Genomic DNA, 144,179 nt, shown 5'->3' on the forward strand with positions numbered 1-144,179 from the left:
AATGATAGACTGGATAAAGAGAATGTGGTACATATACACCATGGAATACAATGCAACCATGAAAAAGAATGAGATCATGTTCTTTGCAGGACATGGATGGAGCTGGAGACCATTATCCTTGGCAGACTAATGCGGGAACAGAAAACCAAATACTGCATGTTCTTACTTATGAGTGGGAGCAAAACTATGATAACACATGGACACATAGAGGGGAACCACACACACTAGGACCTATTAAAGAGTAGCATGTGGGAGGAGGGAGAGGATCAGGAAAAATTACAATTGGGTACTAAGCGTAATACCTGGGTGATGAAATAATCTGTAATAAACCCCTATGACACATGTTTACCTATGTAACAGACCAGAATATCCCTGAACTTAAAATGAAAGTTTAAAAAATGCTCTAAAATGAGGTTTCTCAATCTGAGAACTATCAATATTTTGAGCCAGATGAAAATTTTTTTTTTTTTTTTAGGAGGCTGTCATGTGTGTTGTAGGACTTTTAACAGCATCCCTGGCCTCTACTCAATACGTGCCAGTAGCACCCTCCCCAGTCGTGGCAACAAAAACTATCTCCAGACATTGGCAAGTGTTACTTGGGGGGAAAATTGCCCCCATTTAAGAATCCTTGTGGAGGGATCACAAGATGGCTGAATAAGAGGTAGCTCTGGAAAGCAGCTCCCAGTGAGAGAGACACAGAAGCAGAGTGTTCTCCACAATTCCAAACGAGGTACCAGGTTCATTTTGTGGGTCTGGTTGGACAGTAGGTATAAACCAAATAGGGCAAGTCGAGGCAAGGCGGGGCACTGCCCCACCCAGGAGGTGCATGCAACAAACTGGAGGACTGGGGGATCTCCCCCTCTGGGACTTCGGTTCGGATATAGTGCTCCACTCAAGCCCTCTACAACCCACAGAACAGGAGATCTTTGCCGGGATGAAAATCCTCAGCGAGCTGCCTGAATAGGGCAGAATAGCAACTTTGGCTGGCACAGGGGCTGTCAGCATAGATCTAGGTGGAAGCACTGGCCTATGTGAAAGCCAGAAAGCTGGCTGGACGGACCTACCTGCTCCCCAGAAAGAAGGGGAACTGAAAGCAGGGAAACAGCCCATACGGCAGGACAAGTCTCCCCTGTACAAAGCCCAGCAGGCTAAAAACCCTCACTCCAGAGTTTCACACCCAGAACATCAGTTAGAGAGCAACTAGGAATAATCGAGCTTGGCGGTGGGAAGGGCACGCGCCATTGCAGAAACTGGCCTAATTTTCCTGAGTAAATAAAAGATGCAGCAGCTCGACAGAATCCGTGGCAACCCAGCAGTGCCTCTGCAGGCAGACAAAGGAAAGGCTGCCTTCCCAAGCAGCTACCTGAGATCAAAACTATATAAATCCAATGAGATGGGAAGAAACCAGTGCAAGAAGAATGAAACCATCAAAAACCAGAACACCTCTCCCCCACCACAAGATCACAGCTCCTCACTAGCAAGGGAACAAAGCAGGATGGAGAATGAATTTGACAAATTGACAGAAGCAGGCTTCAGAAGGTGGGTAACAACAAACTTCTCTGAGTTAAAGGAACATGTTCTATCCCAATGCAAATAAACTATAAACCTTGAAAAAAGGTTAGATGAAATGTTAACTAGAATAACCAGCTTAGAGAAGAACATAAATGACTTGATGGCACTGGAAAACACAGCACAAGAACTTTGTGAAGCATACACAAGTTTCAATAGCTGAAGAGATTAAGCAGAAGAAAGGATATCGGAGGTTGAAGATCAACTCAATGAAATAAAACGAGAAGGTAAGAAAAGAGAACAAAGAGTGAAAAGAAACAAACAAAGCCTTCAAGAAATATGGGATTATGTGAAAAGACCTAATCAAAGCTTGATTGGTGTACTGGAAGATGACGGGGAGAATGAATCCAAACTGGAAAACACTCTTTAGGATATTATCCAGGAGAACTTCCCCAATCTAGCAAGGCAGGCCAACATTCAAATATAGGAAATACAGAGAACACCACAAGGATACTCCTCTAGAAGAGCAAGCCCAAGGCACATAATCGTTAGATTCACCAGGGTTGAAACGAAGGAAAAAATACTAAGGGCAGACAGAGAGAAAGGTCAGGTCACCCACAAAGGGAAGCACATCAGACTCACAACAGATCTCTTGGCAGAAACCCTACAAGCCAGAAGAGAGTGGGGGCCAATATTCAACATCCTTAAAGAAAAGAACTTTCGACCCATAATTTCATATCCAGCCAAACTAAGCTTTATAAGTGATGGAGAAATAAAATCCTTTATGGACAAGCAATTGCTGAGAGATTTTGTCACTACCAGACCTGCCCTACAAGAGCTCCTGAAGGAAGCACTAAATACAGAAAGGAAAAACCAATACCAGCCACTGCAAAAAAGAACCAAATGGTAAAGACCAACAATGCAATGAAGAAATTATGCCAACCAAAGGGCAAAACAACTAACTAGTAATAAAATGGCAGGATCAAATTCACACATAACACTATTAACCTTAAATGTAAATGGACTAAATGCCCCAACCAAAAGAAACAGACTGGCAAATTGGATAAAAAGCCAAGAACCATTGGTGTGCTGTATTCAGGAGACCCATCTCACATGCAAAGACACACATAGACTCAAAATAAGGGATGGAAGAAGAGTTACCAAGCAAATGGAGAGCAAAAAAAAAAAAAAAAAAAAAAAAAAAAAAAAAAAAAAAAGCAGGGGTGGCAATCCTAGTCTCTGATAAAATGGACTATAAACCAACAAAAATCAAAAGAGACAAAGAAGGACATTACATAATGGTAAAAGGATCAATACAACAAGAAGAGCTAACTATTCTAAATCCATATGCACCCAATACGAGAGCACCCAGATACATAAAGCAAGTCCTTAACAACCTACAAAGAGACTTAGACTCCTGCACAATAATAGTGGGAGACTTTAACACTCCACTGTCAATATTAGATAGATCAATGAGACAGAAAATCAACAAGGAAATCCAGGACTTGAACGCAGATCTGGACCAAGTGAACTTAATAGACATTTACAGAACTCTCAACCCTAAATCCACAGAATATACATTATTCTCAGCAGCACATTGCACCTACTCTAAAATTGACCACATAATTGGAAGTAAATCACTTCTGAGAAAATGCAAAAGAAAGGAAATCATAACAGTCTCTCAAACCACAGTGCAATCGAATCAGAACTCAGGACTAAGAAACTAACTCAAAACCACACAACTTCATGGAAAATGAACAACTGGTTCTTGAATGTTGACTGGATAAACAATGAAATGAAGGTAGAAATAAAGATGTTCTTCGAAATCAACGAGAATGAAGACACAACGTACCAGAATCTCTGGGACACATTTAAAACAGTGTCTAGAGGGAAATTCATAGCAATAAATGCCCACATGAGGAGCAAGGAAAGGTCTAAAATTGACACCCTATCATCAAAACTGAAAGAGTTAGAGGAGCAAGATGAAAAAAACTCAAAAGTTAGCAGAAGGCAAGAAATAACTAAGATCAGAGCAGAACTGAAGGAGATAGAGACACAAAAAACCTTTCAGAAAACCAACAGATTCAGGAGTCAGTTTTTTGAAAAGATCAACAAAATAGATAGACCACTAGCCAGACTAATAAAAAAAGAGAGAAGAATCAAATAGCTGCAATAAAAAACAATAAAGGGGACATCACCACTGATTCCACAGAAATACAAACTACCATCAGAGATTACTACTAACAACTCTATGCACACAAACAAGTAAATCTGGAAGAAATGGATAAATTTCTGGACACTTGCACTCTCCCAAGACTAAACAGGAAGAAGCTGAAACCCTGAATAGACCAACAACAAGGGCTGAAGTTGAGGCAGCAATTAATAGCCTACCAACCAAAAAAAAAGCCCAGGTCTAGATGGGTTTACAACCGAATTATACCAGACGTACAAAGAGGAGCTGGTGCCATTCCTTCTGAAACAATTTCAAACAATAAAAAAAGAGGGAATCCTTCCCAAATCATTTTATGAGACCAACATCATCCTAATACCGAAACCAGGGAGAGACGCAACTAAAAAAGAAAACTTCAGGCCAATATCCATGATGAACATTGACGCAAAAACTTCAACAAATTACTGGCAAACAGAATGCAACAGCAAATCAAAAAGCTTATTCATCATGATCAAGTAGGCTTCATTCCAGGGATGCAAGGCTGGTTCAACATATGCAAGTCTATAAACGTAATTCATCACATAAACAGAACCAAAGACAAAAACCAGATGCAGAGAAGGCCTTCGACAAAATTCAACAGACCTTTAGGCTAAAAACCCTCAGTAAACTGGGTATTAATGGAAAGTATCACAAAATACTAAAAGCTATTTACGACAAACCCACAGCTAATATCATATTGAATGGGCAAAAACTGGAAGCATTCCCTTTGAAATCTGGCACTAGACAAGGATGCCATCTCTCACCACTCCTATTCAATATAGTATTGGAAGTTCTAGCCAGAGCAATCAAGCAAGAAAAAGAAATAAAGGGCATTCAATTAGGAAAAGAGGAAGCCAAATTGTCTCTATTTGCAGATGACATGATTGTATATTTAGAAGACACCATTGCCTCAGCCCAAGTCTCCTGAAACTGATAAGCAATTTCAGCAAAGTCTCAGGATACAAAATCAATGTGCAGAAATCACAAGCATATCTATACACCAGTAACAGACAGAGAGCCAAATCAAAAGTGAACTCCCATTCACAATTGCTACAAAGAGAATAAAATACCTAGGAATACAACTAATGAAGGATGTAAAGGACCTCTTCAAGGAGAACTACAAACCATTGCTCAATGAAATAAGATGGGACACAAACAGATGGAAAAACATTCCATGCTCATGGTTGGGAAGAATTAACATCGTGAAAATGGCCATAGGGCCCAAAGTAATTTATAGATTCAATGCTATCCCCATCAAGCTACCAATGACCTTCTTCACAGAACTGGAAAAAGCCACTTCAAACCTCATGTGGAACCAAAAGAGAGCCCACATAACCAAAACAATCCTAAGCAAAAAGAACAAAGCTGGAATCATCATGCTGCCTGACTTCAAACTATACTATAAGGCCATAGTAATCAAAACAGCATGGCTGGTACCAAAGCAGAGACATAGACCAATGGAACAGAACAGAGGCCTCAGAAACAAAAACACATGTCTACAATCATCTGATCTATGACAAACTTGAGAAAAACAAGCAATGGGGAAAGGATTCCCTGTTTAATAAATGGTGTTGGGAAAATTGGCTAGCAATGTGCAGAAAACAGTAACTGGACCCCTTCCTGACACCTTACACTAAAATTAACTCCAGATGGATTAAAGATCTAAACATAAGACCTAACACCATAAAAATCCTAGAGGAAAACCTAGGCAAAACCATTCAGGACATAGGAATAGGCAAGGACATCATGGCTAAAACACCAAAAGCAAGGCAACAAAAGCCAAAATAGACAAATGGGATCTAATTAAACTCCAGAGCTTCTGTACACAAAGGAAACAATCATTAGAGTGAACCAGCAACCAACAGAATGGGAAAAAATTTTTGCAATCTACCCATCTGACAAAGGGCTAATATCCAGAATCTGCAAAGAACTAAAACAGATTTACAAGAAAAAAACAAACCCATTCAAAAGTGGGCGAAGGATATGAACAGACACTTTTCAAAAGAAGACAAATATGAGGCCAAAAAACATACAAAAAGGTGCTCATCATCATTGGTCATTAGAGAAATGCAAATCAAAACCACATTGAGATGCCATCTCATGCCAGTTAGAATGGCGATCATTAAAAAATCTGGATACAACAGATGCTGGAGAGGATATGGAGAAATAGGAACACTTTTACACTGTTGGTGGGAGTGTAAATTAGTTCAACCATTGTGGAAGACAGTGTGGCAATTCCTCAAGGACCTAGAAATAGAAATTCCATTTGACCCAGCAATCCAATTACTGGGTATATACCAAAATGATTATAAATCCTTCTATTATAAAGACACATGCACACGAATGTTCATTGCAGCACTGTCTACTATAGCAAAGACCTGGAGCAAACCCAAATGTCCATCAATGATAGACTGGATAAAGAAAATGTGGCACACATACACCATGGAATACTATGCAGCCATAAAAACATGATGAGTTCCTGTCCTTCATAGGGATGTGGATGAATCTGGAAACCATGCTTCTCAGCAAACTGACACAAGAACAGAAAACCAAAGACAGCATGTTCTCACTCATAGGTGTGTTTTAAAACTATTAGAACACATGGACATGGAGAGGGGAGCATCACACACTGCAGTCAGTTGGGGGGGCTAGGAGAGGAACAGCGGGGGGTGGGGAGGGTGGGAACGGATTACATGGGGAGAAATACCAGATACAGGTGATGGGGGGACGAAGGCAGCAAACTATCTTGCCATGTATGTACCTATGCAACAATCCTGCATGATCTGCACATGTACCCCAGAACCTAAAGTACAATAAAAGAAAAGGCGGGGAGGGGGTGGAAAATAAAAAAAAAAAAAGAATAATTGCTTTACAAATTAACAGACTCTCTAAAATAAAAATAGTAGCAATATATTGTGTATTTATGGAATATGTTAAAGGAATTATATGACAACAATTGCATAATGAATAACAGAAATTTGGAGTATACTAATCTAAGATAGATTAGAAGATAGATTACACATATATGTAAAATTCTAGGGCAACAACTAATCCAAAAAAACAGCAAAAAATGATTTTAAAAAGGAATATTTCATAGAATTAATAGAAATATCTAGCAAAAATAATTCAACCAAATTAATAAGTACATTAAATATAATTGGCCCAGACAAACCAATTAAATGATAGAGAAGATCAGGTTGAATAAAAATCACATATTGAACTATAACCTATCAGCAACCCATTTTAAATATAAAGACATATCTCCATTAAAAGTAAAAAGAAGGGAAATATTTACCATGTGAAAGAAATCAAAAGAAAGTCAGAATGATTATGTGAATACTAGACAAAGTAGAAATTGGAGAGAGAAATATTAATTGGGATAAAGACAGACATTACTTAATGATAAAAGATTATTTCTCCAAAGAGACATAACTATCTTTTTTTTTTTTTTTTTTTTTTTTTTTTAGACAAAGTCTCGCCCTGTCACCTAGGCTGGAATGCAATGGTGGGATCTCGGCTCACTGCAATCTCCACCTCATGGGTTCAAGTGATTCTCCTGCCTCAGCCTCCCAAGTAGCTGGGATTACAGGTGCACGCCACCATGCCCGGCTAATTTTTTGTATCTTTAATAGAGATGGGGTTTCACCATGTTGGCCAGACTGGTCTCGAACTCCTGACCTCGTGATCTGCTTGCTTTGGCCTCCAAAGTTCTGGGATTACAGGCGTGAGCCGCTGCCCCCAGTTGGTGTGTAAAACATTTTAAGAATTTGATTCATGTTTGAAAACCCACAAATTTGTGCTCTTACTGTATTTTATAAACAAATTGATTGCAGCTCTTGGTACAGTGTATTATAGCAAGTTTATGTTGGCTTTGAACTCCTAGGAAACAAGATCTGCAGAATAATGCATAACCTTGAAGAATGTTTTGTACAATAGCAGCAGAATAAGTTTTTAATACAGTTATGTTTCCCCAAAGGAATAAATGAAATTATCTTTTTCAAGTCAGGATGTAAGTCCCATATTTCTACCATCACCTCCAAAAGGGGTACAAAAGGTTATTTTCAGAGTTGTTATAAGGACTAAATGAGATCATTGAAAAATGGCTAACCAGAATCTGGAACTACTGATTCTCTTTTTCATCATCGTCCCTGCACTTTCTTCTTATAACCAGCCGGTGGGGAGATGACCCTTAATCAGTCTCTTCTTTCCTTTCCGTTTTCTCCCTACCACAGATTTTCGTTTTCTACCAGTGATGACGTCCTAGCATTACAGCAATTTTCTTTTCATTTAGTCCTGGACAGGGACTTTCTACCTATGTCTGAAAAAGAACAAGTATCCTGATTCGCACTCTACACCCACTAAGCATGCTTGCTCTTACTTGAAAAGGGGAGAGTTCTTGGCAATCCACACAGCCATAACCTGTTTCTTTCTACAAATTTCAGGTATTTTATCTTTCTCTCACCACATAACTAATAACTTGCCCTACTCCACCTTTTCACAGGGTTTTGATACCAGATGAATGCTAGGACTATTGCAGTAGTGTTATTTGCTGGAGACAAATGATGTTAGTTCACCCAGTGGTTGCATAGGAAGAAAACTGATAAGTAATGGAGACTTTCGTGAAGTCCCCTTGTCCAGAAAACTGACCTGCTTCATCTTAAAGCATGGAGCCCAGGAACCAGGATAGAGAGTCAACCTGGGGGTTTGTGAACTGATTGTTGGGATGCTATCTCTGAAAGAAGAAAACAGGTCTAAAAAAATTCCACATTTTCTTTTTCTATCCATTTGATAGTAGTACTTTGCACAAGTTTGGAAGGACACAAGGCACTCAGTAAAACCAGTCCCCTAGTGTCACTGTCACCTCCCCAGCCTTGATGCTCCTCCTATATCTATACGACACTTGCCTTACCAACAGGTGATTTTGCTATTTTACATTTGCACATTTCAGTTCATTACTTTCCTAAGAAGTAACTGCTCAGCCTCTAAGGCCTTTCATAAAAACAGGTCCTCTCTGTGCATCTTATCTTATTCTGTACTATTCGTTAATCTAGATGTTCATTCCAGTCAATCTGGGCTTTTCCCTATAGCAATCCCTGTCTCCCGACTCCGTGTTCCACCCCTGCTGCCAGTACTGCTCTTTGCTCATGTGTTTCATGATGGTTCCTTTCCCCCTGCTGTTCCTCGGAATCATATCCTCCTCTTTTCTGCTTCAAGTCTTACTTCTGCAAATGAACTATATTTTCAAGTTTTCTTCAAATACTCCAATCTATATGAATATATCCTTTATCTACTATTCTTGAGTTTTGTTACTTTTAAATTATACCTTATTTTTTTTGAGACAGTCTCACTCTGTCACCCGGGGTGGAGTGCAATGGCATCATCTCAACTCACTGCAACATCCGCCTCTTGGGTTCAAGTGATTCTTGTGCCTCAGCCTCCTGAGTAGCTAGGATTTCAGGCATGCGCCACTGTGCCCAGCTAATTTTTTGTATTTTAGATGAGATGGGATTTCACCGTGTTGCCCAGGGTGGTCTTGAACTCCTGAGCTCAGGCAATCTGCCTGCCTTGGCCTCTCAAAGTGCTAGGATTACAGGTGTGAGCCACCACTCTCAGCCCCCATGTGTATTTTCGTTGCAATTTATAAATGTTTATATTTATATGTAATATATTGTTTATTAATTCAACAACTATTAACCGCTATCTATTTTGAACCAGGCATTTTTCTAGGAACTGAGGAGAGAATAGTGCACAAAGTCTCTGATGTATGGAATTTATGCTGTGTATGTGTCTTTTTTTCCTGGTAGATATTGATCTTCCTGAGATCTTCATCCTGGAACCTTAGCTCCTACCACATTCTTTGAAACATAGGAGACGTTGTATAAGCATTTGTCCTTTGAATATCATCAGTTATACTCCGTCCTTATGGAAGCATGTACATATTTTACTCACCTTCCTAAAGAAGTTGATGGGCGGCCGGGCGCGGTGGCTCAAGCCTGTAATCCCAGCACTTTGGGAGGCCGAGGCGGGTGGATCACGAGGTCAAGAGATCGAGACCATCCTGGTCGACATGGTGAAACCCCGTCTCTACTAATACAAAAAATTAGCTGGGCACGGTGGCGCGTGCCTGTAATCCCAGCTACTCAGGAGGCTGAGGTAGGAGAATTGCCTGAACCCAGGAGGCGGAGGTTGCGGTGAGCCGAGACTGCGCCATTGCACTCCAGCCTGGGTATCAAGAGCGAAACTCCGTCTCAAAAAAAAAAAAAAAAAAAAAAAAAAAAAAGAAGTTGATGGGCATTTGTCACTCTGTGAAGTCCTCTACCAACTTATTCTAAAGTGAGAAAGAAGTTGAAACCAGACTTAACATATAGAAAGGAAGAGTTTGGTGACAAAAAAGTTTGACAAGAACTGGAACTACATACAAGAAATACCAACCAAATCACAGAACTATTCCTGGAGTCTCCCGCCCCCAGTGTCCTTCATTCCATTCTCTCCTTCAACTTGAATGTAACAAGAAAAAAACATTTATTAACCTGTATGCCAATGTTTCCGATTTTCCTATTCTTTTTCCTTCTGCAACTTCCAGAGTACCTGAGGGTTCATTCCTCTGTTGTTCTTATTTCTTTTTTCCTAACCACAAATACTGGAGACCCCCTAGTGAGAGGCTTCTAGCTTCTGGTGTCTCTGGTGTCCATCTTGCAATTTTATTACATTACTCTATTTAGTTACTCTGTAGGTGAAACCTATATTAAAAACACACACACACACACAAACCCTACACCTAAGTATATTATGTTTAAACTGTAAAAAAAAGTTGAAATACACAAATACTGCTTAGAAAAGCAAAGAGGGATAAGAAAAGTACAAGTTATTATATTTTAGTATATTTCTTAAAAATACATATAACAGGTAGATATTTGTTAGTATGTATTACAAAATTTGGGCATCATAGTTATGAAATACATTTGGATCTTTTCCAATACATATATTACACAACTGAAGAAATAAAGTACTACTCAAATCAATGGGTTAAACAACCTAGTTGAAATACTGGCAAGTAGGTGAACAGTAATTCACAGAAGAAATTCAAATGGAAAATAGCATATGCAAAGATGGTCAACTTTCTCTACAGTATTTGACACAGAATAATATTATGTCATTTCAGTTTAAATACAATTATACATGGACAAAAATGTGAAATCACACCTTTGAGGGGTTACTAATAAACTCTCTAGAAGTATTGTTCTAAAAGCTGATGTAGTTTTGGAATATCAAGTGTGAATGTCCAAAGGCACTTCCATTTGTTGAATAAAACACCAAGTGGAGAAATTGCAGATCCTGATTGTGAAAGTATCCAGCTGTTTAGGACTCAGCTGAAATCCTGAATGATAGGATACGTAATATATCTACATGTAGCAGGAGGAGCATGTGACTTGTGGAAATACGGGTTTATTTAAATAAAGACAGCCTTTATTTTGACATCAAATTCATCAATAAATGTACCCATTCATTTGTCAAATATTTAGCTCCTACTAAGTGCTACACATGCTATTCCAGATAAAATAGTCAACAAGGTAAATGTGTCCCTACCTTTATGAGCTTTAATTCTAGCAAGTTATTTTAGAAAGTCACATAATAAACAGAGATAACATGCAGTGTTAGATGGTGATTCTTGCTATGAAGCTGCAGTTGAAGAAAGCTGAGAAAGAGGATAGAGAAACAAGTGCTTATCAGTAGTGAATTTCCATGCAGGTCATGGCAGGTTTATTTCAGAAGAAGCAGAAATGTTTTATTATTTTTCCTTGGGTTATTAGTGTCACATGTAAGAATACTGCAGTAGGTTTACTACCACAGATTTTTGCACTTATACTTATTTTAAATAAAATAACAATGTCCAGATAGTTCCTTTCCTCCTGCAAGAACTAAGTGTATGTAAGTCCTCTCTTTTGTAATCTAGTTTATGTTTTTTCACATGTGAGGATCCTGGATACTACTGGGATGCCTTCACTGCTAATTGGATCTTGGAAAATACACTTTCTTGCTTTACAAAACATATTTCCTTTTTAGCTCTCAGAGTAAATTTTGAAATGATCTACCCGTAGATTAGTCCTCTCATATTAACTAGTATCATTATTCTAAATGTGAAGGACATCTGTTCAAACTGTGTACAGGTAAGATTATCCAGGGGGCACAGTTTACACTACCCAGATAATTTTCAATAGATTATGTGATTTTTACAAGACCTATCAAGTTAATATTTCAAGAATATTGATAATTGGTTTTAGAGCTTTCTCTGAAAAAACGCAAACAGACAGGAGTCTGTAGTAATAGGGTGGGTCTAAAGTTCTGTAGTTTGAGTGAGGACATGAGATGTTAAGTCCAGACACAGGCCATATGCAGAGAGCAGAACAATGTCTCAAAATCTGCAAACAGCTGGATCTGGATCAGTAATTCCTATGTGAAGGAGGATGCCAGAAATGAGCAACCTAAACCTTAACAGAGTCTGAAAACACATCTCAAGGCAGACGTTAAAATGAATCCACCTGCCACTCCAACCTGATACACATGCTAGAATGGGTTATAGAAATGGGCTAACAGGAAAAAGAATCATTGAAATCATGGAAAAGACTGAAATGAAAAATATGAGATAATATAAAGGTACACATATGTTATCCATTTCAGTAAGATGAAAATAGACTTGATTTGTGATTAAAAGACAAAGATTGACAAATTGAATGCAAAAATACAAACTCAGATTATACTGTTTATAAAACATATAACTAAAGCGTAAAAGTCATTTCAGATATTGAGTGTAAAAGATGGAAAAAACATAGCATCCAAATACTAATTTTAAAAAATGATACGGATTTATTAATGTAAAAACAAATTTTAAGGAAAAAAGGCATTGTAGGACAGAAAAACACAGAATCATAAACATCCACCTAATCACGAAAAGCATAGTAACTATAAACATATGTGCATCTGATAAAATAGCCTTAAAGATATGTCAAAATTAATATGACATATAGGTAGGAAATAAATCTCTTATTGTAGTGCGATATTTTAATATATCTTTCCAATTTTTTATAGGTCAAGCAGGCAAAAGTAGGATATAAAACATCTAAATAACAGAATCAATAAGCTTGACCTAATAGACTTGGATATACTGTAAAGTTACTGTCCATGTTCTCATTTATGTGCCAGGTGGTAGATTCAGCAGAGCTTATTATGTTATTAAAAACAAAATTTTACTAATAGTGATCCTGATTGGTTTGAGATGGTATCTCATGTGGTTTTGATTTACGTTTCTCTAATGATCAGTGATGTTGACCTTTTTTCATGACTGTTGGGTGCATGTATGTCTTCTTGTGAAAAGTGTCTGTTCATGTCCTTTGCCCTCTTTTTTTTTTTTCCTCTCTTTTTTTTTTTATTGCATTTTAGGTTTGGGGTACATGTGAAAAACATGCAAAGTTGTTGCATAGGTGCATTCATGGCAGTGTGATTTGCTGCCTCCCTCCCCCTCACCCATATCTGGCATTTCTCCCCATGCTATCCCTCCCCAACTCCCCACCCCGCCGCTGTCCCCCCTCCCCCCCAACAGACCCCCGTGTATAGTGCTCCCCTCCCTGTGTCCATGTGTTCTCCTTGTTCAACACCCTCCTATGAGTGAGAACATGTGGTGTTTGGTTTTGTGTTCTTGTGTCAGTTTGCTGAGAATGATGGTTTCCAGGTTCATCCATGTCCCTACAAAGGACGTGAACTCCTCATTTTTAATGGCTGCATAATATTCCATGGTGTATATGTGCCACATTTTTCCTGTCCAGTCTATCATTGATGGGCATTTGGGTTGGTTCCAGGTCTTTGCTATTGTAAACTGTGCTGCAATGAACATTCGTGTGCATGTGTCCTTATAGTAGAACGATTTATAATCCTTTGGATATATGCCCAGTAATGGGATTGCTGGGTCAAATGGAATTTCTATTTCTAGGTCCTTGAGGAATCGCCACACTGTTTTCCACAGTGGTTGAACTAATTTACACTCCCACCAACAGTGTAAAAGTGTTCCTATTTCTCCACATCCTCTCCAGCATCTATTTTCTCCAGATTTTTTAATGATCGCCATTCTAACTGGAGTGAGATGGTATCTCAATGTAGTTTTGCTTTGCATTTCTCTAATGACCAGTGATGATGAGCATTTTTTCATATGTTTGTTGGCCTCTTGTATGTCTTCTTTTGTAAAGTATCTGTTCATATCCTTTGCCCATTTTTGAATGGGCTTGTTTGTTTTTTTCTTGTAAATCTTTTTTAGCTCGTTGTAAATTCTGGATATCAGCCCTTTGTCAGATGGGTAGGCTGCAAAAATTTTTTCCCATTCTGTTGGTTGCCAATTCACTCTATTGACTGTTTCTTTTGCCGTGCAGAAGCTGTGGAGTTTGATTAGGTCCCATTTGTCTATTTTGGCTTTTGTTGCCAATGCTTTTGGTGTTTTGGTCATAAAGTCCTTGCCTACGCCTATGTCCTGAATGGTTTTGCCTAGGTTTCCTTCTAGTGTTTTTATGGTGTTAGGCCTTATGTTTAAGTCTTTAATCCATCTGGAGTCAATTTTAGTGTAAGGTGTCAGGAAGGGGTCGAGTTTCTGCTTTCTGCATATGGTTAGCCAGTTTTCCCAACACCACTTATTGAACAGGGAATCCTTTCCCCATTGCTTGTTTTTATCAGGTTTGTCAAAGATCGGGTGGTTGTAGATATGTTGTGTCGCCTCCGACGCCTCTGTTCTGTTCCATTGCTCTATCTCTCTGTTTTGGTACCAGTACCATGCTGTTTTGATTACCGTAGCCTTGTAGTAGAGTTTGAAGTCCGGTAGTGTGATGCCTCCTGCTTTGTTCTTTTTGCTTAGAATTGACTTGGCTATGCGGGCTCTCTTTTGGTTCCATATGAAGTTTAAGGTGGTTTTTTCCAGTTCTGTGAAGAAGGTCATTGGTAGCTTGATGGGGATAGCGTTGAATCTGTAAATTACTTTGGGCAGTATGGCCATTTTCACGATATTAATTCTTCCTAACCATGAACATGGAATGTTTCTCCATCTGTTTGTGTCCTCTCTTATTTCGTTGAGCAGTGGTTTGTAGTTCTCCTTGAAGAGGTCCTTTACGTTCCTCGTTAGTTGTATTCCTAGGTATTTTATTCTCTTTGTAGCACTTGTGAATGGCAGTTCATTCTTGATTTGGCTCCCTTTAAGTCTATTATTGGTGTATAGGAATGCTTGTGATTTTTGCACATTGATTTTGTATCCTGAGACTTTGCTGAAGTTGCTTATCAGTTTCAGGAGATTTTGGGCTGAGATGATAGGGTCTTCTAGATATACAATCATGTCGTCTGCAAATAGAGACAATTTGACTTCCTCCTTTCCTAATTGAATACCCTTTATTTCTTTTTCTTGTCTGATTGCTCTGGCTAGAACTTCCAGTACTATATTGAACAGGAGTGGTGAGAGAGGGCATCCTTGTCTAGTGCCCGATTTCAAAGGGAATGCTTCCAGTTTTTGCCCATTCAGTATGATATTGGCTGTTGGTTTGTCATAAATAGCTTTTATTATTTTGAGGTACGTTCCGTCGATACCTAGTTTATTGAGAGTTTTTAGCATAAAGGGCTGCTGAATTTTGTCGAAGGCCTTCTCTGCATCAATTGAGATAATCATGTGGTTTTTGTCTTTGGTTCTGTTTATGTGGTGAATTACATTTATAGACTTGCGTATATTGAACCAGCCTTGCATCCCCGGGATGAATCCTACTTGATCATGGTGGATAAGCTTTTTGATGTGCTGTTGCAATCGGCTTGCCAGTATTTTATTGAAGATTTTTGCATCTATGTTCATCATGGATATTGGCCTGTAATTTTCTTTTCTTGTTGAGTCTCTGCCGGGTTTTGGTATTAGGATGATGTTGGTCTCATAAAATGATTTGGGAAGGATTCCTTCTTTTTGGATTATTTGAAATAGTTTCAGTAGGAATGGTACCAGTTCCTCTTTGTATGTCTGGTAGAATTCGGCTGTGAACCCATCTGGACCTGGGCTTTTTTTGGGTGGTAGGCTCTTAATTGCTGCCTCGACTTCAGACCTTGTTATTGGTCTATTCAGGGTTTCGACTTCTTCCTGGTTTAGGCTTGGGAGGAGGCAACTGTCCAGGAATTTATCCATTTCTTCCAGGTTTTCTAGTTTATGTGCATAGAGTTGTTTGTAATAATCTCTGATGATGGTTTGAATTTCTCTGGCATCTGTGGTGATATCCCCTTTATCATTTTTTACTGCATCTATTTGGTTATTCTCTCTTTTCTTTTTTATTAGTCTGGCTAGTGGTCTGTCTATTTTGTTGATCTTTTCAAAAAACCAGCTCCTGGATTTATTGATTTTTTGAAGGGTTTTTCATGTCTCTATCTCCTTCAATTCTGCTTTGATCTTAGTTATTTCTTGTCTTCTGCTAGGTTTTGAGTTTTTTTGATCTTGCTCCTCTAGCTCTTTCAATTTTGATGATAGAGTGTCAATTTTAGATCTCTCCTTTCTTCTCATGTGGGCACCTATTGCTATATATTTTCCTCTAGAGACTGCTTTAAATGTGTCCCAGAGATTCTGGTATGTTGTGTCTTCGTTCTCGTTGGTTTCGAAGAACATCTTTATTTCTGCCTTCATTTCAGTGTTTATCCAGTCAACATTCAGGAGAAAGTTGTTCAGTTTCCATGAGGCTGTGCGGTTCTGGGTTGGCTTCTGAATTCTGAGTTCTAACTTGATTGCACTGTGGTCTGAGAGACTGTTTGTTATGGTTTCCATTCTTTTGCATTTGCTGAGGAGTGATTTACTTCCAATTATGTGGTCAATTTTAGAGTAGGTGTGATGTGGTGCTGAGAAGAATGTATATTCTGTGGATTTGGGGTAGAGAGTTCTGCAAATGTCTATTAGGTTTGCTTGGTCCAGGTCTGAGTTCAAGTCCTGGATATCCTTGTTAATTTTCTGTCTCGTTGATCTGTCTAATATTGACAATGGGGTGTTGAAGTCTCCCACTATTATTGTGTGGGAGTCTAGGTCTCTTTGTAAGTCTTTAAGAACTTGCCTTATGTATCTAGGTGCTCCTGTATTAGGTGCATATATATTTAGGATCGTTAGCTCTTCTTGTTGCATTGATCCTTTTACCATTATGTAATGTCCTTCTTTGTCTCTTTTGATCTTTGTTGCTTTAAAGTCTATTTTATCAGAGATGAGAATTGCAACTCCTGCTTTTTTTTGTTCTCCATTTGCTTGGTAAATCTTCCTCCATCCCTTTATTTTGAGCCTTTGTGTATCCTTGCTTGTGAGGTGGGTTTCCTGGATACAGCACACTGATGGGTTTTGGCTTTTTATCCAATTTGCCAATCTGTGTCTTTTGATTGGGGCATTTAGTCCGTTTACATTTAGGGTTAATATTGTTATGTGTGAATTTGATCCTGTCATTTTGATGCTAGCTGGCTGTTTTGCCCATTGGTTGATGCAGATTCTTCATTGTGTTGATGCTCTTTACCATTTCGTGCATTTTTGGAGTGGCTGGTACTGGTTGTTTTTTTCTATGTGTAGTGCCTCCTTCAGGAGCTCTTGTAAAGCTGGTCTGGTGGTGATGAAATCTCTGAGTGCTTGCTTGTTCTCAAAGGATTTTATTTTTCCTTCACTTATGAAGCTTAGTTTGGCTGGATATGAAATTCTGGGTTGAAAGTTCTTTTCTTTAAGGAAGTTGAATATCGGCCCCCACTCCCTTCTGGCCTGTAGGGTTTCTGCTGAGAGATCTGCTGTAAGTCTGATGGGTTCCCTTTGTGGGTAACCCGACCTTTCTCTCTGGCTGCCCTTAGTATTTTCTCCTTCATTTCAACCCTGGCGAATCTGACGATTATGTGCCTTGGGGTTGCTCTTCTAGAGGAATATCTTTGTGGTGTTCTCTGTATTTCCTGGACTTGCATATTGGCCTGCCTTGCTAGGTTGGGGAAGTTTTCCTGGATAATATCCTGAAGAGTATTTTCCAGCTTGGATGCATTCTCTTCGTCACATTCAGGTACACCTATCAAACGTAGATTAGGTCTTTTCACATAGTCCCATATTTCTTGTTGACTCTGTTCATTCCTTTTTACCATGTTTTCTCTAATTTTGCCTTCTCGTTTTATTTCATTGAGTTGATCTTCGACCTCTGATATCCTTTCTTCTGCTTGGTCAATTCGGCTGTTGAAACTTGTGCATGCTTCGCGAAGTTCTCGTGTTGTGTTTTTCAGCTCCATCAATTCGCTCATATTCCTCTCTAAGTTGTCCATTCTCGTTAACATTTCGTCAAGTCTTTTTTCAAGGTTCTTAGTTTCTTTGCATTGGGTTAGAACATGTTCTTTTAGCTCACGGAAGTTTCTTATTATCCACTTTCTGAAAGCTGATTCTGTCATTTCATCACGTTCATTCTCCATCCAGTCTTGTTCCCTTGCTGGTGAGAAGTTGTGCTCCCTTGTAGGAGGAGAGGTGTTCTGGTTTTGGGTGTTTTCATCCTTTTTGCGCTGGTTTCTTCCCATCTTTGTGGATTTATCCACCTATCGACTTTGTAGTTGCTGTCTTTCTGATTTTGGTAATTTTAAGTCTGCAGTAGCTGAACTCATAAACCCCCTTTTCTTCCCCCTAGGTGGTCTGTCCCAGGGAATTAGGGCGTTATGATTTTCCGCTATTGCAATGGTTTTCCCTGCCCACAAGGTGGCAGCCTAGTCACACTCAGCCTGCAGAGGCTTCGTTGAGCTGCTGTGGGCAAATTGTCCTGGGAACTGCAGGGTGTTTCCCGGTGGGTGATGCCCCTCCTCCACAGAGTTGGACCGTCCAGTATTCAGCCGTGTTTCTGGAGGCGTCCTCTTTGCTGGGGAATCTCTTGGGTTGAGTCCCTGCCTCAGCTCCCCTTGCTGGCCCAGAGGGGATCCGGTCTCGCTCACTCTGCACAAGGGTCCGCTGCTCCCTGCCTCGGGTGCAGGCAGAGCAGCCGCACCAGTCCAACCAGCGGCGCTGGCAACCCGTGGAGCTTTTCCACCTGTGAATCTCCTGGTCTGTGGGCAGTAAAAATCCGCTGCCCTGTGAGCCGCTGCATCAGCCAAAGCAGCGGCTCTGAGATTCGTGGCGCGCCCTTGCCCGGGAGTGTCCTGGCTTGAATCCCTGCTTCAGCTCCCCTTGCTGGCTCAGAGGTGATTCAGTCTCTCTCGCTCTGTACGTGGATCCGCCGCCCCCCACCTCAGGGCGTAGGCCGAGGGGCGCGCCGCTCCGCTCAAACCAGCGGCGCTGGTGACCCGTGCGGCTCCTCCTCCTGTTAATCCCCTGGTCTGTGGTCAGTAAAAATCTGTCTGGAAATGCAGCGTCCACTCACCCTCTGCGCCTTCTTTCGGAGCTGCGATCCCGACTTCCTCCTAATCGGCCATCTTTGGAATATATCTGCCCTCTTTTTAATTGTGTTGTTTGCTCCTTGTAAATTAATTTAAGTTCTTTATGGATGCTGGATTTTAGACACCTTTGTCAGATGCATTGTATGCAATTTTTTTCTCATTCTGTAGGTTGTCTGCTCACTCTGTGATAGTTTCCTTTACAGTGCAGAAGCTCTTTAGGTTAATTAGATCCCATTTGTCAATTTTTGTTTTAGTTGCAATTTCCTTTGGTGTCTTCGTCATAAAATCTTTGCCCATACCTATGTCTTGAATGATATTGCCTAGGTTGTCTTCCAGGATTTTTATAGTTTTGGGTTTTACATTGAAGTCTTTAGTCCATCTTAAGTTAATTTTTGTTTGTGATGTAAGGAAGGGTTCCAGTTTCAATCTTCTGCATATAGCTAGCCAGTTCTCCCAGCACTATTTATGAAATAGGATGTTCTTTCTCCATTGCTTGTTTTCGTCAGATTTGTCAAAGATTGGATAGTTGTAGGTGTGCAGCGTTATTTCTGGGTTCCCTACTCTGCTCAATTGGTCTATGTATCTATTTTTGTACCAGCATCATGCTGTTTTGATTACTGTAGCCCTGTAGTATAAAGTCAGCTAGTGTGATGCCTCCAGCTTTGTTCTTTTTGCTTCAGATTGCCTTAGTTATTTGGGCTCTTTTTTGTTTCCATATGAATTTTAAAATAGTTTTCTCTAATTCTATGAAGAATGTCATTGGTAGTTTATGGGAAAAGCACTGAAACTATAAATCGCTTTGGGCATATTGCCATTTTTTTACAACATTGATTCTTCCTATCCATGAGCATGGAATGTTCCATTTGTTTGTGTCACTTCTGATTTCTTTAAGCAGTGTTTTGTAGTTCTCCTTGTAGATATCTTTCACCTCCCTGGTTAGCTGTATTCCTAGATATTTTATTCTTTTTGTGGCAATTGTGAATTGGAGTTCATTGCTGATTTGGCTCTCGGCTTGACTGTTATTGGTGTATAGGAACGTTAGTGATTTTTGCCCATTGATTTTGTATTTTGAGAGTTTGCTGAAGTTGTTTATCAGCTGAAGAAGGTTTGGGCCTGAGATGATGGGGTTTTTCAAATACAGGATCATGTCGTTTACAAACAGGGATAGTTTGACTTCCTCCCTTCCTATTTAAATGTCCTTTATATCTTTCTCTTGCCTGATGGCCCTGGCCAGGACTTCCAATACTATGTCCAACAGGAGTGGTGAGAGAGGGCACCCTTGTCTTGTGCCACTTTTCAAGGGAATGCTTCTAGCTTTTGCCCATTTAGTATGACATTGGCTGCAGATTCTTCATAAAAGGCTCTTATTATTTTGAGGTATGTTTCTTCAATACCTACTTTACTGAGAGTTTATAGCATAAAAACATACTGAATTTTAACAAAAGCTTTTTCTGCATCTATTGAGATAATCATGTGAGTTTTATCTTTAGTTCTGTTTATGTTATGAATCACATTTATTGATTTGCATATGTTGAACTAACCTTCCATCCCAGGGATAAAGCCTATTTGAATGTGGTGGATAAGCTTTTCAATGTGCTGCTGAGTTTGGTTTGCCAGTATTTTGTTGAGGATTTTTGCATTGATATTTATCAAGAATATTGGCCGGAAGTTTTCTCTTTTTGTTGTGTCTCTGTCAGGTTTTGGGGTCAGGATGATGCTGGCCTCATAGAATGAGTTAGGGCAGAGTCCCTCCCCCATAATTTTTTGGAATAGTTTCAGTGTAGGAATGGTACCAGCATTCCTACTTCTTTGTACATCTGGTAGAATTCAGCTGCAAATCCAACTGGCCTTGGGCTTTTTTTGGTTGGTAGGATATGTATTAATGACTCAGTTTTAGAGCTTGTTATTGGTCTGTTCAATGAGTTCATTTCTTCATGGTTTAGTCTTGGGACAGTGTATGAGTACAAAATAGACATTTCTTCTAGATTTTCTGGTTTATGTGCATAGAAGTGTTTGTAATATTCTCTTGATGTTTGTTTGTATTTCTCTTGTGTCAGGGGTAATATCCTTTGTGCCATTTATAATTGTGTTTGTTTGACTCTTCGCTCTTTTCTTTTTTATTATTCTAGCTAGCAGTCTATCTATTTTGTTAATTTGTTTCAAAAAACAGCTCCTGAATTTGTTGATCTTTCAAATGGTTTTTCATGTCTCGGTCGCCTTCATTTCAGCTGAGATTGGTTATTTCTTGTCTTCTGCTAGCTTTGGGATTTGTTTTCTCTTGGCTCTCCAGTTCTTTTCATTGTGCTATTAGGTTGTTAAGTGGACATCTTTCTAACTTTTTGATGTGGGTATGTAGTGCTATAAATTTCCCTCTTAACACTGCATTCACTGTGTCCCAGAGATTCCAGTATATTGTATCTTTGTTCTCATTAGTTTCAAAGGACTTCTTGATTTCTTCCTAAATTTCATTATTTATACAAAAGCCAATCAGAAGCAGGTTATTCCATTATTTATACAAAAGCCAATCAGAAGCAGGTTGTTTCCATGTAATTGTATGGTTTTGAGTGAATTTCTTAGTCTTGATTTCTAATTTCATTGCCCTGAGGTCTAAGAGATTGTTATGATTTTAGTTATTTTGAATTTGCTGAGGTATGTTTTACTTCCATTTATGTGGTTGATTTTAGAGTACGTGCCAGGTTGTTAGGAAAAAAAATGTAAATTCTGTTGTTTTAGGGTGCAGGGTTCGGTAGATATCCATCAGGTCCATTTGATCCAGTGATGAATTCAGGTCCTCAGTATCTTTGTTAATTTTCTATCTTGATGATCTGTCCAATGTTGTCAGTGGGGTATTAAAGTCTCTCACTATATTTGTATATATTTCCAATTCTTCATGAATCTGGGTGCTTCTGTGTTGGGTACATATATATTTAGGATAGTTAGATCTTCTTGTTTTATTGAACTTTTTATCATTATGTAATGTCTTTCTTTGTCCTTCTTGATCTTTGTTGGTTTAAAGTTTTTTACAGACACTAGGAGAATATAAACATTGTTTTTTTCTGTTTTCAATTTGCTTGGTAGATTTCTCTCCATCTCTTTGTTTTGAGCCTATGTGTGTCATTGCATGTGAGATAAGTCTCTTGAAGACAGCATACTAATACATCTTGGTTCTTTATCCAGCTTGCCACTCTGTGTCTTTTTATTGGGCCATTTAGCTCATTGACATTTAAAGTTGGTATTGATATATGTGGATTTACTCCTGTCATCATGATGTTAGCTGGTTAATTTGCAGACTTTTTTATGCAGTTTGTTTATTGTGTCACTGGTCTGTGTACTTCAGTGTGTTTTTGTAGTGACTGGTAACAGTCTTTCCTTTTCATATTTAATGCTTCCTTCAGAAGCTCTTGTAAGGTAGGTCTGGCAACAATGAATTTGCTCAGCATTTGCCTGTCTGAAAACAATCTTATTTCTCTTTCAGTATGAGGCTTTGTTTGGCTAAATATGAAATTCTGAGTTGGAATTTATTTTCTTTATGAATTTTGAATATTGGCCCTCAATCTATTCTCCTTATAGAGTTTTAGCTGAGAGGTCTGCTGTTAGTTTGATGGACTTCCTTTTGTAGGTGACCTGATCTTTCTCTCTAGCTGTTTTTTTTGTTTGTTTTGTTTTTTTTTATATTTTTTCTTTCATTTTGACCATGGTGAAGCTGATGATTGTGTGTCTTGGGGATAATCTTCTTGTGAAGTATCTTATTGGGGTTCTCTACATTTCCTAAATTTGAATGTTGGCCTCTCTAGCTAGGCTGGGGAAGTTCTCATGGATGGTATCCTGAAATACGTTTTCCATGTTGGTTCCATTCTCTCCATCTCTTTCAGGGACATCAATCAGTCATAGATTTGGTCTGTTTACATAATCCCATATTTCTCAGAGGTTTTGTTCACCATTGTGGAAGACAGTGTAAAGATTCTTCAAAAACCTAAAGACAGAAATACCATTCAACCCACCAATCTTATTACTGGGTATATACCCAAAGGAATATAAATGTTTCTGTTATAAAGGCACATGCATTTGTATGCTAATTGCAGCACTATTCACAATAGCAAAGACATGGAATCAACCTAAATGCCCAACAACAATAGACTAGATAAAGAAAATGCATCCATAAAAAGAAAAAAAGCATGTCCTTTGCAGAGACATGGATGAAGCTAAAAGTCATTATCCTTAGCAAACTAATGGAGGAACAGAAAACCGAATACCACACATTCTCACCTATAAATGGGGGCTAAATTATGAGAACACATGGACTCATAAAGGGAAACAACACACACTGGGGCCTCTCAGAGGGTGGAGGGTGGGAAGAGGGGGAAAATCAGGAAAAATAACTGATAGGTACTAGGCTTAATACCTGTGCAACAAAATAACCTGTGCCACAAACCTCCATGACACAAGTTTACTTATGTAACAAAACTGCACATGTACCCTGAACTTAAAAGAGTAGTTAAAAAAGAAAACAAACAAACAAAAAGCAAATTAAAAATAAAAACTATGATTAAATCAATGATGGCAGTGAGGAATAAAGCAAGCATTAGTATCATGAGATTAGCACAAAGCCATTCATGAGGGATCTGTCCCATGGCCTAAACATCTCCCATCAGGCCCCACCTCCTACATTGTGTCAAATTTCAACATGAGATTTGGAGTGGACAAATATCCACACTGGCAGCACCATGTGAAGTGGTACTCAACACTACGTATATGGGAAAGTATGTGGAAGAAATGCTTAATACAATTATGTTTAAAAAGTGGAGAGGGTAAAATGTGCTATTTGTCCTAGAGGTATGGACTCTATGCTTCACTAAAAGTGTTAAAACATCAATACCAGCAGACTGTGATAAGTTATATGTATATATTGTAATAAGTAGAACCACCATCAAGAAAGCTATGTGAAGCAATGTACTAAAAAAGATTAACAAATATGAGTGTAGATACAAAAGTTCTTCTTGAGAACTTCAAATGAGACAGATATGCATATGGTGAGTGGGGCTGAAGTTTTGACTTCCATGTCTGAAAGCAGGGATTATTGACTGGGAATTTAATTCATAGGTGGGAAAGAAATGAAAGTGCTCCGTGGAGGAAGGAGAACCAATTCTAACTTTCTGCTTTTGGCTAGGTTGGGCTACCCATGATTTTAAAAGAGGTTAAGGAGAATGTTTTCAAACACTTGTATGCTATAGATATAGGGAAGTGAGGGAACACAGAATAGCTTTCTCAAAAGGAGCTGAAACAAGTCAACCACAACTGTCCTGAGAAGATTGTTACTGTTCCAGATAAAACAACAGGACAATAAATCTAAATGACCATTGAAGAACTGGGATTTTGATTAGAAGCTTGAAGGGCTGAGGTGGAGTAACAAAAACCTCCAGACAGGGAAGGAAGGAAAGAGGAGGAGTACAGAAAGGAAGAGGAGGGAGGAGAGGGAAAGAGATGGGCAATGCTATGGTTCGAATGTTTATTTTCTCTGACACTCATATTGAAACTTAGTCTCCATTGTAATAGTATTAAGAGGGTTGTAAATCCAACTATGATATTTGAGAGGCGGTACCTTTGGGGGTAATTAGGATTAGATGAGGTTATGAAGGTGGGGTTTTAAGGGCTTTTTAAGAGGAGAAAGGGAGCCCTTGAGCTGTACTCCATTGCCCTCTTGCCACGTAATGCTCTGCACCCCATCAGAACTCTGTAGACAGCCCACCAGTAAGAAGACTCCCACCAGGTGCTGGCACCATGCTCTGGGACTTCTCAGCCTCCAGAACCATAAGAAATAAATTATGTTTCTTTACAAATTACCCAGCTTTTGGTATTCTGTTATATACAACAAGAAATAGACTAAGGCAGAAAATTGGTACCAAAATTTGGGCTGTTGCTCATAACAAATATCTGAAAATGTGGAAGCAGCTGTGGAACTGGGTAATGGGTAGAAGTTAGAAGAGTTTAAAGGGGTAGGCTAGAAAAAGCATGTATTGCCTTAAATGTCAATTTTGGTAATAAAGGGTGGGATTTTGGTGAGGGCTTAGAAGAAGTCAAGAAGACTAGGAGAAGTCTGGAACTCCTTAGCAATGATTTGAGTGGTCAGGACCAGAATGTCAATAGAAATATGGGCAGTAAAGGCTGTTCTGCTGAGGTCTCAGATCTGAGGAACAAGGAATTGGAAACTGGAGAAAAGGTCATCTTGTTATAAATGAGTGAAGAAAGTGGCTGAATTGTGTCTATGTCTGAGGGTTTTAGTAGGCTATATGGCAGAAGAAATATCTAAGCAGCAAAGCAGACAGGCAGCCGTATGGCTACTTTTAACTGCTTACATTAAAGCTGTGAGAGGTAAAAATAACTTAAAGGTGCAATTTATAATTAAAAGGGAAAATAAGTGGAATGATTGGGAGAATTTGCCACCTGGCCCTGAAAGAGCATTTTCAACAGAGGAAACCAAGGGTGTATCCGAAGGAATGATGAATAAGGAGGGACTGATTGATTAGGATAATTGTATGAATAGAATAAAGCCAGAAACTATTCATCAGGACAATGGGAGAAAAACACTGAATACACTTTGGAGATCTTGAAGGCTAGCTACCCTGTCGTCACAGACCCAGAGCTCTAGGAGGGCAGAAAGGTTTCAGGGGACAGGCCTGGGGTGTACTCCATGGGCTTGCTGCCTAATGCCACCTCAGGACAGTGCTTCCCTCATTCTGGTTGCTCCAGCTATAGCTCAAGTGGCCCCACATGTGACTCATATTGTAGCTACAAAGGGCACAAGCAATAATTCTTGGCAATGTCCACATCCATGTGGTACTCATTCTGCAGGTGTTCAGAATGCAAGACTATTGCGAAGGCATAGCAACCTCCAGCTGGATTTCAAAGGATGTATCAGACTGCCTGGGAACCCAGGGAGAAACCTGCCACATGGGTGGGGCCACCACCAAGAGCCTCTGCTAGGGCAATGCTGAGAGGAACTGTGGCATTGGAACTGCTGCAGGGAGTCCTCTCCAGGGAAATCCCTAGTGGTGCTGTGAGAGTGGGACTGCCCCCAAGACTCCAAAACTGTAGAGCTACCAGCCAGCAATGCCAGCTTGGAAAAGCCAAGGAACCTGACTCCAACCCATGAGAACAGCCACATGTGGGAGGCAACGAGCAAAACCATAAGGGCAGAGCTGCCTGAGGCCTTGGGGGACCCACCTCCTGCCCCAGTGTGCTCCGGATGAGGAACATGAAGTCAAAAGATGTTATGTCCAGCTTTAAAATTTAATGTCTTCCTTATTGGGTTTCAGACTTCCTTGAGGCCTGTTACTCCTTTCTTCTGGCCCATTTCTCCTGTCCCAGCATTGTATCTTGGAGGTAGATAATTGGCTTTAATTTCTCAGGCCCACAGATAGGGATTTTGGACTTTTGAGTTGGCACTAGAGAAATTTAAGACTTCAGGGCTCTGGGGATAAAATGAATGTATTTGCATGTTCGGAGAATGTGAGTTTTGGGGCTATAGGGGTGAAATGCTATGGTTTCAATATTTGTTCCTTTAAATCTGATGTTGAAACTTAATCTCTATTGTAACAGTATTTGTACTGTAACAGCTTTGACTTCCTAGAAATATAAAACAGTAGTCCTCCCTTATCCATGGTTTCACTTTCCACAGTTTCAGTTACCTGTGGTCAGTCCATCACAGTACAAAAATAGGTGTTTAGTACAATAAGATATTTTCAGAAGAGAGAAAGAGACAGAGAAAAAAAGATACCTCATTGAAATAACTTTTATTACAATATATTGTTATAATTGTTCTATTTTATTATTAGTTATTATTGTTAATCTATGACTGCATAATTTGTAAGTTAAATTTTATCATATGTATGTATGTGTAGGAAAACAGCATATATGGAGCTTGGTCCCATCCATGCCTTCAGGCATCCACTAGGTGGTCTTGCAATGTATCTCCCATGGATAAGGGGGCTACTGTAAACAAAATTTTCAATTTCATTAATAGTAATGTGAATTAGGCTCTGTTTCTGTGCAGTCAATATCATCCCACAGTTGTCCTGTTTCGTGGCAGTATGAACATGTTTTAACGTTTAGCTCTATAATCATTTGTAAATATCTATTAGGGCACCTCCCCTTATTTTCATCAATAGTTGTTTTTTAAATTTATTTCTCTTGAAACAATTAGAAACATTTTGTTATTAAAACTATCTTATTGCTATTAAGATTAAAGCATCACCAAATCTATGTATTTTGTCTGGAAAAGTGACACAAATTGCCCTGTTAAAGAACATGGTATCATTGTTTACTAAACTTCTTTCAGTCCATAAGTAAATTTATGTTCTTTTCTGTGGACTACACACGTGACTAGTAGACTGCTTTAATATTTTGTATATTTATTGTTCTTTTAAGTGATTTTTTTTTTCTGGAATGGATTCATTGACCTAATCTGCTAGAGACAATAATGCTGCCCCACATTTAGGAACATTGGTTGGAGAGGAAAGTTTAATGGTTTAATTTAAGAAAAACTTCTGTGAATTTTCTCTTTAAGCAGAATCCTGTGTTTGGTTACATTCTGGTCTAGTGACCACTTCCTTCAGGTAAAGCACCCTTCCCTGTCTGCAAGAGCCAGGCATGTGATAAAAAATTTCCTTTGTGGTCACTTAGTTCTTATTCCTCTTGTCTGAGTGTCTGGGCTGCTAGTTTCATGTATTTACATCCAAATGAAGTCTTTCTTTCCAACTTCTTATGATATGTTTTGATTCACAAAATATTTTAGACTGATCTACAATATAATAGTTTCCCACAAATGCAAAGAATATAGGTTTGTGCAGTTTTGAAGTAACATTGGTAAAAGGCTACGGAGCAGAGTGCCCATGTTTAAATAGAACTTTCAACATGGTAGTCTTTCCAAAGGTGCTTTCAGGATAATAAAAATCAATTTGATTGATATAGACTTAGGAGGCAATATATGAGAAACAGGCTCTGCCCTAAGGGATAGGATGAGAGGTGCACAGGGAGGATTTGCATGGTTTGAATTTCAGACACACACGCTAACTGCTAATTTGGCATCATCCACCAGCTTGAATATTTTCATGAGATTCTGTCTTACATCTCTGCTAATCCTAAAACAAAGAATGAGGATAATTTCAGGTGAGTCTAGGTCAGGAAAACCCATTAAAATTGTTACATTTTTCATTCAAAAGTTTTTCTATGATTATTTTTTTCTTCTTTTTATATTAACTAGAATAGGCCAAACTCCTGCAACAAATAGACTCAAAAGTGTATGATGGCATTAGAAGTTTTAACTCACTAATGTAGCAGTAGGAGGATATTGAAGATTTGTGAGTAGCTTTTCTCCAGGTGGGGATTCAGGATTCCAAGCTCCCATGGTCCAATATGGTGCCTCTCATTTCTTTCCTGAGAAAATTAACAGACTTTAATTTTTCTTCAAGAAGGGAGGTCAGGAAGAGTGACTAACTGTGATATCCTAGAAGATTAAGGCAAGAAAGTTACTGAAATGTGCTACACTGTCTATTATTGTAGTTGTCACTGTGACTGTAACTAATATTTGTCTTCCTCCTTCACAAGCCATTCTTGATTCCCTGATCCACTGAATTTAGTCCAGTTTGTTTCTCTGTCTTGGTGACAGAGATTACTATTCCAGAAGGGTCTACACTATTATTTACTTTGTTCATGAATAATGATTGTTTTAGTGTCTGCTGACAATCATGACCATGCATAAAAGTCCTAAAGACTATTGTATTTTCATGTGGGATAGTAGTCTCTGTCACTAAACCAGAACAACCACCTAGTTTTTAGACCTGCTCAAGCTTGGTTCCAAATGTACCACTTCAGTTGCATGATGGATTGTGGTTGGTGTGCTCAAACTATGACTCCATGGATCTATAGCTCTTAGCATCATATGAACAATTTAAGGCACATGATCAGTGTGCTAAGTGCCTATCAGGAAGAAGTGTACACTTGGTCATAGTTTTAGAACTGTGAAAGAAAATTAAATCTTGGGACCCCCAACTTATCAAGCCTAAGGGAAAAGTTAGTCTGGGAACTGAGTTATGAAAACCTGCCTCCTCCTTTTCGGTTCCTAAATAAGATGGCTACAAGATGAAAAGCTATGTGCCTTTTTCATATTTTGCCCACAAGGAAGTTCTTTGTGAGCTGCAAGATCTTTACCCTAGGTGTTTCTGTTAAAATTGTACCATGGCAACGTAAATTGATAGCTTATCTTTACAGGTGCAGTCACCCCTCTGCCCACCAGACACAAATGCATATATATACATGTTAGACAGAGTCTTGCTCTGTTGCCCAGGCTGGAGAGCACTGCCAAAATCTTGGCTTACCGCAACCTTCTCCTCCCAGGTTCAAGCGATTCTCCTGCCTCAGGAGATTACAGGCACCTGCCACCATACCTGGCTACTTTTTTTTTTTTTTTTTTTTTTTATGTTTAGCAGAGATGGGGTTTCACCATGTTGGCTAGGCTGGTTTCAAACTCCTGACCTCAAGTGATCTGCCTGCCTCAGCCTCCAAAAAGTGCTAGGATTACAGGTGTTAGCCATCATGCCTGGCCACAAATGCATATCCAATTATTCCTTTTCCCCATTCTATGTCATCTTATGTAAAATGCAGATTCCCTGTATTTTTCCTCTGTCCCATTTGTCTATGTCATCTTATGTAAAAAAAATTCAGATTCACTGAGCCAAAGGCATGAATGACTATCTTTCCCTACCCACCTCTTACATGAAAATTGTGTACTTCTCAATATCCCCACCCTTTCCCGTTAAATTTGGAGCCTTCAAAATTATCTTTGTAGAAAGGCACAGACCCATCTCCTGGGTGTTCATTCTTAACTTTGGCAAATAAACCTCCTAAAATAATTGAGACTTTTCATTTTTCTTGATTGACAGAACACAGGAGTTCATACAAAGTTACTGTTGGAGTTTTCCTGCGGTTATATTTTGAAACATGTAATATGAATGAAGTGATTAAGAGTTTGAGCTGTGACTTACACTTTAGGCTATAATAGAGTAACTGGTGCGGTTAAGGCTTCCTCTGTCCTAGGCAGTTTTCTTGAGCTTTAGGAGACTGACTTACAATGGAGCTGAGGCTTCTTCTGTCCCTTGATACTGATCTGTAAGTAATAAAACTGCTTCAGGCCGGGCGCGGTGGCTTACGCCTGTAATCCCAGCACTTTGGGAGGCCGAGGTGGGTGGATTGCGAGGTCAAGAGATCGAGACCATCCTGGCCAACATGGTGAAACCCTGTCTCTACTAAAAATACAAAAAAATTAGCTGGGCATGGTGCGCCTGTAGTCCTAGCTACTTGGGAGGCTGAGACAGGAGGATTGCTTGAACCCGGGAGGCGGAGTTTGCAGTGAGCTGAGGTCGCACCACTGCACTCCAGCCTGGCGCCTGGTGACGGAGTGAGATTCTGTCTCAGAAACAAACAAACAAAAAAACTGCTTCACATAATGTTTGTGTAAGTGCGTTCTGTTTTACCAGACTCAGATAAATAGGTAACCAGTTCAATGGGAAGAAGTATCTCGATCTCTTTTCCTGGTGGTTGACATAGTGATGATCTTTTCTACTCTCCACACAGTGGAAGTCCTCCCTTTCCTCCCTTGGTGTTGGTAATTAGTAAACCTGCTTCGCAAACTGTGATTAATATACTAAAATCTCTAATAGAAAAGGTAGACAACATGCAAGATTAGATAATTTCAGCAGAGATATGAAAACTAGTAGGATGAATGAGATGGAAATAAAATAATCATACATTAACAGAAATAAAAAATGCATTTGACAAGTTCATCAGCAAACTTGGTAAAGCCCTGGGAAGAATCAATGAGTTTGAAAGAGATCAATAAAATTACCCAGAGTGAAACACAAAGAGAGAAAATGAGTAAAAGTACATTAAAAAAAAAAGCAGGCACAGTGTTTCACACATGTAATCTCAACACTTTGGGAGGCTGAGGTGGGAAGAATACTTGAATCTAAGAGTTAAAGAGCAGCCTGGGCAACACAAGAAGACTTTGTCTAAAAAAGAGAAAAATTAAGTGGGCATGCATGGTGCTGATATTCCTAGCTACTCAGGAATAAGGCAGGAGGACTGCCTGGGTTGAGCTGTGGGCTGGGGTGGGGGCTGCAGTGAGCTGTGATCACTGCACTGCAGCCTGGGCAACAGAGTGAGACCTTGTCTCAAAACAAACAAACAAACAACAAACAAACACACAAACAAAAGTAGTGTAACCACTCAGTGTGGCACTGCAGCTCTAGGATGCTCTGTTCTGTTTTTCCCCCTGCTCTTTTCTCTTTGTATTTCACATTGGGTAATTTTTATTAAGTATCTTATTGAATGAGTTGGTTAAGAGATAAACATATTATTTTGGTTGGCTTTATTTTTTAACATTGTATTTTGAAATAATTATAGATTTAAAGGGAGTTATCAACATAGTACAAAAAGATTCTCTATAGCCTTCATCCAGTTTTCCCCAACCGTAACATCTTACATAACTAAAGTACAATATCAACCCCAGGAAATTATCCTGTCATATATGATCAAACAATTTTCAACAGGGCTGCCAAGGCCATTAAATGGGGAAAGCACAGCCTTTTCAACATTGGTGCTGGGAAAACTGGAAGGCCAAATACAAAAGAATGAAATTGGACTCTTACCTTGCATTATAGACAAAACGAACTCAAAATGATTCAAAGATATAAATATGAAACCTAAAACTATAAAACTCTTAGAAAAAACATAAAGAAAAATCTTCATGACATTAGATTAGGCAGTGATTTCCTGGACATAACACTAAGGACATAGGCAAGAAAATAAAAAAAATAGATAAATTGGACTCCATCAAAATTAAAAACTTCTAACTGAGGGATGGAAAACCAAATACGTAGGAGCTAAGTGAGTACTAAGATATGGGTACTCAAAGGCATAGAGAATAGTGTAAGGGACAATGCGGGGAGGGTGGAAAGGAGGGTGAAGGATAATAAACTACACATTGGGTACAATGTACACTACTCAGGTAACAGGTTCACTAAAATCCCAGGCTTCACCACTATGAAAATCATCCATGTAATAAAAAACCACTTGTATCCCAAAAGCTATTAAATTAAAAATATATTAAAATTATAAAAAAATCTTATTATTGAGCATCTCTTATACATTCAAAACTATTTTAGACGCTATATATTTACCACTTCATTTAATTCAAGACATTACTCCATAGAATAGATAATATCCTCATTTTGCAGTTAAAGGAACTAATACTCTGAGAGATTAACTTGGCTCTATGAGCAATGTTGACATTTTAAAGTAGAGGCAGAAAGACAAGTTAGGATGCTTTGCAGTAATTAACTTGAGTGGAATTGTTGGTCTGTGAGAATAGAAAGTTAATCTCTTGGGAAGATTGTACAATGTTATTGTTTTTGCATAAGTGATTTTTTCCTCTAATCCCTCTTTTCACATGTAAAATGTAGATTTACTGAGGCTAATCAGAGACTCACAAGAATGTAACCACTTGTGTCATTGCCTATCCTCCCTCATTTTTTTCTCCTTTCCCCTCCTGCTTGCTGTTTCTTTTTTAAATATTGAAGTTCTCAAAACTCTTTTTGGAGAAAGCATGGATTACAGATGCTCCTGTGATTTGTGTCTTCCCCAGTTGCATCCGCAACGTTGGCAAAATAAATCTCTAACTCACTGAGACCTGCCTCAGTCACTTTTTGGCTTACAGTGGAATTTCCTTCTTTTTAAAGCCTGAATAGAATTCCATTGTGTAAACATACAGCATTATCTTTACCCATTCATCTGCTGAATGACACAGGTTGATTTCGTACCTTGACTATTGTGAATAATGCTGCAGTGACCATGGGAGTGTGGATATATTTTCAACACACTGATTCAAAATCCTTTGTCTGTATCCTGGAAGTGGGATTGCTATGTCATATGGCAGTTCTAGTTTAACTTTTTGAGGAACCTTGACACTGTTTTCCCTAGTGGCCTTACTAATTTACATTCCCACCAGCAATGTGCAAATGTTCCCTTTTCTTCAAACCCTTGTTAACACTTGTTATTTTTTTGTCTTTTTGATGATAAGCCAACCTGTAAAGCATGGATTGATATGTCATTAAGGTTTAAATTGAATATCTTAAGTTTTCCTACTTAAAGATATAAGAGTATTCTCCCCCCAAAAATTACTGCTAATGTTGCTTTTTTGCATGGACCATGCATGATCTTGAGCTGAGTTGGACACGTGAATTCTTGAGTACTTGGACATGAGCTTAATTAGGACTGAAATATTTTTTATGTAGCTGAATATTAGTTCCTCTATCTACTGGTAAGAACTTGTAGAAGAAGGAGACATTATAAAGATCTCATAGAGAGATATTTAAGGTTTGTCTGAGAATGAAGGAATATGGTGACTACAAATCTAGAAGCTGGAGGAAACGTTGTCTCTGGAAATATCCCAGGCATCACTGGAAAACCACAAGTAGAGACAAACAGGTATGCAAAAAGTGACATGTGTTGGTTAGCTCTGGGTGGTGAAATCACCAGTGGTCCAGCTGAGGTGATGCGTGGATGAGACTGACTAAAAGAAGAAACCTGTAGAAACAGGTCAAGAAACAAAGCTCTGTTGTACAGCATGTTCATCACAGGCAGCCTGGGTTTTCAGCCCGGTCGTCTTCTGTCTTCAAGGGTTATTTCCAGACAACATGAGAAGCCATGGGACTGGTGGGGTCTGGACTCCTTTGCCAAGATCACCCACCTTCCCCATTTCCCCCAAGTGTCCCAAATGCCTTTTATAACCTGATTTTCTATCTTCCTGCTAAAGCTTTTCTGATACTCTTAGTTCTTCACCCTGTGGTATCCTCCAAGTCCTTACCTGACTTCCACTATGGAGTTTCCCCATGGCCACTTGCTTGAAGGAGGCACTGTTTGAGCCCAGCCCCTGAATGCTACTAATTTGACTCTTTCTTCAGATTTTCTAAACTGTCATTTTAAAGAGACAACTGTTTAAAGAGAAAGGGTCTACTTTATATGTGTCTTTTAAAAAATTTCATGTAACTGGTTATCTAAAAGTTGACATAATAAGGGAAATATGTAAGTAGCTTCATGAGGTTTTGAAAAATTTAAAGATAATTGCTTGATACATTTTTATTAAAGGAAAATGATATTCTGGGGCAGTATTTCTAACTTTGTTACCACTGGCATTAAGGAGGTCACAGAACCTTTCTGAATGTACAGTGTATCCTGAAAGTAATTGCAGGATAGAATCCTGGATAACCCTTCTGGTGGCAGGATGACTCCACATTTACTTTCAACCACATTGACCAGGCACAGATTCTAAGAGATGCTGACCAGGGAAGATGATTTTCGCTCATGTTGTCCAGGCTGGAGTGCAATGGCACAAACTTGGCTCACTGCAACTTCTGCCTCCTGGGTTCAAGTGATTCTCCTGCCTCAGCCTACAGAGTAGCTGGGATTACAGGTGTGCACCACTACACCTTGCTAATTTTTGTGTTTTTAGTAGAGACAGAGTTTCACTATGTTAACCAGGCTGGTTTCGAACTCCTGACCTCAAGTGATCTGCCTGCCTTGGCCTCCCAAAGCGCTAGAAAATTATAGGTGTGAGCCACCACACGCAGCCTCAGATGAGGTTCTTGCCCATCAGAAAATGGCTCTAAACTGACACATTTGTTGCTAGTTGAAAAACCTGCATGGCCAGGCGTGGTGGCTCACACCTATAATCCCAGTGCTTTGGGAGGCCAAGGCGAGAGGATTGCTTGAGGCCATGACTTTGAAACCAACCTGGGCAACATAGTAAAACTCTGTTTCTACAAAAGTTTTTTAAAAAATTACACAGAATGGTGGTGCATGCCTGTACTTCCAGCTAGTTGGGAGGCTGAGACGGGAGAATCACTTGAGCCCAAGAGGTTCAGGCTGCAGTGAGCCATGATCATGCCAATGTACTCCAGCCTAGGTGACAGAGCCAGACTCCATCCCTAAAAGAGAAAAGAAAGAAAAGATGAGAAGAGAAGAGAAAAGAAAAAGGAAGAGAAGAGAAGAAAAGAAAAGAGAAAAGTCTGTGTGAAGAGGCCTGTGAGACTGGGGAATCCCCTAGGTTAGATGCAGCCTTTGCCTCACAGCCACACAATAAACCTGAGGGAAATTTCTCCCTTTGAACAGGAAGGAGGGGAAGAGCCAGAGGTCTCTATTCTGAGGGACGCTGTACTGGGGATTAAGAGGACATTGAGGGCACCTTCAAGTCCCTCTCTGCCTATTTTTTCTTGCCCCCAATTGCATTCTAGATCTGAGTTTGATGTTCCTCCTTTATGCTTCCATTGCAGCAGTGGAGACCCTCCTTAGACTGGGGTTACCCTGCTCCTGAGTACACCACTACTGCTGGAAGCCCAGTGGCAACTTTCCCAGTCTCAGGTGATCTAAACCTATGCACAGAATAATACGGGATATTGGAGTCACTCAATGCTTTCCCCTGCCACTATTGCAAACCTCTATTTAAGGTTTTGCTTAAGTAGAAGCAAAACTTTGCTACTGTCTCTTCCCTGTTTCTTTTCACCTAGTAAGCTTATATGCTGCTTTTAGAGCCTATTTTCCACTTTACTAACATATAAGGAAGAGCGGGGGAGGAAGGGAGAGAAGAAGAGAGATGGAGATATTTATTTTCTTGGTTAGGGTTCCAATAATGTTTGTCAGGCATTGTTTTAATTGCTTTATAACCATTAGTGCTGCCCCTAGCCATGGGCAACAGGAGCCTGATAAGTAGTAAATTTATTATAAAAACACATTGGTACCTCTGCCATTTTGGATGTGATGTTTAGGGCTGGCCCAATACAATCTGTAACTCTAAACATTTGCTCCATCATTAATACGATTCAGTCCCAGGAAATGCTTCTCTACAGCTTTTGTTCTTTTTCTTCAGAATTAAATGTGACTGTGTCGGAATACTGTAAAATTTGTGTATTGTCCTTTACTGATGTCAGACGCACCTGTTTCATGGTTCAGGGAGGATTTAAGCAGCTGAAGAACTTAAAACAGAAAAGTCAACAAATACTTTCACTCAAAGAGCATGAATGCAATACATTCTTGCATAATGAAGAATCACCTGCCAGCAGGGCTGGGTGTCAACTTGTTTTGTTTTGTTTATTTGCTTTGTTTTCTTGTTCCTCCAATTAACCTGATATTACACATAACAGTGGAGGAGGCTTTTGTAATGTTAAGCAAGTCATATTAATCTTAAATTTGTATATGTGAAGATCTAGATGTAAAATGCATGAAACATGACCCACATTTTGCAAAGAGAAGCCTGGGGCAAAAAGGAGTTCGGTAATTCGTTGACTCTCAGAAAGCAAATTAGTGGTAGAACTGCAACTCACCATCATTTCCTTCTAAGAACTTTGCTCTTCTCACCAAAACTTGAGGCTTCTCAGAGTGTCTAAGACAACAGAAGTGAACATTTCTATGGCAACAATTTTCTTTTCCTGAAATATGATCCCTACTTAATTTGCCCTACTAAAAATCCCAAGTATAAGAGCAATAGGTTGTAAGGTGTCTACTATTGAATCACATTTGTCTTTTGCTTCTTAAAACTCCCAAGCCATTCAATCTTCAGCTATTTGAAAATCTTCACCTCAAATGTTTATCTAGTGCAATTTGAAGAAGAAACAGTGCCAGGCATTGGAGTGAGAAATCTTCACGGAAAAAATGTCTGCCCAGAGGCAGATGAGGTCCTTCAGCTCCAGTGCTGATTGGTTCCTTTCCTAGGGACTCTCCAATCCTACCACGATGGAAACATCCAGAGGTTTTTACTGTTTCCGGCAGGTACATAAGATTCATTAGGTTTGAGCTGTGTTGACTACCACTGCTTTTTCCTTGGTCTCAATTATGTCTTGGAAGATGGTTCTGCAGATCCCTAGAGGCTTTCGGGCAGCAGCTGTGACCTTGATGCTGGCGATGCTGGGCACCCCAGTGACTGAGGGCAGAGACTCTCCCAGTAAGTGCAGGGCAGATGCTCTGGAGAGCCGCCACTCTGGGAACAGGCTCTCCTTGGGTTGGAGTATGGGGGATGGTGACCTCTATGATCCCAGAACATAGTTTTTTATCACCATTTGTTCTTTTTGGGAAATAGAGCTATGTTTCATTCTTACTTCCACCATATAATGGGTGAGGTGAGGATAATCCAACCCCAATCTCATAGGCTTAAGCGTGGAGGAGGAGAGAGGAAGGAGGAGACAATGTGTGTATTTACTACTCCTGACAGGACAAAGTGACCATGGAGTTCTTTTTGATGATATGAATTTCCCCAAAGACACTATAGGATTTGCCATTTCAAGGTACCCCAAGACTTACCTAGACTAAATGTCATGAGATTCTGCACTGGGAAATGTAAGGCAGCAATGGTGTCTGTAGTCTCGGTATTTGAGGTAAAGGAGTCTATACTACTGACTTGATTGGAGAGTTTGTGAAGGCAAACTCATGGTATTGAGGGAAGGTGACTGGGTGACCACAGATGTTTCACTGATTTATGGGCAAAAGGTGACTTGAGTGGGATTCAGGACCTGAGTTTATGATAGACTGAATTTAGTATGATAGAAAGGAGGATGTAAAGAAGGGAAATAATACATATTGAGAAACCACTCCATTCAGACACAGGACAATACTTTATTTTTTTATTTTTTTATTTTATTTTTTGAGACGGAGTTTCGCTTTTGATACCCAGGCTGGAGTGCAATGGCGCAATCTCGGTTCAGCGCAACCTCCGCCTCCTGGGTTCAGGCAATTCTCCTGACTCAGCCTCCTGAGTAGCTGGGATTACAGGCACGCGCCACCATGCCCAGCTAATTTTTTGTATAGTAGAGACGAGGTTTCACCATGTTGACCAGGATGGTCTCGATCTCTTGACCTCGTGATCCACCCGCCTCGGCCCCCCAAAGTGTTGGGATTACAGGCTTGAGCCACCGCGCCCGGCCGGACAATACTTCATATAAATTCTCTCACTCCTCCTAACATCCTATGTGTAAGTATCATGATTTTCCTTTACATAATTATACTTGTAATATGAATATTCTGTTAAGTAACGGGCCCAAGCTGGTGATTGACTCAGTTTAATCGAACTCTATAGAATTTGGAAGCTTGGGCTCTTTGCATGAATAAATGTTTCTTTCTAGAACTCCGGAGGTGTAGGTCCTTTCTAACACAGAAGTGAGTGAACCTCACCGGGCACTTGGACGGGTATAGCAGAAAGACAGTAAATCTAGGCATGAGAAGAAATGTATTTTGCCCAGGGACCAATAGAATACTTGTATCAGGACGAGAACACGCTTAATTTCTGAACCTTCCTTGTCATTCCCTTGAACTCTCAAATTTATGTGGATAACTCTGTCTCTAAGATTCCCAGGAGCTCCATGGAAAATGGGATTTCATGCGAGAACGCCCGGATCTAAGTACAGAGGTCAATGTAAAATCCAACCGACTGCCCTCTTCACTTGATTCACAGGCTCAGGCAGGGAGTAGGCTTTTCCCATTACCCTCCCTAAAGGAAGCAGATTCCCGAGGCCCCCGGAGAGGGCGAGCAGAGCTCCCTGGAGGATCCCAGGTCCGAGCACTAGGCACGAGGCCTGGCCAAGAACCCGAAGTAGCGCGGACAGGTTTCGCAGCTGCTGGTGTGGTCAGGCCGGCGGCTGCAGGGTGCGGTCCGGCTGGGGGTTGGGGCCTGGAGAGGCCTGACTGACTGGCCGCTGATTCCCCGCAGAGGATTTCGTGGTCCAGTTTAAGGGCATGTGCTACTTCACCAACGGGACGGAGCGCGTGCGGGGTGTGGCCAGATACATTTATAACCGCGAGGAGTACGCGCGCTTCGACAGCGACGTGGGGGAGTTCCGGGCGGTGACCGAGCTGGGGCGGAGCACCGAGGACTGGAACAACTATAAGGATTTCTTGGAGCAGCAGCGGGCCGCGGTGTACACGGTGTGCAGACACAACTACGAGGCGGAGCTCCGCACGACCTTGCAGCGGCGAGGTGAGCGTCGTCGACCCTCCGCGGAGCTCACCCTTGGCGGGTGCCAGAGTCTTTGCGCGCAGAGGGGCGAGGCGAGGCCTCAAGGACAGAGCCCTGGTCCACCCCAGGGGACAGGAAGGTGGCGGGGGCTTGGGGATTGGGAGTAGCACAGAAGGGGCGGGGATCTAAGGCAGAGCAGGGGGATGCGCAAACGCAGCCCTGAGTTCCTTGCAGAGTTGGGTCAGGCTGCCCAGTGCGTTCCCCACCTCCCCGTCCTTTGGCCTCGTCCTCCGCTCTGCGCGTTCTTGCCTCATGCGTTATAGGTTTGCCTCCTCGTGCCTTACCTTTGCTAAGCAGTTCTGTCTTCCCCTGCTCGCCTGCCCCGCTAGCACTGCCCCACCCAGGGAGGCCCACGTGCCCAGCTCGCGCCACAGGAAGATTCAGGCTTGGCCTGGTGGAGTTAGGGCTGTCCCACAACTGCGTGCAGGGCCTCCAGCAATTGCAGTTGTGAAATATGATATTTTGACATTTGGCTTCAAATTATTATTCATTGTAATTCTGTTTTCTTAAATGGCTTTTATTCATGGCGGAGCTCTTTGAGGCGAGAGACTGTTTCAAGGTTTATTGCATGCCTGGTACCTGACACATTGGTATGTGGTATGAGCTCAATGATCTTCGGTTAAATTAATGAATAAATGTACTCAGCTGCCCATCCACTTAGGCTCAAGAGAAAGCAGAGGTTAAGCAGAGCCTTAAAAATTGACTGTATTAATTCTTTTCTATTATTTTGCTTAATGGTTTAAACTCTTATTGACTTGGATCTTAAGGTTTGTGAATGCAGTCAGGAAAAAAGGTGCTTGCTGAAAATAAAAACAACACTTGAATGGTGTTGTAAGGCAGTTTTAACTTCTTAGAAAAGCTGAACAAATGGCACAATGAAAAGAGCAGACGCTTTGGAATAAGTAGATTGAAGCTACTAAATTATTGAATGAAAATAATTTCAGGTTGCTTTTTGAGTAGATTTTCAACTTCCCACCCACCGCTATCCACTTCATGGATAAACATTATAAAAGTCAATTTTTCCCATTTAGTGAGCACTTATTTCTAGACAATTGCCTTAGCAAACACCATCTATGTTATGTCATTTAATACCACAGCTACCTGTGCATTAGAGATTAGCATCACCACTTTACATATCCTAATATTGGTACATGGTAAATATTTTAAGTAATCGACCTGAAGCTTCCCCCAAATACACAGCGTTCCTTTTTTTTTTTTTTTAAGACGGAGTCTCGCTCTGTCGCCAGGCTGGTAATGGAGTGCAGTGACACGATCTCTGCTCACTACAACCTCTGCCTCCTGCGTTCAAGCGATTCTCCTGCCTCAGCCTCCTGAGTAGCTGGGACTACAGGCTTGCACCACCACCGTCAGCTAATTTTTGTATTTTTAGTAGAGACGGGGTTTTACCATGTTGGCCAGGATAGTCTCGATCCCTTCACCTCGTGATCCTCCCACCTCGGCCTCCCAAAATACTGGGATTACAGGCATGAGCCACCACGAGGGGCCATATACAGCATTCTTTATGTTCTTCACTACACGTCTACACAGCCTAAGGGAAATAAAGGCTTGTTAAAGCCAATTTTGACAAGAAGTAGCACAGAGTCTAGTCCTGCTTGTTTCCAATGTTAATGGGACAAAATGATACTTTCAAGGTATTGAAAATTCACTGATTAATCAGTCCCTAGACTGACCCCAGTGTTATCCATGTAGGTTCACGAAACTTCTTTACCTCCTTCTGACCCACATCCTAATGCTGTCAAGTACTTATATTTTTGCTATTTCAAGTCTATTTCCATGAAAGTTATTTTATCATTTTTTATCTTGAATTTGTGCTATTTTTACTTTCGGTCTTTTTAAGATGAATATGTCTTATAAGTTCTCAAATAGCTGACTGTGATTTTAGTCAGACTCCAGGAAGGACAACCTAAACGAAAGTTCAAGTCCAGGCAGAAACCGTGATTCCTTCCAGATGATGACTCATGAGTGCCATTTCATTGGGGTGCCACCTGCTGACCTCAGCAAATCCCAGCTATATGTATACATGTTCACATTACAGGCACCCAGGCCGATCTCTGCACAGATCTCAGAATATTTCCTGTGGAAAAAATACATGATAATGTCTAATTTCAGAACAAGAAACTAATTCTCAATAGAACAGGGATGGAGTAAGGTAGGCAGCTAGTAATTAAACTATCTTGAGTGTTAAAAAGGAAATTAAGAAAAAGCAGGAAAATGAGATAACATATTACCAAGTAAATAAAGCATACATTAAATATTTACTGTGGTTTTACACTAAAAAACAAAGGAAATTCAGTACAATGGCCTGAGAGGTACAGGGTAAGATGTGTAAAACAGGCAGGGAAGGGTGTGCCATTTTTGACATGAGCAGCACTCTGAGAAGATAAAGGAATTGAGTTATGGGCAAACATGATGTTTGATCAGTGTTAGTTGTTTTCATGGCCTGCCTACTTATCCTTCAAATATTACAAACTTTTGCAATAACATTAATTTTTCTGGTCTCTGTTACTAGATTGCAAGTTCTGTAAAGGCAGACACCAGGGTCTGTTGTTTATTTTTGGATTCTCAGTGATTATCAAATTTATATTTGTTGAAGGATTCTTAATCCAAGACTTGGACTCTAAGTATCTTTCCACTCTGGTTCCAAGGAGGGACGCTTGCTCAAGGTAGACGTGCTGTGTGGTCTCACATCTCACTCCTGTGTCTTTTCCTGTCTGTTACTGCCCTCAGTGGAGCCTACAGTGACCATCTCCCCATCCAGGACAGAGGCCCTCAACCACCATAACCTGCTGGTCTGCTCGGTGACCGATTTCTATCCAGGCCAGATTAAAGTCCGGTGGTTTCGGAATGACTGGGAGGAGACAGCCGGCATTGTGTCCACCTCCCTCATTAGGAACGGCGACTGGACATTCCAGATTCTGGTGATGCTGGAAATGACTCCCCAGCGTGGAGACATCTACACCTGCCATGTGGAGCACCCCAGCCTCCAGAGCCCCATCACCGTGGAGTGGCGTAAGGGGAAACTGGTTTCCTTTTACTGTGGGCCCCACAAGACCAAGGGTAGAGCTCCCTCTGACCCCTGCCATCCCATCTCTTGTCCCTGACGTTACTACTGAACTGAGAATCACAGGAGACTAGAGCACCTGTTGCCCTATGGCGAGCGCATCACAAGAATCCTGTTCTCATTGTCTTTCCAGATACTAGGGAGATCACTCTACACATTTGTATTAGTCCATTCGTGTACTGCTATAAAGAAATATCTGAGACTGGGTAATTTATAAAGAAAGAGGTTTCATTGGCTTTTCTCACATTGCTATAAAGAAATGCCTGAAAATGGGTAATTTATAAACAGAAGAGGTTTAATTGGCTTATGGTTCTGTAGCTATAGGGGAAGCACAGTGGCTTCTGCTTATGGGAGACGTAAGAAAGTTCCTAATCATGGCAGAAGGAAAAGAGGGAACGAGGAGTCTCATATGGCATGAACAGGAGCATGAGAAAGAGGGGGTTGGTGGTACGCAGTTCTAAATAACCAGATCTCATGAGAACTCACTATTGTGACGACAGTACTAAGGGAGATGGTGTTATACCATTCACAAGAATTAGGTCTACTGATCCAGTCACCTCCCACCAGGCTCTAGCTCTAACAGTGTTAATTACAATTGAACATGAGATTTGGGTGTGGACACAGATTCAAATCATATCAACACTATTAAAACCCCAGAACCGAGCTGTGACAGCTATGAGACTGACTATTAGGGCTGGTGACTGGGGCCTTAGGGTTTGAGGTCTGGATGAATTCCTGAGGGGCAGAGGTGTACTTCCTCCTCTCCCTCGCCCACCCAGTGTGCCCAAGGACCTATTGGCTGGTCTTTCTCTTCCCTAGGGTGGTCAGACTGGAGAACTAGTTTCCCCTGACACCTCTACCTCCTGTACCAAGGACATTATAGGGTGTGGGGACAATCACTGACACACAGGCTTTTCTTCCTAGGGGCTCACTCCGAATCTGCCCAGAGCAAGATGCTGAGTGGAATCGGGGGCTTTGTGCTGGGGCTGATCTTCCTCGGGCTGGGCTTCGTCATCCGTCACAGGGGTCGAAAAGGTGAGGAACCCCAGGGGGAAATGGGGAAGATGGGTGGTTTGTGCTAGAGCTGATCTTCCTTGGGCTGGGCCTTGTCATCTGTCATAGAGGTCAGAAAAGTGAGGAACCCCAGGGAAAATTGGGGAAGATGGGCTGTGACCGAGACCCTCTGTTCAGAGAGGTTCTGTTTCTAGATGTAGCTCTTTCCTCTTGACCCTGAGAGGAAGTGGGAGGAGACAGGACAAGATTGGAGGAGGCGCTGGAATCTGATTTTACTGGGTCAATGGTAGCGCTGCCAGAGCTGACTGATAGAGCTTATTCCATTATCTGGCTTACTTATTCTGCCTTACTGCTCACCATTATCTCACTGGCTTTTTTCCAAAAGCTTCCTCCATTAAGAGATTCAGAGCCTTGACCTCCTTGCTCTCTAGTGACAATTTCCTTTGTTTTGTGGAATTTTAACTTAGGCTGCTTAAGGCCTTGAAGAACACGGGTGGGAAGAAAATATAACTCCAATTAAGCTACATGTGTTATTTTCCTTTGGGGTGAGAGAGTGGCTGTTTGTGTAACAAGACCTTTCTCTGTATAACTTCCTTTGCAGGACCTCGAGGGCCTCCCCCAGCAGGTAATATTTCAGCCGTGATCCAGTGTGGGGAGGGCACAGGTATAAGAAGGAAGAGCATGAGCTGAGTGTACCTGACCACAGCGGTCTCTGTTCATGGCCTATTTGCTGCTATGAGGTTGAAGACTCAGGGGAGAAGTTTGCCAGTTTCCAGGAATCTCCAGAGGTTGTTCCCCAGAATGAGGCCTTAACTTTGGTGGTATCTTTTTGTGAAATGTGGAGACAGAGACACATCTTGAATGTTAGACAGTGGGGTGATGCCCACTTTGTGCCACATTTTGATGGCTACTGCCTGTAGGCATTTTTTAGTGACTGGAAAATGTTGCTAGTGGTGGAGATGAGGTGTCATTCAATTTACTAAAGAAATCAAACCCTTCCTATTACCCAGAAGGGTAACTGCTGTTTCCCCATCTCCACAAATCTGCATCAAGCTGAAGCTCTGTGTCCTCGTGAGCTGATTTTACCTTTACACAGATCTTGGGGAACATAATGATGATATGCCCTGAACCTCAGCATTCTCTGTTTGATGCTGCAGAGAAACCTGAGGGGTGGGGGAGAGGGCGTGTCCCTCAGGGTACCCTGTGCTGATCACACCTTATCTCTCTTCTCCAGGGCTCCTGCACTGACTCCTGAGGACTTTTGTCTGGGATTGGTTATCAGTCTTCTGTAATGCCCACCTGCCCCTGCCTAGAATTTCTAACTGCCTGTGTTGCCTGTCCCCCTGAGGTCAGAGTCCTACAGTGGCTCTCATGCAGCCACCAGGTCACGTCCTGTGATCCCCACCCCAGGGCGCTGGCTGTGACTCTGCTTCCTGCACTGACCCCGAGCCTCCGCCTGTGCACTGCAAGCTGTGTCTACTCAGGCCCCAAGGAGCTTCTCTGTTTCCCTTCTCCCCACCCCAGACCTGTCAACACAAAATCATTTACCTGACTTTAGTGCTTTTCAAGTAATTAAACATGATTCTGAGTTATCTGTATTCTGAACTTCCTCAACTGAGCAGAGGTAGGAAACCACTGCCAAGTGAAGGAACATACCTTGAGGTGACTCAGCCAAACTGTGGCCAGAAAGAGGGTGGTACCTTGAAAAGACACTGAAGCATCTTGGGGTGCAAAAGTAAGGGTGAGCAGAGGAGGTAGAAAATCAATTCAATTGTCACATCATTCATGGTTCTTTAATATTGAAGTTCAGTGCAGTGGCCTTAGTGCTGTGTAAGTAAGCATGGTGGAATTGTTTGGGGACAGCTATAGTGACTGATGTTTCAGATATATTCTGACTGGCAAGTCACATCAATCAAGACTAATTTTTATTTTTAAGAAAGTATAACCAGCAATGAACGTACTGTTTTTGGTTCCAAATGATAGAAACTCAACCCAAACATATTTGATTCATGTTACAAGGACACTTGCTTTCAGAAGTGACTAGGTTCAGACATTCAATGAGATCTTCATCTCCCTCTTCTCTTTCTGTTATAGTTCCATCTGCACGTCCTCCTCTCTGTGTGTCTCTTTGTCCCTGTGTAGTTCTTTCTGAGTGTCTCTCTCCAGTTTCGCCTTTGTCCCCTTGTTGTGTCTTTCACTGTATTGTTGCCTTTCTCTGTTTTTATAATCTTTGTCACTATCTGCATTTCTTTTTTTTCTTTTTGCATCTCTCTGTTCTCTGCATCTCTCTTATCACCTCACACCTTATCTCATTTCTCTCTTCGTGTGAGTGTGAGAGTGTGTGTGTGTGTCTTTGTTATATATGTTTCTAGAGTGTCTACGAAAGCTTTAATAATTTTGGGGAAGATTCTCATTGTCCGAGCCTGAGTAACATGCACACCTCCCAAACACACCGTCCTGTGCACGGGATGCTGACAGCCAGCATGCATATTCCTCTTATTACAAAGGAAGACTGGATTTTCCAGAACTTAGTGGTGCTGGAAACGACTTTCCAGTGTGCAGATGTCTACATTAGCCGTGTGGAGCACCTCAGCCTCCAGAGCCTCCTCGCAGTGGAGGGGTGTATGGGGAAGTTTGTTTCTTGTGGAGCCAGCAGGTCAAACGGCAGATCTTCCTGTGGTTCTAGGGTCCCTCAGTGGTAACTGTTCACAGCCATCCCATTCCTCGTCCGAGCTCCCTTTGTCATTGACATCGTAATCTGTTGATTCCTGATGACACTCTCTTCCTAGTCATGAGGGAGGTCACTACACACTGTGGCCCCTTTGATGTGGGCTCAGCCCTGAAGCTGGTCTACATCTCAGTCTCTGGATTTGTCATTAAGGCAGACAAGCTTGTCCAACCCACAGCCCACGGGCTGCATGCAGCCCATGACTGTTTTTAATGTGGCCCAAAACAAATTCTAGGACATTCTCTAAGTTCAGCTTTGTCACACTGAACACACCTGGAAGATACTTTGTTTACGAGAAGGTCAAAGTCTTTTCCCTTTCTTCCACCGCCAGTTTCATAGAAACAACTGTTTTTTTGCACCCAGATTCCATTGAGTAGTATAATCTTTAATTGACAAAGTAACAAGTATATTCTTTAGAAATAAATTTGATAACAAAAAGAATTGAGTCTTAGTACGCATATAACTTGGAGGAAAGTGCGTGGGTGTTCTAGAGAACAATCTGCCAGTTGTGAGCATTTGTTTTTACCTTAGGAAATATCAGTGTATCTTTCAGAGACAGTGGTGCTCGCCAATATGCCATAAGCCTCTTTACATTTCCCAGTCTTTTCTGCTGTTAGGTTGTGATCATTTGACTAGTATTAACCAATGGAACTTGCAAGTAGGTGCATGATGGGACGTTGGAAGCTCCATAAAACCTGAGTCACTTGAAAAACTGTGGAATTAAGTCTCTTTATTGAGTGAAGCCACGAGATTTGCTTTTAACTGTGGGCTGAGATCTTATTGCAACGTAACCTTGCTCTTCCTGATAACCATGGAATGTTTGACTTCAGAAGTGAGTTCATAAGTTAATAGAATGAATCAATTGAGTTAATGGAAATTGAGATGATTGAGATGATATTTTCAAACAAAAAAGTTTTTGAAAATAAAGAATGGAAAACCTTATTTGAACAACAAAAAGTTAATGTTACATTTTTTAAAAAATTCTTTTTAATTGATAAATGAATATTTACATTTCAATATATGTATACACTGTGAAATGACTAAATCAAGCTAATTAACATAGCAATCACTTCACATACTTTTTTTCATTTGATGTGAATATTTAAAATCTGTCTTAGCAATTTTCAGATATACAATACAGCTGGCCCTCTGTATTTGTGGATTCTGCATCCTCTGATTCAGCCAACCCTGTATTGAAAATATTTGGAAAAAAATGATAAAATACAACAATACAACATAAAAATAATACCGCTTAAAAGACAATACAGTATACCAACTATTTACATAGCATTTATATTGCTTTAGGTATTATAAGTAATCTAAAGATGATTTAAAGTATATAGGAAAATATCCTTAGGTGATGTGCAAAAACTAAGCCATTTTTAAGAAGGGACTTGAGCATTCTCAGATTTCGGTATCCAGGAAGGGTCCTGGAGCCAATCTCTCATGGATGCCAAGGGACAACCGTATGTTATTATTAACTGTAGTCGCCATGCTGCACAATTGATCTTCAGTACTTTTCCTCCTCTCTAACTGAAACTTGTACCTTTTGACCAATATCTCATTCCTTTTTCTCCCTCTCCCCACACCCCACCTCCTCCATGACTTTGACTTTTTAAGATTTTGCATATAAGTGAGGTAATGTGGTGTTTGTTTTTCTGTGCCTGACTTATTTCACTTAGCATAATGTCTAACAGGTTCACCTGTGTTATAAATGACAAGATTTCCTTATTTTTTAAGGCTGAATAGTATTCCATGGTGCATATGCACCACATTTCTTTATCCATTCATCCGCTGATGGATGCTTAGGTTGATTCTATCTCTTGGCCATTATGAATAGTGCTGCAATAAACATGGGGGTACAGATATGTCTTTGATACACTGATTTTATTTTCTTTGCATATGTACCCAGAAGTGGAACTGCTGGATCATGTGGCAGTTCTACTTTTAATTTTTAAATAGATGCTAAATTTTAAAAACACTTACCTGTTTTCTTCTACATGAATATATATGTATTCCCAAGAACTAGAAGAGTGTTTCTGTCGTGGGTGCTGTTCTGTTGTACCTAAACTCCTCTTTTTGAAACTGAAGGATTTATTCTCTTATTTTCTGGGAATGTTGCTGGCTGACCGCCCCCAGCGTCAGTCATCCCCTGGAATTGTCTTAGGTGATAAAACCTGCCTCATCAGATTTTACTCCACTTCCCAGGAGGAACTCACCTATAATGATTGCTCAGTGTGGGGACATAAAAGCCTTAAACGCTTGCTCTAATTTGGGCCAACTCTGAGGGCCTCTTGCAGCTTCAGAACAGCTTCAGTTATGCTGATAAATAATAGTCCATTTTTTTGTGACTGAAATAATAGTCCAATTTCTAAAACCTTGCTCTAACTCTTGAGTCACTTTGCACACTTTTTCATTTACGATTGTAATTTAAATATACTGATCTTTGTGACTTCTGTAAGTATGGGCAGTGTCTCTTCTCCTCCTTCTTGGAAGATGAAGTCATTGGCATTTTTACCCTCCCTTTCCCCTCTCCTTTGTGTTTCCACTTGCCAGTTTTTCAATATTTTCAAAGAGGAAATATTGACATTCAGCTGTAACAATAAGAGTCCTTGGGCTTCGTTCACAGCTTAATTCTAAATTTGAAACAAAAATGTTGATCACTTTCTAAATATTACTTATGTGGTCAGGTGTTCTTTTCTTGCCAAGAAACTGCTGTAGTCGGATCTCTTTTCAGTGAGGTCCTGGTTAAACCCAGTTTCTTGGATTCCTTACCTTCCCATTTTCTGAATACCAATCTCAATCTGTCATATCCTTAGCCAACTTCTAGTAAAACTCTGTGTAGTAGGTAAAGTTTATGTCCTTTCACATCCACACGTATTTTTACTCTTTCTCCATGCCCGATTGTGAATTTGAAAAGGTCTACATTTATTAATAAAAAATAATTTTTCTTTAGAACTTCAAGGACTTTCTCAACATCTTAATAATAGAAGTATTTTGTCCGTTGTCAGTTTGTTTCATTTTGGTTTGCCCACTGGAATATTTTATGACCTTTCTTTGACACCTGAACTTCTGACATTTTGAAAATGAGATATTTAGAGGTGAGTTTGTTAATTTTGCTAAATACCTCACAAGACTATTCTATGGAAGGATTAAATCCTTTATGTCTGAAAATTTTTCCCTTATTATTTCTTTTGGTAATTTTTTCCCTTCATCTTCCCTGTTGATCTCTCTAGCTCTGTCACTTGAGGTTGGATTTCCTTGGTCTATTCTTTTATTTTTTCTACTGTATATTACTTTTTTTTTCCTTTTAAATTACATGAGATTTTCTTAATTTAATTTTCCGAACTTTTTATTAAATTTTCCAATTTTTTTAGCATTTTTGTATTTTTGATGAATTAGTGAATATATAAACAAGTCAGGGGGCTTAGTCCAGCCAATAATAAAGTAAGCATTACTTTGCTTTCCTTTGTCATTATTAGTCCCTGCATACAAATTCTTTAGAGCTGCATTTCTGAGAGCTTCTTACAGTCTTGGGCAGGATTTGGACAGGGTTTCCTAAATGTGATAAAAATAAGAAAAACTGAAAAACTAACGTAACTTCAGTGCTTCTCTGCCTATGTTTATGGGACTTTTCTGAATACTTTTATTTTTGAAAAAAACCATTATATTACAGAAAATGTCAACTGTGTACAATAGTAGAGAGAAGAATACTATGTATTAACAGCCCAGCTTTAACAATGATCTATCCATGAGCAAATTTGTAAACCCATCCAATTATTATACAGGCACATACTGGATTATTTTGGTGATATTTTTAGATACAATATTTCATTCATAAATTTTTATTATGAAAATCTAAAATATAATGACTTTTTAGAAACATAACAGCAACACCACTACCACAATTAAAATGAGATAAATAATTTCTTAATATACTCAGTGTCAATTTTTCTGATTGCCTCATATAAATTTTTTAACAAATGTTTTGTTTGATTATGAATTTAAACAAAGCTCAACCTTTGGTTAGTATATTTCTTCAGTCTTTTTTAAGTGTATAGTTTTCTTTTCTCTATTTTTAACCTTTTTGCAAATTGTTGGAGAAGTGTTTTCTTTTTTTTTTTTTTTAACTCTGGTACAACTTCTCATATTCTGATTTTTGTTGGTTACATCCTTGTGACATCATTCATCATGGGATTTTGACCTGGACTCCAGAAAATAACAATAATACCAATTGTTAACATCTATTAACTGCTTACTATGTGCCAGTCTGTGTGTGAAGTGCTTTATTTGTAATGTTTAATTCTTCAAATCTCCAGTTTGTGTGTAGTAAGTACAAACCTGAAATATTTTATGTGATTTTAAAATGTCATGAATGTTATTTATTTATTTCTCTCTAGAGACAGGGTCTCACTGTGTTGCCCAGGCTGGAGCAAATGCAGTGGTGCCATTGATCCTAACTCACTGCAGCCTGGAACTCCTGGGCTCAAGCAGCAATCCTCCTGCCTCAGCCTCCCTACTAGCTGGGACTACTGGCTGGTCTCCACCTCCTGACTTTAAGGGATTCACACCTTCTGCTGAGATTACAGGAGTAAACCGTTGCGACTGGAAATTTTGTAAAATTTGAACAATGTGATATTACCTATTAATGAAGTCAGACTTTATGTATGTAATCTGAAATAATTCAGATAAAAAATAATTTTTAAGAATCACATAAGTTTAAAACATACAGTCTGATTTATAACTTTGTTTATAATAATGTCATATGATGATCTCACTTTTAACTTTTAGCTGATAAAAAGATATATTTCCTCTATTTTATAAAACTGATTTTGATTATGCTATTTTGACGTTATATAAAGACTTTTTGAGTATGTTCTTTCAGTAGAATCCAGCTACCATTAAAGCTGCTTTCCTCAGTATTTCTTGGGGAAGGTTTCTAAATAGGGGAGCATTTGTATATTGCTGTATGAGTCTGGTCATAATGCCATTCAATGTAAGCCTTTTATTACACATACACATACAAATGCACACACCTCCGGAATGCTGGATTCTTCCCGGATGAATCATTGAAATTTATATAAAATTTATTTTAAATCTTATCGCAAAAAAGTTCTTAACACATTCGTGTATTTTCATGTGACCTTTTTTATACTACATTTTTAATTTTATATATTTGGGATCATTATTGTTGACCTTTTTTCTTTTTTTTAATAGACTTTATTTTAAACAAGTTTTAAGTTCCCAGAAAAACTGTAAAGTACGGACGTATCCCAGATGCTCTCTGCTCCCACACATGCATAGCCTCCTCCACTATCAACATCCTCCACCACAGTGGTACATTTGCTACAATTTATGAACTTACATTGACACATCATTATCACCCAAAGTCCATAGTTTATATTAAGGTTCACTCTTGGTGTTGTACATTCTATAGATTTGGGCAAATGCATAATGATATTTATTCACCATTGTGGTATCGAATAGAGTAGTTTCATTGCCCTTAAAAATCCTCTATGTTTTGTGATGTACATTATCACGATCACCACTGGTTCAGATTCTCTGCACTTACCAATTTCCAGTCTGCATTTATAATGATTTTCTTCTAGAGTTTTCCCCACCTCCTCCCCAAAGTAAATATGGATAAACATCTGTTGCATATAATGCACCTTGACTTAAAATTTATGGGCCATAAGGAGGGAATATACCCCTTAGAGAGTTAAAAACTGAAGTCAAATATTACAACTTCTTCTCCTAAGAGTTCTCTTAGCAGTCCAATCTCAGCGTCTCATTCCGGAGAAAGAAAAAAATCCTCCAGTAAACATATGAAAAGAAACTCACTCTTACGTCTACATTTGAATCTCCTAAATCATTAAGAGGCTAAGGAAAACAAATGTACTTTTTATATAATATGATCCATTCTTTTTAATAAATCAATTATAAATGTACCTGCAGTGGTTTATGTATTTATATACTATGTGTAAGGCACTGCCTATATATCAAGATTATTCAAATTCCATCAATAACTTTGCAAGGACAGTATTATCACTCTCACATTGTGGATGAGAATAATAAGGTTCAGAAATGTCAGTCAGATACTTTACCCGGTAAAGTTTAAAATATTGGCTTCAAAGTACTGAGTTGTGGATTTGGATTTAGGTTTTTTGTACCAAGCTATGCTGTATCAATTATTAGTCAATGTTTTGTCTTTTTTTTCTCCTATTACATTTTAAACTCACTGATGCAGATAGCATGGACAGAAATATCCTCGCAGAATTTTATAGCTGTTTAGAGCCATGAGGTCCTTGTTGATCCATTTCCTCTGGGAGAGTTTCTACTAGGAGTCCACAAATCCCGTGGAGGACATAGCACCCACAGCTGCTGTGACATTGTCTCAATTGTGTTGTTCTTCTTAGGACTTCTCTCTCATAGGTTCATGCTTTCCTTAGCCGGGGGGGAGGGGGGTGAAGAACAGGAAGCTAGGGCCCCAAAATACGTCTGTAGCTTCTACTCCTATCCATTTTCCATTGTCACTAACCCTAAGTAAGGAACAAGTATTTGTTCCTTTTTTAGATAACTACTTACATTATTGTCTTATTTTGATATTTTTCTTTCTTCTTTGAAAAATTATTTATATGTATTTATTTATTTTGAGGCAGAGTTCCTGTGTTAGTTTGTGTAGGTTAAAGGCCTCCAGCTCCATCCATGTTCATGTTCCTGCAAAGGACATGATCTCTCTCTCTCCCTTTTTTTTTTTTTTTTTTTGAGATGGAGTCTTCCTCTGTCTCCCAGGCTGGAGTATAGTGGTGCAATCTTGGCTCACTGCAACCTCCACCTCCCAGGTTCAAGCTATTCTCCTGCCTCAGCCTACTGAGTAGCTGGGATTACAGGTGCTCAGCTAATTTTTGTACTTTTAATGGAGATAGGGTGTCACCATGTTGGCCAGGCTGGTCTCGAACTCCTGACTGCAAGCGATCTGCCTACTTTAGACTCCCAAAATGCTGGGATTACAGACATGAGCCACCGTGCCCAGCCTTATTTTAATGTTTTTCTCACTGGCTTCCATTTCTTTTCCTGTGTAGAGAATTTTTATCTCCTCAAGGTGAGGAGGGGAGAGGAAAGCTTCTATTGTCATCATTCTTCACAAATTTAAAGTTTTAAGGATGCATTTTGACTTTTGGTAATAACATTTTTTACTTTTCATAACTTTTGAGATTCAAAATTTTATCCTGTTTCTCTGTCATTCCCTTTAAAAGCCATATTGAAATTAGTACAGAGTTATTTTTTTGTTTTGTTTTGTTTGTATTTCCGCTATAATGATTCTGAGCCAAGGGCAGAGGGTATCTATTACCTTCCTCATTGGTACCTGAATTGAGGAGTGGGTGGCAGTGGCCAAGGGTAGGAGCAAAAGGAAGAAGGAAATATTAACCCCAGCTAAGAAATCAACAAATTATCAGGATACACTGTGCTTGGTTGCTCCTGTGTTACTGGGCACAAAATGTGATCTGGGAAATGAGATTAAATGGATCTGAAACATAAGAGTCTCCCATTCTTGATTATGCTCCCAGTCAGCCCTAAGATGAAAGATGGGAAAAATTCAAAAGAGGCCTCAGAAAAGAGAATTTATTGCTTTCATGGAGATTTTAGATAAAGGTCACTGAGGAATAAGGTAGCTGAGTGGCTTACTCAGGCATCCCTTAGTAGGTAACATTTGAGAAAAGAAAAAAATTCGGGAGGTCAGGGAAAGAATTGAAAGGCATTTGTGAGCTATTAGGGAATACAGCACCTTAAGTACCAGAGAACAGGTGAGAGGAGCAACATTCGGAGGAGAAAAGGGATATGATACATCAGGCCAGAGAATAGTGCTATGTCATGTACCACGTCCACTTTTCTGCTCCTGCAGATGGTGATGCACCTGCAACAGGACAGACATGAGATTGATGGCTCCAAGGGGGTTCTTGTGTCATGATCGTGCCACTTCCCAATTCCCCTACAACTTTCAACCACATTTGCATCCACAGCCTCCTCCCACTTTCTTTCCCCTCATACTGTGGTTTCGGCTCTAACCAATCTCAATCTTACCTTCCCTTCCAGGATGGGATTCACAAGGGCCCTTGGTGTCTGGAAGCATCAACTGAACACAGGCCTTGGATGATGAAGACAGTGCCCACCACAATGCCCACGAGGCCCACAGAAAACCCCAGGGCGCAGACCACAGTCTCTGTGAGCTCTGACATAGGGGCTGGAATCTCAGGCTCTATGGAAGTGAAGTTGTTGAGGTCAGAATGCAGAGTGTGCTCATGTGCAGGTGTGTGGGATGGGATAGGGTGGAGGGTTAGCTTTGCAAAGACTCAAGGCCCCAGGCTTAGGAGAAGAGTGAAGTCTGTCACTAGAAACCCATGAAGTGGTAGAACTCATACTTACCCCAGTGTTTCAGAAGAGGCTCCTCCAGGCCCCAGTGCTCCACCTTGCAGTCATAAATCTCATCAGCAGAAGGGAGGAAGGTGAGGTAACTGATCTTGAAGAAGGAATGATCACTCTTGGAGAGGAAGCTGGTCTCAGAAACACCTTCCGTGACTGAGTGCCCATTGCTCAACCATGTGATGTTGACCACGGGAGGAAAGATGTTGTCCACAAGGCAGATGAGGGTGTTGGGCCGACCCAGTGCCACGGGAGACTTGGAAAACACTGTGACCTCAGGAACCTCTGTGGTGAGGAAGCAGCATTGATGTGAAGTGTGAATAGCTGTGCCCTGAGGTTCTGCATTATGTCCTGGAAGAGCCCTCCTACCAGGATTTCACCACCTGATAGTCAAAGAGGTCCTATTTACCTTCTGCTTGGGAGCAACGACACGTTGCCTCTGCTTTATTCCAATGCCCTTCTCTGTGTTGGTATGTTTAATAAAGTGGAGGTTGATGAGACCTCTCCTAGAAGGATTTAATGAATGCATGATGGAAAGACCCTTGTATTACATAGGACTATGTGATTTTAAAGATAGGGGACAATGAAATTCCAGCAATTACCATGAGAAGATCTGGGGATCTCTTGGGAAGAAGAGAGTAAAACTTGGCATGAAGGATTAGATTCAGTAAAGGAGGAGGAATGGTGGACACATACCATTGGTGGCGGCAGTAGAGTTGGACTGTTTAATCATGAATTCCAAGGTGTGTCTTCCCACAGCCATGTTTCTCAGTGCACTCTGCGGGTCAAAACTTATAAATTTGCTAAACATAGGCAACTGCCAGACAGTCTCCTTTGTCTCCAGGTCCACATAGAACTCCTCATCTCCATCAAATTCATGGGTGTACTGGCCAGAGGGACCGTAAGACTGGTAGAAGTTCACGCCATAGGAGGCAACATGGTCAGCTGATGAGTGAAGGTGACAAGCAGGAGGGCGGAACACAGGAAGAAAGAACCTTAATATGGAAAGTGATTGAAGAAACTGACTTTCAAATGTTATGGGCTTCATCTTTGGCACAGTCCCTGAGCAATATTCTCAGCACCTGTTTTCTCCCTGACTAAAGTTGGTACTCGTCAGGTTAGAATTGATGCTGTCTTTCCCACTGTAGCATATGCCCCACAAAGGCAAACGCCACACGTCTGCTATTTTGAATGCCTACCTTGTGTCTGGCACATCATAAGCTTATGATGAATATTGTGATAAACAAAAGAAGGAACGAATGAGTTATCACAGTATTTAGTCTTCTTACTCAGAGATTCAGTTTATTTATTTCCTCTTCTTCCTAAGTTTTATCTCTCAGTTATTTCTTTCGTCAGTTAATAACAAATTGAGTATACTTCCTTTCCTCTCAGGACTAGCTCAGAACAGGACACTTTCTACGCAGAGATTTTTCTTTTCTTTTTTTTTTAAACCAAAGAAAAGCATGTAGGATCTTATTAACTTAAAAGAATTTCTTCTAACAATTACAGGGTGTAAGAAAGACTATTACAGGAATAGCAACATTACACATTTACAGCAAATAAACAATGCTTCTAAGGTCTCTGCTTTGTTAATAGTAACGGTCCTTAGAGTAGAGCAACTGATTTCTTCTGAAATGAAAAGTGGAAGCTCTACTAGTTTTTGAATTTCTCTCATTCCCCCCACCTTTTTTTTTTCCTCTGACGGAGATTACTAAATGGCTATAGTGTTCTGATTCAACACTTACATTCACTCGAGGACTCAGGTAAATTAAACTCTTCACCTGAGTAAAGAGTTTACGATGGGCAGTGAGCTTGCCTGAGGATGCCAGAGCAGAACAGCAGCCATGCAATCCCGCCAAATGAGCCGAACTGGACATTTTTGTGAAGACATGTGTGAACACTTTATTATTTTATCTTTTCTTCTTTCCTCATTTACTGACCATCCAAGAGTGTCAGACATAGCAGGGGATGCTTAAAACACCATCAAGGAACAAACTGAATAGTGGGAGAGTCAGGTAAGTAAGGGAGTAAATACCATTTACTGTGGTGAGTTCTGTGAGGAGGATATTGACAGCCTTACAGTCCAACATCCTTCACAACTGTCTGTCAATCAAACAAAACTACATTTCCTTTCATATCTTTGCAAGGGTCTGTTTTTTCTCACTGACAGAAGTTATCTTTTAGGATTTCTCCTCCTAAAATTCATTCTCGAGGTTTCTACTTAGTTAACAATTTTGTAGCTAAGTCCTCTCAACATGTTTCCGACCGCATTATGACCTCCAACCCCTCCATCTCAGCGTCTGGCTCTCCAAGTTTGTCTGTTCCTCTTCCAGCTCACTTTCTTCCCTATCCAGCGTGACTGCCCTGGTTGATTACTTAACAGGCCACCAACAAAGCCTCCTTATGAATCCTAGTTCAAACATGAATATATGTGCAGTACATAAAATCCTTCTTTTCATCTGGTACTTGTTCTGGGCGCTGAGTGTTGCTGGAGGACAGCACTCTGCTGGCCCAGCTGGAACCAAGTTACTTTTACAGTTTCAGCCTCTGCTGGGTCCACTGCCCTCTCAGCGATGCCCTCCTGCTTTCCTGTGCCCCCTGTTGTTTCTATCCCTGGTCTGTGCACCCTCTGCAAGGCAGACAGCATGATTCTTTATCTTTGAATCCCCAAAAGTTACCTCATTGTGTGCCCAAACGTGTGTATTGAATGACAATTACATTTTTTGACAATTACATTGATTTTAGGGAAGACTGACAGGCATGCAGGTAGCAGAACCATGCAAAGCCCAGGATCAGGGATGCTCAGGGCTGCATTCTGACTTGTGAGCCTCGAGTACTGTTGCTTTTGTGGGCACCTTCCTCCATAAAAATATGGAAAATTATAGCTTCTGATTGGATTGCTATAAAGACAAACATAATCCAGGCTAAATTAAAAGTTAAAACATTTTCTTAGGCTCTAAAACTTCATTTTTTCTTCTAATTTTAAAAGGAGTTAAAACATTATCTTTTAGCTTTACAGTACGGAGGGTTCCCTGCACTGCACACACTGTTCCTAATGGATGAATGGAGCCTGACCAGGGCACTCTGGTGTGAGGTTGAAGAAAGGAAATTTGAAACAAAAAAGTCAAGTGCTCTGGAGAAGCAGGTGAAACTTCCACTGCCAAACAAAATCAGAATGGGAGCAGCCACGGTTAATAAGGTTGTGGAATTTAGAGTAGCTTCCAGTTCACTTCCCCTTTTAACTATTGGACTTTTCAACTTTTGTTTTACAAACCCGCTGTCCATGTCTATAAAGGATCAGGGAGTCAGAGATGGATCCTGAAAGGGAAGAGGGAGAAAGGAATGCATGAAGAGAGGTGGAAAGAGATGGACGACAAAGGCAGAAGGGACTAAAGGACCAAATAATCTGTGCCTGCCCGTTTTCCTTTTTATAGGACTTCATTAAACAAGGTGAACAATAGGCAATTTGGGTTGATAATTTGAGAATAAAATAATTTAATTTACCAAGCATTTTGTCATAAAGTTCTCAATTTTAAAATAAAGATATTTCTTACTTTGCTAAAGAAAAAATATGAAGATACACCTGTAATAGGAATAAGTAAAAAAAAGTTGACATTCATGTTTTTATTGTTTATAAAGCATATCTACATGCCCATTTTATGTGATTATAAGCGAGGTGACACATATGAGGTAGCAGAGAGTAAGTACCACATTTACCATGTGCTAAGATGATTATCTGAAGGCATTCAGCCTGCTGGGCTCTTTTACCTACCCCACACCTGTGCCAGTTCCCATGTGGAAATGTGAGTAAGTCTGAGACAAAGAAAAGGAGCGCTTTCTTTATATCTATAGAGTATACATAATTCGTGGAACTACCTGCCCCAACATATACTATAGGAGGCATAAGAAAAGCTTCAAAAGTTATTCAGAGAAATTTGGGAGTAATAGTTCAGAAATTTTTAATAACAAAAAATACTCCATTCATAGAAACATCCCTTTTGAGGCAGTCATGATGGAATGCCATAGAGACCTCCAGGCTATAGTCACTGGATATGATATAAAGAGAACAATGTCCTTAGTAAACTCCAATAGCACAGGTAGCAAAGAGAGTTGGTTGGAGCTGTGGTTTCCTAAAGGAGGAACAGCCAAATTTTAACATTTCTTAATACTGAAAAGACCCTTGGGAAATTTCTACTATTTCTTAGCAAACTGAACTCTCTTTTCCTTCAATTTCCTGCCTTCTAACTCCAGAGAACATCCCTCACTCATGCACTCACCCACAATGTCTTCACCTCCACAGGGGCTCATCACGGTGGTCAGGACGAGGGCCCCCAGCATCAGAGCTTTGTTTAGGATCATCCTCTTCCCAAAGCAGCCTCAGCAGTTGCTGTTCTGAGTTGTAGAGCAATTGTGAGGACTGAGCCAAGGAAATCTAAAGACACCCAAACCAACCCCTGCCAGGTCAGGTTTATGGCCAATCAGAAAAATCGCCTCCGGTGACATCTTGATTGCCAGTTGCAGAGTTTGTATTAAGAGCACTGGAAGAAGACAGGGACGTCCTCTGGTTCTGCCACATCCTCCACACAGCGTGGTCTTGAGGAAATTTTCTATGAATAAAGGGAAGATACTAAATTGGAATCTTCTCTCACGTGTGCATATCTGCTAGTGTTCTGAGCAGCCTCTTGGATAGATAAGGTCATTAATAATACGGCATCCTTCAGGGGTTTTTGGGTTACAATCTCCAGGAATTCTTCCCTGAGGTGATTTTCCTCCCTGGCAGTCTCCATCCCCTCCCCTTTCTCTGGCTTCTTTATTTGGGTTAGCTGTTTTCTTTTTGCTTCCATAGTGTATGTGGTATTCCCCAAATTTTGACTTGAGCCCAGCTACCTAAGGATCTCTGCTGGTGGAAGCCACGCAATACCTTTGCCTTTTTTACTTGTATAAATCCTGCTGGGTAAGTTCTCAAGTTCTTAAAAGCTCCAGGTGTTTTTGACCAGGGCGATAAAAGGTGTTAGACTGTCACGTGGTGATGCCTACAGTAGCCGATCTGTTATACAGTTTTTTCTTTTGCTTCGAGTAACCTTTATACTCTTCAAGTAATCTTTGGTGCTGCTTGAATATATGTACGTGTGTGTGTGTGTGTGTGTGTGTGTGTGTGTGTGTGTATATATATATTTTTTTTTTTTTGAGATGGAGTCTCACTCCGTCATCCAGGCTGGAGTACAATGACACAATCTTGGCTCACTGCAACCTCCACCTCCTGGGTTCAAGTGATTCTCCTGTCTCAGCCTCCTGAGTAGCTGGAGTTACAGGTGTGTGCCACTATGCCTGGATAATTTTTTGTATTTTTAGTAGAAACAGGGTTTCACCATGTTGGTCAGGCTGATCTTGAACTCCGGACCTTGTCATCCACCTGCCTCAGCCTCCCAAAGTGCTAGGATTGCAGGCATGAACCACCGTGCCCGGCCACTTAAATATATTTAAAAGAAATTTAGGGACATTGACTACATTAAAAAAGCTTTGGCTGGCTCAATTACTCAAATAATTTTTTTTATTTAAGCATATCAAGTCAAATATTAACAGTAGAACAAGAAGAATTGCTTTGACTTAGAAAATAGGGTTACTTTTCTTAAATTACTGGATTTTTTCGTATTTGTTATCCTACCACATTAAAATTTGCTACTTGCAAGGGACTAGGGATTGAGCTAAAGGTAGTCATTAGAGGGAAACTTTTTTTTTCCAGATGAATCTATTTTCTGTATGTTACAGAAACGACAAGTTAGTTAATGGAGGTTTTGTTTAGAATCACTCTGTCCTTGTTAAGTGGCTTTCTGAGATTCTCAGCAGGTTGTTCTTACCTCCCAGTGGCAGAGACTGAAAAAAAGAAAACAAAAAAGTGTCCTGACACCTGGGAGCTGCCTGATGCAGTGAACAAGGCCTTGGGGTTGCTAGGAGTTAGGCTGGTATTCACAGCTGGTTTTGGTTCTCCTGTTGAAAATAATAGTTTCATAGAACATCAGAATCAGACAGGTACTCTGTGAGCATGATGGATTCAGACAGAACACAAGGCCAGTCAGTCATCATGTCTGCACCCAGACAAAACAGGAATATTGTCGAAACCACAAACATAACTAGGCACATCTCTCTTGGGAATGACTGCTGCTACCAATTACAGCTGTAGCCTCAGGATAGTCTTTCGTACCTTCAGGTAGGATTTATAAAGCCACCCAGTCATAGCACTGCCACCCCCACCCCTGCTTTCTGTCAGAATCCAGTTAAAAATTAAGTCTCTCTTTCTTGAATCCTCCTCAAAATTACCTAACACAAGCACAAATCTTACAACTGATTAATAGTCAATTTTATGTGTTGGCTAGACTGTGGTCCCTAGTTATTCACACACTAATAATCTAGGTGTTGCTGTGAAGGTATTTTGCAGATGTCATTAAAGTTCTTAATCAGTTAACTTTAAGTAAAAATTTATCAGAGATAAATTGGGTGAGCTTAGTCTAAGCAGTTGAAAAGTCTAAAAGCAAAGCTGAGGCTTCTCTGAGCAAACAAAGATTCCACTGTGGACAGCGCATCAGCCTGTGCTAAGAATTCCAGCCTGCCTTTCCTGACGACCGCCTCCCAGTGGGTCTTGGACTTGCCTATTTCACCCCCACAGTTGCACAAATTAATTCCTTTCAATCATTCTCTTAATATATGTGTTCTCCTGGTTCTACTTCTTTGGTCCCAACAAGCTCTTACTGAGCTGCTGCATGATTCCTCATGGTGAGTTTTCTCCATCACTGCAATGAACAATAAAGTCAACTTGTTCATTTAAGGGTATGTCCTGGCTGGAAGCACTGATGGTACCTCATTAGGCAGTTGTGGGGAATGTAATATATTGCACTCGGAATGAATTACTCTTTATACACACTTGTCATACTTTAGTATCATCCACATTTTTCAAGGAGGACATTAGAGCTCATAGAGGTAAAGTACCTTTCCCAGGGTCACACAGCTGGTGAGTAGTAGAGATGGGATGCTATAGGCAAGCCATGAGTCCTCATGAGGGGTGAGGGGTAAGGGTCTCCTTCTGCGCGGGTTCAGAATAAGTTCTCCTAATATGTTTAGGAGAGATATATGACACTGTAGGTGGCCTTATTACTCTTTCTAGCCTCTGCCAGTATGAACCAAGAGGGTTTTTGAGGTTGCACTTAAGATGTGCTCTTTTTTTTTTTTTTAAGTACTGAAAAGAGTTAACAGTTTATTATCATTTATTTTATTTAACAATCTAGGAAGTTTGCAGCCATCAGCAGTTCTAGTGCAATTTCAGGTGCAATTGGGAATTGAGGAATCCATGCAGCATCCTCTTTGCTGTGTAGTAAATAACACATTTCTACTTTTTTAAACCATGTGTCCAGACTTATCTGCTTTGTATCTCACAGAAATTTCTTAAGATTTTGGGAAATGAACTAACTATTTCCTGATAGTACTCCAGAATTTCCCCTATTAATATTGCAGTTTAAAAAACTGAACTCTAATTAGGAAGTTAAGGTGTTAAATGTGGAATCAGAATTGTATTGATGGGAAGTTGTGGGTGCAGTCTCAGATCTCACATCCTGTGGGATGGAGGGAAAGTCCAAGCAAGGCCAGGTCATTGGTTAAGAGGTAATCCATGCCTTTTCTCTCTTTAACCTAGTTTTGTGTCTCTTTCCTCCTGCTTCATCTAGCCATAATACAGCGAACCTTGTTCTATTTGCTTTTGTCTTCAGGTCATAATTTTAATGTAAGGTAAAATAATCAGTAAATTAGACTCAGATAGAAGAACAGTATACCATTTTAACAAAACTAATTTCTTACTTTTGTCTGGTAGGAATAGGAAAGGTCCTCAGCACTTTGGGAGGCTGAAGCGGGTGGATCATGAGGTCAAGAGATTGAGACCATCCTGGCCAACATGGTGAAACCCTGTCTGTACTAAAAAAAAAAAAAAAAAAAATACAAAAATTAGCTGGGTGTGGTGGCACACACCTGTAGTCCCAGCTACTCAGGAGGCTGAGGCAGGAGAATCACTTGAACCTGGGAGGTAGATGTTGCAGTGAGCCGAGATCGTGTCACTGCACTCCAGCTTGGCAACAGAGAGACTCCACCTCAAAAAAAAAAAAAAAAAAAAAAAAAGGCCCTCTTCATAAATTAATAGTGGGAATAAAATTTCGAGTTCAAAATAGTACTTTGTCCAATAATTTTCTTAGAAAGCATTAATTGACATGCCATTGGTTTCATAACTAAAATTTCAATGAATGTGCCATTACAATTGATATCATTAAGGCCCCTCTAAGAAATTAGGCAGAAGTTACGTTAGTTCTAATGAACAGTTGTAACATTCTCTAAGACCATAATCTTTAGGTTTAATTTTATGCATTGATGAACTTCTACTCTGAAGTCCAAAACTTCTGTCTTGCAGTAGCTGAAGGTGCATCACAACAATAACAAAGTCTAGAATAGCAAAATAAAAAGAATATAGATTTTGTAATAAAATACGTATGAACTCTATGTGGCTTTTTATTTCATCAGCTGCATCACCCTGGGCAAGCCACTCAAAATACCTGAGCCTTAGGGTTATTTTCTATAAAATGGGATGAAAACTATTAGATGATAATTAATATGATGAAATGATAGATAAGTACAAATTATACAGTTAAATACAGTCTAGTGTTTGACACCTAGCAACTATTCCCAGGTGGTAGCTGCTACATAAAGACAGATATTAATAATGATAACTATAGTAACATCATGCATTGGGCTAGGACAGCCTGTCACTTTTCCCTCATGCATTTAACCTCCTCCCTGTGGCACTCCAGGCTTGTAGGAACCTGTGAGCCACAGAAACACTAACAGATTCCATTTCTTTGAAGACAGTTGCATCTGTCAGATTTTTCTAGGTAACAAACTATTCCAAAACTTTAACGACTTCAAACAATGATTTTGTATCTTCTCATGATTCTGTAAGATAGACATTCTAAAATGGGGCCGGCTTTCTCATGTGATGTTTGACAATGTCTGGAGATACTTTCGTTGTCATCACTGGGGAGGGTGTTACTGGCAGGTACTGGGTAGAGGCCGGGGTGCTGCTACACATCCTGTAATGCACCTGACAGCCTGCTACAAGAAAATAATCATCTAGAACAAAATGCCAATAGTTCTGAGGTTGAGAAACCTCATTTTAGAGCATTTTTTAAATATTAAAAAATGTTTCATTTCCAGTGCTTATTTCTTTTTATAGATCCAGGTTTCTATGTGAGATCATATTGCTACCATGTGAAGATCTTCCTTTTACATTTCTTATGGTCCAAAAATCCCATGGACACCAATATTCCCATGACTCAAAGATAATGAATACACGACTGTCTCAAGGCACGGAGAAGAGGACAAATGAGAGTGGAAGTGCTCCCCTGCTCCCATCTTCTCTCTTTAGTGCTCATTGTAAGCCCTTGTATTATTGTAAATAATTTTATAAAATATTCCTTTTATGTGAAGTATTTTTTAAATCCCCAAACATCACACATATCTGGATTCATTTTCCCCTACAATTGTCAGTTATTAAAACATTTGAATTTTTCTTGTGTTATTATCTTTATGTTTAATGTTCTGGCTAAATCACAACTTAAAATTTCTAGATAAAATTCTTTACATATATATGATGACATTTGGTAAATACATATGAATAATTTCATATAAACACTTGCTTTTAAAGTTTCCATTTAAAATTATTTGTCATATTTAAATCCTTAATGCTAAGTAAGAATAGCTGTACATCTGGCTGTGGAGGTGTGTGCTTACACTCCCAGCAACTCAGGAGATTGAGGTGGGAAGATCACTTGAGCAAGGAGTTTGAGGCCAGCCTGGGAAACAGTGTTACAGGACTTTTCCTTAGTTCTGCTAATGACAGCTTTTCTGCCACACAGCCACAAGAAATTAGGTTCACAGACAACTTGAAGAGTGAGTAGGGCAACCTATATTTGGCAAAAAGGAAGAAAAGGGAAAACAGAGGCTCTTATCAAAGTGAAAAATGTGTTTTTTCTGCCAGTAGGCTTCCCACCTCATGGATTGAATTCCAGGTTCCACCCTAAGAGATGGGGTCAGGCTCCTCCCCGCTGCAAATGGTGCAAACTTCTGTGGCTCCATCCTAGTTTGCACTCCTCCCAGTAAGCAGGCTGGCTGGAGTTTATCTGGGGACCCCTTCCCACCTGCCTAGCTCAATAGCAAGACCCCATCTCCAAAAGTAAATAAATAAAAAGATCTATTCAAAGAACATTCACAATATGTACATTAGGATTGGAGAGCTCCTAGGAAAAGAATCAATCACTATTAGGTGTGAGGAATATCATCTGTTTCCCAGAGTCAGTTCTAAAACTGATGCAGATGAATGAAGAATTTCAGTTCATCTTGGGCCGGACGCAGTGGCTCATGCCTGTAATCCCAGCACTTTGGGAGGCTGAGGCGGGCGGATCACGAGGTCAAGAGATCGAGACCATCCTGGTCAACATGGTGGAACCCCGTCTCTACTAAAAATAAAAAAAATTAGCTGGGCACAGTGGTGTGTGCTTGTAATCCCAGCTACTCAGGAGGCTGAGGCAGGAGAATTGCCTGAACCCGGGAGGCAGAGGTTGCGGTGAGCTAAGGCGGGCTGGGAGGCTAAGGCGGGCTGATCACGAGGTCAAGAGATCGAGACCATCCTGGCCAACATGGTGAAACCCAGTCTCTACTACAAAAAATACAAAAAAATTGGCTGGGTGTGGTGGCACGCGCTTGTAGTCCCAGCTACTCGGGAGGCTGAGGCAGGAGAATTGCTTGAACCTGGGAGGCGGAGGTTGCAGTGAGTCGAGATCGCGCCACTGCACTCCAGCCTGGCGCCTGGTGATGGAGCGAGACTCTGTCTCAAAAAAAAAAAAAAAAAAAAAAAAAAAGAATTTCAGTTCATCTCAACAAGTATTTATTAATTAATACTATAGTCTCTGCACAAAGTCTTCTTCAAATAACCTATTCTGTTTAGCTGAAGAGTAACGGGTGCTATGGTGAAAGCAAATCTGCACATGGAAGTAATTTTGTGTGTTTTTCCGTAGAAGATTATTAGCGAGCAGTATTTTCCTTATACTATTGTTTTTTATTGTGTAGTTTATTTAAGAGAGTTGTTTAAAGCAAATAGTTCATACATATAGGAGCTATTACTGACAAAGAATTGGTGGGGATGATATCAAATAACAAACAGAATTATCTTTGCAAGCTTACCTCATAGGTAACAGACAGTTTAGAGCAAAATTAGTAGCAATGTATTGTGTGTTTATGGAATATTAAGGAGTATAATACATAATAACAATTGTACAATAAATGAGAGAGAGATAAATTTGGAGCATACTGAGCTAAGGTATATTTGAAAGTATATTGTACATATATGTAAAATCCTAAGGCAAAAACTAATCCAAAAGAAGGCAGAAGAACAATTTTGAAAATGAACAAATATTTAATAGAATAAATAGAAAACATCTAGCAAAAATAATCCAACCATATTAATAATTTCATTAAACATAATTGGCCTAGACACACCAATTAAATGATAAAGAAGATCAGATAGTAAAAATGGCACACTTGAACTATAATCTGTCTACAAGCAACCCACTTTAAATATAAAGGCATACCTACATTAAAACTAAAATGAGAGAAACTGTATACCATGCAAAAAAAATCAAAAGAAAATTCAAATAGTTATGTCAATACTAGACAAAGTAGATGTCAGAACAAGGAATATTACCAGGGACAAAGAGGAGTATTATTTAATGATAAGGAGTTATTTTTCCAAAGACACATAGCAATCTTAAGTGTGTATGCACCTAACAACAGAGCTTCGAAATACATGATACAAAAGCTAATAGAAATGGAAAGAGAAATAGAAAAGTCAAAAATTATAGTTGGAGATTTTAAACTGATTTTTCAGTATTTCATTTAAAAATTAAACAGAAGGTCAGTAAGGATATAGAATAACTGAACAACACTGTCAACTAACTTGACTAAGTTACAATAACAGAATCACAATTCAGGTCACAATTTCCTAAGTTAGAAACATAGAAAACCCAGGATGAAAGTGAAAATGTCTGGTATGAGACTCTCTCTGTCTAAAGAGACTTCTCTAACCAAGTACAGGAAGACGTGTGTGCGTGAGAAAAGAAAATCTAAAAATTGAGGAAAATTTTGGAACTTGATTTTACTAGACATGATATAACATTAGAGTAGATGGAAATGGTAAATTACTTTTCTTAGAGAGGGAGCTCTCATTTTTCTCTCTGATCATCAGTGTCACATTATCTTCTTGATGGGGGCTTTCTCCAGAGGCTTAGAGAATTTGCTCATGCCCTTCAGCGACGGGGTCATTGACTTTAGTGTTATACCAGTCAGGTAGGACATAAATGGACGAGGGAATCTTACTTTAAAGGGAAGCAGCCTCCTTTCTTTTCTTTTTTTTCCCCCTTTCCCTTCTCTTCCAGAGAAATTCCATTCTTTTTTTTTTTTTTTGAGACGGAGTTTCACTCTTATTACCCAGGCTGGAGTGCAATGGGACGATCTCGGCTCACCGCAACCTTCGCCTCCCGGGTTCAGGCAATTCTCCTGCCTCAACCTCCTGAGTAGCTGGGATTACAAGCACACACCACTGTGCCCAGCTAATTTTTTTTATTTTTAGTAGAGACGGAGTTCCACCATGTTGACCAGGATGGTCTCGATCTCTTGACCTCGTGATCCGCCCGCCTCAGCCTCCCAAAGTGCTGGGATTACAGGCGTGAGCCACCGCGCCCGGCCCCAGAGCAATTCCATTCTAAAGCCATTGGCAGGAAGAGGCAGAACGAAGTGGGCATTTGCACTGATATGAGAGAAGCTATGTTGTCCGAATATGGGTGTCAGACTTAAGTAGTTTGAACAGGGCATCCGTGCAGGTGGGTAGCCTAGCTTAGGGAGGGGTCAGAACCCAAGCAATGTGAGAAGGGCATCCACTCAGAATAATAACCTAGCTTGGGTATTAGAGCTTAAACCCTTTGAAGATGGTTCTGGACTTCCACATAGATGTATGCCCTGCTTTGGTGTGTCAGAACCTGAGCAGGATAAAAAGGGTGCCTAAATGGGGCAGTAACTAAGTTTTGTGAGTCAGAATCGACTGGTGTGAGAAGAGTATCTAGCTGTAAAAGGTTGGGAGGAGATGGGAGATTGGTGCTATACAGGGGGATTGTTCAAGAAAGTGTAAAATGGTAAAACAACAGGATCCAGAATTCTCCTCATCAGTGAAAGAAAGTACAAATTTAGGAAGGAAAAACTAGATTGAATTCTGTCAAGTTGGACTGGAATCAGAGGTACAAAGACAAGTTATGCTTTCACATATATGTGTATATATATATGAAAATAGATTTAATATTTTCTATTTGTGGGTTTTCATTCTGAATGAACTTACCCATTCATTCAGTGGGGACTGCATCACTGGCCACTGGATTTTGTATAGGGGCTTGATTACGGAGTTCATCTGCATGTGTTTCAGCTGAATGCCAGATGTTTCTTTCCTTTGATAAATATTGCTTTTATGAGATTCATCATTTTCCTTTTCTTTCTTTTTTTTTTTTTTTTGAGACGGAGTTTCGCTCTTGTTACCCAGGCTGGAGTGCAATGGCGTGATCGGCTCACCGCAACCTCCGCCTCCTGAATTCAAGCAATTCTCCTGCCTCAGCCTCCCGAGTAGCTGGGACTACAGGCGCGCTCCACCATGCCCAGCTAATTTTTGTATTTTTTAGTAGAGACAGGGTTTCACCATGTTGACCAGGATGGTCTCGATCTCTTGACCTCGTGATCCACCTGCCTCGGCCTCCCAAACTGCTGGGATTATAGGCGTGAGCTGCCGCGCCCGGCCGCATCATTTTCTTATGTGTAGTTACACATACACGCTTTAAGATGGTTCTTATTCATATACATATAAGTTCCTGGTTGGGTGTATCATTTGTGATTATGGTCATGTTGACATTAGCCATTAGGCTGATGCTCTTTGGGTGCGATTTAGGTGGCTTTTGATGAAGGGGAACTTTAAAATGGTGGTGCTTGTCCTATATGTGTTATATTTTCATAAATATATAATATATATTATATATTTCATATATATATGTTTTTATATATACATATATATAAACACTGTCCTGATCCTATGTAGGCCTGAGCTAACATATAGCTAATGTACGTGTATTATATATATATATTTCATATCTTTTCAATATATATAGAATACATATTTTTATGTTTTCAATGTATATGAATATGTATTTTTATATATTTAAATATGTAAAATACATATTTCATTTTCATATGTGTTTTCAATACATATGAAAATACATATTTTCTTATATATTTTCAATATACATAAACATGTATTTTAATATGTATTTTCATATATATTTATATTTTTGGAATGGCTACATCGTCTGTGGCATATACCCTGGGCTTCATCGTGCATGCCAGGAAAATTCCTTTTTGAGAACTTTACTTCTTTTTTTTACTTCTAGTTCTTCGCTGAGGGTGATCAGAATCATGAAGCTGTACTAAGTCTGCTGTGGTGAAGCCATCAAAAACCCTGAGAGAAAAATCCCAAAAGAACTTTATGTTCAAAAGAACTAAGGAAAAGGAACCCCGTGACCTAAGGAATATGGGGTATTTCCCTTTACATTTTTTCTCAATTTTCTCTTCCCACTTTGCCTCAAGGGAAACCCCAGTTGTACAGAATCACATGATGATGCTCTGAGAGAAACCAACCTTTCTGGCCAGAGGAACTAGTAAAGGGACATATGGGAACTGGAGAGTGTGGGAAAAATCTCAGAGGAGAGAGTGAGAGAAAGAGATCCCTAATTCTACACATGACCCATCATAACTCCCAGGGTCCTGGGCTCCCCAAGCCACACATAAGGGGGACAGTTTCACACCAGCATATCAATGCCATTAGGAGCTGAACTATGATACAAATATCACAGTCCTAGTGCCAGACTAGTGGCTGAAAGACCTGGGCACATGACAGGCATGAACAGCATGGCAAAGCCTTGGGAAACCATAATGACATTAGAACTACTGCACACAGAAGGTGAGATACAGCTTGCATACTAAACTTGATGAGATTAGTTGCTTGCTAAAACAACAAATTCAAACTTCTACTAGAATTTTAATGGGACCCAGAGCTCACAGTGTAATGCAATCATGCATCACATAACGACAGTTCAGTCAAGGATGGAACATACGTAGGTTGGTCCTCATGAGATTATAATGGAGCTGAACATTTCCTATCCCTATATCATTGCCATTGCAACATTGTAGCATAAGGCATTACTCACATGTTTGTGGTGATGCTGGTGGAAACAAACCACCCATGCTGCCAGTCACATAAAAGTATAGCAGTACAATTATGTACAGTACACAATACTCAAAAATGACAACAAATGACTATGGTACTAGTAAATGTGTATACTATGCCATACTATACTTTTTATTGTTATTTTAGAGTGTACTCTTACTTACAAAAAATAAAAGTTAACTGTGAAACAGCCTCAGATAGATCCTTCTGGAGGTATTCCTGAAGAAAACCTTGTTATCACAGGAAGTGACAGCTCCATGTGTGTTACTGCCTCTAAAGACCCTCCAGTGGACAAAATGGGAACGTGAAAGGCAATGATATTGATGATCCTGACCCTGTGTAGGCCTGAGCTAATATGTGTGTTTGAACCTTAGCTGTTTAGAAAAAAAAAGTATAAAAAGTAACATTTTTAGAAAAAAGTTTAAATGATAAAGATACAGAAAAAGAAAATACATTTGTATAGGTCTAAGTGTGTTTGTGTTTTAAGCTAAATGTTATTACAAGAGTCAAAAAGTTAAATAATTCAAAAAGTTTATAAAGTGAAAAGGTACAGTAAACAAAGGTTAATTTATCATTTGGAGAAAGAAAATTTTTTTCTGTAAATCTAGTGTAGTCTGTTTACACTGTTTACGAAGTACACAGTGTGTACAATAAAGTCCCAGGTCTTCATTCACTCACCACTCACTCACTGATTCACCCAAAGCAACTTCCAGTCCTACAAGTTCCATTCATGATAAGTGCCCTATGCAAGTGTACGAATTTTTATCTTTTACAATTTCACAACACAACTTATGCTAAGGGAAATAAGCCAGTCACAAAAGAAACACAATACATGGTTCACTTATGCTAAGTGAAATAAGCCAGTCACATAATAAGCTATGATTTTGTTCTGAAACTAAGGATGTATTTGGTTGTTTAGGTATTCCCTTAGCTTTTTAGCCCTTTCTTTAAGTTTTTCAGCAGTGTCAAAGACAGGTTTATTTTGGAGAATAAACCTGAGCAGGCCTCTGACTGATTTTGGTCAGGAGTAGTCTCTTTTACAGACTAAGAGTATTTAAAGGTTTAGAGTAAAAGAGCTTATCACAGACTTGAATGTTTCTGTGTGAAGGAAAAGTTTATTGTGAGTTGGAATGTCTCTGGTTGGAGGGGAGGTTCCCCTGGGGTTGGCATCTCTCCAGTCAGAGGGGAGGTTATCTTGGGGCTGGCATGTCTCTGGTCGAACAGGGGTTTATCTCAGGGTTGGATGTTTCTGGTCAGAGGTGTCATTTGTGGTTTATGATCATGCTGACATTAGCCATTAGGCTGATGTCCTGTGGATTGGATTTAGTTGGCTTTTGATGAAGGGGAACTTTAAATGGTGCTTGTCCAAGATGGCGATGCTCCTGCTCTGTCAATCCAGACCCTATAGTAATAAAAGGATTAGGGGTGTATGTGCTTTCTGTGTAATTCCTGCTGAGGGGGGTGTGGAGAGTTTTCTGTTCTCGGATTGACTGTAGGAGTAACGCCATCTGTAGATGTTTTTGGGTAGTTGTCTGTGAAATGGCCATGATCCTGTTGGCTGAAACTCTTTGAATATGGTTAATTAGGCAGGGTAAGAACATCAGTCCCAGGCATATTGTTAGGAGAGGGACCAGGAAGAGGATGACCCACGCTATGATTTCGTTCTAAAACCAAGGGTCTATTTGGTTGTTTTGACATTCCCTTAGCTTTTTAGCCCTTTCTTTAAGCTTTTCAGCAGCGTCTCTTACTAGGCCAGATTGGTTGAGATAGAAAAAACTTTCCGCACCCAACGAGAGGCCGAGGCCCACTTTCCAACTCTTAGAAGATCTAGTTAGTCCCTGTCTGTTTTGGAGGACCACACCAGCCAAGGACCCTGGGAGTTATGATGGTTCATGTATAGAATTAAGGATCTCTTTCTCTCACTCTCTCCTCTGAGATTTTTCCTACACTCTCCAGTTCCCACGTCTCCCTTTACCAGTTCCTCCGGCCAGAAAGGTTAGTTTCTCTCAGAATATTGTCATGTGATTCTGTACAATTGGGGCTTCCCTTGAGGCAAAGTGGGAAGAGAAAATTGAGAAAAAATAAAGGGAAATACCCCATATTCTAGTTGGTCTTGAATTCTTATGAGGCTTTCAGCTATATCTTCTAGAGAGCCCTGTAGTTCTGTTGAAAGAGACTTAAAGTATGTTACAGAGGTGGCTAATTCCCCTGATCCCAATCTGAGTCCAGAGGTTATATCCAAGGTGTCCACTAAGGGAATGATGTGGATGGCTCTGCTTTTCTTAACATATTGGACGGATGGGATGGGCAAAGGTTGATTAGGTGGAACTAGTCAAATGGAGGGAGAAAGATAAACTAGAGAACAGGTTTCGGTCCAGTAGGTGGGAGACAAAGATATGTGTTGGTGCCACACAAAAAGAACAAGCCTTTGTCATAAATACAGGCAGAGATATGGAAAGAGAATAAGTGAATTAAAGATTGGATGTTTTTCTTTCCTGTGCTTCATTACTCCAGATGGACAAGGAGGCGGTCAGGGAGACATTCACTATAATAGAGATATAGGAAGAGTTAATTTTTTACACGTTTAATGTGATCAGATGTTGCATCATTGATATGGAGTCATGGAAAAAGGTGGGCACCAGGGACAGCACAAGTTAGTTCAGAGGCATTGGTTAGGGGAGAGGCTGTGAAACAAGCCGGATGCAGAAACATTCCATTTGCTTCAGGTGATACTTCGTAGTCAACTTTGTTAGTTTGATGGTCAGAGGGGTGTTTAATAATGACAGTGCTGTTGCATTGGTTAGGTGTTAGGGATTCTAAAGGAAATTTCCGTCAGAGGCTGAAAAGCAAAGTGAGGCTTATTGTAAAGGGGGGATGTGTTTAGTTATAGGCCCTTTAATGGGAGGGCTTTGGGGCTTGAAGCATTATGGGAAGTTGTAATAGGTTTGAAATTATTTGTTAGCCTGATTGGCTAAAAAAATCACCGGCCAGGGTGTCAACTCTTTCAAAAAAGAAAGCTCTTTTTTGGAGTTTATAAATCAGGGTTATGCTTCCTGTCAAGAGGTCATGAAAGGGTGTAGGAAGGGCCCTGTAAGCTGAGAAAGACAGCGATAAGCACATCCAGCATTCAGGAGCAAAGGAAGAGTTAGCTTCCAGCAAGAGGGACTGTGTAAGGTTTATAAAGCTTTCTAGCTTGACAGCAGTGAGAAGTGGTTGTATTGGTAAGGTTGATGTACTTAGGGAATTTATATTGCAAGAAACAAGCAAAAAGGGAAAGAGGTTATTTGGATAGGAGTAAAATCCTGGAAAGTTCCTAGAAGCCATAGGTCTCAAAGAACAGTAAGGAGCTGATCAGGATGTATGATGGGAGTTTCGTAAGGGTACTCTGAAGCTCTGTAACAAGATTGATTAGGAAGCAATGAAAGTTTGGGAGAGAAAAACACATAGGCAGCTTATGTGGATTTCTCTTCCTTTTTCTCTGGGATTTGGGTGAGGCTAAGGGAAGTGGGTCCTGTGGAGACACAAGAGAAGGCTGATGAGGTTTTAAACATGGTTGTTGGGGTATGTGTTGGAAGGAAGTCTGCTTTCTTGACAGAAGTGTAATGAATCCAGTTGGGGAGTCCCTGCAGTTTTGCTGCCATGGGTGTGGTAAGGATTATTTGGTAAGGTCCCTTCCATCAGGTGTAAGGGGGGAATTGGGGATAGGAATGGAATCTTTTACAAGAACCCAGTCTCCTGGCTGTCGGAAGGGATTAGAGGAGTTGGAGCTGGGTTGTGGCAGATATTTGTTAGTATATTCCCAAATGAAACGGCGGATGGTATGTAGAAAGGGAAAATGACAGGAGTTGGTAGAGATGAGGCTTGACCCTGAGGTGGAACAAAAGGGGCAGGTGGTCTCCCATACATGAGTTTTAAGGGGCTGAGCATTAAGGGTTTATGTGGGAGTGCCCAAATTTTTAGAAGGGCCAAAGGTAAAAGTGTGGCTCAGTCTTCATGTGTTTGGTTCAAACAACCTGGTGAGGTTGTTTTTTAGAATGCCATTCCTTTTTTCAACCTTTCCTGAAGATTGAGGTCGATAGGGAATGTGCAGCTTCCAGGTGATTTGTAGAGCTTGTTCAAGTGCTTGAGTAATTTGATACATGAATTCAGGACCATTACAGATTGAAAGAAAGAAGCATCCCGAACCTTGGGATGATTTCTGCTGTTAATTTGGAGGTGACAGTAGAAGCTCGTTTGTTGGTTGTGGTAAAAGCCTTGGCCCACCCCAAAAAGGTATCGACCAGAACTAAAAGAAATTAAACCTTTTTACTGGGGGCATATGGGTAAAATAAATTTGCCAATTCTATCCTGGAAGGTGACCCCTGGCTTGATGGGTTGAGAAAGAAGAGGGTTTAGTGTTGGAGTGGGGTGAACCTTTCTGGCAAATAGAGCATTGGGAAATGGCTTTTAGCTGTTCCTTTATATCTGGGATTATGTATATGTGGAAACTTAAGAAATGTTGTAGAGGGGAATGGCTAGTGTGGAAGAGGTTGTGAATGTCCCATAAAAGAGATCTTTTATCAGGGTCAAGTAGGACTAATTTGTTTTGCATGAATCAGTATGCGGGTTTGAATTGCGCCCTCGCTGTGATTAGTTGTATTTGGAGTTCTGGATAAAAGGAAGAGATATGTTGCATGAGGGGAACAGGTGTTGGGGAATTGGATGATTGGTTGAGGCATGTTTTGTCCAATAGTGAGCCTCATGGTTACCTAAAGAAACGTGGCTTTTATCTGGTTGATGTCTTTTGCAATGGATAACTATAACCTTTTTCTGGAAGTAAACCTGCCTTTAGTAAATGACGAATTAGTTTTCCATTAATGATAGGAGCTCCCTTAGCTGTGAGATAGCCCTGGTCACTCCAAATTTGGGCACTGGAATGGATGATGTTTAGGCATATTTAGAATCAGTGTATAGATTAACTTTTTTTTTTTTTTTTTTGCTAGGGTTAGTGCTCTTCTTAGGGCAACTAATTCTGCTTGTTGGGAGGATGTGCCCGAAGGCAAGGGAGGCAGCCTCTATGACTCTTCTAGGTGGGGAGAGTGGGTATCATTATGATTTCCTTCAATGATGGCGTATCCTGCTTGGAGGGGAGGGTATTTTGATGTGCTGTCAACTACAAACCAATCTGGGGCTGCCTTTATGTGAGTGGAAGTAAGGTGGTGAAACATGGTGAGAGAACTTTCAATTAAGTCAGAGTGTGAGTGTTGGTCAGGGTCCAGAAGCAGTGTTGAAGGCAAGAGTGGTGGGATTGGCCAGGCACAGTGGCTTACACCTTTAATCCCAGCACTTTGGGAGGCCAAGGTGGGCAGATCACAAGGTCAAAAGATCAAGACCATCCTGGCCAACATGGTAAAACCCCATCTCTACAAAAAATACAGAAAAAAAAATTAGCTGGGCTTGGTGGTGCATGCCTGTAGTCCCAGCTACTCAGCAGGCTGAGGGAGGAGAATTGCTTGAGGTAGAGGATGCAGTGAACCAAAATCGTGCCACTGCACTCCAGCGGGGCCGCAGAGTGAGACTCCATCTCAAAAAAATAAAATAAAATAAAAGAGTGGTGGGATTGGGAAGGGGACACTTATGAAGAGAGATAGAGGGTTGAAGGAGATTTGAATGTAAGGCTTGCATGTGAGAGGATGATTTGGAGGTGAGCACCTTCTGGCTGAGCATATCTTGCAAACAATGAGAAGAAAGTACCTGAAGGGGTTCATAGAACATGAGTTCTTATGCCTCAGGGATAATCAGAGAGACTGTGGCCAAAATTTTTAAGCAAAGGTGCCAGCTTTTGTAAATGGAGTCCAGTTGTTTTGAAAAATATGCTACTGGTTGGAGGGAATCTCGCACAGGTTAGGCTAAGAGTCCCAGGGCCTGATTATGAGAACCGTGTAAATATAGATGAAAGGATCCAGGGGGTTTGGAAGGCCTAAAGCAGGGGCCTATAATAATGCATGTTTCATGTGAGAGAAAGCATGATAAAGGTCTGGATTGGGAGTGAGTGGTTGGTCAAGATTTCCTTTTGTGGATTCATAAAGAGGTTGAGCCATAATGGCAAAATTTGCTATCCATAATCAGAAATACCCCACTAATCTGAGGAAAGAAAGTCCCTTTTTGTTTTAGGAAATGGGATTTGCTGAACACCTTGCTTTCATGCTGGTGGAATTTCTCGAGTATTTGGAATTATGATTAATCCTAGGTATGAGACTTTAGGAGAACTTAATTGGGCCTTCTTTTTTGGATACCTGGTACCTCCATTTAGCCAAAAAATTTGAAAGCCTAGTGATGTGTTGAACACAGTGTTCTAGAGAGGGGCTGCAAAGAAGTAAATCATCCACATATTGAAGCAAAATGCTAGGCTGTAGAGGTAGTTGGGGAGATCCAGTCGAAGTGCCTGACTGAAATAGTGAGGGCTGTCTCTGAATCCCTGTGGGAGGACAGTCCAGGTGAGTTGCTGGGAGTAGCCTATTCTCCCAATTTAAAACCTGGATGGCTCCTATAGACTGGTTCAGGATTTGTGACAACTCAACTCTGCTATTGTTCCTGTTTGTCCTATTGTCCCAAGCCCTCCTGCTGTGAATTCCTCCCAACACTTACCATTTCTCCGTATTAGACCTCAAGGATGCCTTTTTTTACTATCCCTCCTCTCAAAATCTCTCCAGTTTGAGGGCAGGTTATTTCAGGGCTGGCATGTCTCTGGTTGGAGAGGGGCTTATCTCAGGGTTGGAATGTTTCTGGTTGGAGGTGTCATTTGTGATTTATGGTCATGCTGACATTAACCTTTAGGCTGATGCTTTTTGGGTTGGGTTTAGGCAGTTTTTGATCAAGCGAAATTTCAAAATGGCTTTGCATCCAAGATGGTGATGCTCCTGCTCTGTCAGTTATCTCATTCTCTTGATCTCACTTCTAACTTCTGTCAGTTCCCAGCCTAGAGAGTTTCTGTACCATCTAGGGTGGAAAATGGGGAGAAAATTTCTCATATTGTTTTTTAGTCTGCTCAAATATCTTTGGAATTTTTTTTTAATTTTTCTTTTCAAATGCAAGTTTTTGAGTGTAAAATACTTTATTTCAATTTGTTGTTTCTTCTGCAGCTGTTAGAATTCTATTTTTAAAACTAAAAACCTAGGCATTACTTTTTTTTTGCATAAAAACACTACACAGCAGGCAGAAAGTATGCACTATCCTCACTGATACCCAAGTGGGTAGGGAGAGAAAACGCAAAGAAGTACAGAAGGAAACGATGATTTATTATGTTACAATATCATTTTGGCACATTGGTTGTGTGGTATCAATATGACCTGAGAAAAGGGGCTGATACATCTGCTAAAATTCCAACATGAGGTCTTCCATTCTCAGGGATGACCTGAATCATGCCTGACAAAAAGACAGAAAAGTACAGATTAAATAAAGACACCACAGATGAGATTTTTTTTTTTTCCCCACAGATCCTGCATTGCAGTGACCAAGAACTAGGTATATACTTGGGTGGAATGGTCCAGGTCTCTCTGTTGGAGGTAGACAATGAATAGAAGAGTAGATTGGAATAATTAATAAAAGTAGGTGATGTCCGAAGGGAAAATTCTCTGTAAGTTCCACTCAAAAGGGAAAGAGAGGAAGGCCTAGAAGGAGCAGCATGATGAACTGAAACAGAGAATGGGTCTAGGTCATATATTCCTCCTCTTTCTTGTAAAGACTGATTACCTGAAATATCAAGCTACATGAGGTTGGTGGGTTCCATGCTCCTGTCTCAAGGCCAACCCAGTCTCTAATTTGCCCGCAACTTTTCCAAACACGTTTAGATATATAGGATGCAAATCCTCCACTCCCAGCTTCTCTTCCTCCAGATACATTGTTCCAGGTATGACACATCTGAGTCCTTACCTTCCTGTTTTCTAGGCCATAACTCATGTGGTCATCTGGGGGCTGGAAACACCATGTGAATGTAGACCTCAGATAAGGAGGATGCTGCCCATCACAATGTCCACGAGGCCTGCGGCCAATTTGAGGGTGCAGATTTGCTTTACACCAAATGGTCTCTGTCAGCTCTGACACAGGGGTGGAAATCTCAGGTTCTGAGAAAAAAGAAACAGGCAGGGTCACAGGGACTATGTGCCTATGGGTAGATTTTGTGTGTGTTTAGAAATGTGCAAGACCCCTAGACTTTGGGAGAAGAGTGAAGCCAAGTATTATAAAACTTGGCAATTGTGGGAAATGAAGTTGTGGCAATGAGGGCTAAAGGTCATAAGGCTATGTGGACTTGGGATAGAATCAGAGGATATACACACCATGAAAGGATTTAAAGATACCCCAGTGCTTGAGGAGTGACTCTTCCAGGCCCCAGTGCTCCACCTTGCAGTCATAGAAATCATCAATGGAGGGGAGAAAAGTGAGGTAACTGAGCCTGAGGAAGGAGTGGTCACTCATGGAGTAGAAGGTTGTCTCAGAAGTACCTTCTGGAACTAAGTGTCCATTTTAAAACCAAGTGATGTTGATCACAGGAGGAAAGATGTCCACTAGACAGATGAGAGTGTTGGGAACACCCAGGACCACAGAAGATATGAGAAACACAGATACTTCAGGACGTTCTGCAAGGAAGAGAGTGCACTTGTTTGAGTTTACAATTACCATGCCTTGAGTTTATTGAACATCTTGGGGAAGGCTTTCCATTCACAATTCCCTAGCTGTTTGTGAGACTTTTCCTGTCCTTTCAAAACCTAGGTGCAACCTTCATCTTATCTGCATGAAACTCAAAACACTTTCTTGCCTTTGGGAGTTTACAGGGAATTTTGTGTGTGTATGTGTGTGTGTGTGGCGGGGGGGTGGGAGGCATGCACGTGTGCGTGCCAAGAGGCCAAATGGTGGGAACATTCTAATTTAGGAATGCAATGAGTATCTCATGGAAACTGAGGAAAGGTGTTTAAAGATCAAATGAATATGATGTGAAATGAATATTTGCCAGGAAATGTACTGGGAAGGAGGAAAATTTATAGTGCAATGGGAAGAGAAGCTAACCCTGGGGAAGGCAGAGATGAGACCTGGAATGTGAGATACGTGGAGTGAAGACAACTAGAACTGTGGACACTTACCGTTCATGGCAGGTGTAAAGTTAGAAACTTTAATCAAGCTGTCTAAATTTCCTTTTGCCACAATTATGTTTCTCAGGGCATTCTGTGTTTCAAATATGGTAAAGTTGCTGAACTCAGGCAGCCTCCACACAGTCTTCTTTTTTTCCACATCCACAGCTCGTCTCCATCAAATTCATATATAAACTAGCCAAAGGCACCATATGTCTGATAGACATTTGTGCCATAAGTGCCCACACGGTCATCTGGTGAGTGACCATTCCAGACCAGGAAGATAAGAGTAGGCAGGCAGAATACAGAGGAAGAAAAAAAACCTAATTAAACAAAAATGCATAAGAGACTGCTCCAAGTATTGTAGTGTCATAGTCTGTTTGGGCAACTATAACAAAATACCATAAATATTGTATAGAAATCTGCTTCTGGTCTCCCAACATTAATGTCCTCCTTATATACAAAATTATTTATTCCATCCCACTAGTTTCAAAAGGCCTAATTTATTCAAGCATCAACATTAAAGTCTGAAGTCTCATCTAAATGTGGTCTAAGTTAGATATGTGTAAGATTCAACATACAAGTCATTTTGAGGTAAATTGCTCTTCAGCTATGAACCTGTGAAATCAAACATGGTATGCACTTCCAGAATACACTAGTGGGACAGGCATAGGATAACATTCCCATTCCAAAGAGAGAAATAGGGAAAAAGAGAGGAATGAGAAGTCTCAAACAAATCCAAAACTTTACAGTTAGAGAACAACCATTTTTGGCTTGAAGCCTTGGCTTGGGTTGGAGATCCCACTTTCTGGACTCACTGGAGCAAAGGTTGGGCCTCCACATCTTCAGGGGACACTGCCCTCATGTCTTTGGGCAACTCTATCCTTATGACAATTTGTTATGGTGGCCCCTCCTCTGCAGTGGCTTAGGACCTGGGTCATGAGTCCAAGTTTTATCCCTGTGGCTGTGCTGGATATTATCCTAGCAGGGGTTCTCTGAAGGACCCACACTCATCAGGCCTCTTTCACTCTGGGCCTGTGTTGAGAGTGGCAATTTCAAAGATCTCCAAAAATGCCTTTGGAGCCATTTTTCCATTGTTTTGGACCATAGGTCCTGGATTCTGTTCAGATGGCTGATCCATACTAATCTCCTAGTATGGTGGTCCCTTGGCCACATCCATCTTCTCTCCAAAATATGCTCTCTCATATTTTATAATATGGATAGGCTGAGAATTTTCCAAATTTTAGGTTCTGCTCCCGTTTGATTCATAATTCTATTTTGAATCATTTGTCTTCTCACAAAGTACTATAAATAGTCAAGAGAAGTGAAGCTGCACCTTAAACACTTTGCTTAGAAATTTCCTCAGTCTAATTTCCAATGAAATTGGAGAAATTAATATAATTAACTGAATGACATTGAGTATGTCAGTTCACTACATTGATCTTCATATTTTGCATATGTAAAATTAATTGACCCATCATTCTAAGAAATGCATAATCTAATAAAATAAATATGCAGATGTGTATTTTAATAACAAAGAGTGCATGGAAGTCTGGGAGGGGCCAAGGTCAGGACCCAGCCTGGGTGCATTGGAGGCTGCATAGGCTTCAGGCAGCTGCACCTCCTGCCCCCTCCTCACCACACTATACCTGACCCACCACAGCCACTGGGCATGGAGTGCACCACCCACCTCAGGAGAGAGAGCTGGATGACCATCGCCAGCTAGATGTGCTCATCTACCTGGAGGCCTTCTGGAGTTGCATGTGCTTCACGCTGCTGGAGCTGGGGGGCTTGCCTCAAGATGCTATAAGTCACAATGAACAATGGCTGCCTATGGGCTGCCTGGGCCCTGCAATGGATGTCCTCTATGAGTGCACCTGGCATCTGCCCAGTACCTCTGAAGCTGCCTTACCTGTGTCCTCCTGGCCATGTTCCTCATCCACTACGTGCAGTGGTCCTTGTTTTCCCACTTCTGATTCCAGGAGGAAAAACAACAAACATCACTCTATTTACGTGTATTGGAATTCATGTTCTGTACCTATAACAGCTACCTGCAGAGCAGATATTTGAGCCAATATGCAGTGCGCTGACAACTGGGTAATAGATTTGGGTTTTTAAACAAGTTTTATCTTGTGGCTAATTGGCATGCTGATAAACAACCATTCTGATCATATCCTAAGGAATCTCAGAAAATCAGAGGATGCTAGATACAAAATATCAAGGGGAGGCCCATTTGAACATACAACTGTGGCCAACTGGTTTGAAGAAATAGAGTGGTATTGTCAGGTTAAGGCACTGACAAATTTGATGTCTGGAAAGTATATTTCCTGCATGGAAATAGGTCCTCCACAGGAGGTGACCTGACCTCAAATGATCCACCCACCCTGGACTCCCAAAATGCTGGGATTACAGGCATGAGCCATTGCACCTGGCCCCTAACAAGTCTTTACTGTGCTGTACCCCACCACATCCCACTCCACATCCCTCTACTCCTACTATGCTTCAGGTGACTGGGATACAGGAGAAACACAATAGACAGCAATTCTGCTTTTCACGTATCTTTCTACATTTCTGGTTATCTCTATTCTAAAAAAAAAATTTCTTCTAATAGGAGTCAAGGAACATTTTGTTTTTTCTTCCTCTATACTTTCAATTAAGCAAGTTATTCACTTGTATTCTCAAAAGCCCCAGAATTTTAAATATCTGTATTTTCCAAATGCTTTAAAATGTGTAATATCGTAGAGTTGTAACATCATGTAGAACTGTTCGTATTAACCATTCATATACCATTTTCTTCATCCTGATTTTTTCTGCTTGGCATGCTCTTTATGATCTGTGCCTGGTGCTATCTACATTCAGTAGAAGTTTGTGGAAATGATGTACATCAATGAGAATTGTCTCAATTAATGATAAAATATGAAGTCCTATGTGGGGCTTCACACTGTGTGAGTTAGCCTTGGAATTATTGGTATAGCTATTTGAAGTTTCTGATGGTCTTCAGTATTCCCTCCAGCATGCTCCTGTACGAACACAGAGGTGCTTTCCTTGTTCCATTCAGAATCTACTCCGTTTATTCTGTAGCCTCCAACGTCCTGCACAACAAACTGCTGGGCTTTCCTCACACAATTCTAACCTACCTTTTATCTTGCAAAAGTCTCTTGAGGTTCTAGTAGCAGACTGAACACTTTTTTGCAATGTCATTAGATTTTTACCTATTATTACTTTAAAAAATTCTATTTATAAATTTATTTAGTAGGCTGGAGTTTTTCATACATAGGATCAGAACACAATAAAGTGAGAGCCTCGCTTCAGAGCTTCAGTTAAAAGCTAGTTCAAGCAAAGTCCTGCTACCAGAAATAGATAATGGACCTCTGTGTGTGTGTGTGTGTGTGTGTGTGTGTGTCCATATGTGTGTGTGTGTGTGTGTGTGTCTGTGTGTATTACATATGCAGCCTCCAAAAGATTTGGGGAGACTTGGCATACTGACTTTCACCCCGCCTTTGGTCTCACCTACCCATTACATGTTTGACTACTTCCTAGTTGTTTTTGAGCCTAGGATTCTAGCTTTACATTTAGCAATTCAAAATGTTAGTAAATTGACTCAAATAAGAGGAATGAGTATCATTTTGACACTGAACAACATGAGATTTTCTTTTGTCCACTAAGGAAAACAAAATGTTTCTCCTGGTAATTTAGTGAAAAAGGTGCAAGGTTAAATCATATAATTTTCCCCAATAATCTGCTAGTATTCTAAAATATTTAGAAACATATTTTAGATAATGCTATTTAATATAAATAACCAGTTGAATAGTCTGCTAAGTGATCATTATTATTTATATTAATGCAGGTTTTCTGAGAAAAATACTCCATGAAAAGCATTCAAATGAGTTGTAGGCAACTTACGTAACACAAAAAATCTGTAGTTTTTTCAAGTGTTTTGCATTTTATTAGCAGTTCCATGGCCTCTTTATGGTCACAAAACCCAACAGTGGTTAAAGGTCCATCATAATAACAGAGGCTGGATGGGACTTGTAGAAAGTGCATCGATTTCATGATAACAAAAACTGGAATGTAAATACGAGTTCTTGTTTATATTAATCAGCTGCATGATCTTGGACAATTGATGTATATCATTTTTACCCAGCAATTTTATTTGTAAAATGGAAATGGTCTTACTTCGTAATCCATTAATATGCTAAAACTAAACTATATATGTAAATGCAACTGTTGAATTAATCGGCATAGTTATTCACAGTATCTCTTTTTATCCCTTCAGTGTCTCAAGCATCTGTAATGACAATCCTGTTTTTTTCTTATTGCTAATTTCTGTTCCTCTCTTCTTTCCTAGAATTTTATCAATTTTATTAATCTTCACAAAGAACCATCTTTGGATTTCTGTTTTTTGTTTTGTTTTGTTTTGTTTTTAAAAGACAGAGTCTCACTCTGTCACCCAGGCTGGAGTGCAGTGGCGTGATCCTCACTACAGTCTCAACCTCCTGGGCTCAAGTGATCTTCCCACTTCAGCCTCTGGAATAGGAGTAGCTGGGACTAGACGTGTATCACTGTGCCTGGGTAATTTTTAAATTTTTTGTAGAGAGGAGGTGTTACTATGTTGCCCAGGCTGGTCTCCAACTCTTGGCTTCAAATGATCCTTCCTCTTCATCCTCCCAAAGTGCTGAGATTACAGGTATGAGCCCACAACACCCAGCCCAGCTTTGTTAATTTTTCTGTTTGCTGGTTTTCTGTTTGCTCTTTCACTGTTGTCTGATTCTGTTTTTATTAATTCCTTCTTTCTTTTTTGCATTTTGTCTTTGCAACATTTAATCATTTTTTTAAAATTTTACTTTAAGTTCTGGGATACATGTGCTGAATATGTAGGTTTGTTACATAAGTATAAATGCACTATGGTGGTTTGCTGCACCTGTCTACCCATCATCTAGGTTTTAAACCCTGCATGCATTAGGTAATGCTCTCCCTCCCCTTTCCTTCTACTCCCTAACCTGCCCCAGTTTGTGATACTCTCCTGTGTGTTCTCATTGTTGAGACATGTGAGACATGGACAAGTGTTCTCATTGTTCAATCCCTACTTATGAGTGAGAACATGCGGTGTTTGGTTTTCTGTTCCTGTGTTAGTTTGCTGAGGGTGATGGTTTCCAGCTTCATCCATGTCCCTGCAAAGGACATGAACTCATTCTTTTTTATGGCTGCATAGTATTCCATGGTATATATGTGCCACATTTTCTTTATCCAGGCCATCATTGATGATGTGTTTTTCCCATCATTTCTTTATGAATTCTGCAAAAGAGGTGAAGAACAGTCTTGCATGTCAGTAAATAGATATCTGTGTAAATAGACATCTTTATTTCTGCCTTCATTTAATCATTTATATAGTCAACATTCAAGAGCCACTTGTTCAGTTTCCATGAAGCTGTGCGGTTCTGACTTAGTTTCTGAATTCTAAGTTCTAACTTGATTGCACTGTGGTCTGAGAGACTGTTTGTTATGATTTCCATTCTTTTGCATTTGCTGAGGAGTGATTTACTTCCAATTATGTGGTCAATTTTAGAGTAGGTGTGATGCGGTGCTAAGAACAATGTATATTCTGTGGATTTTGAGTGGAAAGCCCTGTAGATGTCTATTAGGTTTGCTTGGTCCAGATCTGAGTTCAAGTACTGGATATGCTTGTTAATTTTCTGTCTTGTTGATCTGTCTAATATTGACAGTGGAGTGTTAAGGTCTCCCACTATTATTGTGTGGGAGTCTAAGTCTCTTTGTAGGTCATTAAGTACTTGCTTTATGTATCTGGGTGCTCCTGTATTGGGTGTGTATATATTTAGGATCATTAGCTCTTCTTGTTGCATTGATCCTTTTACTATTATGTCTTTGTCTCTTTTGATCTTTGTTGGTTTAAAGTCTATTTTATCAGAGAGTAGGATTGCAACTCCTGCTTTTTTTTTTTTTTGCTCTCCATTTGCTTGGTAAATCTTTCTCCATCCCTTTTTTTTGAGCCTATGTGTGTCCTTGTATGTGAGATGGGTTTCCAGGATACAGCAACCAATGGGTTTTGACTGTTTATCCAATTTAGCAGTCTGTGTCTTTTGATTGGGGCATTTAGCCCATTTACATTTAGGGTTAATATTGTTACGTGTGATTTTGATCCTGCCATTTTGATGCTAGCTGGTTGTTTTGCCCATTAGTTGATGCAGTTTCTTCATTGTGTCGATGCTTTTTACCATTTGGTACATTTTTGGAGTGGCTGGTACTGGTTGTTCCTTTCTATGTTTAGTGCTTCTTTCAGGAGCTCTTGTAAGGCAGGCCTGGTGGTGATGAAATCTCTCAGCAATTGCTTGTTCATAAAGGATTTTATTTCTCCTTCACTTATGAAGCTTAGTTTGGCTGGATATGAAATTCTAGATTGAAAGTTCTTTTCTTTAAGGATGTTGAATATTGGCCCCCACTCTCTTCTGGCTTGTAGGGTTTCTGCCAAGAGATCTGCTGTGAGTCTCATGGGTTTCCCTTTGTGGGTAACCTGACCTTTCTCTCTGGCTGCCCTTAGCAATTTTTCCTTCATTTCCACCCTGTGAATCTGATGATTATGTGCCTTGGGGTTACTTTTCTTGAGGAATACCTTTGTGGTGTTCTCTGTATTTCCTGGACTTGAATATTGGCCTGCCTTGCTAGGTTAGGGAAGTTTTCCTGTATAATATCCTGAAGAGTGTTTTCCAGCTTGGATTCATTCTCTCTGTCACATTCAGGTACACCTGTTGAACATAGATTAGGTCTTTTCACAAAACCCCATATTTCCTGGAGACTTGTTTATTTCTTTTCACTCTTTTTTCTCTAATCTTGCCTTCTCATTTTATTTCATTGAGTTGATCTTCAATCTCTGATATCCTTTCTTCTGCTTGGTCGATTCAGCTATTGAAACTTGTGTATGCTTCACAACCTTCTCATGTTATGTTTTCAGCTCCATCAAGTCATTTATATCCTTTTCTAAGCTGTTTAATCTCATTAGCATTTCGTCAAGTGTGTTGTTCAAGGTTCTTAGTTTCTTGGCATTGGGTTAGAACATGTTCTGTTAGCTCAGAAGTTTGTTATTACCCACCTTCTGAAGCCTGTTTCTGTCAATTCATGAAACTCATTCTCCATCAAGCTTTGTTCCATTGCTGGTGAGGAGTTGTGATCTCTTGGCGGAGGAGAGGCGTTCTGGTTTTGAGTGTTTTCATCCTTTTTGTGCTGGTTTCTTACCATCTTTGCAGATTTTTCTACCTGTGGTCTTTGTAGTTGGTGATTTTTGGATGGGTTCTCTGAGTGGACGTCCTTTTTGTTGATATTGAAGTTATTTCTTTCTGTTTTTTAGTTTTCCTTCTAACAGTCAGGCCCCACTGCTGCAGGACTGCTGGATGTCCACTCCAGACCCTGCTTCCTTGGGATCACCTGCGGTGGCTACAGAACAGTAAAGATTGCTGCTGGTTTCTTCTGTTTTCTTCATCCCAGAAAGATATCCACCTGTCAGCCTGAGCTCTCCTTTATGCGGCGTCTTTTTGGATATATGGGAGTAGGGGAGCTGCTTAAGATGACAGTCTGTCCCTTGTAGGAGCTCAAGTGCTAAGCTGTGAGCTCTGTTATTCTGTTCAGAGCTGCTGGGCAGGTATGTTTAAGTCTGCTGCAGCGGAACTCATAACTGCTTTTTTTCCCAGATACTCTGTCCTGGAAAGGTGGGGCTTTATTTATAAGTTCCTGACATGCTGCTGCCTTTTTTCAGAGCTTCCCTGCTCACCAAGGAGATAGCCTAGTAACAGTCTGCTAGTAGAGGCATTGCTGAGCTGTCGTGGCCTCTGCCCAGCTGCTGTGTGAACTTGCTTGTGGTTTTGTTTACAAAGGTATAGTTAGAACTGCCTCAGTAATGGCGGACTGCCTTGGTAATGGTGGACTGCCTCAGTAGTGGTGGACTGCCTCAGTAATGGTGGACGCTCTTTCCCCAACAGAGCTGGACTGTCCAAGGTCCAGCTGCACTTGCTGCGAAACTCTCAATCCAGAGCATTTAGTTTGCTGGTCTTTGTGGGGGTGGGACCTGCCGAACCAGATCACCTGGTTCCCTGTTTCAGCCCCATTTTTTTCAGTTGAATGGGTGGCTCTGTCTCCCAGTAGTTCCAGGCACCAGTTGAAATGGCTGCCCAGATTTGTGTGAAGTTTTTTGCGGACACCCACTGCATTGGCTGAAACAGCCGTGCTGGAAACTCATGGCAAATTCCAGCCTGGGAATCTCCTGGTCTGTGGGCAGTAATAACTCCTTTGGAAATGTGGTGACCACTTACCCTCTGTGTTGTTCTGGCTGGGAACTGCACTCCAGAGCTATTCCTATTCGGTCATCTTGGATCCTCCCCCGGTAAAACAAATTTTTAATGAAGATCATTTTGTTTGTTATTAATATGATCACACTGAATATATTGTAATTTAGGTATTTGTGGTATGCATTCTTTCTTCCAGTTATTTTTTGCCTATCTATGTAAAACAGCATGTATCTACAATTCTTTGAACACATTCTTCATCTCTGACAGCTGACAGGTATCCACCATTCTTAAATATTCTTACTTTCTATGATTGTCTTTGTCTTTTTTCCTCAAGCTCTAGAATCTGTCATAGCTCTGGCACCTTTTAGAAGAGTCTGGTTAAAAAGCTAGATCAAGATCTATGTGTTAGGTGGGCTCATTGCTATGGGAATGTCAAAAATCTAAGGTCTTATTTGTGGGCATACATGTAAACATCTATACCTTTGCCTCTATAGCTACTTACTTATATTAAAAACCATATGTCTACATTTAGCCTTCCTAGCAACAAAAGTTATGAAATCTATAAAAGGATTTAAAAATTTGCAATCATTGGACATCTTTTGAAGCAGACAGAATACATGAGGAGATAAATATTGAGAAAAGGAAAGTAAACTAGGTGAGTTCAACATTTACTGTGAGTTTTCCCTGAGGGTGCTTTTCAGTCTAAAGCAGTAGTTGGTGAATAAAGCTCAAGCAGAAAGATGCAGTCTTACCAGGAAAAGAAGACCAAGGCTGGAGTTTGGTGCTGAAAGAATTAGTTGCTATTGAGGAGAAAAATCCCCCCAAAAGATGAAAACTAAAAGAGGGTGCCCTATTCTGCATGCAAATTTCTTTCACATGCAGAAATTTGGGCTTTCCTCTGTGATATTCTTATTTAAGATTTTCCACTCAAGTTCTACAAATTGTGTGCCACTGCACTCCACTTTGGGTGACAGAGCAAGACTCTGTCTCAAATAAAATAGAATAAGAAGTTTTTAAAAGTTCCACAAATCTTAAAGACCTAAGTTCTGACATATCTCTACTCACTTACCGTTAGGAGAGAGAAAAATGTACTAAGAAAGGCAAGTAAAGAGGAATAAAAGAAAAACAACGGAGGGGGCAAAAACTAAAAGCAGCAAGGTGGTAGGCTTAAATTCAGTACTTCAGTAATCTCATTAAATGCGTATTTCTAAACTGGATAAATAAGCAAGACTTTTGACCATATACTGTCCATAAGAAATGCATTTTAAGTATGAAGACACAGATTAAAAATATAAGGATGAAAAAATATACACTGGGCATATACTAACAAGAGAGCTGGAGTGGCTACATTACTATCAGACAAAGAAAACTTTACAAATAAGGAATAGTACTAGAGATAAACTTTTCACAATGAAAAAGAGTCAATACATCAAAAAGACATGTAATCCTAAGTGTGTATGTACCAAATGCTGTATGCAGATTCTTTTCAAGTTCACATAGAAAATACATAAAAATATACCATATATATTGACATTAAAACATTTCCATGAATCTAAAAAGCATTGATAACATTGGACAACATTGCCAAAAAAAATCATTTAAAAACTCTGGAAATTAATCAAAGGACATGAACATTGAGAAGCATTTAGTTAAGAGAATCTAGACTGGAGCCTAATTAAAATGGCAAAATCAGTATTATCTTGTCCAGCATCTGCCTACACCAACAGTGTCCACCCCAACTTATGGTGCAGAATTTCTACCTGTGTGAGCAGGACAGGCCATGGAATTAGACAGCTCTTCTACCCTGCCAGAGGGAGCGCACATTGTCTAGAAAAGAGCGCATGCACACACACACACACACACACACCCTCAGAATAATGTCTTGGGGTTTTGGGGTTTTATAGAAAGCGGCATAGATCTCGGGGCAAATAATTAAGGAAGGTTAACATCTCAACTATCTTGAAGTCATAATGGCAGGCCAGTCAGGAATTTTAACAGGGAGATCCAGAGAATGAGATAGTCAAAAACAGCCTTGCTAACATCTCATTTATCCCCAGTAGTGTGGAAAGCTGTCTGCGTGAGCTTTGTTAAGCTTGCTCAATAAAGACCTGGCTGAATACAAGGCCATGTGAAGGCAGAAAGTAAAAACTGGGACATACCTATAAAGCCCTGGAACTTTGAAAGCATTTCCCAAGTCACACTCAATTCAATGGCAAAGTGTGGAAGCCTTACTGACTCAAGGTGTGTAAGCAAAACACTTCATCAATCATAGGCTGACATTAAGCTATGATGACCAGGGGTGACCTTAGGAAGTCAGCTTAATAAGGAAAAGAAAAATTATCAAACAAACTTAACAGAGACACTGTGTGCTGCATACTAGGGGGAAACACGTCAAAGAACTAGCACAAGCCAGTCACTAACACACACAGCAAACGGCAAGAGCATTTACTCCTAGGGACTGGGGAATCAGAATTCAGTGAATACATTACATTGTCTAAAATATCAATATTACACAAAAATTACAACACATGCAAAGAAACTGGAAAATTTTACCAATACATAATACATAGGAAAAAAAGAAGCCAATGGAACCTGTCTCTGAGGAGACAGGTTAAAATGATTTCATTTTAAATTGCTCTCATTCTTGAGCATTCTCGTTCTTGAGCATAATGAGGAAACACTTTAAGGTAGATGAGAAAGAATTAGAGTGTTCAAGTAGTGGTCCTGAGTTATAAAAAAAAAAAAAAGGGGGATGGGAAATATTTTAGCTACCTTGGAACACATGAAATTGTGAAAATACGTTGAGAAAGTTCTATATAACCATCTCCAACTGCTGTATAATAGGCATTCCAGAAAAAATAGACTAGAAAGAATATAAAATACAATAAAAAAATGGAAGATTTTTTTTTCCTGAGGGAAAGGAAGACTTTAGTCTCTGGCTAGATAAGATTCATACAATCTAAAGGAAACAAGTGGAATTATGAAAATATACAAGTAGTTATGTAGCTGTAGGGATGAAAATTTTTACTACAAAATCAGAAAATAAAATGTAATAAAAATGATCTAATGGCTTCCAAGAGGGAAATAAACAGTTTACACATAAAAGAACAAGAGCCAGACCGGAATCAGATTTCTTATCTGAAATATCAGAAGCAAACAATGAGAAGGGAAAAAAGGCTGCCAACATAACACGTGGGGAAGCAGGGTGTTGGCAGGAAAGGCAGCGTAAGGAAGGAGATTTATACTGGGAGATGGAAGAGACGATGGAGAGAAGACAGTCTGAGCAGAAGCTGTGAGAGTAGATAGACACTAGGGAAAGGGACTGCTAATAATGGTGTTATTTTAAAACTAGCTTTGTGTGGCATGCTTTAAAATTTTTATTCTCACACCTTCAAAGAACTTCACTGCATTGTAAAAATTTTGACTTTATATTTCGTTTATCTTTTGTTGTAGAACTGTGTGTGCTAAAGGACGCAGATTCTACTACTGGAAGGAGTTCAAGGTTCTTATTTTAGGAGGACATTGTTAACGTAGGGATGGTAACTGGGTCATGCTCACCAGTAGGTGGGGACGTTGTACTTTAGGAATGCGGGGGAGCTGCTGCTTTCTCTTCTCTCCTTGCCTTGGCAGGTCTGGACTTGAGAGGTCAGCATTCCCTGAGGGTGGTAACCCAGGCACTCTTATTTCCTGTGCTCATCCTTCCACGTGTTCAGAATATGACGCAATCTGAGGTGCAGTTTTGGATGTTTGAGAAGCAGAGAAGCACGACTGGAGCAGGAGTTAAAGTCTGCTTTTGTTTTAGAACTGAGGAGCTCAGTATTCTACACACTCTCACAGGTAAGAGATTGCCACTATAACATCACATGCTTGAAACAAACTTCGCTGCTGTCATTCCAGTGCAGGCCACTATCTTTTTTCACATTGAGTGTTCTGCCACCATCTGTAGCATTCTTGATATTTGAGTAAGAGTAATATTTTACTTTACAATTACTACTTTAAATGTATCAGGATACCAGTATATAGTTTAAAGAGCAAACAATAGAGATGTATTTTAATGAAAACAAGAGCCCTTCACACCATTCTCTTCCTCCACTGACATTATCCCCAGCTCAATGGCTTTTAACAGTAATATGTGTATCTTTATGTACGTGGGGGTATTAAGTCAGACATCCATTGACTTCCTGTTATGAAAGCAAATAATTTAGACCACCAACAATTGTATGTCTCTGACATGCTTCTTGTGATTTTATTATCTTACTATGTTTAGTTCCTCTGTCGGTAATACCCCCACCTTTTTTTTTTTTTTTTTGAGACAGAGTCTTGCTCTGCTGCCCAGGCTAGAGTGCAGTGGCACGATCTCAGCTCACTGCAACCTCTGCCTCCCGGGTTTAAGCAATTCTCTGCCTCAGCCTCCTGAGTAGCGGGGATAAAAGGCGCATGCCACCACACCTGGCTAATTTTTGTATTTTTAGTAGACATGGGGTTTCACCATCTTGGACAGGCTGGTCTTGAACTCCCGATCTTGTGATCCACCCTCCTCAGTCTCCCAAAGTGCTGGGATTATAGTCGTGAGCTCTCGTGCCTGGCCTCCCTGTATTTTTAAACACAGTACTCTATTATTCTATCAGTTATATTCGAAATCTCTTGAGTTTTCTCTTTGTAGATGAAGATACTGCTAACCCTTTTATTTTCTGTTCTACTTTTTTCTTTATTTCATATCCCAACTTCTGGCATTTATAATTTATCTTTAATATTTTCAAAGCCAATAGCATTTATGATTTGTTTGTAACCATGTATTCCTTAAATACATATGTGCTCACTATTTTTATTTTATTTATTTTTATTATACTTCAGATTCTGGGGTACATGTGCAGAATGTGCAGGTTTGTTACGTAGGTATACACGTGCCATGGTGGTTTGCTGTACACATCAACCCATCATCTACATAAGGTATTTCTCCTAATGCTATCCCTCCCCTAGCCCCCAACCCTGACAGGCCCTGGTGTGTGATGTTCCCCTCCCTGTGCCCATGTGTTCTCATTGTTCAATTCCACTTATGAGTGAGAACATGTGGTATTTGGTTTTCTGTTCTTGCGTCAGTTTGCTGAGAATGATGGTTTCCAGCTTCATCCATGTCCCCGCAAAAGACATGAACTCATCCTTTTTTATGGCTGCATAGTATCCCATTGAGTATATGTGCCACATCTTCTTTACCCCGCCTATCATTGATGGGCATTTGGGTTGGTTCCAAGTCTTTACTATTGTGAACAGTGCTGCAATAAACATACATGTGCATGTGTCTTTATAGTAGAATGATTTATAATCCTTTGGGTACATACCTGGCAATGGGATTGCTGGGTCAAATGGTATTTCTAGTTCTAGGTACTTGAGGAATCACCACACTGTCTTCCACAATGGTTGAACTAATTTACACTCCCACCAGTGCTCACTATTGAGAATGTATTTCCTTTGTTGGACATCTTTTCATTTTTATGAAGGTTCCATTTGCAATTTCTTTTTCCTCATATATATATAGTCTACTTTTTATCACACCCTCAGATATTTTGAATATATCAACAATACTGTAAAATTTATGGGATCTTACTTATCCTGTTTATCCACTTCCTGGTGCCCTTAGTTCTCTAGTTTCAATCTAAAAAAAGAAAAAAAAAAAATGATTTCCAGGATTGCTGAACAGATGTTATCTTGGGATTCTCTTCATTGTTTTTTGGTTTTTGGTTTTTTTGATGGAAGATACTGTTTCAGGTATCTGATATTTTCCTCTTACTTGCTTTGCCTACCTAATTTTGCTGAAACACACCTTCTGTTAATATCTAAAAAAGGATACACTGGAAGCAAATTTTTCCAATCTTTGCATTTCTGAGAATCATTTTTATTCTAGATTCATGCCTGAATGAAATTTCGTGGGTTTATAAGTCTGGGTCTAGTCAGGAGAAAGAGGAAATCACACAGTAATGTGAAATGAGAAAGATCAATATAAAGAAATATGAACCGTAACAATGCATTTGAGTAACTAGAGATTGGCTAGACAGAAGTAAAGAGAACACCAAAGAATATAGCAGTTGCAGATATAATAGTGCATAGTATAATATGTAATAGCTACTTCCCTAGTGTATTAGTCAGGGTTCTGTAGAGGGACAGTACTAATAGGATAGATGTATATACAAAAGGGAGTTTAAGGCTTATTGACTCACATGATGACAAGGTGAAGTCCCACAACAGACCGTCTGCAATCTGAGAAGCAAGGAAGCCAGACAGAGTCCCGAAACCTCAAAAGTAGGCAAGCCAACAGTGCAGCCTTCAGTCTGTGCTCGAAGGTCCAAGAGTCCCTGGAAAACCACTGGTGTAGGGAGAAAGATGAAGGCTGGAAGACAGCTAGTCAGTCCTTCCACGGTCCTCTGCCTGCTTTTATCCTCCCTGGCAGCTGTTTAGATGGTGCCCAACCAGATTGAGGGTGGGTCTGCCTCTCCCAGTCCACTGACCCAAATGTTAATCTCCCTTGGCAAACCTTCACAGACACACTCAGGAAAAATACTTTGCATCAGTCAATCCAATCAAGTTGACACTCAATATTAACCCATCACCTAGGTTAAGATAGAGCATCCAAGAAGGAGCCTTCTCCAGTTTTCTTTCCAAGGGTGAGGTCAGACCTTGTTAGGGAGGCACATCCATGGCTCACTGGATGGCAGAGAGGTTGCTCCAGCAAGAGTTCACTGGAATCCACCCTTTGGGACTTGTCAGAAATCCTTCCTCTACGGTGTTGGGGAAAGCTGTTCCTGTAGGGTTCATGGAAGTGGGGTGGTGGTGGTCTCACCAGAGACTCTCTGCAGTAAAACTGCTAAAGTGGGTGTGAGTGCCTGAGAAAGCTGCCGGGTGCTGGGTATTGCTGGCTGCCCTACACTGCAAAAGCTGGGTGCTGAGAAAGCTGCAAGAGTCTAGTGCTGGAGAAGCCAGCTGAGATTTTGCCAAAATTAAAGACAGACAACAAATCACAGATTACAGATCTCCGAGAACACCAAGCAGGATTAAAATAACAAAAACAAAAAAGTATATTATATTTAAACTGTAAAAATGTTGAAATACATAAATACTCTTTAGAACAGCAAAGAAGGATGAAAAAAAGTACAACGTTTTATGTATTTCTTAAAAATGGATATAACAGGTAGATATTTGTTAATATGTATTACGAAAGTTAGACAACATAGTTATGAAATATATTTAGATATTTTCAATACATATACTATACAAAGGAAGAAATACAGTACTACTCAAATCAATAAAAAAGAGCTAAATAACCTAATAGCAATATTGGAAAATAGGTGAACGGGCAATTCACAAAACTCAAATGGAAAATAGCATATGCAAAGATGGTCAACTTTTTCTACAATATTTGACACAGAATAACATTATGTCATTTCAGTTTAAATAAAATTACACATTCATAAAAATCTGGGAGCACACGTTTTAAGGATTACTAATACATTGTCTAAAAACATTATTCTAAAAGTTGATGTGGTTTCTGGAAGATCAAGTGTGAGAATATTCAAAGGCACTTTCATTTGTTGAACAAAACACCAAGTAGAGAAATCGAAGATCCCTGATTGCAAAAGGATCCAAGTGTTTAGAACAGAACTGAAATCCTGAATAATGGTTCTCTACATGTAGCAGGCAGAGCATGTGGCTAGTGGAAAACAAGGGTTTATGTAACCAAAGCAGCCTAGATTTGGGCATCAAATTCATTAATTAATATATCCATTCAGTATTAGGTGGTAATTCTTGCTATGAAGATAAAAATGAAGAAAGCTAAGTCAGAGGATAGAGAAACAAGGGCTTACCAGTAGTAAATTTCTGTGCAAGCTGTGGCAGGCTCATTTCAAAAGCAGAAATATTTTATTATATTTTTCCTTGGGTTATTAGTATCAGACATAAGAATAGTGCAGTAGATTTACTACCATAGATTTTTGCACTTGTACTTATTTTGAATAAAATGTACTGTCAAAGAATGAAGCAGGAAGACTGGGCTTATCTCCAGTCTCCTTGTAGTAGAGAATATTGAGTCTGATGTGCAGACCAGCAAATCCTTTGCATAGCACCTGCATCACTCCCTCCTCCCCTCTATAAGCTCACAGCAGGAGTACCTATGTTCATGTATATAATGTGAACTCGTCCCCTGGAAGTTCATTATTGGTGCACAATGAGCATCTGACTGGTCTAGGAAAAGAAGCCCTCCCCGTAGGAATCTGAAATCAAGACAGGTGAATCCCATTTAAATCTATAAAATCCCAAGGGCAAAGGAGAGATGAACTGAGAACATCTTGGCAGGGACCATTTTGTACTATGTGAATTTGAAAGCAGAGATATGTCAAATAATGATGATAACAGGCAGAGAAAATTAGAGATAAGAAATAAACAGGATTTCATATATAACACACAGTGTACTATCCTTAGATCAATTCTTTTATGTATCTTCTTTGTCTTCTGTGAGTTATCTCTTTGTTATGATAACAAATTTTATCTTTTTGATGAATCTAACTCAGGCACCTGTGTTTCTCATGATGACATGCTCTCAATGATGGCTCTGATTTATTTAACATACAGATGAAGATCATGAATGTGGATTTCAGAAATGCAGTCAGCGGACTCAATTACTTCTTGTTAGTGAGTCCATGAGCAGATATGACTAACAAAGGTCTGTGCACATGAGGATTGAAGTTTTTTTTTGGCTAGAGTTAGTGAAGAAATTAAAGGAAAGTATACCATATTCCATGGCCAAAAATGTCAAATGATAAAGTGTTTATATGAGGCGTTTAGGCTTCAATATGGGAAGTATGTATATGGGATGTATGGGCTCTAATTTATTTAAATTTTTTTTATTATTAATATTTGTGACCACATAGTAAGTGTATATATTTATGAGGTACATGAGATGTTTTGAAAAAAGATGCAATGTGAAATCAGTAAATCATGAAGAATGGGTATCCATACCCTGAAGCATTTATCCATTGAGTTGCACACAATCCAATTACACTCTTGAAGTTATTTTAAAATGTATAGTGACTATTGACTATAGATGCCCTGTTGTGCTATCAAATAGTAGATCTTGTTCATTCTATTTTTTACTCATTAACCATCTCCATATCCCTCCCTCCCTGATCCCTCACTACCCTTCCAACCTCTGGTAATCATCTTTCTACTCTCTACGTTCATAAATCCAGTCATTTTAATTTTTAGATCCCACAAATAACTATGAACATGTGATGTTTATCTTTTTTTTAGATCCCACAAATAACTAAGAACATGTGATGTTTATCTTTCTGTGCCTAGCTTATTTCACTTATGGAATTTCCATGCCTGTTGCTGCAGATGACTGGATCTCATTCCTTTTTATTGCTCCATTATGTATCTCTCCCACACATTCTCTTTATCCATTCAACTGTTGATGGATACTCAGGTTGCTTCCAAATCTTAGCTATTGTAAACAGTGCTGCAACAAAAACAGGAGTGCAGATATCTCTTTAATATACTGCATTTTTTCTTTTGGGTTATACCCAGTAGTGGGTATGAGAGCTCAATTTTTAGTTTTTTGAGGAACCTCCGGACTGTTCTTCATAGTAGTTGTACTAATTTACATTCCCACCAACAGTGTCCAAGTGTTCTTTATTTCACATCCTTGCCAGCATTTGTTATTGCCTGTCTTTTGGATATAAGTGATTTTTAATTGGGGTGAGATGATATCTCACTGTAGTTTTGATTTGCATTTCTCTGATGGTTGATGATGTTGAACACTTTTTAATATGCCTGCTTGCCATTTATATGGCTTATTTTGAAAAATGTCTATTCAAATATTTTGCCTATCTTTTGATAGGATTATTAGATTTTTTTCCTATAAAGTTGTTTAAGCTCCTTACATATTCTGGTTATTAATTCCTTGTCAGATGGGTAGTTTGGAGACATTTTCCCCCATTCTGTGGGTTGTCTCTTCACTTTGTTGATTGTTTCCTTTGCTGTTCAGAAGCTTTTTAACTTGATGTGATCCTATTTTTCCATTTGTTCTTTGGTTGCCTGTGTTTGTGGGGTATGACTCAGCAAACTTTTGCCTAGACCAATGTCCTGGAGATTTTCCCCAATGTTTTCTTGTAGTAGTTTCATGGCTTGAGGTCTTAGATTTCAGTTTCCAATCCATTTTGATTTTATTTTTGTATATGGTGAGAGAAAGGAGTCTAGTTTTATTCTGCATATGAATATCCAGTTTTCCTAGTAACACTTATTGAAGAGACTGTCTTTTCCCCAGTGTATGTTCTTGGCACCTTTGTCAAAAATGAGTTCACTGTAGGTGTGTGGATTTGTTTCTGGGTTCTCTATTCTGTTTCACTAACCTGTATGTCCGTTTTTAATGCCAGTACCATGCTGTTTGGGTTACCATAGCTCTGTGGTATAATTTAAAGCCAGTAATGTGATTCTTCTAGTTTTTTTTTGTTTGTTTGTTTGTTTTTGCTTAGGATGGCTTTAGCTACTCTGAGTCTTTTGTGGTTCTGTATAAATTTTAATATGTTTTTTTCCATTTCTGAGAGAAATGTCATTGTTTTTTATAAGGATTGTGTTGAATCTGTAGATTGATTTGTATGAACATTTTAACACTATTGATTCTTCCAAGCCATGAACATGGAATATGTTTCCTTTTTTTGTCCTCTTCAATTTCGTTTATTACAGAGATTTTTCCCTTCCTTGGTGAAGTTAATTCCTAGATATTTCATTTTATGTGTGGCTTTTAAAAATATTACTTTTTAAATTTCTTTTTCACATTGTTCACTATTAGCATATATAAATGCTACTGAGCTTTGTATGCTGATTTTGTATCCTGCAACTTTATTGAATTTGTTTTTCAGTTCTAATAGTATTCTTGGGGAGTCTTCATGTTTTTCTAAATATAAGATCATATTCTTTCTGAACAACAATAATTCAACTTCTTTTTAAATTTGGAAGCTATTTATATCTTTCTCTTGTCTAATTGCTCTAGCTAGGACTTCCAGTACTATGTTGAATAACGGTGGTGACACTGGCATTCTTGTCATGTTCCAGATCCTAGAAAAAAGACTTTCAGTTTTTCCCCATTCAGTATGATATTAGCTGTGGGTCTGTCACATATGGCTTTCATTATGTTGAAACATGTTTTCTATATCCCCAGTTTTTGAGAATTTTTAACATGAAGGGACGTTAAATTTTATCAAATGCTTTTTTCAGCATCAATTAAAATGATTATTTGATTTTTATCCTTCATTGTGTTGATGTGATGTATCACGTTAATCTGTGTATGCTGAACCATCCTTGCATCCCAGGGATAAATCTCACTTGGTTGTGATGAATAATCTTCACAATGTGTTGTTTAATTCAGTTTACTAATGTTTTGTTGAGGATTTTGCATCAATATTCATCAGAGATATTGGACTAGTTTTTTTGTTTTTTTTTTTGTTTTTTTTTTTTTTTTGATGTGTCTTTGTCTGGTTCAGGTATCAGGGTAATACTGGCCTCATAGAATGAGTTAGAAGTATTCACTCATAAAATACTTACAGAAGTATTCCCTCTTCCTCTATTTTTTGGAATAGTTTTAGTAGGATTGGCATAAGTTCTTCTTTAAATGTTCAGTAGAATTCATCAGTGAAGCCATCAGGTCCTGGGATTTATTTATGGTAGACTGTTTATTGTGACTTTGATCTTGCTACTTGTTATTGATCTTTTTAGGTTTTGGGTTATTTCCTGTTTCAATCATGGTAGGTTGTATGTGTCTAGGAATTTGTCCATTTCTTCTAGATACTCCAATTTATAGCATATATTAGCTTATAGTAGCCACTAATGATCCTTTGAATTTCTACAGTATTAGTTGTAATGTCTCCTTTTTCATTTCTAATTTTATTTACTTGGATCGTCTCTCTTTTTTTCTTAGTTCATCTGGCTAAAGATTTGTCAATTTTGTTTAACTTTTCAAAAAGCAAATTTTTGTTTCATTGAGATTTTATATGTTTTTGATTCCACTTATTTCTGCTCTGATCTTTACTTTTTCTTCATCTAATTTTTGCTTTGGTTTCCTTTTGTTTTTCTATTTCTTTAGGATGCATCATTAGATTGCTAATTTAAAGTTTCTCCTTTTCTGACGTAGGCACTTACAGCTATAAACTTCCTTGTCATTACTGCTTTTGCTGTATCCCATGGGTTTTGGTACGTTGTGTTTTCATTGTCATTTGTTTCAAGAAATGTTTCAATTTCCCTCTTAATTTCTTCATTGACTCACTGATCATTCAGGAGCATATTGTTTAATTGCCATGTATTTTTATAGTTTCCAAAGTTTTTCTTGATATTAATTTCTAGTTTAATTTCACTGTGTTTAGAGAAGATCCATGAGCACTTTGGGATACCAAGGTGGGAGGATTGCTTGAGCTCAGGAGTATTAAACCAGCCTAGGCAACAGAGGGAGACCCGGAAGCAGTTCAAATGGGATTGAAAACTGTGTATGTGTTGCCTTGACTGTAGAGGGCACTGCAAGCCTGGTGGAGGTGAATAAAGAAAGAGATTAGATAAAGCTGAGTACTCAACTTCCAGAGTTGTGTATATCATTGAGACCAATAGTTCCACATACAGATTTCATTTAACAACTGCATTTTTAAAGTCAATCACAATAGACCTGTCAGACCGTCTTAGAATTAGAACCAAGAACAGAAGAAAAAAAGATAATTTTTATTGTATTTTAGATCCTTGGGTGACAGTTGATTTTTGGGGGGCTTCAAAAGTCTAAATGTAGATATAGATAAAAATATGAATGTCAACATGTTTAGAAGTTTTAGATCACAGTGAATGTGTTACTTTGTAACTCCTTTTAAATTTAACATATGGTAAACAACTCTATTCTATCATTAAATATCTTTCTAAAACATTGTTTTGAAGGACTGTAAATAATTGTGTCATAATTTGTACCTAATTATTTAAATATTGAATACTGATGGGAATTGATTGAAAACATTTTTACTGAATTGTTGGTTCTCAACTCCCCTTCTACATCTTGGCTCTACTTCCCAACTAAAACATGGAAAGTTTCCTTTTTGGATATATGAGTACACGAAAAAGGAGAAACTTCACATTATGGTATGTCCAGTCTCTTTTACATTGCATTTTGTTTCTGTTTTATAGAGGTAATATTTTATAGCCTCATGTAGATTTTTTCATTTTAGTTGTAAGAATGTAAAACTGAAAGAAAACTTGCAATAATAAGAATAGTAGTTAGTATTTAAATTTTTTTTCTGAAATTGCACATATCAGAGAGCTCTTTATAATTAGGTACTTCAGTGTGTATTTCATAAGAAAAGGATACATTCTTGTACATAACCAGAGTATAGCTACCAACTTCATTAAATTTAATTTTAATAATCTAATATATTTGAATTCTCATTGTCATATGGATTTTGTTTGAAAATCCTCAAGCCCCAAATTATATTTCCATCTCTGAACATGCCCCATCTCTTAAATCATTTATGTCTTTATACTGCATGGTAAATTTTTGTAATTAAAACACTATATTTCTTTGTGGAATTTATTCCTCGAAATTTTATATTTCTACTGGAGGTTTAAATGGAAGTTTATTCTACATTCTCTCACCCTCCCCATCTCCCCCTACTACTATATATTTTATCTGTACTTCTTATAGCTTGGACTGCCTGAGACAAGTGGCTCTGCATCACCACCGCTTCTCATTGGTTGGAGAAATACATACTCATTAATATTGGTTGTTTCTTCTAATCAGAGGTTCTGCAAAGCCCCTTTATCATTATCCTTTCTCTTTAATCACAATCTTACCTAGCAACCTTTTCCAGTACCCAGATAGTTCCTTTCCTCCTGCAAGAACTAAGTGTATGTAAGTCTTCTCTTTTGTTACCTAGTTCATGTTTTTTCACATATGAGGATCCTGGATACTATGAGGATGTATTGGATTTTGGAAAAATATGCTTTCTTTCCCTAAAAAATGTATTTCCTTTTAAGCTCTCAGAGTAAATTTTGAAATGATCTACCCATAGATTAGTCCTCTGATATTAACTAGTATTATTCTGGCTGTAAAGGATATTTGTTCAAACTATTTTCTGGTTAGATTATCCAGGGGATATAATTAAGAGCACTCATATAATTTTCAATAGATTACTTGATTTAAAAAAACCTAATGTTTCAAGGACATTGATAATTTCTTTTAGAAGTTTCTCTGAAAAAGTACAAGCAGACAGTGAGTCCATATTAACAGGCTGAGTCTAAAGTTATGTAGTCTGAGTGAGGACATGGGGTGTTGGGTCCAGAGACAGTCCATATGCAGAGAACCAGAACGATGTTTCAAAATCTGCAGATGGCTGAGTCTGGGTGAGTAATTCCTGTGTGAAAGAGGATGCCAGAAATGAGCAACCAAAACCTTAACAAAGACTGAAAACACATCCCAAAGTAGAAGCCAAAATAAATCCACCTTCCAGGCAGCATACCCAGGCCTGATACACATGCTAGAATGGGTTTTAGAAATGGAATAACAAGATAAAAAAGTCAGTAAAATCATGCGAAAGATTAAACTGAAAAATTTCATAATATAAAGGTTCATATATCTCACTAATATCAGCAAAAACAAATAGACTAAATTTGTGACTAAAAGACAGAGACTGACAAATTGAATTTTTGTTTTTGCAAAAACAAAAATTCAGATTTTACTGTTTACAAAGCACACGCCTAAAGCATAAAAGTCATTTCAGAGATTGAGTGTAAAACATAGAAAGGACATATCATGCAAAAACTAATTATAAGAAATAGTTTTTATTTATTAATGTCAAAATCAAATTTTAAGGAAAAAGATAAACATTCACTTAGTTAAGAAAAACATAGGCTGGGCACAGGGGCTCATGCCTGTAATCCCAGCACTTTGGGAGGCTGAGGCAGGTGGACCGCTTGAGCTTATGATTTCCAGACCAGTCTGGGCAACATGGCAAAACTGTGCCTCTACAAAAATCAGAAATTAGCTGGGCATGGTGATGCATGTCTGTAATCCCAGCTATTTGGGAGGTGGAGGTGGGAGGATGGCTTGAGTCCAGGAGGTGAAGGTTGCAGCAAGCCTAGATTGCACCACTGTACTCCAGCCTGGGTGATAGAGCCAGACTTTGTCTAAAAACAGAAAAGAAAAGAAAAACACAGCAACTATAAATATAGGTACAACTAATAAAACAGCCTCAAAGACATGAATCAAATTAATGTAATATTTAGGTAGAAAGCAATAAATCTACCTTTTATAGTATGATATTTTAATATATGTTTCTGGGTACTGCATAAGTCAAGCAGGCAAAAGTAGGATAAAAAGATCTTAATAACACAATTAGTGAGCTTGACCTAATAGACTTGTAAATATCATAAAGTTATTGTCTACATTCACATATATGTGCCAGGTGGTGGATTCACCATTGCCTGTTACATTATTGAAAACAAACAAAAAAATTAAAAATAAAAAACTGGCCAGGTGCAGTGGCTCACACCTGTAGTCCCAGCACTTTGGGAGGCCAAGATGGGTGAATTACCCAAGATCAGGAGTTTGAGACCTGGCCAACATGATGAAATCCTATCTCTACTAAAAAAATTCAAAAATTAGCAGGACGTGGTGGCATGTGCCTGTAATCCCAGCTACTTGGGAGGTTGAGGCAGGAGAATATCTTGAACCTGGGAGGTGAAGGTTGCAGTGAGCTGAGATCATGACACCGCATTCCAGTCTGGGCGATTGAGCAAGACTCTGTCTCAAAAGAACAAAAACAAAAACAAAACAAAAAACTAAAATTAAAAATAAATAAATGTAAAACTATGCTTGGACCAATGATGACAGTGAAGAATAAAACAAGCATTAGGATCATTCAAAATCTTTTCACCTTATATGTATATGCAGGAGAGAAAGAGAAGAAGAAGGATCAGGAGAAAAAAAAGACAATGGAAAGAAGAAGGGGAAGGGAAAGGGATATTGGGGTACATTTGACTCTGTGCAAACAGCCATGACCTTTGTTTTAATATACATAGTCCTAAAATCCGGCCAGTGTATGATAAGCTTCTTTTCCAAATCACTCTTGATTTTGAACTTCCAAAAATAGACAAAGCCATTCAACTGATGAATTTGAGTTTGCAATCACCTGATTCTCTCCTTCCAACCTGTGATCATTTTTCTCCTAGTTTCCATTCTCCTCCATCTTTACCAGAGTTCTTCCATTTAGTTCTTCATATTTATTTCCCATTCTTCGCTCCCTTGCTCTGTGCTCCCAGCAGCAGATGACCTGTATGGATTACCTCCTGGCTTCTGGTTTGATATGAGCAATGAAGAGCTTAATCAGGGGATCAGAGGAAGGGAAGGAAGTGGACTAATTTTCTCCAAATTCCATCTCTGGGCAGGTCATGGAAGGTTGGCAATTTTATTAAACCAGAGGGTCACATAAACTGTTAGCTGACTCTCTCGACATAGCACTTTCTGCCCCCAGGGCCCTCTCATCACTCTTTCCTCATCTCTTCAGGCTTGAGGGTGTTAAAAGGACTCCTGTTACCTGCTGTCCCTAGCCCAGATTACTTCTCTGTCCCTCCTGTTTGCCTACAGTCTGATGATCTTAGCTTTGTAAATAGAATTTTTATTAAAACTCTCCTCAAATTAACAAATTTGAGTTTGCCATCCTTTTCCTGCCAGGAACCTGACTGATACAAATTTAAACCCAAGTTCCAACTACTTCCCTTCTCCCAGAATGTCCTACTTGCTGCCAGGGCCAAAAACTGAGTAGCTGTCTTGATAGAAGCATGAACTCCTAATGCCTGCTACCAGTCATGAGGCCATGTCAGAAAACACCAATAACTTCTATCTGTAATGCTCAATAAATGAAGCTCCAGGGTCAGGGATAAAACAATGACAGATGCAGGAAGCAGGTAAGAGGTCAGGACCCTGGAGAATCTCCAAACCGCCTGAGCACTGGGAGTATGGGGTGGAGCCACGGGAAGTTCCCGCTGAGTGCAGTGGGGAGGAGCATGGCCTCTTCAGTTCCTGTGTGGTGACCTGGTGTTCAGTCTGTAAGGTGGGGGCCTGCTAGCGGCACTCCCTCTGGCTTTGCTGAGAGTTCCTCTTTCTTTTCTTCCTTTTCACCCAATAAACCCTGTTCTACTCACTTTTCAATGTGTCGGTGTGCCTAAATTTTCCTGGTTGTGTGGCAAGATCCAGGTATTTTCTGTAACAACACAAATTTAATTTCCAGAGTGGGGAATGAGTGGTAGAAATGCAAGAAATCAGGCTACCCATCAACATTGTAACATGAGATCATTTAGGGAGTATGTCTATCTACACTAAAAACATTAGATGATAGAAAATTATCATAATAAAATACACATAAAAGTGAAAGACTCAAGAAAGGAGATATGTAGCTATAAAAACAAAGATGGAAATCTCAGCCACAGCTGTGAGTGGAAGCTGAAACAATATTTCATGGAGATCCTGGTGGAGGATACAACACACTAAAGAAACTAGAATTATTCTAAGCAGACCTGCAGTGATGTGCTGGAGCCAGTTCCTACAGCTTGCAAGAGCCAATTGTTCTATGAATTTTCAAATCAGTTGTTAAGCATAGTCATTATTAAAAATTAAATTGTGTAAACTTACAACTAATATTAAAAATAAAAGATACATACGAAAAACTCATTACTTCTTATTTTACTACATGTTACAATTGTTCTAGCTCTTGAGGTTATTTGCATCTATGTAAATGTGTATTGGAAATGTTACTTAAGGGTTATCTACTGCATATCTCTTCCCAACTCTGCATTCAGTGAGAGCACATTGGTAACTTGCAATTGGCTACAGTGGGAGGATTACATTGCGGAAATCACCAAATGTTATAAATCAGGGCATATCTTACTGTTTGGTTGATTGCCTAGATCAGAGGTCAGCAAATTTTTCTTCAAGGCAAATAGAAAATATTTCAGGTTTTCAGATTATACAGTATCTGTCACAATTATTCAGTTCTGCTATTGTAGAGCTAAAGTTGCCATAGACAATGTACAATTAAAATAATATGGCTGTGTTCTAATAAAGTTTTATTCATAAAAAAAATTTCAGGCCCACTGCTTTTATGTGGTTCGTGTTCAGTCTGTGATGGGGACCACTGTAGATCAGACTGCCCCCGGAGATGAAGGTCACCAGGTTCAGTACCAGTCTCACAAATGGTCCAACAGGACTGATGGGTCCTGGGGCTCAAACTTCTGGCTCCAGGGACTCAAACTGCCATTACTGCATAGTATTTGGTATTGGTAAAAGCCTTCCTTTCTCTCTTTCCTTCCCTAAGCCCAAACCAGGAAGGGCCTTACACCATTCTCCTTTCAACTGCCTTTGCAGTAAAAGTTACAGGTATCGACTGCTGGATACATCACACTGAGTCAAAGCTTGGAAAGCTGAGGAAGGAACCCCTGACAGCCTAGAGAAATGTCCTGGATAGCAATGTGAAGAAATAGGAAATCTTAAGCCAAAAATCATAAAAGATAAGTAAATGAGTGAGAGCTACTCATCCTATTCAGTAACCCCCCACCTTACCAGATGCTTTCAGCCATTTTTAATTTTTCTCTCATGATTTGCCACCAGATATTAGAACTTCTTTGTAGTGCATACTTACAGAAAGATTTTGATTGTCCATGGGATTACATTTGTAACTTCATAGACCTCAAAAGGGAAACTCTGTATTTTGGTGAGTAAAATTTTAGATGGAAATTATCTACTGCCCCACCCTTACAGGAATTGTTATACTCACTCTAAAATTTGCAGTTGGACTATATACTGTAGCACCCCACAGTGCTATATCAAACAAAGAATCTCAATCACCATAGTGTTTAGCTTAATCATTATTCTTAGAGCAAGGATAATAGTTACCAACAAGAAATAACTATGAGGTTTTACTGTTACTGAGTCTGCTAGGACTTTTTATTGGGTTTGGTAATATGTCAAACCTTTTAGTTCCTATGATATCAACCATGCACCCTAGCTATGCAAGGAAGGTTATAAAGAAAAGAGATTTTATACAAGAAAGGATGCTATATGGTAAATTCTTGTCCTGAAGAAAATAGGTGGTTGTTTAAAAAGAGGGATGTTTGGAACAAGTAAGAAAATTTAAGCATGTCATAGATGCTCTGCATAAGTTGGAAAAGGATTAATAATTACAGGGAAAATTTAGTCAAAGTTAACACTAAAGTTACTCTAGCCACCCAATCCAATGCCACTTACCCTTAAAAGAATATTACTTTTATATTAACGTTTCTGGTAAAGTACAGCAACAACATCTGGTGGAGGCAAAACAGTACAACAACTCATTGGAATGGCTTGCAGGTATCAAACAAACTCTACTGTCATGGTTGTGGGCTATAGCACCTCCACTAATAATGGTAATCTCAATACTCATATTAGAACCCTATATTCTAAAGCTTGTAAAATTTATCTCTTCTCTCCTAGAAGCTATTCAATTCCAAATAGTGCTGCAGATGGAACCACGCATGGACACATCATTTTTCTGAGGACCCTTAGATCAACTGCAGGAGGAGCTCTGGCTGCTGTTCCCCCTATGGCACCCCTTTACAGCAGGAAGTAGCCAGAAAAAGTCATTGTCCAATGCCCCCTAACAGCAGTTAGGGATACCACTCCTGACAGGGGAAATATGACAAAGGAGCTAAAAAAGGTATTTAGGCAGTGGCCAGGTATGGTGGCTTACACCTGTAATCCCAGCACTTTAGGAGGCCGAGGCAGGTGGATCACAAGGTTAGAAGTTTGAGACCAGCCTGGCCAACATGGTGAAACCCAGTCTCTACTAAAAATACAAAAATTAGCAGAGCATGGACGTGTGCACCTGTTATCCTGGCTACTCAGGAGGCTGAGGCAGGAGAATTGCTTGAACCTGAGAGGTGGAGGTTGCAGTAAGCTGAGATTCACCACTGCACTCCAGCCAGGGTGACAGAGCAAGACTCCATCTCAAAAAAAAAAAAAAAAAATTTAGGCAGACAGTGAGGGTAAGAGAGTCCTCAGCAGGGTTTCCCTTTTAACAAAAAGCAGCTTCAAAATTATTTCTTTTTCTAACAAAGAGCAGCATGAAAATAGAGCTGCAGACATAAATAAGGAAGCTGGAAGCTTGCATGGGTGAATGCTGGCAGCTGTGCCAATAGAAAAAGGCTACCTGAATTCCAGGCATGTTCAACATGGAGGCTCCATCTTCCCTTTACTTTGTCACCATGTGTACAGTAAAAAGCAAGCAACATGGCACCGGCCAGGTAGAGAACCCATTTGCATAATAAAATATTAGGGTGGCATGGCCAGCTTCTTCACATGCTATGCAAATGGCACACCTGGTCCAACTAATCTTTTGTGCCCTATGTAAATCAGACATCACCTCTTAATGCTATTCTATAAAACCCCATGCATTTCACCACAGAACTGGCTACCCATTTTTTCCAGGATACCTCTACTCAAGGGAGTTTTTCTCTTTCTTTCACTTATTAAACTTCCACTCTTAACCTCACTCTGGTGTGTCTGTGTCCTAGTTTTCCATGGCTGTGGGACAATGAACTTCATGCATTACCCCAGACAATGACATCGATTCAGCAGGACTGCCACCAAGACTCCAGAACGTAGAGCTATCAACATCCAGTGAGAGCTTGGAAAAGACAAGATGCCTGACTCTAATCCATGAGAACAGCCACATGTGGGCTGCAGCCAGCAAAGCCATGGGGCAGGGCTGCCTGAGGACTTGAGGGCCCAACTCCTGCCACAGTGTGCTCAGGATGAGGGACACGGACTCGAAGGAGATTATTTCCAGCTTTAAGATGGAATGTCTTTCCTGTTGGGTTTCGGACTTCCTTGAGGTCTGTTACTCCTTTCTTCTGGCCTAATTCTCCTGTCTCAGCATTGTATCTAGTGGTAGATTACTGGTTTTAATTTCACAGGCTCACAGATAGGACTTATTTTGGATTTCTGAGTTGATACCAGAACAAGTTAAGACCTTAGAGCTCTGGGGATGGAATGAATGTTTTTGCATGTAAGAAAGATATGAGTTTTTTGGGGGAGGGCAGGGGTGAAATGCTGTGGCTTAAATGTTTGTTCCCTCTAAAACTCATGCTGAAACTTAATCCCCACTGTAACGGTATTAACAGGGTGGAAAATCAGACTATGATATGTCAGGGGTGGAACCTTTTGCAAGGCAATCATTTGTAAGGATCTATTAGAGCAACTCCCCTTCATTTTTATCAATAGCTATTCTGTATATTTATTGCTCTTGAAAAAAATTAGAAATATTTTGTTAACAAAACTATCTTAGCGATATTCAGATTAAAGCACCACAAAGTCTATGTATTTTGTTTGGAAAATTGACACAAATTGTCCTGTTCAAGAATGCGGTACTTTTATTTATCAAACTTCTTTCTCTCCTTAGGTAAACTTCTATTCTTTTCTGTGGGTTGCACACGTGACTAGTAGACTGCTTTGATATTTTCTATATTTATTGCTCTTTTAAGTGATTTTTTTCTGGGACAGACTTACTGGCTTACTCTGCCAGAAACAAGTGATGCTGCTTTACTTCTCATTGACTGGAGAGAAAAGTATTTCGTGGTTTAACTTAAGCATGACTTCATGGACCTTTTTTTTTTTTTTTTTTTTTAAGCAGCATCCCATATTTGGTTACACTCTGGTCTAGTAACCACTTCCTTTAGGCAAGACAACCTTCTCCACCTGCAGGAGCCAGGCACGTGATTTAAAAAAACTTTCTTTGTGGTCACTTAGTTATTTTGCTTCTTGCTTTGAGTGTTTGGGCTGCTAGTTTCATGTATTCACTTCTGACTAAAGCCATTCTTTACAACTTATTATAGTAAGTTTTGATTCACAGAATATTTTAGGCTGATCTACAGTATAATAATTTCCCACAAATGTAAAAAATATAGGTTTGTACAGTTCTAAATATCAGTAAAAGAGCATGTAGCAGAGTGTTCATATTTAACTTTCAAAAAGGTAGTATTTCCATAGGTGCTTTCAGGATTGATACAGACTTATGGAATGTGAGAGACAGGCTCTGCTCTAAAGAATAGGATGAAAGGTGGGCAGGGAGGATTTATATGGTTTGAATTCCAGACACACAACCTACTTGCATAATTTGGCATCATCCACCAGCTTGAATATTTTCATGAGATTCTGTCTTACATCTCTGGTAATACTAAAACAAAAAATGAGGACCATTTCAAGTAAGTCTAGCTCAGGAGAAACCATTAAAATAGTTATATTCTCCATTAATTTTTTTCTACAATTATTTTTTCTTTTTATATTAGTTAGAATAGGCGAGAATGCTACAATAACTAGACTCATAAGTATATGACAGCCAAAATACAGTAGAATTTTACAGCTCACTAGTGCAATAGTAGGAAAACATTTGTGAGTAGCTCTTCTCCAGCTGGTGATTCAGGGATCCAAGCTACTATACTCTAATATGGTGGCTTTCATTTCTTTTTCCTGTGAAAATTAACATACTTTAATTTTTCTTCAAGAAGGGAGGTCAGGAAGAGTGTCCAGTTGTGATCTAGAAGATTAAGGCAAGACAGTTAGTGAAATTTGCTACAGTGTCCACTATGTTGTCATCATGACTGTAACTAATATTCATCTCCTTCACAAGCCACTCCTGAGTCCCCTCATCCTCTGAATTTAGTATAGTTTGTTTTTCTGTTTGTGTGACAGAGTCAACTTTTCCAGAAGGGTCTATATTGTTATTTACCCTGTCCTTGCTGGATTATGATTGTTTTAGTGTCTACTGATAGTCATTACCATGCATAAAAGTACTAAAAGATTATTGCTGTATTTTTCTCTAATTTGTTCCTGAGGCATCTCTCATGAGAATGGCTATCAACCCTAGTCCTCCTTTAATGAAGGGAAGAGAAATACGCATGGGCTCAACGACCAGGACTACAGTCAACAACTAACAAGGATTATCTTCTTAATAGCATCACTGAGTTCCACCCTGCTAGCAGTACAGGATGACACTGAACTCATCACATGGTCCCATTACTTGAGGAGATCAGCCAGCCAACTGGTGTCAGGTTGACTGTATCAAAACCTTCCACCTAGGAGGGAAAGTGATTTATTCTCTCTGGAATTGGTATACACTTTGGATATGGATTTGCTATTCTCACCCACATTGCCTCCAAAACCATTGCCATTCAAACATTTATAGGATGTTATGTTTAATATTGCTCAAGACTACAAAACCCATTTAGTAATAAAAAAGATGTAGCAATGGGATAATGGTATATACCCCATTACATAGATGTAATCAGTCCAAAAGGATAATTGAATGGTGCTAGCTGGAAGACACTGCCTTCCAGGATGTTGTCTTTGACTGTTTGTGTTGCTGTAACAAAACACCACAGACTGGATAAATTACAAAGATTAGAATTTTATTTTCTCACAGTCCTGGAGGCTGGAAAGTCCAAGATCAAGGTGCTGGCATCTAGTAAGAGCCATCTTGCAGTGTCCTCACACAGCAGAAAGTGAATCACATGGTGGAAGGTGGAAGGGCAAGGGAGCACTCCCTTCAGCCTTGAGTCCTTCTGTAAGGGCCCTAATCCTATCTTTGAGGGTCGTGTCCTCATGACTTAATCATCTCTTAAAATTATCACATTAGAGACACTAGGGTTAGATTTTAATATATAAATTTTGGAATTTTGAGTCATGTGGTTTGCTGAATTGTCTTCTTTTTGTCTTACCTAACCAACACATTGAAATTTAACTTCTTTCCCAGATAGAGCTGTCCTAGAAAGTAAAATTTTGGCAGAAATAAAATGGACACAGGTCAGAAAAGAGGCACAAAGGTGCATTCCAGTATAAACAAGTTTCCTGTGAGAGGGGCCCTTGGTTACAGGTCAGACACTTAGGCATTAGACTATCTTCCAGGACAAAGAAGCATCCCGTGAAACACACACTGTAAACCTCCCACACAAATTCTCTGGAGCTCCAGCAAAGCAAAACTGGTTCATAGCTGTTCTCATGAGGGAGACCTCAAGACCAAATTAGATGAAAATACAATAGGTACTAAAACAATTATAATCCATCAAGGAGAGGACAAACAAGAGCATAAATCCTTCTGGGATTATATAGTCTCTACCACCAAATGAAAATGACCACCTAATTTTTAAACCTGCTGAAGTCTAGTTTCAAATGTAATACTTCAATTGCATGATGGATTGTGGTTGGTATGCCCAAATTTATGATTCTATGAATCTTATAACTCTCAGTATTATACGGACAATTTAAGTCACATGGTCACTTAGTGTGTTAAATGCCTATCAGGAAGACATGCACAAGTTTTAGAACACATGAGTTCATGCGAAGTTACCGTTAGATAAGTTTTCCAGTGGTTATAATCTGGAACATGTAATATGAATGAAGCGATCAAAAGAGTTTGACTTGTGACTTACACTTTAGCTCATGATAGAGTAATTGGTGTAGTCAACGCTTTGTATGTCCTGGGCAGCTTTCTTCAGCTTTGGGGGACTGACTCACAATGGAGCTGAGGCTTCTTCTGTCCCTTGCTACTGATCTGTAAGTAATAAACCTGCTTCACATAACTTGTGTGTGGACATGTTCTATTTCATCAGACTCAGATAAATAGGTAACCAGTGCATGGTGGACCTACACAGTAGCTCAGGATGCAGTGGAAAGAAGTATCTGGATCTCTTTTCCTGGTGGTTGGCATAGTTTTGATCTTTGCTATTCTCCACACTGTGGAAGTCCTCCTTTGGTATAGGTAATTAGTAAACCTGCTTCATAAACTGTGATTAATATACTAAAATCTCTTATGGAAAGGTAGACAACATGCTAGATTAGACAGGCAATTTTGGCAGAGATGGAAACTATGCAAAAGAATAAAATTGAAATAAAATAAAACTACATTAACAGAAATAAAGAATACATTTGACAAACTCATTAGCAAACTTGACACAACCCTGGGAAGAATCCATGAATTTAAAACAGATCAATACAAATTATTCAGAGTGAAACACAACAGAAAATAGCAGTAAAAGTAAATTCAAAAAATAGGTCAAGTGTGGCAATCCCAATAGTTTGGGAGGCCAAGGTTGGAGGATTGCTTGAGTTCAGGAATTTGAGACCAGTCTGGGAAACATGTGGAGACACTATCTCTACAAAAAATACAAAAATTAACTGAATGTGGTGGATAGACCAGTAGTCCCAGATACTTGAGAGGCTGAGGGGGGAGGATCACTTAAGCTTGGAAGGTAAAGGCTGCAGTGAGCCGTGACTGAACCACTGCACTCTAGTCTGGGCAACAGAGTGAGACCTTGTTTCTAAATAAACAAATAAATAAGTGATTAACACTTTTTTCAGGCAGTGGACACTCTGTTCTTCCCTCACCCCCCCACCCCGCCCATACACACACACTCTTTTTTTTCTCTTTGTATTTCACTTTGGGTAATTTTTATTAGGTATCTTATTGAATTTTTTTTAACATATTATTTTGGTTGGCTTTATTTTTCAATGTTGTATTTTGAAATAATTATAGATTCAGAGGAAGTTACCAAGATAGTACAGAAAGATTCCCTATACCCTTCATCCAGTTTTCCCCAATTGTCACATCTTATATAACTAAAGTACAATATCAAAACCAGGAAATTACCCTGACGTATATCGTCAAATGATTTTCAACAAGGTGCCAAGGGCATTAAATGGGGAAAGGACAGCCTTTTCAACAACGGTGCTGGGAAAACTGAAGTCCACATACAAAAGAATGAAATTGGATTTTTACCTTACATCATAGACAAAATGAACTCAAAATGAATCAAAGACCTAAAACCTTAAACTATCAAACTATTAGAAAAAAAACATAAAGGGAAGTCTTCATGACATCTGATCAGGCTATGATTTCCTGGACAAAACACCAAAGACACAGACAAGAAAAGAAAAAAATAGATAAATTGGACCTCATAAAATTAAAACTTCTAACTCAGGAAAGGAAAAACAAATACCATATGTTCTCACTTACAAGCTAGAGCTAAGCTATGGGTACACAAAGGCATGCAGAGTGGTAAAATGGACATTGGAGACTCAGAAGTGGGGAGGATGGCATGGGGGTGAAGAATAAAAAACTACATATTGGGTATAATTTATGCTACTTGCGTGACAGGTGCACTAAAATCTCAGGCTTCACCACTATACAATTTATTCATGTAACGAAAAGTCATTTGTACCCCAAAAGCTATTGATATAAAAGTATATTAAAAATATTTGGCCAGGTGCAGCAGTTCATGCCTGTTGGCTCAGCACTTTGGGAGGCCAAGGTGGGTGGATCACGAGGTCAGGAGTTTGAGACTAGCCTGACCAACATGGTGAAACCCCGTCTCTACTAAAAATAAAAATAAAAAAATTAAAAATTCTTATTACTGTCTATTATGTGTTCAATACTACTTTTGGTGATGTATATTTGTCATTTCATTTAATCCTCAGCATTACTCCATGGAATAGATATTCTCATGTTGCAGTTGAAGGAACTAACACTCAGAGAGATTAACTTGGATTTATGAGCAATGTCTACATTATAAAGTAGAAGCAGGGAGACCAGTCAGGATGCTTTGCAGTAATCCACTTGGGTGGAATTGTTGGTCTTTGAAAATAGAAAGTGAATCTTTTGGAAAGATTCTGCAATGACACTGTTTTTGCCCCAAATGTCATATTACAGAAATCAATTAATTCAGTTGAATGGCAACTATATGTACAAACATGCCATGACTTTATTACTTTTCAATATGATGTCTTGAACTTTCTCTTTAAAAAGTGTGACATAAAAACTTAAAAACTGTTGTGCACCAAAGGAGTGTTAATAGAATAAAAAAGGTCATCAACAGAATGAAAGAAGATATTGACAAATGGCATATCTCATAAGAGATCAATATCCAAAATATGGTCAGGCATGGTGACTCATACTTGTAATCCCAGCTACTTGGTAGGCTAAGGCAGGAACATTTCTTAGGCCCAGGAGTTCAAGACCAGCCTAGGCAAGTAGACAAGATAGAAAGATCCCGTCTCTTACAAAAAATCCAGAATATGTAAAGAACTTCTAAAACCCAACAATAAAAAAACAAGGAAAGTGCCAAGATGGCTGTAGAAGTAGCTCCAGTCTGTGGCTCCCATTGAAGAGAATGAAAACAGCAAGTGAATCCTGCACCTTCAGCTGAGGTATCCAGGTGTTCTCATTGGTATTGATTAGGTAGCTGGCACAACCCACGAGAGTGAAGAAAAACAGGTGGAACAACAGCAGCACACCCGGGAGTCACAAGGAGTAAGGGGAACTCCCACCTCCAGCCGAGGGAGGTGGTGAATGATTGTGCTACCCCACCAGGGAAACCATGATTTTCCCATGGATATGTACAACCTGTGGATCAGGAGATGCTCTTATGAGCCCATGCCACCAGAGCCTTGGGTCCCAAGTACAGAACTATGCCGACTCTTCGTGGCTGCTGGGGTTGCGATCAGTGACAGTACGCTGGAGACTGCCTAAAACAACTGAGTTCCCAAGGGGAGGGGTGGCTGCCATCACTGTGGCTCCAGTTGGCCATCTTCTTCTGCTGGTGCTGGGGAGACTGAGTGGTCTGGACTGGGATGAACTCCCCACAGTGCAGTACAGCAGCTGTGGCAGATCATTGCCAGACTACTTCTTTAGGTGGGATCTGGATCCATCTCCATCCTTCTTCACTTGGTGGGGCCTCTGCAGGAATTTCAATAACTCTGGACAGAACTCAGATATCCCTGGGATAGACCCCCTGGGGGAGGGGTGGCCACTGTCTCCATAGTTCAGCAAACTTACTCTCCTGCCTGCTGGCTCTGAAGAGCCTGGGCAGTCCAGAGGAGGTGAAATTCCCCCCAACACAGTGCACCTGCTCCACCAATGGGCAGCCAGAGTACTGCCTTAAGCAGATCCCTGATTCTATCTATGCCTCCCAACAGTGAGACCTCCCAACAGTGGTTGCCAGACACCCCATACAGAAGATAGAAAGATTTCTGACCAGCATCAGATCAGTGTCCCTCTGGGATGGAGCTCCCAGAGGAAGGAGCAGGCAGGCATCTTTGCTATTCTGCAGCCTCCACTGGTGATACCTCCAGGTTCGGGAGGGACCCAGATGAACAGGGTCTGGAGTGGACCCCCAGCAAACCATAGCAGCCCTGCAAAAGAAGGATCTGATTTTTAAAAGAAAAACAAACAATTAGAAAGCAACAACAATGATAACAACAACAACAAAAAAGACCCCAAAAAACCCCAAACAAAGGTCAGGTTTTTCAAAGACTGAAGGTAGATAAACCCACGAATATGAGAAAATGTCAACAAAAAAATGTTGAAAATGCAAAAAATGTCTGTGGCAGCATGCTGGAGACTGCCTAAAACAACTGAGTTCCCAGGGGGAGGGGTGGCTGCCATCACTGTGGCTCCAGTTGCCCAGAGTGTCTCTTATCCAGATGATTGCAACACCTCTTCAGCAATGGCACAGAACTGGACTGAGGCCGAGATGGATGACTTGACGGAAGTAGGCTTCAGAAGGTGGGTAATAACAAACTTCACTGAGCTAACGAAGTATGTTCTAACCCAATGCAAAGAAGCTAAGAACCATGATAAAACATTGCAGGAGCTTTTAACCAGTTAACCAGAATAATCAGTTTAGAGAGGAGCATAAATGGCCCAATGGAGCTGAAAAACACAACACGAGAACTTTGCAATGCAACCACAAGTATCAGTAGCTGAACAGACCAAGTGGTGGAAAGAATCTCAGAACTTAAAGACTATCTTACTGAAATAAGAAAGGCAGACAAGATTACAGAAAAAAGAATGAAAAGGAATGAACAAAACCTTTAAGAACTATGGGATTATGTAGAAAGATTGAAGCTATAATTGATTGGGGTACCTGAAAGAGACAGAGAGTATGACTCAAGTTGAGAAACATACTTCAGGATATTATCCAGGAGAACTTCCCCAACCTAGCAAGACAGGTCAACATTCAAATTCAGAAAATTCAGAGAACCCCAGTAAGATACTCCATGAGAAGACTACCAAGACACACAGTCATCAGATTCTCCCAGGTCAAAATGAAGGAAAAAATGTTAAGGGCAGCCAGAGTGAAAGGCCAGGTCACCTACAAAGAGAAGCCCATAAGACTAACAGTGAGTCTGTCAGCAAACACCCTACAAGCCAGAAGAGATTGGGGGGCAATATTCAACATTCTTTAAAGAAAGGATTTCCCACCCAGAATTTCGTATCTGTCCAAACTAAGCTTCATAAGCAAAGGAGAAATAAAATCCTTTTCAGTCAAGCAAACGCTGAGGGAATTCATCACCACCAGGTCTATCCTGCAAGAGCTCCTGAAGGAAGCACTGGCTATGGAAAGGAAAAACTATTACCAGCCACTACAAAAACACACTAAAGTACACAGACCAATGACACTATGAAGCAACCACATAAACAAGTCTGCAAAACAACCAGCCAGCAACATGTTGACAGGATCAAATTCATAAGTAACAATATTAACCTTAAATATAAATAGGCTAAATGCCCCAATTAAAAGACACAGAATGGCAAGCTGGATAAAGAATCAAGACCCATCAGAGTGTTGTATGCAAGAGACCCATCTCATGCGCAAAGACTCGCATATGTTCCAAATAAAGGAAAATCTACCAAGCAAATAGAAAGCAGAAGAAAAGCAAGGGTTGCAATCCTCGTTTCTGAAAAAACAGACTTGAAACCAATAAAGATCAGAAAAGACAAAGAAGAGCATCATATAATGGGAAAGGTTCGATTCAACAAGAAGAGCTAACTATCCTAAATATACACGCATCCAACAGAAGAGCACCCAGATTCATTAAACAAATTCTTAGAGACCTACAAAGACACTTAGACTCTCACACAATAATAGTGGGAGACTTTAATACAGCACTGTCATATTAGACATATCACTGAGACAGAAAATTAACAAAGATATTCAAGACTTGAACTCAGCTCTGGATCAAGTGGACCTGATAGATACCTACAGAACTCTCCACCCCAAAAAAAAAAACAGAATATTCATTATTCTTGGTTCCACATGGCACTTACTCTAAAATTGATCACATAATTGGAAGTAAAACACTCCTCAGCAAATGCAAAAGAACTGAAATCATAATGAACAATCTCTTAGACCATAGTAAAATCAAATTAGAACTCAGGATTAAGAAACTTATTCAAAACCACACAACTACATGGAAATTGAACAACCTTCTTCTGTGTGATTCCTGGGTAAATAATGAAATTAATGCAGAAATCAGGAAGTTCTTTGAAACTAATGAAAAGAAAGAGACAATGTATCAGAATCTCTGGGACGCAGCTAATGCAGTGTTAAGAGGGAAATTTATAGCACTAAATGCACACATCAAAAAGCTAGAAAGATCACAAGTTGACATCCTAATGTCACAACTAGAAGAACTAGAGAACCAAGAACAAACAAACCCCAAAGCTAGCAGAAGACAAGAAATAACCAAGATCAGACTGGAAGTGAAGAAGATAAACCCTTCAAAAAATCAATGAATTCAAGAGCTGTTCTTTTGAAAAAAACTGTATAGACAGACTGCCAGCTAGACTAATAAAGAATAATAGAAAAATCAAATAGACACTATAAAAAATGATAAAGGAGATACCACCACTGACCCCATGGAAATACAAACAACCATTAGAGAATACTATAAACACCTCTATGCACATACACTAGAAAATCTAAAAGAAATTCCTGGACGCATACACTCTCCCAAGACTGAACCAGGAAGAAGTTGAGTCTCTTACTAGAGCAATAATGAGTTCTGGAATTGAGTCAGAATAAATAGCCTACCAACAAAAATAAAAGCCCAGGACCAGATAGATTTACAGCTGAATTCCACAGAGGTACAAAGAGAAGCTGGTACCATTTCTTCTGAAGCTATTCCAAATAATTGAAAAGGAGGGACTCCTCTTTAACTCATTTTATGAGGCCAGCGTCATCCTGATACCAAAACCTGGCAGAGTTATAACAACAAAAAAAGAAAACTTCAGGCCAATATCCCTGGTGGACACTGATACAAAAATCCTCAATAAAATACTGGCAAACCTAATCCAGCAACACATCAAAAAGTTTATTCATCACAATCAAGTTGGCTTCATCCCCCAGATGCCAGGCTGTTTCAACATATGCAAATCAATAAACATAATTCATTATAAACAGAATAAAGACAAAAACCACATGATTATCTTAATACACAGAAAAGTCCTTCAATAAAATTCAACATCCTTTCATGTTAAAAACTCTCAACTAGGTATTGAAAGAACATCCCTCAGAATAATAAGTTATTTATGACAAACCCACAGACAATATCATATTGAATGGGCAAAAGCCAGAAACATTCCCCTTAAAACCCGCACAAAACAACAATGCCCACTCTCACCACTCCTATTCAACTGGCACTGGAATTTCTGGCTAGGGCAATCAGGCAAGAAAAAGAAATAAAGTGTACTCAAATAGGAAGAGAGGAAGTCAAATTGCCCTTTTTTTTTTTTTTTTTTTTTGCAAATGACATAATCCTAGATCCTAGATAATTCCATTATCTCAGCCAGAAAGCTTCTTAAGCTCATAACCAACTTCAGCATCTCAAGATGCAAAATTAATGTGTATAAATCACAAGCATTCCTATACACCAACAACAAGCAGAGAGCCAAATCATGAATGAACTCCCATTCACAATTGCTTCAAAGAGAATAAATACCTAGGAATACAGCTAACAAGGGAAGGGAAGAACCTCTTCAAGGAGAATTACAAACCACTGCTCAAGGGAGTCAGAGAGGACACAAACAAATGGACAAACATCCCATGCTCATGAATAGAAAAAATCAATATCATGAAAATGGCCATACTGCCCAAAGTAATTTGTAGATTCAATGCTATTCCCACAAAACTACCACTGACGGTCTTCACAGAATTAGACAAAACTATCTAAAACTTCACATGGAACCACAAAAGAGCCAATATAGCCAAAACAATCATCCTAAGCAAAAAGAACAAAGCTGGAGACATCATGCTACCTGACTGACTTTAAACTATACTACAAGTCTGCAGTAACCAAAACAGCATGGTACTGGTACAAAAACAGACCAATGAAGCAGAAAACAGAACTCAGAAGACCACACATCTACAATCATCTGATCTTCAAAAACGTGATAAAAACAAGCAATGGGGAAAGTATTCCCTATTTAATAAATGGTGCTGGGAGAACTGGGTAGCCATATGTACAAAATTGAAACTGGATCCCATTTTTTACACCTTATACAAAAATTAACTCAATATGGATTAAAGGCTTAAATATAAAACCCAAAACTATGAAAACCCTAGAAGAAACTTTAGGTAAGACCATTCAAGGAATAGACATGGGCAAAGATTTTGTGACAAAAACATCAAAAGCAATTGCTACAAAAACAAATACTGACAAATGATATCTAATTAAACTAAAGAGCTTCTGCACAGCAAAATAAACTATCATCAGAGTGAGCAGACAACCCACGGAATGTGAGAAAAATTTTGCAACCTATCCATCTTACAAAGGTCTTATATCCAGAGTCTATAAGGAACTTAAACAAATTTGCAAGAAAAAGAAAACACAAAAAAACTAATTAAAAAGTTTGCAAAAGACATAAACAGACATTTCTCAAAAGAAGACATTTATGTAGCAAACAAACATATGAAAAAAGTTTAACATCACTGATCATTAGAGAAATGCAAATCAAAATCACAATGAGATACCATCTCATGCCAGTCAGTACGGCAACTATTAAAAAGTCAAGAAACAACAGATGCTGGGGAGGCTTCAGAGAAAAAGAAACACTTTTACACTGTTGGCGGGAATGTAAATTAGTTCAACCATTGTAAAAGACAGCGTGGCAATTCCTCACAGACCTAGAACCAGAAAAACTATTTGACTCGACAATTCCATTACTGAGTGTATTAGTTCATTTTCACACTGCTGATAAAGACACACCTGAGACTGGGAAGAAAAAGAGGTTTAATTGGACTTACAGTTCCACAAGACTGGGGAGGCCTCAGAATCATGGCAGGAGGTGAAAGGGACTTCTTACATGGCTGTGGCAAGAGAAAATGAGGAAGAAGCAAAAGCAGAAGCCCCTGTACACCCATCAGATCTTGTGAGGCTTATTCTCTATTATGAGAAGAGCATGGGAAAGACCAGCCCCATACAATTTCCTCCCCCTAGGTCCCTCACACAACATGTGAGAATTCTGGGAGACACAATTCAAGTTGAGATTTGGGTGGGGACACAGCCAAACCATATTATTGGGTATATATCCAAAGAAATATAAATCATTCTATTATAAAGATACATGCCTGTGTGTATTTATTGAAGCACTACTCACAATAGCAAAGGCATGGAATCAATCCAAATGTCTATCAATGATAGACTGGATAAAGAAAATATGGTACATATACACCATGGAATACTATGCAGCCATAAAAAGGAATGATGAGATCACATCCTTTGCAGGGACATGGATAGAGGTAGAAGCCATTATCCAGGGCAAAATAATACAGGAACAGAAAACCAAATACTACATGTTCTGACTTATAAGTGGGAGCTGAACAATGAGAACACATCGACACAGAGAGGGGAGCATCACACCCTGGGGCCTGTGTGGGACAGGGAGAGCATCAGAATAAATAGCTCATCCAGGCTGGGCTTAATACCTAGGTGATGGGTTGATAGGTGCAGCAAACCACCATGGCACACGTTTACCTATGCAACAAACCTGCATGTCCTGCACACATACTCCAGAACATAAAAAAAAAAAAAAAGAAAGAAACAAATCAATTCAAAAATATGAGTTTTTAGATTCCTCATGTAAGAAAGATCATGTATTACTTGTCTTTCCATGTCTGGCTTATTTCACTTAGCATAATGCCCTCTAAGTTCATGCATGTTGTCACAAATGACAGCGTGAAAGAGAAACAGAATCGCGGGACCCCAAACTCACTATGCCAAAGGGAAAGTTAATCTTGGGGACTGAGGCAGCAATACTGTCTTCCTTCTGTTCCCAAACAGGTAACGGTAATTTCACAACCCGCGTCATAACCTCGGTTCCTCTACTCCTTCCTTCTTTTCATGTTTACTTAATTTTATGTAAAATGTAGATTTACTGAGCACAAGACAATTTATAATCAACTTTTTCCTCTATTCTCCTTTCACAGGTGAAGTATAGATTTACTGAGGCTAATCAAAGACTGAGGAATATAACCATTTGTGTCATCGCCTACACTTCCTTCTTTTTTTCTCCTTCCCCTCCTGCTTGCTCTTTCCCCTTTTAATACTGAAGTTCTCAAAACACTCTATGGCAAAAGCCCGGATCACAGATGCTCCTGTGATTTGTGTTTTTCCCAGGTGTTTTCCTCAACCTTGGCAAAATAAACCTTTAATTGACTGAGACTTACTTCAGTCACTTTTTGGCTTAAAAGAGGATTTCTTTGTTTTTAAAGCCGGAATAGGATTTAATTGTGTATACGCACCTCATTTTCTTTATCTATTCATCTCCTGAATGACACAGGTTGATTCTATTGTGGATAACGCTGCAAGGAACATAGGGGTATAGCTATATATTCAACATACTAATTTTAAATTCTTTGTCTACATCCTGCAAATGGGATTACTACACCATATGATAGTTCTATTTTTAACTTTTTGAGGAACTTCCATACTGTTTTCCATAATGGTTGTACTAATTTACACTCCCATCAGCAGTGTACAAATCTTTCCTTTTGTCTACATTGTTGTTAACACTTTTTATCTTTTGTCTTTTTGATAATAGCCATTCTGACAGATGAGAGGTGGTATGTCATTGTGGTTTAAATGGAATATCTTAAGTTTTCCCATTTGAAGATTAAAAGCACTCTCCCAAAAATATTACTGCTAATGTTGCTGTTTTGCATGAACCATGACCTTGAGTTCAGTTCTTGGACACATGAGTTCTTCAGTAAGAGGATATGGGTTAAGTACTCAAGAACTATATATTTATATTTTATACGGCTGAATATTAGGGTCTCTCTTTACTGGTAAGAACTTATAGAAGAAGAAGACATTATAAAGATGTCACAGAGAGATATTTAAGACTTTTGGGGGGAATGAAGGAACCTGGTGACTACTAATCTAGAGGCTGGGGGAAGAGTTGTCTCTGGAAATATCCCAGGCATCACTATGGAACCAGAATTCGAGGCAAACAGAGGTGTGTTGGAAAGAGTGACATGTGTAGGTTAGCTCTGGGTGGTTTAATCACCAATGGTCTAACGGAGGTGATGCATGGATGAGGAGATTGACAGGAAGAAGGAACCTGAAGATATAGAGTAGGAAACAAAGCTTCATTGTACAGCATATCCACAGCAGGCAGCTTGGGATTTTGTCCCAGTCTTCTGTCTTCAAGGACTATTTTCATACAGCATGAGGAGCCATTGGACTGTGAGGTCTGGGCTTCTGTGCCAAGATCACCCACATTCCTCATTTCCCCTCAAATGTTCCATATGCCTTGTATCACCTGATTTTCTATCTTCCTGCTAAAGCTTTCCCCATACTCTTACTCTTCACCCTCCAACATTCTCCAATTCTTACCTGACTTCCACCGTGGAGTTTCCCATGGCCACTTGCTTGTAGGAGGCACCGTCTGAACACAGCCTCTGAATGCTGCTGATCTGGGTCTTTCTTCAGATTCTCTAGAGTGAGATTTTAAAGAGATAACTTTTTGCCAAGAGAAAGGATCTAATTTATACATGCCATGAAAGATTATTATATATAACTGGTTACCTAGAAGTTGATATAAGAGAAATAAGTAAGTAGCTTCAAAAAGATTTTGAAAAATTTAGGGATAATTGCTTGACAAATTTTAATTGAAGGAAAACAATATTCTGGGGCAGCATTTGTAGTTATGTTACCATTGGCATTAAAGAGCCCACAGAACCTTGCAGAATATAAAGTGATTCTTGATTCCTGAAGTAAATGCAGGGCAGGGTCTTGGGTGGTCCTTCTAGTGACAGGGTGGCTCCTATGTTCACATTCAACTCCATTGACCAAGCACAGATTCCAAGAGATGCTGATCAGGGAAGATGATTTTCTCCCTTGATTTTCACAAAGGAGTCCACGACTTTTTCTTCCACCCTGAAGGAAGAGAGGACGTCCCCTGAAAAGAGTGTCCCTACTGTAACCCTGATCCCCCCCCTCCCTGCCCAACTAATGGCAGTGTCTTTTTAGCTCATCTACCAACATGGGATATGCACAGCCTCACGGTAATTGCTCTGCCCCAACAAAGGCCAGGCAGGCGATTCAGGTGAGGCACATGGAATAAGGATGCTTAACCTAGTTTCTTTCTTCTCTGGCCTTCTTCTGCCTTAATGCCCTGAATAAAGCAGCAGGGATAGGGCCAGGGCAGACAACCATAGAGAAGGCTGGGTCAGGCAGACACAGCTGGCAGAAGCCCAAAGCAAAACCTTTCCAGTGAAGTTTTAGCCAACCAGAAAAAGGCTGTAAAGCAACACTTGTTGCTAGCTGAAAAGCCTGTGCGAAGAGGCCTGTGACACTGGGGAATCCCCAGGTCTGAAGCAGCCTTTGCCTCATAATAAACCCATGGGAAGTTTTTTCCTTAGACAGGAAGGAGAGGATGGATTAGAGATCTCTATTCTGAGGGACACTGAGGTAGGGGCTGAGGAAGGACATTGAGGGCACCTTCAGGTCTGTCTGCTTATTCTGCCTTGCCCCCACCTCCATTCCAGGTGTGAGTATGGTTCCTCCTTTATGCATCCATCACAGCAGTGGAGACCCTCCTTAGACTGGGGTTACTCTGATCCTGAGTACACCATACACCACTGCTGCTGGACGCCCAGTGGCAACTTTTCCTGTCTCAGGTGCTCTAAACTATGTACTGAATAATACAGAATATTGGAGTGACTCAACGCTTTCATGTGCCACTATTGCAAACCTCTTCCTGTTGCCTCTTCCCTTTCTTTTTACCTGGTAAACTTACATTCTGATTTTAGATTGTATTCTCTGCTTTAAAAGCAGAACCTGAAATTTGGGGAATAGAAAGAGAGAAAGGGAGAGAAGAAGAGAGGTGGAGATACTTATTGTCTTGGTTGCGGTCAGAAGTAATGCTTGCCAGGCATTGTTCTAATTGCTTCATAACCATTAGTACTGTCCTTAGTCACTGGCAAGAGGAGCATGATAAGTTGTAAGTTTATTTATGAAAACACACGGATGTAGATATGTCCATGAGGAACTGTTAAATAAAAGATTATAGAATTTGAAAAACCACATTGATACCTCTGCCATTTGATGTTTAGGGCTGGCACGGTACAATCTGTGACTCTAAACGTTTTCTCCATCATTAATACTATTCAGGACCAGGAAATGCTTCTCCACAGCTTTTGCTCTCTCTCCTCAAAACTAAACGTAACTGTGTCTTCTGAATACTCTAAAGACTTGTGTATTGTGTCTTTGCTGATATCAGATGCACCTATTTCATGGTTCAGGGAGGATTTAAACAGCTGAAGAGCCTAAAAAAACAAATGTCAACTTAATTAACTTTTCAAATATTTTCATTCGAAGAGCATAAATACAATATATTCTTGCATAATGAAGAATCATTTACCAGCAAGGGTGGTGTCAATTTTTTTTTGCTTGTTTTTTTTTGGTTCCACACATTAACCAGATAGTTACACTAACAGTTAAGGAGACTTTTGTAATATTAAACAAGTCATATTAATCTTAAATTTGTATATGTGAAGATATAGATGTAAAATGCATGAAACATGATCCACATTTTACGAAGAGAAGCCTGGGGCAAAAATAAATTCAGTAATTTGTTGACTCTGCTAAAGCACATTAGTGGTAGAACTGCAACTCACCATTATTTTCTTCAAAGATCTTTGCTCTTCTCACCAAAACTTAAGACTCCTCAGGGTGTCTGAGACAACAGCAGTAAAAATTTCCATGACAGCAATTTTCTCTCCCCTGAAATATGATCCCCACTTAATTTGCCCTATTAAAAATCCCAAGTATAAAAACAACCGGTTTTTAATCAATATTACAAAGATGTTTACTCTTGAATCGCATTTTTCTTTTGCTTCTTAAAATCTCTTAGGCATTCAATCTTCAGCTTTTCTATAATTGAGAAGGAATTTTCACCTCAAATGTTCATCCATTGCAATTTGAAGAAGACATACAGTGCCAAGCTCTGGATTGAGAACTTTCACACAAAAATGTCTGCCCAGAGACAGATGAGGTCCTTCAGCTCCAGTGCTGATTGGTTCCTTTTCAAGGGACCATCCAATCCTACCACGCACGGAAACATCCAGAGGTTTTTATTCTTTCTGGCAGGTACATCAGATCCATAAGTTCTGAGCTGTGCTGACTACCACTACTTTCCCCTTCATCTCAATTATGTCTTGGAAGAAGGCTTTGTGGAACCCCGGAGGACTTCGGGCAGCGGCTGTGACCTTGATGCTGGTGATGCTGAGCACCCCAGTGGCTGAGGGCAGAGACTCTCCCAGTAAGTGAAGGGCAGCTGCTCTGGAGAGCTGCCACTCTGGGAGCAGGCTCTCCTTGGGCTGGGGGATGGGGGTGGTGACCTTTATGGTCTCGGACACAATCCTTTATCAATATTTCCTCTCATTTGGGAAAGAGAGCTATGTTGCATTACCATTTATCTTTTAGTGATGAGGTGAGAACAATCCAATCCCCATCCTAGAGGCTTAAGCCTGGAAGAGGAGGGAGGAGAGGAAACAGGAGACAAAGTGTACATTTACTACCAGTGATAGGACAAAGTGAGCATGGGCTTATTTTTGAAGACATGAATTTCTCCAAAGGCACAGCAGGATTTGTCATTTCAGCGTGCCCCAAACTTTGCCTGGACTAAATATTATGAGATCCTGCACTGGCAATGTAAGGCAGCAATGGTGTCTGTAGTCTCGGTATTGGAGGAAAAGGAGTCTGTGTTCCTGACTGAGGGGAGCGTTTGTGGAGGTGAAATCTTGTACTGAGGGAAGCTGACTGGCTGACCACAGGCAGGGAGTCTTCAGGTTTCACTGATTTATGGCAAATGGTGACTGGAGTGGGATTCAGAGACCTGAGTTGATGGCGGGCTGAATTTAGTAGAAAGGAGGATGTAAAGAAGGGAAATAACACACATTGTGAAACCACTCATTTCAGACACAGGACAATATATAAATTCTCTCTCACTTCTTCTAACATCCTGTGTGTAGATTTTCTTTTGTACAATTATACTTGTGATATGGATATTCTGTTACATAACCTACGCAAGCTGGTGACTGCCACAGTTTAATTGGAATGTCGTTTATCAAATTCAAAAACTTGTGCTCTTTCCATGAATAAATGTTTCTTTCTAGGACTCAGAGGTGTAGGTCCTTCTAACACAGAAGTTTGTGAACCTCACACAGCACTTCGGAGGGTAAATCCAGGTGTGGGAAGGAAGGTATTTTATGCAGGGACCAAGAGAATACCGTATCAGAACGAAGAAAGGCTTAAATTCCTGGACCTGTCTCGTCATTCTTCTGAATTCTCGGGTTTATGTGGATAATTTTATCTCTGAGGTTCCCAGGAGCTCCATGGAAAATTGGATTTCATGGGAGAACGCCCTGATCCCTCTAAGTACAGAGGTCCGACTGCCTCTTTGCTCGGTTCACAGGCTCAGGCAGGGACAGGCTTTCCTCCCTTTCCTGCATGTAGGAAAGTGGATCCCGGAAGACCCCCGAGAGGGCAGGCAGGGCTGGGCAGAGCCGCAGGGAGAGAGGATCCCAGGTCTGGAACACGAGGCACGGGCCAGCGGGAACCGGAGGTCGCGCGGGCGGTTCCGGAGCTCCGGGCCGGGTCAGGGCGGCGGCTGCGGGGGCGGCGGGGCTGGGGCCGGGCTGGGGCCTGACTGACCCGCAGGTGATTCCCCGCAGAGGATTTCGTGTTCCAGTTTAAGGGTCTCTGCTACTTCACCAACGGGACAGAGCGCGTGCGTCATGTGACCAAATACGTCTATAACCGAGAGGAGTTCGTGCGCTTCGACAGCGACCTGGGGGAGCATCGGGCGGTGACGCCGCTGGGGCGGCCTGACGCCGAGTACTGGAACAGCCAGAAGGACATCCTGGAGAGGGTCCGGGCGGAGATAGACACGGTGTGCAGACACAACTACCAGCTGGAGTTCCCCGCGATCTTGCAGTGGCAAGGTGAGCGTCGTCGCCCCTCCAGGAGGCCCACCCCTGCCCGGGGCCCCGAGTCTCTGTGCTGCGAGGGGCAAACCTGAGCCCTGTTCGTTCCATCCCAGGGGACCGGAGGCGGCGGCGGGGTGGCCGGGGGCAGGTGCTCGGAGGGGCGGGGACCTAGGGCAGAGCGGAGGGACGCAGAGTTGGCCAGGCTGCCTAGTGTCGCCCCGGCCTCCCCGTCCGTCGGCCTCGTCCTCTGTTGTGCACCTTCTCACCTCGTGCCTTATGCGCTTCCTCCCTCGTGCCTTACCTTTGCTAAGCAGTTCGCTCTGCCCCGAATGTCACTCTCTTCCCCTGCCCGCCCGCCCCGCTAGCACTGCCTCACCCAGCGAGGCCCACGTGCACGGCTCTCCCCGCAGGGAGCTTCAGGCTTGGCCTGGTGGCGATAGGGCTGCCACACATCGGCGCACAGGACCTCCAGCAGTTACAGTTGTGAAATAAGATATTCTGACTTTTGGCTTCAAATCATTATTCATCGTAATTCTCTTTTCTTAAATGGCTCTCACTGATGTTGGAGATCTTTGAGGGGAAAGACTTAATTGTTGCATGCCTGGTACCTGACACATTGACTGGTATATGGTATGAGCACAATGATCTTCTATTAAATTAATAAATAAATGTACTCAGATGCCAATCCACTTAGGTTCAAGAAAAAACAGGTAAACAGAGCCTTAAAAATGGACTTTATTAATTATTTTCTATCATTTTGCATAATGCTTTAAAGTAAACTCTTATTGATTTGGATCTTAATAGTTTGTGAAAACAAAGTCTGAGGAAAAAAGTGTTTGTTAAAAATAAAAACAACACTTGAATGATCTTGTAAGGCAGAGTTTTAATTTGCTAGAAAAGCTGAACAAATGGCACAATGCAAAGAGCAGAAGTTTTGGAATAAGTAAATTGATGGCATTAAATTATTGGGTAAAAATACTTTCAGGTTCCTTTTGGTCTAGGTTCTCCCCTCTCCCCATCACTCTCCACTTCAGGAATAAACATTCTGAAAGTCAATTTTACTCATTTAGTCAGCACTTATTTCTAGATAGTTGCCTTATCAAATACCATCTATGTTATGCCATTTAATCTCGGTTACCTGTGCATTAGAGATTAGCATCACCACTTTTTATATCCTAACGTTGGTATGTAATGAACACTTTAAGTAACCAGCCCACAATTACTCACCAAGACCTTAAGCCTCCCAAAGCACACAACATTATTTATGTTCTTTACTACACATCTACAGAGTCTAAGGGACATGAAGCCTTGTTAAATCCAGTTTTGACCAGAAGCAGCAATGAGTCTATTCCTATTTATTCTCCATGTCAATGGGACAAAATGATACTTTCAAGGCATTGAAAATTCACTGATTAATCAATCCCTGGTCTGACCCCAGTGTTATCTATGCAGGTTCACAAAACTTTTAGTTTACTTTGTACTCCTTTGCCTTCTTTTGACTCGCATCCTAATGCCAGCAAGTTCTTATATTTTTGCTATTTCAATTCTATTTCTACATAATTTATTTTATCATCTTTTCTCATAAATTTGTGCCCTCTAATTTTATTCCCAATCTGTTTAAGATGAACAAATCTCATAAGGCCACATAGGTGACTGTGATTTCAGTCAGACTCCAGGAAGGAGAACCTAAAGAAAAATTCAAGTCCAAGCAGAAACCACATTCCTTCTGGATGATGGCTCATGAGTGCCATTAATTGGGGTGCCACTTGCTTACCTCAGCAAATCCCAGTTATATTTATATGTTCACGTTACAGGCTTATTAACCCAGGCTGATCTCTGCACGGATCTCAGAATATTTTCTATGGAGAATATACATGATAATGTCTGATTTCAAAATAAGAAAGTAATTCTCAATAGCAAGAGAATGGAGTAGGGTAGACAGCTAGTAATTAAACTCACATGTGTGTTAAAAAGAAATTGAGAAAAAAAGAAAATGAGAGAACATATTACTAAATAAAGAAAGCATACATTAAGTATTTACTATAGTTTCACACTAAGAGAATAAAGGAAATGCAATGAAGTGGTCTGAAAGGTAAAGGATGAGACGTTTAAAAGAGGCAGGGAAAGGTGTGTGTGTGTGTTTTTTTAACTATGAGCAGCAATCTGAGAAGATAAAGAAATTGAGCTATGGGCAAACATGATGTTTGATCAGTGTTGTTTGTTATTCAAGGCCTGCCTACCTTTTTTTTCCCATATATTATGAACTTTGGAAATAACATTCTTTTTTTTTTTTTTTTTTTTTTTTTTGGTATCTGTTACTATGTTGCACATTCTATAAAGGCAGGGACCATGATATGCTGTTTATCTTTGGAGTCTCAGTGATTGTCAAATTTATATTTGTTGAATGAACCTTTTATTTTTTGAATGAATCTTTATCCAAGACTTGGACTACGGATGTCTTTCCATTCTGGTTCCAAGGAGGGACCCTTGCTCACGGTAGACGTGCTGTGTGGTCTCACATTTCACTCCTGTGTCTTTCCCTGTCTGTTACTGCCCTCAGTGGAGCCTACAGTGACCATCTCCCCATCCAGGACAGAGGCCCTCAATCACCACAACCTGCTGGTCTGCTCGGTGACAGATTTCTATCCAGGCCAGATCAAAGTCCGGTGGTTTCGGAATGACCAGGAGGAGACAGCCGGTGTTGTGTCCACCCCGCTTATTAGGAACGGTGACTGGACCTTCCAGATCCTGGTGATGCTAGAAATGACCCCCCAGCGTGCAGACGTATACACCTGCCACGTGGAGCACCCCAGCCTCCAGAGCCCCATCACCGTGGAGTGGCGTAAGAAGATACTGCATTTCTGTTACTATGGGCTGCACAAGACAGAGCTCCTTCTGACCCATCCCTTCCCATCTCTTATCCCTGGTGTCACTATTAAACTGAGAATCACAGGACACTAGAGCCCCCTTCTGACGGCAAGTGCATCAGAAGAATCCTGATCTCATCACCTTTCCAGATGCTAGGGAAATTACTCTACATACTATTCCTCTGGATCCCAGTCCTAGTAGCTCTGAGGGACTGATTATTAGGGCTGGTGACTGGGATCTTAGGGTCTAAGGTTATAGATGAGTTCCTGAGGAGCGAAGCTCTGCTTCCCTGCTCTCTCACCTACTCACTGTATCCAAGGACCGGTCTTTCCCTCCCTTAGGGGTGGTCTGAATGGAAAACTATATTCCTTTGATGCCTTCATATCCTGTACCTCAGACTGGACTTCAGCTAAGGGATATGGGACAAATACTGACACTCAGTCTCTACTTCTTAGGGACTCAGTCTGAATCTGCCCAGAGCAAGATGCTGAGTGGTGTTGGAGGCTTTGTGCTGGGGCTGATCTTCCTCGGTCTGGGCCTTATCATCCATCACAGGAGTCAGAAAGGTGAGGAACTCCAGGGGAAAAGGGGAAGATGGGCTGTGACCCAGACCCTCTGTTCAGAGAGGACCTGTCTCTAGATGTAGCTCTTTCCTCCTGACCTTGAGAAGAAGAAGGCTGGGCTGGAGGTGGGAGGAGACAGGACAAGGTTGGAGGAGGCATTGGAATCTGATTTTACTGGGTGAATGGTAGTGCGGCCAGAGCTGACTGATTAAGCTTATTCCAGGATGGCCATACTGTTCATCATTGTCTCACTGGCTACTTATAAGAGCTTCCTTCATTAAGAGGGTCAGAGGCTCAGCCTTCTTGCCTTCTAGTGACAGTTTCCTTTGTTTTGGGGGATTTTAAATTAGGTGCTTAAGGCCTTGAAGAACATGGAGAATATAACTCTAAGTCACATGTGTCATTTTCCTTTCGGGTGAGAAAGTGGCTGTTTGTGTAATGAAACCTTTCTCTGTATAACTTCCTTTTGTAGGACCTCGAGGGCCTCCCCCAGCAGGTAATATTTCAGCCGTGATCCAGTGTGGGGAGGGCACAGGTATAAGAGGGAAGAGCGTGAGCTGAGTGTACCTGACCACAGCGGTCTCTGTTTATGGCCTATTTGCTGCTATGAGGAGCAAGACTTAGGGGAGAAATTTGCCAGTTTCTAGGAATCTCCAGAGGTTGTTCCCCAGAACCAGGCCTTAACTTTGGTGGTATCCTCTTGTGAAATGTGGGGACAGAACCACAGCTTAAATGTTAGACACCACGATGATACCCACTTTGCGCCACATTTTGGTGGCTACTTCCTGTAAGCATTTTCCAGTGACTGAAAGAGGCCACTAGTGGTAGGAATGAAGTATTATCCAATATCCTCAAAAGATTGAACCCTTCATATTCCCCAGAAGAGTAATAGCTGTTCCCCACCTCCCACACATCTGCATCAAGCTGAAGTTCTATGTCCTCATGAGCTGATTCCACCTTTGCTCAGATCTTGGGGGAGGTGATGATGCTACACCATGGACCTCAGCTTTCTCTGTCTGAAGCCGCAGGGGACCCCTGAGGGGTGGGGAGATGGCAGGCCCACCAGGGTACCCTGTGCTGATTATGCCTCGTCTCTCTTCTCCAGGGCTCCTGCACTGACTCCGGAGACTACTTTAACTGGGATTGGTTATCACTCTTCTGTAATGCCTGCTTGTCCCTGCCCAGAATTCCCAGCTTCCTGTGTCAGCCTGTCCCCCTGAGATCAGAGTCCTACAGTGGCTGTCACGCAGCCACCAGGTCATCCTTCATCCCCACCCCAAGGTGCTGGCTGTGACTCTGCTTCCTGCACTGACCCAGAGCCTCTGCCTGTGCAGGGCCAGCTGCAGCTACTCAGGCCCCAAGGGGTTTCTGTTTCTATTCTCTCCTCAGACTGCTCAAGAGAACCACATGAAAACCATTACCTGACTTTAGAGCTTTTTTACATAATTAAACATGATCCTGAGTTATCTGTATTCTGAACTTCCTTAATTGAGCAGAGGCAGCAAGTCACTGCAGAATGAAGGAACATACCTTGAGGTGACCCAGCCAACGTGTGGCCAGAAGGAGGGTCGTACCTTGAAAAGGCACTGAAAGCATTTTGCGGTGCAAAGTAAGGGTGGGCAGAGGAGGTAGAAAATCAATTCAATTGTCACGTCATTCATGGTTCTTTCATATTGATGCTCAGTGCAGTGTCCTTAAAATATGCCAGCCTGCCTTCTGATTTGGTGAGTGCTGTGTAAGTAAGCATGGTGGAATTGTTTGGGGACAGATATAGTGACCCTTGGTCACGGGTGTTTCAAACATTTTGGCAAGTCACATCAATCAAGTATAATTTTTATTTTTAAGAAGGCATAACCAGCAATAAAAGTGCTATTTTTGATTCTAAATGATAGAAACCCAAGTATATTTTGTTCATGGTACAAAGGAAGCCTAGTGTCAAGTTGATTTCAGAAGTGACTAGTTCCAGATAGTCAATGAGATCTTCACCTCTCTCTGTTATGTCTCTATCTGGGCATCTGTCTCTTTCTCGGTGTCTCTTTGTCCCTGTATAGTTCTTCCGTGTGTCTCTGCATCTTTGTCTCTGTTCCCTTGTTGTGTTTTTTCACTACATTGTTGCCTTTCTATTTTTCTAATCCATTGTCACTATTTATCTGCAGTTTTTTCTATCTCCGTGTGTCTTTTTGCATCTGTTTTTCTGATGCAAAAAGACACACGGAGATAGAAAAAACTGCAGATAAATTTCTCTTCCTTATCACTTCACATCTTATCTCATCTCTCTCGCTTTTTCTCTGTGTCTGTGTGTCTTTCTGTCTCTGTTATTTGTGTTTCTAGAATGCCTGCCAGAGTTTTAACAACTTTAGGAAAGATTCTGATTGGCCAAGCCTGGGTAACATGCCTCAAACACACTGTCCTGTGCACGAGATGCTGACAGCCAGCATTGTGCCCAGCCCTCTTATTAGGAAGGAGGACTGGATTTTCCAGATCCTTGTGGTGCTGGAAATGGCTTCCAGTGTGCAAATGTCTACACTAGCCACATGGAGCACCTCAGCCTCCAGAGCCTCCTTACAGTGGAGGGGTGTAAGGGGTGGTTTGTTCCTTGTGGAGCCCACAGGACAGATGGCAGAACTCCCTCTGGTTCTAGGGTCCCTCACTGTGGTACCTGTTCACAGTCATCCCATTCCTTGTCTGAGCTCCCTTTGTCATTGACATAGTAACCTGTTGATTCCTGATGACACTCTCTTCCTGGTTTTGAGGGAGGTCACTACACACTGTGGCCCCTTTGATGTGGGCCTAGCCCTGAAGCTGGTCTACATCTCAGTCTTTGAGTTTTGTCATGAAGACTGAGTTTAACAGCTTCTTCGAGGTTTTGGAGGGCCATGACCCTGAAAGCAGACATCCCACCTTCCTTTCTGCCTCACCCACACACTTGGCCTGAGGAGTCTTTGGCAGGCTCTTCCTTCTGTTGGACAAGGTCAGAATGGAGAACTAGGTCTCCTTGGGACCTTCATCTCCTGTACGCCAGGCTGTCATGCAGGTCCTCAGACAGAGACACTGGCGCACAAAGGGGCACCAAAACTTTAGATTCTGCTCCCCAGGGTTAGAGTCTGAATTTTCCCCAAGCAAAATGCTGAATGGAGACAAAAGTTTGTATAATTTTGTCCTTTTCCTCAGGGTGGACATTGTCATTCACCATAGGGATCAATAGGGAGTGATGCTTTTGAGGAAATGGGGAAGGCATGTGATGGGTTGTCCAGGGTGTCCTCAGTCTCTGTGTGTAGCTCCTTGCGCTTGACCCTGCAAAGGGAAGAGGCAAGAGGGTTGGGAATTTAACCAGACTCAAAGTTTAGAAAGATATTGAGATCTGATTTTTCTAGTTGAAGCATAAGCTTTATAATCAGGATGGGTGGTAGATTATATTCTAGGATATTCTTACACTTCAACATTGTCACACTGAGTACATGCTGGAATATTTTCTATTAATGAGAGGGTCAGAATTCTCTTTCTTCCATTGACAGTTTCATAGAAACAACTATTTTTTTGCACCTAAATTTCATTGGATAGTACAATCTTTAATGGATAATTTAGTTAAAATGACAAGTACATCCTGTACCAATAAATTTGCTAACATAAAGAAATGAGTCTTAGTAAGCATATAACTTGAAGGAAGGTGTCTAGGTGTTCCAGAGAACAACCTACCACTCTTGAGCATTTGTCCTTACCTTAGATAATAACAGTGTATCTTTTGGAGACAGTGGTGCTCACCAGTATTTCAAAGCTCCTGTGCATTTCCCAGTGTTTTCTGCGATTAGGTTAGAGTCAGTTGACTAACAGTAGCCAATGGAACTTGCAAGTAGGTGCATGATGGTATATGAGACACTGGAAACTCTGTAACCTGAGTCACTTGAATAACTGTGGAATGAAGTCTCCTTATTGAGTTGAGCCACTGAGATCTACTTTTTACTGTGGGTTAAGATCTTATTGCAACATAACCTTGCCCTTGCTGATTATCATGAAATGTTTAACTTAGGGAAGAGAGTTCTTCAGTTAATAGGGTGAATCAATTGAGTTAATGGAAGTTAAGAACAGAACAGAGGCATCGGAGGCGACACAACATATCTACAACCACCCGATCTTTGACAAACCTGATAAAAACAAGCAATGGGGAAAGGATTCCCTGTTCAATAAGTGGTGTTGGGAAAACTGGCTAACCATATGCAGAAAGCAGAGACTCGACCCCTTCCTGACACCTTACACTAAAATTGACTCCAGATGGATTAAAGACTTAAACATAAGGCCTAACACCATAAAAACACTAGAAGGAAACCTAGGCAAAACCATTCAGGACATAGGCGTAGGCAAGGACTTTATGACCAAAACACCAAAAGCATTGGCAACAAAAGCCAAAATAGACAAATGGGACCTAATCAAACTCCACAGCTTCTGCACGGCAAAAGAAACAGTCAATAGAGTGAATCGGCAACCAACAGAATGGGAAAAAATTTTTGCAGCCTACCCATCTGACAAAGGGCTGATATCCAGAATTTACAACGAGCTAAAAAAGATTTACAAGAAAAAAACAAACAAGCCCATTCAAAAATGGGCGAAGGATATGAACAGATACTTTACAAAAGAAGATATACAAGAGGCCAACAAACATATGAAAAAATGCTCATCATCACTGGTCATTAGAGAAATGCAAATCAAAACTACATTGAGATACCATCTCACGCCAGTTAGAATGGCGATCATTAAAAAATCTGGAGAAAATAGATGCTGGAGAGGATGTGGAGAAATAGGAACACTTTTACACTGTTGGTGGGAGTGTAAATTAGTTCAACCACTGTGGAAAACAGTGTGGCGATTCCTCAAGGACCTAGAAATAGAAATTCCATTTGACCCAGCAATCCCATTACTGGGCATATATCCAAAGGATTATAAATCGTTCTACTATAAGGACACATGCACACGAATGTTCATTGCAGCACAGTTTACAATAGCAAAGACCTGGAACCAACCCAAATGCCCATCGATGATAGACTGGACAGGAAAAATGTGGCACATATACACCATGGAATATTATGCAGCCATTAAAAATGAGGAGTTCGCGTCCTTTGTAGGGACATGGATGAACCTGGAAACCATCATTCTCAGCAAACTGACACAAGAACACAAAACCAAACACGACATGTTCTCACTCATAGGAGGGTGTTGAACAAGGAGAACACATGGACACAGGGAGGGGAGCACTATACACAGGGGTCTGTTGTGGGGGAGTGGGGGGGACAGCGGGGGGGGGGGAGTTGGGGAGGGATAGCATGGGGAGAAATGCCAGATATGGGTGAGGGGGAGGGAGGCAGCAAATCACACTGCCATGAATGCACCTATGCAACAACTTTGCATGTTTTTCACATGTACCCCAAAACCTAAAATGCAATTAAAAAAAAAAAAAAAAAGCCAAAATCATAAAAAAAAAAGGAAGTTAAGAGATGATTTTTCTAAACAAATGTAAAAAAATTAAAAAGCAGAAAACTTTATTTGAACAAGAAAAAGTTAAGAATGTTACATTTTAAAAGAATTTTAAATTCATTAATTATTTTTAATTGACAAATACACAGTTATTTGTACTATGTGACTTTTTGATACATGTGATTAAACCCAGCTAACTAACATATCTATCACTTCACTTTTTTGTGGTATGAGTATTTTAAATCTCTGCTAGCAATTTTCAAATATACAATACAGTTGGCCCTCTGTATCTGTGGGTTCCACATCCTCTGATTCATTCAACTGTGGATTGAAAATACTTAGAAAAAAATGAAAAATAACAATATAACAATAAAAATAATTCCAATTCAAAAACAATACAATATAACAACTATTTCCATAGCATTTGCATTGCATTGGGTATTAGAAGTAATCTAGAGATGATCTAAAGTATGTGGGAAGATAAGCTTAGCTTACATGCAAAAACTAAGCCATTTTTAATAAGGGACTTGCGCATTCTCAGATTTTGGTATACAGGGATGTTCCTGGAACCAATCCGTCATGGAAGCTGAGGGACGACAGTACATTATTAACCATAGTCACCATGCTGTACAGTCGATCTCCAGTACTTATTCCTCCTGTCTAACTGAAAGTTAGCACTTTTTTTTGAGACAGGGTCCAGTTCTGGCTGGATTGCAATGGTGCAATCACAGCTCACTGCAACCGTGACTTCTCTGGAATCAATCCATCCGCCTGCCTCAGTCTGTAGAGTAGCTGGGACTACTGGCATGCGCCACCATGGTAATTTTTGTATTTTTTGTAAAGACACTGTTTCATCAAGAGATGGAATCCAACTGGCCTTGAATCCAGGGCTCAACCAATCCACCTGCCTCAGCCTCCCAAAGTGGTGGGATTATAGGCATAAGCCACCACACCCTGCCCTTCTTTGTACCTTTTGACCAATATCTTCTCAGTCCTCCTTGTCCCCACTCCCTACTAACCCCACTTCCCCACCTGCTGAGACGTTGACTTTTCTAGATTCCGCGTGTAAGTGAGGTCATGCGGTATTTGTCTTTCTGTGCCTGGCTTATTTCACTTAACATAATGTCCCCCAGGTTCATCCATGTTGTGAATAATGTAAAAGATTTCCTTCTTTTATAAGGCTGAATAGTATTCCATTGTGCATATAGATCACAGTTTCTTTATCCACTCATCTGCTGATGGACACTTAGGTTGATTCCATCTCTTGGTCATTGTGAGTAGTGCTGCAGTGAACATGAGAGTACACATATCTCTTTGACACACGGACTTCATGTTCTTTGCAGCTGTACCCCGGAGTGGAATTGCTGGATCATGTGGTAGCTCTATTTTTAATTTTTAAATAGATGATGAATTTTAAAAAACATTTATTTAGGCTGGGTGTAGTGGCTCACACCTGTAATCCCAGCACCTTGGGAGGCTGAGGCAGGCAAATCACGAGGTCAGGAGTTCAAGACCAGCCTGGCCAACATAGTGAAACCCCATCTCTACTACAAATACAAAAATCAGCCCAGTGTGGTGGCATGTGCCTGTAGTCCCAGGTACTTGGGAGGCTTGAACCTGGGAGGCAGAGGTTGCAGTGAGCCGAGACCACGCCACTGCACTCCAGCCTGGGTGACAGAGTGAGACTCCATCTGAAAACAAAACAAAACAAAACCCACACATTTATTTGTTTGTTGTCTTCCACATGAATATATACGTATTCCCAGGAACTAGAACACCGTTTCTGTTGTGGATGCCGTTCTGTTCTGCCTAAACTCCTCCCTTTGGGACTGAAGGATTTATTCTTTCATTGCTGGGAATGTTGCTGGCTGACAGCCCTTGGCTGTCAGTCAGCCCCTGGAATTGCCTTAGGTGATGAAAGCTGCCTCATCGGATTTTACTCCACTTCCCAGAAAGAACCCACCTATAATGACGGGCCAATGTGGGAGGACAAAGGTCTTAAACCCTTTCCTTAATTTGGGCCAACTCTGAAGGACTCTTACAGCTTCAGAACTCCCTAGGGGTTAGGTTGAAGACTTCTTGTGACTGAATGATAGTGTTATTTCTAAAACCCTACTTTAATTCATGAGCCATCTTACATAATTCTTTGGGTTAAAAATGTAATTTAAATGTGGTGATCTCCGTGACTTCCTCCTTAACTATGGGCAATGTCTCTTTTTTCCTTCTTGGAAGATGAAGTTATTGGCATTGTTACCCTTCTTTTCCCCTCCTTTTATGCTTCCACTTGCCAAAATGAGGTACATGCACCCTTTCTTCAATATTGTCAAAGCTGACAATTTTGACATTCTGCTGTAACAGTAAGTGTCCTTGGGCTTTGCTTGTTGCTTAATTCTAAAAGTTGAAAAAAAATTGTTTACCGTTTTCTAAATATCAGTTGTGTATCAGATGTTCTTTGCTTACCAAGGGACTACTGTAGTAGGATCTCTTATCGGTGAGGTCCTGAGTTAGATTCAGTTTCCTGGATTCTTACCTTCCCATTTCCTGATTAACAATTTCACTTTGCTAAATAATACCCTTAGTCAACTTCTAGTAAAACTATGTGTGGTAGGTAAAAATTAAGTCCTTTCCACAATAACAGAAAATCAAACACCACATGTTCTCACTCATAGGCGGGAGTTGAACAATGAAAACGTGGACACAGAGGGGAGCATCACACACTGGGGTCTGTTGTGGGGAGCCTCGGGGAGGGACAGTGGGAGGGAGGAAGGGGAGGGATAATGTGGGGGGAAATGTCAGCTATAGGTGATGGGGGGGATGGAGGAAGCAAACCACCTTACCATGAATGTACCTATGCAACAATCTTGCATGATCTGCACATGTACCCCAGAATCTAAAGTACAATTTTAAAAAATTATGTCCTTTCACATCCAACTGTATTTTTATTCTTCCTCTGTGCCTGATTGTGATTTTGAAAAGGCCTACATTTATTGATACAACATAGTTTTCCATGAGAACTTCAAGGCCCTTCTCACTATCTTGATAATAGAAGCTTCCAGCATTCTCACTTTTGTCTGTTGTCAGTTCGTTTCGTTTTGGTTTCCCCACTGGAATATTTTATGGTGTTAACTCTTGAGGTTCTGAATTTTGAAAATGATTTATTTCGGAACGAGTCTTTATTAATTTTGATAAACACCTGACAATACCTTTCTATGTAAAGAATTTGGTCCTTTATATTTAGAAAATTTTCTATGATTTGTTTTGATAATTTCCTCCCTTCAACTTCCCTGTTGGTCTCTCTAGCTCTGGCACCTGAGGTGGGACTTCCTTGGTTCTCTGTTTTATCTTTTCTACCATTTTTACGTTTCTTTGTCTTTTTAAATATCAGTGAGATTTTTCTTGATTTAATTTTCCAACCTTTCTATTAAATTTTCCAATTGTTTGTAGCATTTATTTTATTACTGTTACAGATTAAGAATTCTAATTAGAAAGGCTTTAAACTTGTTTGGTGCTACATAAGCTTTCTCTATTAGATCTGTCATAATTTTCATGTTATTTTGTTCCTATCTTCTCTTTCATATTATTAGAGTTTATCAAACATTTGCTCTGCCCTCCTCAACCTTGTCCTTTACATACTGTATACCATCTTATTTCATCTCAAGGTACATTTCTTCAAGCCACCTCTAAACTCCCCCAAATTATACCTGGTTCTTGTGCAACAGTCTCTCATTTTACCTCGTGTTTTTCTTCTATAAATTATTCAGAGTTTGTAATTATATGTTTGTGGAATTAATTATGTGATATATGTACATTTCTTCCCACTAGAGTGTAAGCTCTATGAAGACAATGAATGTATCTCTTTTCACATTATTTTAATGATACTGATAACAAAGTATGGTACTTATTGTTATAATGGTACTCAATGACCATTTTTGTATTTTTGATGAATTAATGAATGTATAAACAGGTCTGGGGGCTTAGTACAACCAATAATAAAGGAAAAAATACTTTGCTTTCCTTTGCCATTATTAGTTCTTGCATACATATTCTTTAGAGTTGCATTTCTGAGAGGTTCCTAGAGATTTAGGCAGATTCGGATACTCACGATTTCCTAACTACTAAAACAAGAAGAGCTTAAAACTAAAAACGAGAAGAGCCTAAAAACTAACATAACTTCAAACAGAATGCTTCTCTGCCTGTGTATGGGACTTTTCTGGAATGCATTTTTTACAAACTTTGTACTACAGAAAACTTCAACTATGTAAAGTGTAGAGAGAAGAGTACCATGTTTTGTTTTTGTTTTTTGAGATGGAGTCTCGCTCTGTTGCCCAGGCTGTAGTGCAATGGCATGATCTCAGCTCACTGCAACCTCCACCTGCTGGGTTCATGTGATTCTCCTGCCTCACCCTCCCAAGTAGTTGGAATTACAGGTGCCCCCTGACACCACGCCCAGCTAATCTTTTCTATTTTTAGTAGAGATGGGGTTTTGCCATGTTGGCCAGGCTTGTCTTGAACTCCTGACCTCGGGTGATGCACCTGCCTCAGCCTCCCAAAGTGCTAGGATTATAGGCATGAGCCACTGCGCCTGGAGGACTACGATGTTTTAAAAGCCCAGCTTTAACAATGATCAATTCATGGGTTTGTAAACACACCCAATTAATCATACATGCACACTGGGTTATTTTGAAGATACTTTGATATATCATATTTCATTCATAATTATTTTATTATGAAAATCTAAAGTATAATGACTTTTTAGAAGCATAACAGCAATGCCATTACCACACTAAAATTAAATGATTCCTTAATGTAATTGGTATCAGTTTTTCTGATTGCTTCATATAAATTTGGTTCATATATTTCTTCAGCCTTTTAAAAATGTATAGCTTCTCTCTCTCTGAATTGTTGCTGACGAAATAGAGTTGTTCATCCAGTAGAAGTTCCCATATTCTGGATCTTGTTGGTTGCATCCCTGTGGTGTCATTCGCTGTGGGATTTGTTAGTTGGACTCCAGGAAATAACAATAACACCAATTGTTGACACCCGTTGACTACTTACTATGTGCCACTCTGTGCATGAAGTGCTTCATTTGTAATAAAAGGTTTAATTCTTCAAATCCCTAGTTTGTATATGGTAAGTACAAACCTGAAATATTTCGTGTGATTTAAAAAATTTTATAAATGTTGGGGGGAAATAGGGGAGGGACAGTGGGGGCGTGGGGAGTTGGGGAGAGATAGCATGGGGAGAAATGCCAGATATAGGCGAAGGGGAGGAAGGCAGCAAATCACGCTGCCATGTGTGTACCTATGCAACAATCTTGCATGTTCTTCACATGTACCCCAAAACCTAAAAAAAAATTTTTATAAATGTTATTTATTTATTTATTTTTAGAGATGGGCTCTTGCTCTGTTGCCTAGGCTGGAGCAAGCTCAGTGCACACTCCTAGCCCACTGAAGCCTTGAACTGCTGGACTCAAGTGCTCCTCTTCCTCCAGAGTAGCTGGGACTACAGGCATGCCACCATGCACTAATTTATTTTTATGTTGTAGAGATGTGGTCTTGCTTTGTTACCTAGGCAGCTGTTGAACTCCTGGCTTCAAGCAATCCTCCCCCATTGGCCTCCAAAATGCCTCTATGACGCACGAATTTTGTAAATTTTAGATAATGTAATATTAAATATTAATGAAGTCACACTTTATGTGTGTAATCTGAAGCAATTCAAATAACTCAAATAATTTTTTAAGAATCGCATGATTTAAAATCATGCAGGTTGATCTGTATCCCTGTTTATAGTAATGTCAACAATGACCCCACTTTTTAGCTGATAAAAAGAAATATTTACTCTTATTTTTTAGAATTAGTTTTAATTCTGCTATTTTAACATTACATAAATATGTTTTTAATACATCCTTTTAATAAAATGCAAGTATCATTAAATTTGCTTTCCACAGTACTTCTTGAAGAAGGAGTCTGAGTTGGGCATTTGTAGATTTCTGTATGACTCTGGCCATTATGCTATTCAGTTTAACCCTTATATTACACACACACACACACACACACACACACACACACACACACACACACAAATGCACATAACTCCAAAATGCTGGGTTCTTGCCTCATGAATCATTGAATTTATATAAAATTTGAAACATCATTGCTAAAAACTTCTTAGTACATCTGTGTGTTTTAATGTGACTGTTTTTCATACTAAAATTTTTATTTTGTATGTTTGGGATCATAATTGGTTACCTTTTCTTTCCCTTTAAAAAATAGACTTTATTTTAAAGCAGTTGTAGGTTCACAGAAAAACTGAGCAGAAGGTGCAGAGATATCCCAGAAATTCCCAACCCCTGGGCCATGGACTGGTACCAGTTGCTGGCCTGTTAGAAACCGGGCCATGCAGTGGGCGAGCCAGCGTTACCAACTGAGCCCCGCCTTCCGTCAGATCAGTGGTGGCATTAGACCTCATAGGAGGGCGGACCCTATTGTTAACTGTGCATGCAAGAGATCTAGGTTGCATGTTCCTTATGAGAATCTAGTTAATGCTTGTTGATCTGAGGTGGAACAGTTTCACAGTTCATCCCCAAATCATGCCCCCTTTCCCCCCACTATCTGTGGAAAAATTGTTTTCCATAAGACTGGTCCCTGGTGCCAAAAAGGTTAGGGACTGTTGCCAGATACACTCTGCTCCCACACATGCATAGCCTCCCCCATTAGCAACATATTCCACAGGAGTGGCACATTTGCTACAATTTATGAACTTACATTGACACATCATTATCACCCAAAGTCCATAGTTTACATTGACTCTCATTCCTGTTGTACATTCTGTGGATTTGGACAAATGCATAAAGACATTTTTCACCATTGTGGTGTTAAACAGAATAGTTTTATTGACCTAAAAATCCTCTGTGCTCTGTAATGGACATTTTCATGATCATCACTGGTTCAGATTCCCTGTGCTTACTGATTCCCAGTCTGCATTTTAAATTATTTTCTCCTTGAACTTTCTTCATCTCTTCCCCAAACTAAACATGCATAGACATCTGTTGCATATGATATACCTTGAATAAACACTTATGGGCCATAAAGGAAATATATCCCTTCTTAGAGAGTTGAAAACCAAAGTCAAATATTACAACTTTTCATCCTGAGAGTTGTCTTAGCAATCCAATCTCAGCCTCTCTCATTCTGGAGAAAGAAAAATATCCTCCAATTATCATATGAAAAGAAATTCACCCATAGCTCTACATTAGAATTTCCTAAATCATTTAGGGGCTGAGAAAAACAAAAAGTGCTTTTCATGTAATAAGATCCATTCTTTTAAATGAATTAATTATAAATAGAACCACAATGTTTTCTTATGTATTTATATACCATGTGTAAGGCATTGAGTATATATCACGATTATTCAAATTCTGTCAATAACTCTGCAAGGCAAGTATTATTACTCCTACATTGTGGATGAGAAAAATAAGGCCAGAAGTGTTGGATACTTTACCCATTTATAAAGTTTAAAATACTAGCTTCAAAGTACTGAGTCCTGGATTTGGATTTAGAGTTCTTTGCACCAAACTATACTGTATCAATTAATTAATGTTTTGTCTTTTTCTTCCAATTAAAATGTAAACTTACT

At 40.0% G+C, this 144,179-nt stretch overlaps 3 protein-coding genes and 1 pseudogene across 7 annotated transcripts; 2 read left to right on the forward strand and 2 right to left on the reverse strand.

Annotated features, from left to right (window-relative positions):
• Positions 1-37,013: 37,013 nt before the first annotated feature.
• Positions 37,014-44,924, forward strand: LOC105704662 (HLA class II histocompatibility antigen, DQ beta 2 chain). Of its 5 annotated transcripts, none has more exons than XM_012434007.3 (6): positions 37,014-37,172; positions 38,931-39,197; positions 41,985-42,266; positions 43,243-43,353; positions 43,934-43,957; positions 44,567-44,924. In XM_012434007.3, exons 1-6 carry the CDS (start codon positions 37,064-37,066, stop codon positions 44,578-44,580), a joined length of 807 nt encoding a protein of 268 aa, XP_012289430.3. In that variant the 5' UTR covers positions 37,014-37,063; the 3' UTR covers positions 44,581-44,924. The 5 variants fall into 5 exon arrangements, with proteins under 5 accessions (XP_012289430.3, XP_012289432.3, XP_012289429.3 ...); XM_012434006.3 differs by having other exon boundaries at positions 37,064-37,172; positions 43,934-43,960; positions 44,569-44,624; XM_012434009.3 differs by lacking the exon at positions 43,243-43,353.
• An 8,435-nt stretch (positions 44,925-53,359) lies between these two features.
• LOC105704665 (HLA class II histocompatibility antigen, DQ alpha 2 chain) lies at positions 53,360-58,893 on the reverse strand. The gene is made up of 5 exons (XM_012434012.2): positions 58,759-58,893; positions 55,178-55,426; positions 54,485-54,766; positions 54,143-54,317; positions 53,360-53,975 (listed from the first exon to the last, which is right to left on the reverse strand). The coding sequence occupies exons 1-4, from the start codon at positions 58,838-58,840 to the stop codon at positions 54,163-54,165; spliced, it is 768 nt and encodes a 255-aa protein (XP_012289435.2). The 5' UTR covers positions 58,841-58,893; the 3' UTR covers positions 53,360-53,975; positions 54,143-54,162.
• A 56-nt stretch (positions 58,894-58,949) lies between these two features.
• Positions 58,950-90,935, reverse strand: LOC105704651 (H-2 class II histocompatibility antigen, A-R alpha chain-like; annotated as a pseudogene).
• Positions 90,936-125,791: 34,856 nt separating this feature from the next.
• Positions 125,792-132,550, forward strand: LOC105708942 (HLA class II histocompatibility antigen, DQ beta 1 chain). Its single transcript, XM_012440690.3, has 6 exons — positions 125,792-125,978; positions 127,393-127,662; positions 130,208-130,489; positions 130,971-131,081; positions 131,551-131,574; positions 132,184-132,550. Exons 1-6 carry the CDS (start codon positions 125,870-125,872, stop codon positions 132,195-132,197), a joined length of 810 nt encoding a protein of 269 aa, XP_012296113.3. The 5' UTR covers positions 125,792-125,869; the 3' UTR covers positions 132,198-132,550.
• The last annotated feature ends 11,629 nt before the right edge of the window (positions 132,551-144,179 follow it).

The sequence above is a fragment of the Aotus nancymaae genome, unplaced genomic scaffold (assembly GCF_030222135.1).
Source record: "Aotus nancymaae isolate 86718 unplaced genomic scaffold, 86718_ANA_hifiasm-v0.15.2.pri h1tg000040l, whole genome shotgun sequence".
NCBI classification, from domain to species: Eukaryota; Metazoa; Chordata; class Mammalia; order Primates; family Aotidae; genus Aotus; species Aotus nancymaae.

Bases quoted from the DNA above. Each gene is read 5' to 3' on its own strand.
- LOC105704662 (XM_064361206.1), top strand. From the start codon at position 37,064: ATGTCTTGGAAGATGGTTCTGCAGATCCCTAGAGGCTTTCGGGCAGCA. The intron at 37,173-38,930 runs GTAAGTGCAGGG...GATTCCCCGCAG, and splicing joins TGAGGGCAGAGACTCTCCCA to AGGATTTCGTGGTCCAGTTT. The intron at 43,354-43,933 runs GTGAGGAACCCC...CTTCCTTTGCAG, and splicing joins CCGTCACAGGGGTCGAAAAG to GACCTCGAGGGCCTCCCCCA.
- LOC105704665 (XM_012434012.2), bottom strand. From the start codon at position 58,840: ATGATCCTAAACAAAGCTCTGATGCTGGGGGCCCTCGTCCTGACCACC. The intron at 55,427-58,758 runs GTGAGTGCATGA...TTCACTCATCAG, and splicing joins TGGAGGTGAAGACATTGTGG to CTGACCATGTTGCCTCCTAT. The intron at 54,767-55,177 runs GTATGTGTCCAC...TCCTCACCACAG, and splicing joins CTCTACTGCCGCCACCAATG to AGGTTCCTGAGGTCACAGTG.
- LOC105708942 (XM_012440690.3), top strand. From the start codon at position 125,870: ATGTCTTGGAAGAAGGCTTTGTGGAACCCCGGAGGACTTCGGGCAGCG. The intron at 125,979-127,392 runs GTAAGTGAAGGG...GATTCCCCGCAG, and splicing joins TGAGGGCAGAGACTCTCCCA to AGGATTTCGTGTTCCAGTTT. The intron at 131,082-131,550 runs GTGAGGAACTCC...TTCCTTTTGTAG, and splicing joins CCATCACAGGAGTCAGAAAG to GACCTCGAGGGCCTCCCCCA.